The following is a 121,896-nucleotide window of genomic DNA, read 5'->3' on the forward strand; positions in this document are numbered from 1 at the left end:
GATGTCTCAGGCTCGTTTTGTACATTTCCTGCCCCAGACCTGAAATTATCCATTTCTCTTAGAAGCCTGGTTTCTTTTGCTGGGAAATAGTATATAAAAATCACAATCTGGGACTAAGAATACTCATTCCTTCTGTCTCTAGACAGAGTTTATACTAGTATTTTTTTTTTTTTTTCCAGACGGCATCTTGCTCTCTAGTCACCCAGGCTGGAGTACAGTGGTGGGATGTTGGCTTATTGCAACCTCCACCTCCCAGGTTCAAGCGATTCTCCTGCCTTAGCTTCCCAGAGTAGCTGGGATTACAGGCGCCTGCCAGGACCGGCTAATTTTTGTCTTTTAGTAGAGACAGGGTTTCACCATGTTGGCCAGGCTGGTCTCGAACTCCTGATTCCAGGTGATCCACTCGCCTCGGCCTCCCAAAGTCCTGGGATTACAGGTGTGAGCCACCGCACCCAGCCTATACTAGTATTTCTTTTTCTTTCTTTCTTTCTTTTTTTTTTTTTTTTTGAGACAGAGTCTTGCTCTGTCACCAGGCTGGAGTGCAGTGGCGTGACCTGGGCTCACTGCAACCTCCGCCTCCCGGGTTCAAGCGATTCTCCTGCCTCAGCCTCCTGAGTAGCTGGGATTACAGGCATCTGCCACCATGCCCGGCTAATTTTTGTATTTTTAGTAGAGACGGGATTTCACCATGTTGGCCAGGATAGTCTGGATCTCTTGACCTTGTGATCTGCCTGCCTTGGCCTCCCAATGTGCTGGGATTACAGGCTTGAGCCACTGCACCCAGCCTACACTAGTACTTCTGATCCAAATTCAGAACTACATAGTTTTACTTTACGCTTCCATATTAAATCTATATTTTCTTTCTTCCACAGGAAGATGCTGGTTTACAAGGATACAAGGGATGATAGAATTGGAATATCCACTAATTACTTATTTGCTTTACCCCACATTCTTTGCAGTAGATGCAGTCTTAAAATAACAATACTAATGCAGGCACACTTTGTTTCATTGCGCTTCATTTTATTGTGCTTTGCAGATATTGCGCTTTTAACAGATTGAAGGTTTGTGGCAATTCTGTGTCAAGCAAACCTGTCGGCATCATTTTTTTTTTAACAGCACACGCTCACTTCATATCTCTATCACATTTTGGTAATTCTCATTATATTTCAAACTTTTTATTATTTCATTTATATATTGTTTATTAAATCTGTTATATGTCACAGTATTTACTATATATTATGTTTTATTATTACATCTGTTATGGTGATCTATGATTAGTGATCTTTGATGTTACTATTGAAATTGTTTTGGGGTGCCACAAACCACCCTCAAATAAGGTGGAAAACTTAATTGATAAATGTGTGTTTTCTGATACAAAACACAACAAACCTGGCTAGGCACAGTGGTTCATGCCTGTTATCCCAGCACTTTGGGAGTCTGAGGCAGGTGGGTCACTTGAGCCCAGGAGTTTGAGACCAGCCTGGGCAACAAAACAAAACAAAAACAAAAACAAAAATTAGGCCAGTGGCACGTGCTTGTAGTCCCGGCTACTCAGGAGGCTGAGGTGGGAGAATCTCTTCAGCCTGAGAGGTTAAGGCTGCAGTGAGACGAGGTCACACAATTGCACTCCAGTCTGGGTGCTAGAGCAAGAGCCTATCTCAAAAAAAAAAAAGAAAGAAAGCCTGGGTGACAGAGTGACATTCTGTCTCAAAAAACAAAACAAAAAAACAACAAACCAGACAAAAACAGTAGCCTGTATGACAAAAGACGAATTTTTTAATATTCAAAAACTTCTTATGAATAAAAATATATACATAAAAATAGTAGAAAAACAAGACAAAAGACAAAAAGACAGAAGCAGGCATTTTGGTGAAAAGAAAATACAAATGAACAAAAATAACATTAAAAATTAAAGTTATATAACAAAAATTAAAAATATAAAAATGTTCAGCTGCAAAGATTTAAAATCAACAAATAGTAAGATATTCTTTTCCATTTATCAGACTGTCAAAGTTTAACTCTCCTTGAGAATATATGAAAGCAGTTATTCTCAAGAACTATTCGGTGGAGTAACATACATTAGGAATGAAATTCGGTAATCTGTGTAACATTTTCTATGAAAATCCAACAATAAGTATCATAACATTAAAAGCATATGCTTATTTTTAAAAACATACATTTTTTAAGTCTCTTAAAACCTTGATACGAAGTCCATGTCTTCGGCCAATCTCCCTTTTGAATGTGTTGGTGGTATGTCCTGGGACGTGCAGCCACCTGGCTGTCACGGTGTCTGAGTGCCACCAGATGGGGATTTTACAGACAAAGTCAGGTGCTGTTTCCCAGCCTGGGCCTATGGATACTCCTTGGGAAACACTACGTTGTTCATGGAATGCAGCTCTGGACATGCTGACAGCTATTGTACATTTGTTTGTACTTAGAGGTACTGCCTGTCTGGTTTTCTTTTTCCTTTTTTTTGAGACAGAGTCTCGCTCTGCAGCCCAGCCTGGAGTGCAGTGACGCGAACTGGGCTCACTGCAAGCTCCGTCTCCTGGGTTCACGCCATTCTCCTGCCTCAGCCTCCCGAGTAGCTGGGTCTACAGGCGCTCACCACCACGCCTGGCTAATTTTTTGTATTTTTAGTAGAGACAGGGTTTCATCTTGTTAGCCAGGATGGTCTCGATCTCCTGACCTCATGATCCGCCCGCCTCAGCCTCCCAAAGTGCTGCGATTACAGGCGTGAGCCACCGCGCCCGGCCCCTTTTAACCATTTTTCAGTGCACAATTCAGTGGCATTAGTCACATTCGTATTGTGGCACCATCAGTCTCCAGATGGTGCAACGCTCCGTATCTTCAGAACTATTTTCTTACCCTAAACTGAACTCTGTGCCCAACAAACAGTAACTCCCGGCTACCCTCTGCTTCCTAGCCCCTAGTAACAATTATTCTACTTTTTATCTCTATAAATTTGACTATTCTAATCAAATGGAATCATACAATATCTATCCTTTTGAGTGTGGCTTATTGCATTCAGCATAATGTTTTTAAGTTTCATCCATGTTATAGTGAAGGAAATGGCAGAATTGTATTCCCTTTTAAGGCTGAATAATATTCCACCATAGGTATATACCACATCCTGCTTATGCGTCTACCCATCGACCGCCATGTTTCCCCCTTTCTGTATTGGCAGTAACGCTGCTATGAACATTGGTGTGCACGTACCTGTTCAAGTCTCTGCTTTTGATTCTCATGGGTGTACTCCTAGCGGTGGAATTGTAGGATTATTTACTAATTCTATGTTTAATTTTTCTGAGGACCCAACATGATGTTTTTCACAGTGCCTTCTCCATTCTCCATTCCTATCAGCAACACACAGGGTTCCAGTAGATCCACATCCTTACCAACACTTATTTTGTTTTATTATTGTTATTATTGTTGCTTTGGGATTTCTTTTTTTTTCTTTTTACAAGTCAAGCTCCCAGGCTCAACAATGCCCTCAAATTCTACAAGCAGCTCAGCCTTGTTACAATACCACAGGGTCACAAAAACTTGACTCACATTAACCCAAATGGGTATCCACTTGGGAAGGACAGCCTAGTTCCACAAATGGGACACCATCCTAGCTTGCCCCTAAGGAGGATACTGCTCCCTACATCGAAGACAAGCGCAACCCAATGCTGAAACTACCGCTCCAGTAAAGCCCGCAGGCTGCCTTTCTTAAGGCACTGACAAATTGGACACAGGCTATTTATCACTTTTCTTCCTTTGATATTAGAGAATCTATTACACTTCCTGAGCTTGCCACTTGCCTAGTCCTTGATCCTAGTATGCACCTTGCTCTCTGCCAAAACATACACCTATACACTCCCATGTCTAAAGGCAAATCATATCATAGTCACCACTGTTTGTGCTATTCTAAAATATTAATGAAAATGTTTGCTTCCCCCAGGAGGCACCTTCCTCGTATCAGTTCACTCTCTGACCCACAGAACTGAGAACCTCCCCCTGTCCATCTCCTTCTGCCTTCCACCCCCAGCTATCCACCTACCACCATCCACCTCCCGCCATCCACCCCCAGCCATCCACCTCCCGCCATCCACCTCCCACCATCCACCTCCCGCCTTCCACCCCCAGCTATCCACCTGCCGCCATCCACCTCAAGCCATCCACCCCCAGGTATCCAACTCCCACCATCCACCTCCCGCCATCCACCTCCCGCCATCCACCTCCCGCCTTCCACCCCCAGCTATCCACCTGCCGCCATCCACCTCAAGCCATCCACCCCCAGGTATCCAACTCCCACCATCCACCTCCCGCCATCCACCTCCCGCCATCCACCTCCCGCCTTCCACCCCCAGCTATCCACCTCCCGCCATCCACCTCAAGCCATCCACCCCCAGCTATCCACCTCCAGCTATCCACCTCCCGCCATCCACCCGCAGCCGTCCAACTCCCGCCATCCACCTCCCTCCATCCACCTCCCGCCATCCACCCCCAGCCACCCACCCCCAGCCATCCACCCCCCGCCTTCCACCTCCCGCCATCCACCTCCCGCCATCCACAACCTCCTGCCCTGCGTGTTTGACCGTGACCACCACAGCTACTCCTTTCCTTTGGTTACAAATGCCATTAGTCTTTACATGTCTCTTACTAAGTGATTAATTCATATTCTCCCCCAACATAACTGCTAGACCTGCCATCTTGACCCAAGAAATACACCAAGGTGTTACGGTCATAAAAATATAACTCATTCTTTGAACATATGTTACAACTCCACCAAGATATTGTTAGAGACCCTGGGGATTTCAGGTCTGTGTTCTTGACAGTTATGAATAGGGAACTTGGTTATGAGCCAGGCTTCAGGGGCTCTATATACTTTTCCCTGTTTTTCTCTTTTTGACTCTCATAATAAATTGTTTTCTATGCTGTCTAAGACAACTTATGCCCTACTCTCTGGAAATCTCTATTATTTGGGCTACTCAAGTAGCTCCCCCAACACACCCACCAAAAAAAAACTAGGCTTAAAACTGAGATCAAGGCATCAGGGAGTCAACTGTAATACAGCTTTTTAAAAATCTGTCCTGACCCAGTTGTGAGAAGCTGGTCAGAGGCTGGTCAGCTCCCCTCATCGAGGAGGTGATTAAGTCCACAACTGAACCACTTCCCTTACAGGGCTCTCACGCTGCAGGCCACTACACAGCCACCCGAATCACCTTAGGGCCAGTTACCATAGCACAAGGGACAGCCCCTATCCCCCAGAGCCCTCTGAAAGTATTCAAATAGCCAACCCACAGGAAACCCACAGAATCTAGCCAGCTCCACCCAGCTTGTCATACGCACACTGCTTCCCACATCTCCAGGTTGCTGTTAATCCGGCCTAGGCTCAATCCCCTGCGTGGCCCTGCCTGGCAGCCTTCTCTATTTGGAACTGTAAGTAACAAATAATTCTGCTTTTCACCTATCTGGGATTCATTGCTTTTGCCCTGTCATCAAAACAATCTTTAAATCATATAAAAGAGTTGAGTGTTTGTATCATAAAAGGGTTTTTAACAGGAGCAAATGCTTTTTCTGCATCATATGAGATGATCATGTGTTTTTGTTTTTATTTATTATTATTATTATTGGTAGCATTTTTTTGAGGCAGAGTCTTGCTCTATTGCCCAGGCTGGAGTGCAGTGGCATGATCTCAGCTCACTGCAACCTCCACCTCCCAGGTTCAAGTGATTCTCCTGCTTCGGCCTCCCAAGTAGCTGGGACTACAGGCACCCACCACCACACCAGGCTAATTTTTGTATTTTTAGTAGAAACGGGGTTTCACCATGTTGGCCAGGCTGGTCTCAAACACCTGACCTCAGGTGATCCACCCGAGTTGGCCTCTCAAAATGCTGGGATTACAGGCGTGAGCCACCGTGCTGGGCCGATCATGTAGTTTTCTTTCTCATTCTGTTAATGTGGAATATTAGCTCGATTAATCTTTGTATGTTGAACCATCAAGGCATTCCAGGAATAAATCCCACTTGGTCATGATGTATAGTCTGTTAAATATGCTGCTAGCATTTTGTTAAAGATATTTATATCAGTATTTATAAGGGATACTGGCCTATAATTTTCTTTTCTTGTAGTAACTTTGGCTTTGGTAGTAGGGTGATGCTGGCCTCATCAAATAAGTTAGAAGTGTTCCTTTGTCTCCCATTTTTTGGAAAAGTTTGAGAAAGGTTGGTGCTAATTTTTTAAACGTGTGGTAGAATTCATCAGTAAGCCATCTAGTTCAGAGATCTTGTTGTTGGAATGCTTTGGTTACTGATTCAAACTCCTTACTAGTTATAGGTCTATTCAGATTTTCTATGGCTTCATGTTTCAGTCTTGGTAGGTTGTGTGTTTCTAAGGATTTGGCCATTTCACCTACATTATCCAATTTGTTGGCATATGGTTTTTCACAGTACTCTTATAATACATTTTTAAAAAATAGAATCAGTTTTAATGCCTCTTTTTCCTTTCTGGTTAGAATTATTCTGGTTAGAATTATCTGGTTAGCTATATTATCAGCAATTTCTTTGTGGTTATCATGGGAATTGCATGCAACATTTTAAAGTTATACCAATTTAATTTGAATTGATACCAATTTAACTTTAATTGCACACAAGTGGACTTTTAAATATCTCCACCTCCTGTGACTTTATGCTATTTATGTCCAGATTACGTCTTTATACAACATGTACTCAACTAACATAGATTTATAATTATTTTTATGCATTTATCTTTTAAATTCTCCAGAAAAGAAAAAAGTGAAGTTACAAACCAAAATTATAATAAAACGTTTCTTTTTTAACCATGTGCCTAAGCTTACTGAAGATCTTTATGTCTTTATATGGCTTTGAATTACCATCTAGAATGATTTTATTTTAATCTAAAGGATTCCTAGTCTTTAGCATGTCTTGTAGGGCAGATCTAGTGATAACGAACTCCCTCCACTTTTCTTTATCTGGGAATGTCTTAATTTCTCCTTCATTTTTGAAAGACAGTTTTGCCAGATATAGAATTCATGATTGACAGATTTTTTTTTTTCTTTCAGCCCTTTAAATATATCGCCTCACTGCATTCTGGCCTCAAAGGTTTTTACTAACAAATCCACCAATAATTTTACTGAGGATGTTTTGTATGTTGTGAGTAACTTCTCTCTTGCCGCTTTCAAGATTATGTGTGTCTTAGACTTTTATTTGGATTATAATGTGTCTCAGTGTGAGTCTCTTTAGGTTCATCTTACCTAAAGTTCATTGAGCTTCTTGGATTTTTAGACTCATGTATTTCATCACATCTGTGAAATTTGGGACCATACTTCTTCACATCACCTCCTTGCCCCTTTCTGTGTCTCTTCTTTTTCTGAAACTCCCATAATGCCTATAGTGGCCTGCTTGCCAGTGTTTCATAAGGCCATGAGACTCTATTCCCTTTTGTTTATTCTTTTTTTTCTTTCCTGTTTTGCTCCTCAGACTCAATAATTTTAATTGTCTTGCCTTTAAATTTACTGATTCTTTCTTCTGCTTTCTGAAATCTGCAGTTGAAATCCCTCTAGTAAATTTTTCAATTCAGTTGTATTTTTCAGCTGCATAATTTATATATATATATATAATTTCAACTTCTCTGCTGACTTTTTTTTTTTTTTGAGACAGAGTTTTGCTCTGTCACCCAGGCTGGAGTGCAGCGGCACGATCTCGGCTCGCTGCAACCTCTGCCTCCCAGGTTCAAGTGATTCTCCTGCCTCAGCCTCCCAAGTAGCTGGGATTACAGGTGCATGCCACTATGCCAAGCTAATTTTTGTATTTTTAGTAGAGACAGGGTTTCACCATTTAGGCCAGGCTGGTATCAAAGTCCTGACCTGAAGTGATCAGCCCACCTCGGCCTCCCAAAGTGCTGGGATTATAGGCATGGGCCACTGCCGTGGTCTCTGCTGACATTCTTATTTTGTCCGTTCATTGTTGTCCTCATTTTCTTTGGTTCTTTGTGTTTTTCTTTAGGTCTTTGAGCATATTCAAGACAGCTATTTTAAAGTCTTTGTCTAGTAGGTCCAATATACATGCTTTCTAGGGATATTGTCTGGAGATTTACATTTTCCTTTGATTGGACCATGTTTTACTGCTTCTTTGTGTACCCTATGATTTTTTGTTGGCACTTGAATACTTGAATAAACAGCCACCTCTCTCAGCTTTTGCAGAGAGGCAAAAAGAGATAACCAGAAGCTGGGCTGCTGCCTCCTCTAGAACATGACCATGCTGAGCCAAGGACGGAGTGGGGCAGGGGTAACGAAAAATGCCATACAATTTCCTACATTTTTAAGGTGAATTTTTTATTAGGTATTTACGTGGTTGTTGTAGACCTTTGTTTTCGAGAGCTGCTCTAAGATTTGTTCAGCAATTTTCTGGTCATTTTATGATAGTTCCATGGGGAAATGAGGAATTGAAACTTCCTAGTCTGCCATTTTGCTGATGTCAATCCTTTGAGGAAGTTTTGACTAGCTAAGACTATCACTTTGAAAAACCAAAAGCAAACAATAGATCAAGCAAAATTAGCAACACACTTAGACCAAAGCTAATTTCGGTAATGTCCATAAAACCTCTTACAAATCCATAATAAAAATATAAAAATCAAGTAAATGACATAAACAGGTAATTTAAAGAAAAAGAAATGCTACTTTTTTTTTTGATGACTTTAAAGTATACACTCACCTCTTAAACAGTCCTATTTCTAGATAAAGAATAAGACTAGGCATTCTATACATGCTGTAAACTATATTAGAGGTTTCTTTTTGAATTTTGGATTTACCTATTTTATCAACAAATATTTATGATAGTAAGGCTTCCCTCTCCCCAGTTCTTTCCACTTTTACTTCCTACTTTTTAGGGACCAGCTCTCATATTCTTATTATAAGATCATCCCATGATACAGATAAAGGTTACTCTTAGGTGAAAAGCAAGAGGCATGTTCAAAAGCAACAGCATCCCTTCCAACTCTGGGCTTTCTTTTAATTTCTCCTGTTGATTTAAAATTTGCATTATAAAATGGAGGTCAATTTGCATGATCATAAACTCTCCAATAACCAATTCAATCTGCTTATGGTAAGTTATGGCTTGCTTTTGATACTTCAGGATTCCTTCTGTGATCACTTAGAAGTTTTGTCAGACATTTGTGTTTCCATTTATTAGAAGCCTAGTGGATTTAATTAGGATATTTTAAATGGAGGATGATAGTGAAGTTGTGTCTATAATTTTACTTTTGATTTTAATAAATAAATATCGAATTCAGGGCCTAGGGATTGAATAGCCGTGTCATAACACTGTTAATAAAGGAGAGACCCCATTTACCTAAATCCATTTCATAGATTTATAAGAGACAACAAGATGTTACCACTTTTCTATTTTTGCTTGTGTTGCCTGGGTTTTTGGTGTCATATCCAAAAAAATCACTGGCCAAGGCCAATGTCAAGAAGCTTTTTCCTCTGTGTTTCTTCTAAGAGTTTTACAGTTTCACATCTCATGTTTAGGTATTTAAACTAATTTGAGTGGATTTTTTGTGTATGGTTTAAGACAGGGTTCAATTTTAGTCTTTTGCATATAGATACTGAGCTTTCCAAACACCATTTACTGGAGAGACTATCCTGTCCTCTGTTGTGTGTTCTTGGCAGCCCTGTCAAAGAACTTGACCATCTATGCATGGGTTTATTTATGGGCTCTCTAGTCTGTTCCATTAGTCTGTTTTTAAGCCAGTACCATACAGTCTCGATTACTGTAGCCTTGTCACATACTTTGAAATCAGGACATTTTATGCCTTCAGCTTTGTTCTTGCTCAAGATTGCTTTGGCTATTTGGGGTCTTTTGTGGTTTCATATACGTTTTAGGAAAATTTTCTATTTCTATAAAAATGCCATTGAGATTTTGATAGGGATTATGTTTGAATGTGTAGGCCACTTTGAGTAGTATGGACATTTTAATAATATTAATTCTTCTAATCCATGAACACAGGATGTCTTTACATTTACTTGTGTCTGTTTTAATGTCTTCCATCAATGTTTTATAGTTTTCAGTGTTCAAGTCTTTCACTTCTTTAAGTTTTTTTCTTAAGTATTTTATTCTTTTCAATGCTATTGCCTTCACAATAGTTAAAACATGGAAGCAACCTATATGCCCATTGATGGATGAATGGATAAAGAAAATATGGCATACACATACGATGGAATATTATTCTACCTTACAAAAGGAAGTTCTGCCATTTGTGACAACATGGATGAACCCAGAGAATGTTACACTGAGTGAAATAAGCCAGATGCAGAAGGACAGAAGGATGCTACATTATATCATTTATATGATGAATCTGGAATAGTCAAACTCACAGAAGGAGGGAGTGACATGGTGGCTGCCAGGGGCTAGGAGGAGGTGTAAACAGAGAGGTATTAGTCAAAGGGTACCAAGTCCAGGTTATACAATATGAGTAAGCCCTACAGATCTACTGTACAGTTTAGTGCCTATAGTTAACAATGCTGTATTATATATTTAAAAATTTGCTAAAAAGGTAATTTCATGTTGTGATGTATCACAAAAATAATAATAAATGAACAGAATAAAGGGAAACTTTTGGAGGTGATGGATTTGTTTATGGTATGGATTGTGGTGATGGTTTCACGGAAGTATACTTGTCTCCAAGCTCATCAAGTTATATATATTAAATATTCACAGCTTTTTGTATATCGATCATACCTCGATAGAGTGGCTTAAAATGAAGGAATAAAACAGTGCATATCTCATGACATTAAAAAAAAAGTATCACTTTCAACTACCATGTAAAATTACAAAAAATACAATAAATAAATAAAAGTTTAGGTTAGGCTGGGCGCGGTGGCTCACGCCTGTAATCCCAGCACTTTGAGAGGCCGAGGTGAGTGGATCACGAGATCAGGAGATCGAGACCACCTTGGCTAACATGGTGAAACCCCGTTTCTACTAAAAATACAAAAATTGGCCAGGTGTGGTGGCAGGCACCTGTAGTGCCAGCTACTCAGGAGGCTGAGGCAGGAATTGTTTGAACCGGGAAGGCAGAGGTTGCAGTGAGCTGAGATCGTGCCAGTGCACTCCAGCCTGAGGGACAGACTGAGACTCCAGCTCAAAAAAAAAGTTTAGATTAAACCAGAAGCTCTGTGTGGCAAACACTGGTTTCTTTTTCAGAGGGGAAATTCAAGTTCAATACCGCTCAGTGGACATGAGCGAGAGTAGGGAGAGGGACATTTATTTTCTCTCTTAAAGTTGTTGCTGGGGTCTTTGGTTGAGCCTAGTTCAAACTAGCGAAAGCTCAGTGAGCAGAAATAGAAGTGACACTGGTAAGAGGAACTGTATCTTCACTTTAGAGAAAGGATTCAAAAAAAAAAGAAATGCTTCCTAGAATTTCAGCCAATACAGATCAGAACCATGTCCTTTCTGAATGGGGACTGTGAAGGGACCAGTTGAGTGCAGTTCACAATGACTGTCTATCTGGTGCTCTCAGGGAATTTAACCATTTGTTTAGGTTCATAATATATTCATCGCATTACATACCCATGAGAAGTTTGAATGATGAAAAGGTCTAGTCTTACTTTGGCTTCCTGCCAACCCAGAGAACATTGGTTGGTCCAATCTCCTTGTTCCTATTGTTAAAAAGTAAACTGATACTAATGGCACAATATATGTTATTTGGGTGATGAATACCCTAAAGACCCTGACTCCATCACTATGCAATCTACGCATGGAACAAAATGGCACTAGTACTCCCATAAATCTATACAAATAAAAAAGTAAACTGAGGCACAATACAGTTTTACAGTGCTTCTGAACCAGCAATGATTCATGAACCAGAAGTGGTTGGGGAGCTCCACCAAGGGAACACAAGGGAAGGCTTTTTCAGGACAGAGAGAGAAGTAGAGCAAAGACAGCGCTTGACTGTTTACAGTTATACAACTACCTTATTTGGTCTATCTCATTGGAAAGTCCTTAGTTATATAATTATAAGTTTGTTGGCTGCTTCTGATTGGTTGTGTTTATGTTTTCTTTAATATAGGCATTTACAAGATACAGTGCTCAAGATATTATGTTTGCATATGTCACTTATGTTTGCAGATCAAGCAAGGTCGAGGTCGCTTATGAGCCCTTGCTGGTTTGGTATGTTCATGGATTCTTCTGGCCTGGTCTCCATTTTAATGTACTTTAACACCATGAATAAAGGTTTACTTCTGAGACTCTAAGAGCCCATTTAAATTAAACCTATGCATGATATTGCCTCAAATACCCAACAGCTCACTGATAATTGGATATTCATTGCTGGCACAAATGTTAAGTATTACTGAGCAATTAGTTCTCTCTATATTTGGCCCTCACAGAGTGTAATTATTGTATTGTTCAGTACTAATCTGCCTTTTCACATACATGCATTGAGAGGAGAGTCTTCTGTTTGCCCCACAATTTCAATTCTCTATATTTGTGGTTAGAAACTGCGGTGACACAATCCTCATGTCTAAATTCATTCATTCGGGAGATTGTAAAGACGGTTCCGTAAAGCCTCAGTATTGTAGGTGCTGATAATGATGATAATGAAAATGATAAACTTTCCCTTATAAATCTTATAATGAATTGACTAGACTGCCTACAGACTATACACTATCTTTGTCTATAGGTAAAATGGTTGTAATTGGCCGGGCGCAGTGGCTCATGCCTGTAATCACAGCACTTTGGGAGGCCAAGGTGGGTGGATCACGAGGTAAGGAGGTCGAGACCATCCTGGCTAACACGGTGAAACCTCGTCTCTACTAAAAATACAAAAAATTAGCCGGGCGTCATGGCATGTGCCTGTAGTCCCAGCTACTCTGGAGGCTGAGGCAGGAGAATTACTTGAACCCGGTAGGCGGAGCTTGCAGTGAGCTGAGATCGCGCCACTGCATTACAGCCTGGGTGACAGAGCAAGACTCTGTCTCAGGGAAAAAAAAAATTAAAAAAAAAAACGGTTGTTTTATTAAGAATTGTTATTAGGAATCGGCAGAGAACAGTGTCTGTGTAGTTCAGCATGTGAGTGGTAAGTTGCTAATTATATCTGGCTTGTCACTCTGGTCTCTGTAACTTGCTGTGTTTTGTCAAGTGATTCTTCCAGAAATTTTGTGTATATTATCTTACTAAACTCTCATTAAAGTGGCCCTCAAATGGAAGGAGGGAACTTAGAGTTTTTAGAATGTGAATAAATTTAAGGGACTTTGGCTTCTAGAATTCTGTAGATCTCTGTTTTGCTGGGAATATACAGCTTCCCATTATTCTGAGATTGGCTGATCTGTAATGCCGTGAAATATCAGTGTTTACTAAATTTGTTATTTTACATTTATGGGCATACTTTTTTTTTTTTTAATTCTCCCTCTCTCTTTTTTTGAGACAGGGTCTCCCTCTGTTACCCAGGCTGGGGTGCAGTGGCGCACTCATGACTCAATGCAAACTTGAATTTGCCTGGACTCAAGTGATCCTCCCACCTCAGCCTCCCAAGTAGCTGAGACTATAGGCATGCACCAATATGCCCAGCTGATTTTTGTAATTTTTGTAGAGATGGAGTTTTACCATGTTGCCCAGGCTGGTCTTGAACTCCTAGGCTCAAGCAATCTCCTAAAGTGTTGGGATTACAGGCATGATCCACTGCTCCCAGCCTTAATTCTTTTAAAAAGGGGAAAATGAGGTTTTTCACTATTGCTCCAATCACCATCATAGCTAAATAAGTTAATGCACATAGTTAAGAAATGTACAGTAGAGAGAAAACAATCTGTGTTGTATTTAGAAACTAGCAAGAATTAAGGACTAATAATATCTGAATATGAACTGGTATTAAGCCCAAACTACTGCATCAGGAGACCATCAATAAAATTTATTTATCGAGAGCCATTCATTAGTCAACCAAAGTCGTGGGAAATTTAATCTGTATAAGGAGTCATAAGGCATAAGGCATAGGTATGAAGGATTGTTGAGATGATGTGTTTTATTTCGCTGATAATGCATATGACACCTTTCCAATTTTTTTTAATTTAAAACAACAATCATTTATTTGCTTGCTTCTCAAGCCTCGGTAATCGTGTTTGGCAATGAGACCTTGTTGCATGCTTGCTAATATCCTACTGGCCAAAGCTAGTCAAATGGCCAAGCCTAGAGTCAGCGTGGGAGAAGGCCACACAAGGGTTTGAATTCTGAGGATGAGTCTCTTTCGTTGAAGGCCAAAGAAACAGTCTACCTCAGAGGGTCGCTGGGGAGTTATAATACAAAGAATAAACCTCACCCTGCCTTCAAGGCGCTCACAGAGAAGAAATCTTTTGAATATTAGTGAAGTTTTCCTGGACATCCCAATGGATAGATGTGAGGGACAGTCACGTACTCAGGACATCTGTTTGCTTATGGTGTTATGTTACAGATGTCACCAATGAAAATCAGAGACATGTAGCCCTGAGCCCAGTAACTATAAAGCAGTCTAGCTGAAGCTGGAGCCCACAAGAGGGCACTTTGCACCATGATGCACGCTTGTTTCTTGCCATCAGCTCTGCAATGAGTTCAAGCTAATGCCATGTCCCAGCCGTCCAGTTGTTTTATGACTTGTGTGATTGAAGCATATGGTGGCTTGTGGCATGTTCTTAGGCAAACCACTCACCTCCCTAGGTTTCGTTTTCCTAATTTCTCAAACAAGGGAGTTAGATTAGGTGGTCTATAGTTCCTTCCAATTGTGATATTTCACTATATAACAATGTAGTTATAATAGATCATAGCACATCTGTAATGAAAAAAAGTGAGTTCATTTCTTAACAAGCACATTTACTTAACTAGTTGGAGTCATTAAAGCAAATTAAGAACGAAATTCTTAGTTAATCTGAACTTTTCTGGGCATACTGGTTTGTTCCCTAACGCGTCTGACCGTGGAAAAGTGGATAAGCAGGAGTGGGACTGGCTCTCGGCTTTGCCATGTTTGGCTCTTTCTCTGCTGTGAAACTCAGTTTCTTCCTGGATCAAGAGGTTAATTTCTGCCGGTGTTATTTTACAGTGTTGCAAAGAGATAAAAGCCAGACGAAAGAAGGGAAAGTACTTCAGCTTTGATTAGGGATTTTTTTTTCTGTCCCTGTGACCACACACTACTCAATTCTGACAGCTTCGCATGAGTCTAGCAGAAAATTGAGGGATTTGCTGTTATTCGATAACTTGCAGAGGTCCAGACCCGCCCACACCAGATGGTGAGGTCCCCACTTTCAACTTTAGCTGTTGCTAAATCTGTGACCCTTTCAATGAAATCCAAGGATCTCAGCTTTAAGAAAGTTAAAATAAAATAAAAACAAGATGTTTTTCAGAGGCGGTTTGAAACGCCTCTCTGAGGTTGTCAGAGATTGTTTTTGTTTTCTCCCTTTGCCCTTCTTGGAATGCACCAAACATAAAAGCATTTTTTTCAAGCTTTACTTTCACTTTCGAGAGTGCCGTCTATTTGCCACACACTTCCCTGATGAAATGTCTGGATTTGGACTAAAGAAAAAAGGAAAGGCTAGCAGTCATCCAAGTAAGTGAAGGTGTTCATTTCACGTTCTTACTGGGCAGGGTCTCTCTTGCTGAGTAGAGTTTGCTAGTAGAATGCATGTGGTTTTAGCCTTCTTTGGTCTTTCTTTGATCTGGTGCTTGAAATCTAGTCAGAATTATTGAGGAAGGAAAGTGGAAGAAAAGGGGTATGATATGGGCATGGGAGAAGGGTATAACTCAGAACACAAGTAATAGCACCAATATCTAGTTAATGTGATAATGTATTTATGCAGTATTTAATTTTTTTCTCTGTAGCATTCTGTGCCTGGAAAAAACACATTAGGGAAGCTATGGAAATCATTTTGCAACAGTGTTTTTAGCAAATCACATCTTTACCTTAAAGAAACAAAACTCCAAGAGGTTAAAAGAGCGTATCCCCTTTTGTTAGTTTTATTGGCTGCAGGGGAGACAGGAGCTGGCATTGTATGACAATGTCTTAGATAGGAGAGAACATTCAGGTGTGCCTAGGAGTAAGTAAATGGCTTTCTTTCACCTAATGAAGGATAATGGAAGAAGTGGAGAAGTGCAAAGTTGTTAAGGTGTATGGGAAGATCAGAAACTGGTATCGGCAATTGTGGGGTACTCGGGTAAAAATGGAGTTGGCTTCAGCAAGTTGATTCCCAGGTTTACAGATGATTACGTGCTGGTATGTGTCTGCATATGGGCGTGCCTGTGTATTAACCTACTACAAAGATTGCAAAGTTTACAAATCAAACTATGGATAGTGGTTAACTCCAGGTAGTCTGGCTGGACCAGACCCCATGTCCTAACCATCAGGCAATATTGTCTCTCACTTGGACAAAGAATGTGAATTCCATGTGCCCTCACAAAATATTTCCAAAATTCTAAGGCCGAGTGAGTCTCTTTTTAATTTTTTTTTCATTTTCTTTATTTCTGCTAGATCTCATTCAACAGCAACTTTTTCTTCACTCTCCTTTCATCCTTTAAGTGCATTTTTGCTTGTTTTACTGAAGCATGTCCTAGAATAACCTTTTCATACAGATCGTATGGCTATAAACTTACTGAATTTTTGCATATCTCAAAATACTTGTACCTTTTTATTTAGTTATTCAGATGGATGTGAAATTTTATCTTATTTTATTTCATTTCATTTGTCGATTTAGAGACAAGGTCTCGCTGTGTTGCCCAGGCTGAAGCACAGTGGCATGATCGTGGCTCGCTGCAGCCTTGACCTCCCTGGCTCAAGCAATTCTCCCACCTCAGTGTCACGAGCAGCTGGGACCACAGGTGTGAAGCACTATGCCCAGCTAATTTTAAAAAAAATTTTGGTGGAGATGAGGTTTCCCTGTGTTGCCCAGGCTGGTCCCAAACTCCTAGGCTCAAGGGATCCTCCAGCCTCAGCTTCCTAAAGTGACGGGATTACAGGCGTGAGCCACAGGTAATTTTCTTGGCCTGGTCAAAGGTAATTTTCTTGTTTTTTAGAGGTAAGGTCTTGTCTGTTGCCCAGGCTGGAGTGCAGTGGTGTGATCATGATTCATTGCAGCCTTAACCTCCTGGGCTCAAGCGATCCTCCTGCCTCAGCCTCCCAAGTAGCTGGAACTACAGGCTTGTGCCACCACACTTGGCTACTTTCTAAAATTTTTTTTGTAGATACGGGGTCTCACTCTGTTGCCCAGGCTGGTGTTGAACTCCTGATCTCCTTCCGCCTACACCTTCTAAAGTGCCGGGATTGTGGGGATGAGCCACTATGCTTTGCCTGGATATGAAATTTTAAATTCAAAATAATTTTCTCTAAATGTTTGGAAAGCTTATCTCTATTGTTTTCCAGTGGTTCATGTTACTGATGAAAAGTTTTTTATTAATCAAGATCTCTTTTCTTTGGAAATGAAGGTTTTAGGATTTTTGTGTGCATGGTTGCAATTCTGAAATTTCATAGGAGTCTCTCCAAGTTTGTTCCTCTTTCACTCCTCCTGCCTAGCATTTGGTGAGTTTTGCCCACTGATGAAATGTCTTCAGATGGGGCAAGTCCTTCAGTCATTCGGGGATATGCTTTGTAATGGATTAGTCCTTCTCAGCAATTCTGACCTATAGCAGGAGCCCTACCAGAGAGGTACATCTCACCTAAGCAAGGAGAATGTATCGTAGGGACCTTACCTATGAGTTGGTAAATAGAGGTAGGAAGTTCTGAAGGAACTGGAAGAGAGGTTTGGGAGACTCTCAGAGAGGGGCAGGTGGGGAGCTGGTCCCCGGTATTTGAGAGGTATCATTGCCAGCCCTGCATCCTTCACGTGCCTGGGCAAGTCAGCAAATGCATCCTTGCTGGCCTAGCTGTGGCATTCCTCATGGCCTGTGGATATAAAGAATGTGCACAGCTTTACAATGATTAGTGCCAGAGTTGTAAAGGCCATGAGATGGGAATATTAGTTTATTGAAGCCAGTTTTTTTTGTTGTTTTTTCTGTTTCTGAGAACTAAATTAGAATATTAGTAAAATCGCTATTTTTAAGTATATTAGAACAATTCTATATACTCACATTAGTTCTGTTTTCCTAGGATTAGTCACCTAAGGTGATTTTATTACCTGAAACTTACCTGGAATAATTTTCATGTCATGACTTTTAGATCTTGTGGAATATCTATTTAGATATCATTACCACTGCTTCATCTCCATACTTTGTGGGTGTATTTGATTTTTTAAAATATCTGAAATTTGGTTGTTGATCACACCACAGAGTATCACATTGGGTACACATCCCACCAAAATAAAGTGTGACAATGTATGGAGTTGAGTGGCTTTCCTGAGCTGACTAAATGCCCATGGAAAGCTATTGTATGAGTGCATTCTCACATTGCTCTACAGAAATACCTGAGACTGGTCATTTATAAAGAAAGAGGTTCAATTGGCTGATGGTTCTGCAAGCGGTGCAGGCAGCATAGCAGCCTCTGCTTCTGGAGAAGCCTCAAGGAGCTTTCACCCACCACAGAAGGCAAAGCCAGAGCTGGCACCTTCACATAGCCGGAGCAGGAAGAAGAGAGAAGGGGAAGGTGCCACACACTTTTATTTTTTTTATTATTTATTTTGGGGGGAGCGGGGGCGAAGTCTCACTCTGTCACCCAGGCTGGAGTGCATGTGGTGGGATCTCGGCTCACTGCAGCCTCCGCCTCCCTAGTTCAAGCAATTCTCCTGCCTCGGCCTTCCCAGTAGCTGGGATTACAGGCACCCACCACCACACCCAGCTAATTTTTGTATTTAGTAGAGACAGGGTTACACCATGTTGGCCAGGCTGGTCTCAAACTCCTGACCTCAGGTGATCTGCCCACCTTGGCCTCCCAAGTGCTGGGGTTACAGGCGTGAGCCACTGCACCCAACCGCCACACACTTTTAAACGACTGAATCTCAAGAATTCACTCACTCACTATCAGGAGAACAGCACCGAGGGGGTGGTGCTAAACCATCTGTGAGAACTCTGCCCCATGAGCCAGTCACCTCCCACCAGCCCCCACCTCCAACACTGGGAATTACAATTCAACGATTTGGTGCGATTTGGGTGGAGACACAGAGGCAAACCATATCGGCTATGTATTCAACATACATTTATTTCTTCAGAGCCAACAAAGTGCCAGGCCTTGTTCTAGGCACAGACAACACCGTATGGAGTAAGAACTATGTCCTCTACTATTATAGCTTCACATTCTAGTGAGAAGCAATAATTAATAATAAATAATACACAATATTGGATAATTTCCATCAACCATAGCAACAGAAAAGGCAATCTAGAAGAAGAGCAAGATGGGAGGTTTCACCCACTGAACTTCAAGGCTTGTTGTAAAGCTAAAGTAATCCGAACAATGTGGTATTGGCCTAAGAACTAACAAATATTTCAGTGGAAGAGAGTAGATAGCCCAGAAATAGACCCTCACTTAAAACATTTACTCGGTTTCTAAGGAAAGCACAGAACAATCCGGTGGGGGAAAGAAGTCTCTTTAAAAAATGGTCTGACTGGGCCAGGCGTGGTGGCTCACCCCTATAATCCCAGCACTTTGGGAGGCCGAGGTGGATGGATTACCTGAGGTCAGGAGTTCAAGACCAGCCTGGCCAACATGGTGAAACCCTGTCTCTACTAAAAATATAAAAATTAGCCGGGCATGGTGGCGTGTGCCTGTAGTCCCAGCTACTCGGGAGCCTGAGGCAGGAGAATCACTTGAACCCAGGAGGTGGAGACTGCAGTGAGCCAAGATGGCACCACTGCACTCCAGCCTGGGTGACAGAGTGAGACTCCATCTCAAAAAAAAAAACAAAAAACAAGATCTGACTGACTGGATATACACACAAAAAACCGTGACTCCTACTTCATGCATACACAACAATTAATTGAGGAGAGATCACACACCTTCACATAGAAGCTAACACCATAAAGCTTTCTAGAGGAGAGTATCTAAGTAATGGGAGTAGGAAAATTTCTTAGAGAAGACACAGAAACAATCAAAATAAAAGAGAAGATGATAAACTAGATTTCATCATAATTAAGAAGACATCAGTAAGAAAATAAATAGGCAACTCACACGCTGGGAATAAATATTTACAAAATAGGAATCTGACGAGGGACTGACACTCAGATACATAAAAAATTCCTACAACGCAATAATAAAAAGGAAACAATCTAATAGATGAGCAAAATATTTGAACATATAAGGGAAGATAAATGAACAATAAGCACATGAAAATTGTTAAATATCGTTAGTCGGCAGGGAAATGCAAATGAAAACCATAATTAGCTATCACTATATATTCAGCAGAATGATTAAAAATAATAATAAAAATAGGTACCAAATGTTGTCAGGAAAGTTGGTGGTGCAACACTTTCCCAAAGGATCTGGCAGTTTCCTGTAAAACCAAATGGCCTCACCAAATGGCCCAGGCATTCCAATCCTAGTTATTTACCCCAAAGAAATAGAACACAGTCATGTGGCACTTAATCATGGGGATATGTTCTGAGAAATGCATCGTGAGGGGACTTCATCCTTGTGGGAACGTCACAGGGAGTGCTTACACAGAACTAGGTAGTACAGCCTGTGGCGCCCAGCCTGCAAAGCCAGACAGCCGGCGTGTGACTGCACTGAATACTGGAGGCAATTGTAACACAATGGGAAGTACTTGTGTATCTAAACATAGAAAAGGTAAGTGAAAATGTGGTACAAAAGGTTACAAATGGCACTTCCGTAGGGCACTTACCACGAGTGGAGCTTGCAGTACTGGAAGTGGCTCTGGGTGAGTCTGTGAGTGAGAAGGGAAGTGGATGTGGAGGCCTCGGACATGACTGTGCACCACTGCAGACTTTATGAACACTGCACGCTTAGGTTATACTAAACCTATTTAAAAATTTTACTTTCTTCAGTAATAATTAACTTACTATAACTGTTTTACTTTATAAGAGTTTTAATTTTTCAAAACTTTTTGACTCGTGTAATAATGCTTGGTTTAAAACAAACACATTGTACACCTATACAAAAATATTTTCTTTGTATTCTTATTTTATAAGCTTTTCTCTATTTTTAATTTTCTTCTTTTTTTTTTAACTTTTTAAACGTTTTTGTTAAAAACGAAGACACAAACACACACATTAGCCTAGGCCTGCTCAGAGTCAGGATCATTAATGTCACTGCCTTCCACCACGTCGTGTCCCACTGGAAGCTCTTTAGGGGCCACAACACGCACGGACCTGTCATCTCTTATGACAACAGTGCCTTCTTCTGGAATCCCTCTTGAAGGACCTGCCTGAGGCTGTTTTACAGTTAACTTAAAAAAAAATAAGTAGAAGGAGTACACTCTAAAATTATGATAAAAAGTATAGTATAGTAAATACATAAATCAGTAACATATTCATTTATTATCATTATCAACTATTAGGTACTGTAAATAATTATGTGTGCTATATTTTATATAACTAGTAGTGCAGTAGGTTTGTTTACACCAGCATCACTATAAACATGTGAGGAATGCATTGCACTATGATATTATGACGGCTACATTAGTAGGTGATAAGAATTTTTCAGTTCCATTATGATCTGCAGTGACTATTTATTTATATGATTGTAAAATTGTGATTGAGGCTGGGCACATTGGCTCATGCCTGTAATCCCAACATTTTAGGAGGCCAAGGCTGGAGGATCACTTGATGTCAAAAGTTTGAGACCAGCCTGGGCAACATAGCGAGACTCTCTCTCTATAAAATTTAAAAAATAATAAAAAATTAGCCGGGTGTGGTACATGCCTGTAGTCCCAGCTACTTGGGAGGCTGAGGTGGAAGGAACCCTTGAGCCCGGGAGTTGGAAGCTGCAGTGAGCCATGATAGCACCACTGTACTCCAGCCTGGGCGGCAGAGTGAGACCCTGTCTCTAAAAATAAATAAATAAATACAAATAATTTTTAAAATTGTAAATAATATTTACTGACTTTGGATTTGCTGAATTAATGTAGACCAAGGACCTCATATGTAATCATAGTTTCAGGGTAAAATGCTAAGATTTCACATCTTGACAATGTCAAGCAATGTTATAGCTGACAGTTTTAGGAAATGTAAGAAAGGAAGAAATGTGAAGAAAAATGTATTTATTTATTTAAAATAAAATAAAAATTAACTGGCTGGGCACGGTGGCTCACGCCTGTAATCCCAGCACTTTGGGAGGCTGAAGTGGGTAGATCATGAAGTCAAGAGATCGAGACCATCCTGGCCAACATGGTGAAACCTCGTCTCTACTAAAAATACAAAAATTAGCCAGGTGTGGTGGCGGGTGCCTGTAATCCCAGCTACTCGGGAGGTTGAGGCAGGAGAATCACTTAAACCCAGAAGGTGGAGGTTGCAGTGAGCCGAGATCGCACCATTGCACTCCAGCCTGGTGACAGAGCCAGATTCCGTCTCAAAAACAAAACAGAACAAAATAAAACGAAACAAAAACAAACAAAATTAACTAAAGAAAAGTTGTGAATAGAATGAGAGAAAAATATAATTAAATTCCTTATCTTTATAGTGAAATGAGTAAATGAAGAAATAGAAGATCAAGAATATTAAGTTTATGGGGGTAATCATGAGAATTACAGGTAGAACCTATCAAAAGAGAGACATTACAGCTGCAACTGGCATTCAGGTGAAGGATAGGAAGGAAGTTTGGATGTTTTATTTTTTACCTTTCTGTACTGTTTGACATTTTTCCGTTTGATGTATGACTTGTATAATATGTACTTGTATGGCATAAAAGTATGAGTAATAATATCATACATGGTCATATTTTGGTGATATATTTTACAAGGAATATACCAATGCATTTGAAAGCCATCTGCTATTAATGTTGCTCATACTTTTTAATGTTTCTTTTCTACAGCAGAATCATGAGACAGACTTTGCCTTGTATCTACTTTTGGGGGGGCCTTTTGCCCTTTGGGATGCTGTGTGCATCCTCCACCACCAAGTGCACTGTTAGCCATGAAGTTGCTGACTGCAGCCACCTGAAGTTGACTCAGGTACCCGATGATCTACCCACAAACATAACAGTGTTGAACCTTACCCATAATCAACTCAGAAGATTACCAGCCTCCAACTTTACAAGGTATAGCCAGCTAACTAGCTTGGATGTAGGATTTAACACCATCTCAAAACTGGAGCCAGAATTGTGCCAGAAACTTCCCATGTTAAAAGTTTTGAACCTCCAGCACAATGAGCTATCTCAACTTTCTGATAAAACCTTTGCCTTCTGCACGAATTTGACTGAACTCCATCTCATGTCCAACTCAATCCAGAAAATTAAAAATAATCCCTTTGTCAAGCAGAAGGTAAGATGAAAATGTCTATTGTTACTAATGTTTTTAAGTCACTTACCCATCCTTAGACTTACTATCTAAATATCAAGGAAATAAAGAGGAAGAAATTTGATCTAATCCAATTTGCCACAAATATTGCCATTATAATAGAAAATGCTTCCAAAAGAGAAAATATACTCTTAAATCAGTTTCATCCTTAATTTTCAATGTTCGCCTCTCTTGCTTTCTCCCATTAGAAATAGAACTTAGATGCAAGAGATAGAAGTAATGAACAGAGAAGAATCAGAATATCCCATAAGAACATGGAAACTAAACTTTCAATGCTGCTGATTTAGCATGTGAAGTCATGACAAAAGTCTTGAGTCCAAATTCTGACTTAAATAAAATTAACAAATTGATACAATGATCAAGTGAATTGTTCAACTAAAAATTACCTACTCCTGGTTTCAGAAATCTCCTCAGTGGCTATTTCAATGACTTTTTCAATAGTGGTGTCACTTTTTCAATGATTCCTTTTTCTTTTCAACACTTTGCTCGAATTTTAGTTTTTTTTCTTTTCTTTTTAGTTGATGTTTAATAATTTCACATATTTATGAGATAGAGAATGATTTTTCAGTATGTGTATATAATGTGTAATGATTAAATCAGGGTAATTATCATATCCATCATCTCAAATGTTTCTCATTTGTGTTGTGAACATTCAAAATACGCTCTTCTAGCTTTTAAAAAATACACAATAAATCATAGTTAACCATATTCACCCTACAATGCTTTAGAGCACCAGAAAAAAAAAAAAAACGCATGTTACTGTTTCTAAATCTGAGGCAATTATTAAGTGCTTTTCTTTAACCAAAGCGATTTTCAAGTTACTTCATTTTATGGCCTTATAAAAAATTGAGCATTGCTCTTCCTCAGATGCCAAGAATAATGTACAAATGTAAATATGCTGTGAAACATAAAGTGATTTGCTCCCTAGCTATTTTAAATCTTTTCTTGAGTCTTCTTAGAGTCTAATGTGGATGAAATATCTTTGAATACAAAGGCCTCAAAATCTGGCTAGAGAAATCATTGCAAAATGTTATTTTTGTAAAGACTTAAATTAAAAAACCTGCTTCTCGTTAACAGCGATTACATTAGACTTTGCCTTAACTGGTATCGCTTTCCCTTACCTTTTGCCTGAATTTGAAGCATACATATTCAAAAGTAGCAAAGGGTAATAAAACATCCCACAGTACTGATAAAGCAAACAAAAGTTAATATTCTGTACTAGTCATGATTCAAAATTTATATAATATGACTCTTTCTCAGTATAAAAATCTATTTAAAATTTCATAGATGGCAAAATTCTCATGCTTTTTAAGAAAACATTCTGTTCTTTTTTCTGATACTTATTTTCAAGGTTAAAGCATGACACTGTGTGTTTGATAAGCCATGTGAAAATTTCTTGCATCATAAGTAAAAGGTTATGATAAATAAGTTCATAAATTAGCAGTGTTCCTTATATCATAAATAAGCTTAAGTCTTTTTTATTTTGGTAAGAGAAATAAAATGATTCTTGAAATAAGAAATAAAATCCTTCCTACAATGGTTGCAAGGGTAACCATCACAAAGATTATAACGTAACAAAGATTAATCAGATCAAAGATTTTTTATTATGCTTACTGTTAGTATTCTACAGAATAATAGAGAGGTGTTGATTTTGCTGTTGAAGTATTTTTCAGATGTACTTACATTTAAAAGAACTGTTTTTGACAGCAAGACTCTAACATATGCATATTATTTTTTCCCTTCAGAATTTAATCACATTAGATCTGTCTCATAATGGCTTGTCATCTACAAAATTAGGAACTCAGGTTCAGCTGGAAAATCTCCAAGAGCTTCTATTATCAAACAATAAAATTCAAGCGCTAAAAAGTGAAGAACTGGATATCTTTGCCAATTCATCTTTAAAAAAATTAGAGTTGTCATCGAATCAAATTAAAGAGGTAAGAAGTAAGGTAAAATTATTTTGCATTCTGCCTTTAAGGTGGATAGTCCCTATCTGTGTCACATACACAGGAATGTAATGCTCTCTGCCTCTGCCTGTCTTCCAGCAATCCTTCCCACCTACTGCTTGGGGGCATTGGTGTCATCCTCCTGAGAGCTCAGGCAGCCCCAGGAGAGGTCGGGAGACAGGACTCTGCCGCCCTGCAGCACTGGGTGGAACCCCTGTGCCGTGACCTTGCGAACATCCTTAACATCTCTGAGTCTGTGTCCTCACTTGTAAAGTGGAAATAGTGCTCTCTCACACAAACTCTCTGACAGAGTTATTAATTAAAGAGTACGATGGTCAAGAGCCCCAGGTTCACAGTCGGGTTAGCTGGCTTGGTCTCTGGGCTTTGTCTTTTAACAATCATGTTATCAGGCAAGTTATTCATGTTCTCCCTCTCTAGCCTCCCAGCTTTCAAATGGGCGTGATAATGACTCTGCTTCATAGGACTGTGTGGTAAAGAATTTAGGACCGTGTCTGGCGTAGGCAGTGCTCAGGAAATGATCAGCAGCAGTATGTGGTTATAAAAACCTTCCTATAATGAAGTCAGCTTAAATAACTGACAGGACTGTCTCTTTTTGGAATCATGATCTTCAAGCTAATCATTTTCTGTCACGGGAGAGCAACAACTATCTGGACCGGTGGCACAGGGGTAAAAGAATTTACCAAGACAGTTGCAGGTGGAGAAAGGCCCATTTATTAGTGAAAGTAGGAAACTACATTGCGAGAAGGCAACGGGCATATCAGCAAGAGAAGCTGACTGCAAAGAAACAAAGGCTTGCTGGGGATTTTACAGGGTCTTGTTCGTGCTGTGTGCTGAAGAGGGCTTTGAGCTGCGCTGACAGCGCCCAGGTTGCAGTGGGCTAACTCGCAGGGGCCTGGTGATAGCTGGGCACAGGAAGATTGTCAGTTATTTTCACAGGAGGGCTACGTGTTCTGGATCATAAAGAAAGACAGACTAATAATTTACCTGCTCTTTTGCTTTCTCTCGGTCCCGCCAACTAACTACTTTTCCCTAAATAGGACTCCGCATTTTCACATACAGGTTTGTCTGTATTTTACACTCATTTTGTTCCAGGCTATAAGACTACTGGAAATCCCTAATTACAACTCTATTTTTTTTTCAGACATAAAAATAAATGGCGTACAAATTTATCCTAAGATATTAAGATGTTTTGTGCAAGCTCTTCATTTTATTTTTTAAACAGCATTTTTCTATGATTAAGACATTTATTGTAGTAATCTTATTAAATATATGAATAAATGAGAAAATAATAATAAGGGGTGATTTTTAAAAATCACTCAAATGTCCATAGTCAGAAACAACCACTGTTAGCATTTGGGTATATTTATCCCTGGCTTTTCTCCAAATAATTATAAGGAAAAACAATAGCTTAAATTCTTACTGTACTGAAATTCACACTGTTAAGGCACTTAACTGTGTGTCAAGTGCTGTGATAAATTTTTAAAAATATTTTATGTATATAGTATTTTTAATCAATATTTTATTTTATTTTATTTTATTTTTTGAGACTGAGTTTCACTCTTTGTTGCCCAGGCTGGAGTGCAGTGGCACAATCTGGACTCACTGCAACCTCCAACTCCCGGGTTCAAGCGATTCTGCTGTCTCAGCCTCCCGAGTAGCTGGGATTACAAGTGCCCACCACCACCCCTGGCTAATTTTTGGATTTTTAGTAGAGACAGGATTTCACCGTGTTGGCCAGGCTGTCTGAAACTTCTCACCTCAGGCAATCCGCCTGCCTTGGCCTCTCAAAGTACTGGGATTACAGGCATGAGCCACCGTGTCCGGCGTAATCAACTTACTCTTAATTGTCATTTTCACAAAAGAAAACTGAGATGAAGAAAGTTTGAGTGACATATCTCAGGCCCCACAGGATCCACCTGGGGCAGAGCTGGGTTTCCGGCTCACTTGGACCGGAGGCCCTGCTCCTAACAGCTATGCTATATCACCCTCCGAAGATCATGATGTCTCCTGCTCTTTAGATTTAATATCATATTATGAACATCTCCCATACAATTAAGAAGCATTCCAAAGCTTAATTTTAATGCCTGTAAAATAGTGCTATCATGTAGACTTATCATACTTAATTTCATAATTTTCTGCTTTGCATTTTAACTCATTTCTTTATGATAAAGCACCCTTTCTTCTATACTTCTCTCTTTTTTTGCATTAGCCCTACTGTCCCCCAAGTGACACATTACAAATCAGAGCCCCCTCCAGGCTGGGCGCGGTGGCTCACACCTGTAATCCCAGCACTTTGGGAGGCCGAGGTGGGGGTGGATCATGAAGTCAGGAGTTCCAGACCAGCCTGGCCGACATGGTGAAATCCCGTCTTACTAAGAATACAAAAAAATTAGCCAGGTGTGGTGGCGGGCACCTCTAATCTTAGCTACTCAGGAGGCTGAGGCAAGAGAATCGCTTGAACCCAGGAGGCAAGGGTTGCAGGGAGCTGAGATCGCACCACTGCACTCCACCCTGGGGGACAGAGCGAAACTCTGTCTCAAAAAAAAAAAAAAAAAAAGAAAAAAAAAATCAGAGCCCTTTACTCCTCTGGCGGTTTCGACTGCCAGAACTGGCCTCCATCCTCTCTAGATTCCTCCTCTCCCACCTGCTGTTCTCTTGTCCCCGAAGTGAGTCCCAGAACAGCCAAGGCTCTGGTAAGGGTGTGGGACGGAGCAGAAGGGAGCTGGAAAAACATGATAGTAAAATAAAGTCAGGAGAAAATCTGGGTGGAAAGACGAGAGGGAGAGCTGGAGCTCAGAGTTCCAGAAAGGAAAGTGTGCCGTCACCGCCTCATCATAAAAGCCATCCACAACTTCCTTCCATGAGGCTCACTGAGAACAGCGGCACCAAGACAGAACCAGGAACTGCCCCAGGAGTGACTTCACGAGCAGTTTATTCCTTGCAATTGTTCTCATGGTGATAAAGAAAAAGTACCAGGAGATTGATCCTGGACTGGAAGGTCAGAGAAGCCTCCCTGAAAAGGTGGCATCTAAGCTGAGGCTGTGAATGCTGAGCAGAAGTTAGCCAGTGGCCAGGGGAGGTCAGAGGCTGGAGTAAGAGGTGGGCGCTGCAGGAACCGAGTAAGGAAGGACTCGTGCATTAGAGGAAGGGGGAGAAATGCTCTGCCCACAGGATGTGGTGAAGGGTGAGCGGAGATGGAGTAAAGAACTGCATCTGGCTGGGTGCAGTGGCTCATGCCTATAATCCCAGCACTTTGGGAGGCTGAGGCGGGCGGATCATGAGGTCAGGAGTTCAAGACCAGCCTGGCCTACACGGTGAAACCCCGACTCTACTAAAAATACAAAACTTGGCTGGACGTGGTGGCACATGCCTGTAATCCCAGCTACTCGGGAGGCTGAGGCAGGAGAATTGCTTGAACTGAGGAGGTGGAGTTTGCAGTGAGCTGAGAGTGCCCTGCTGTACTCCAGCCTGGGCGACAGAGCGAGACTCCGTCTCAAAAAAAAAAAAAAAAAGGCTTTCAACAGCCTTACAGAGTCTGTGCTCTTTTGATTGTTAACCTCTTTTTTTTTTCCTACCTTTAGTTTTCTCCAGGGTGTTTTCACGCAATTGGAAGATTATTTGGCCTCTTTCTGAACAATGTCCAGCTGGGTCCCAGCCTCACAGAGAAGCTATGTTTGGAATTAGCAAACACAAGCATTCGGAATCTGTCTCTGAGTAACAGCCAGCTGTCCACCACCAGCAATACAACTTTCTTGGGACTAAAGTGGACAAATCTCACTATGCTCGATCTTTCCTACAACAACTTAAATGTGGTTGGTAACGATTCCTTTGCTTGGCTTCCACATCTAGAATATTTCTTCCTGGATTATAATAATATACAGCATTTGTTTTCTCACTCTTTGCACGGGCTTTTCAATGTGAGGTACCTGAATTTGAAACGGTCTTTTACTAAACAAAGTATTTCCCTTGCTTCACTCCCCAAGATTGATGATTTTTCTTTTCAGTGGCTAAAATGTTTGGAGCACCTTAACATGGAAGATAATGATATTCCAGGCATAAAAAGCAATATGTTCACAGGATTGATAAACCTGAAATACTTAAGTCTATCCAACTCCTTTTCAAGTTTGCGAACTTTGACAAATGAAACATTTGTATCACTTGCTCATTCTCCCTTACACATACTCAACCTAACCAAGAATAAAATCTCAAAAATAGAGAGTGATGCTTTCTCTTGGTTGGGCCACCTAGAAGTACTTGACCTGGGCCTTAATGAAATTGGGCAAGAACTCACAGGCCAGGAATGGAGAGGTCTAGAAAATATTTTCGAAATCTATCTTTCCTACAACAAGTACCTGCAGCTGACTAGGAACTCCTTTGCCTTGGTCCCAAGCCTTCAACGACTGATGCTCCGAAGGGTGGCCCTTAAAAATGTGGATAGCTCTCCTTCACCATTCCAGCCTCTTCGTAACTTGACCATTCTGGATCTGAGCAACAACAACATAGCCAACATAAATGATGACATGTTGGAGGGTCTTGAGAAACTAGAAATTCTCGATTTGCAGCATAACAACTTAGCACGGCTCTGGAAACACGCGAACCCTGGTGGTCCCGTTTATTTCCTAAAGGGTCTGTCTCACCTCCACATCCTTAACTTGGAGTCCAACGGCTTCGACGAGATCCCAGTTGAGGTCTTCAAGGATTTATTTGAACTAAAGATCATCGATTTAGGATTGAATAATTTAAACACACTTCCAGCATCTGTCTTTAATAATCAGGTGTCTCTAAAGTCATTGAACCTTCAGAAGAATCTCATAACATCCGTTGAGAAGAAGGTTTTCGGGCCAGCTTTCAGGAACCTGACTGAGTTAGATATGCGCTTTAATCCCTTTGATTGCACGTGTGAAAGTATTGCCTGGTTTGTTAATTGGATTAACGAGACCCATACCAACATCCCTGAGCTGTCAAGCCGCTACCTTTGCAACACTCCACCTCACTATCATGGGTTCCCAGTGAGACTTTTTGATACATCGTCTTGCAAAGACAGCGCCCCCTTTGAACTCTTTTTCATGATCAATACCAGTATCCTGTTGATTTTTATCTTTATTGTACTTCTCATCCACTTTCAGGGCTGGAGGATATCTTTTTATTGGAATGTTTCAGTACATCGAGTTCTTGGTTTCAAAGAAATAGACAGACAGACAGAACAGTTTGAATATGCAGCATATATAATTCATGCCTATAAAGATAAGGATTGGGTCTGGGAACATTTCTCTTCAATGGAAAAGGAAGACCAATCTCTCAAATTTTGTCTGGAAGAAAGGGACTTTGAGGCGGGTGTTTTTGAACTAGAAGCAATTGTTAACAGCATCAAAAGAAGCAGAAAAATTATTTTTGTTATAACACACCATCTATTAAAAGACCCAGTATGCAAAAGGTAGGTAAACATTGTGAAATTTTAAGTGTGTACTTGCTTTTCAATTAAACTTCTTTTTTTTTTTTGAGATGGAGTCCTGCTCTGTTGCCCAGGCTGGAGTGCAGTGGTGTGATCTCAGCTCACTGCAGCCTCCACCTCCTGGGTTCAAGTAATTCTCCTGCCTCAGCCTCTCAAGTAGTTGGGATTACAGGCACGCGCCACCAAGCCTGGCTAATTTTTGTATTTTTATTAGAGATGGGGTTTCACCGTGTTGGCCAGGCTGATCTTGAACTCCTGGCCTCAGGTGAGCTTCAATTAAACTTTTAAATATTACCAATATTACTCACAACTCAAAGAATTTTTAAAATAAAATTAAGAAAAAAAAAAACCTGAGTTTCAGTAACAGTTTAAACTCTACAGAGTATTTTTAAGTAGTATTGCTTCTGGCTGTTAAAAACCGTATATTAATTCTTCAATACATTTCTTTACTTAGATTCAAGGTACATCATGCAGTTCAACAAGCTATTGAACAAAATCTGGATTCCATTATATTGGTTTTCCTTGAGGAGATTCCAGATTATAAACTGAACCATGCACTCTGTTTGCGAAGAGGAATGTTTAAATCTCACTGCATCTTGAACTGGCCAGTTCAGAAAGAACGGATAGGTGCCTTTCGTCATAAATTGCAAGTAGCACTTGGATCCAAAAACTCTGTACATTAAATTTATTTAAATATTCAATTAGCAAAGGAGAAACTTTCTCAATTTAAAAAGTTCTATGGCAAATTTAAGTTTTCCATAAAGGTGTTATAATTTGTTTATTCATATTTGTAAATGATTATATTCTATCACAATTATATCTCTTCTAGGAAAATGTATCTCCTTATTTCAGGCCTATTTTTGACAATTGACTTAATTTTACCCAAAATAAAACATATAAGCACGTAAGAACATTGTCTACTGATTAATATACAATCAGCCACTGAGCCTATGACAGCTTAAGGAGTTTGAAAACATTCCTCATTTTAAGAAAAGTTAGAGGTATATGAGGGTTTGTGATGATCTTTTTGTATTTTGGATGCACTTAGAATGAAAGATAATTGTTTCAATGGGTATAATGCTATTTCCTTTGTAAAAGAGTAAAATATATACCCATATTTTTAACAAGTTTAATTACAGTATTTTTTCAATGGAAAAACTTTGTATTTTAGTAAGTACTTGTCTCAGTGTTGACTTTGTTAAATGTTAAATATTTTTTAATATGCATACCCAAGGGCAGAAAACATTTGCAATTCATTTTTATTAGTTAATGAGATGATTATTTGAATGAATATTGACTTGTATTTTCCTGAGATTATGAGTTTCTGCTGTGGGAGGGTGGAAACAATTCTCTTACTAAAAGTATTGTAGGCAGGCTTGCTTTCTGAAGGCTAATCAGTATTTGGCTTTGTGGAAACAGAACTTTCCTCCCATGGTCACAGACTCAGGAGATGGCGTTGGCGAAATCACTTGGTCCCACTGGGATTCTTTGACTCCTGATCTTGAAAATTATGATAATAAATGCATCTTAGATATTCCTATGTAATTAGTGATGATGATCGCTGTATAATATATTCAAAGGAATGTATTATTTTACCATAAAATAATATGCTACGCATAAGGTAGTCCTTATCTAGAAAGACTATTTTTATTTTTGTTTTTTTGTTTGTTTGTTTTTTATTTGTTTGTTTTTGAGACAGAGTCTGGCTCTGTCGCCCGGGCTGGAGTGCAGTGGTCCAATCTCGGCCCACCGCAACCTCCATCTCTGAGTTCAAGCTATTCTCCTGCCTCAGCCACCCGAGTAGCTGGGATTACAGGCATATGCCACCATGCCTGGCTAATTTTTGTATTTTTAGTAGAGATGGGGTTTCACCATGTTGGCCAGCCTGGTCTTGAACTCCTGACCTCAAGTGATCCTCCCGCCTTGGCCTCCCAAAGTGCTAGGATTACAGGCGTGAGCCACCGTGCCCCACCTTTTTATTTTGTTTTACAATACAACAAAAAATTTTTAGTTTTACAATAAAAGAGAATCTGATTATTGGAAACAGACCTGAACAGCTTTTTGAAATATTTATAGTTCTAGTATTTAAAGAGAAACCTGAAATTATAAAGCTGAGTTAATTTCTATACCTGAAATGTTCATTTGTCTGCTGAATTCAGGGAGCATTTGAGATGTCACATTTTGGAACTTTGATTTAAATAGTTCAGTATTCCCAAGGCTGAGTTCCATGACCCTGGAATGAGAAATATCCACTGTACCTCTGGTTCTGAAGAGTCTATAGTCGGCCAACACTGTGAATGTGTGGAGGACTAATTGTCACTTTCACGTTATTTGCCACCCTGACAGCTGAGACACTGCTTTTCAGCATTTTAGTTAAGATTTGCTTTTTAACTGTGCAATAATCATTTTATTTTGGCATTATAAAATAAAAATCACAACTTCTGCTTTTCTTATATGCTTTGTGTGTTATCAATATTCTCAAATATTCATAAGATATTGTAAATAAATCATTGTGAATTAGTCAATGTATCAAGTTGCTTAATATGTCATATATCAATGCTATTTAATATATAATATCTATATTTAATATATTGATGTTACTGGTGGAGAGTGTCCAGGTTCTTGGTGCTTTGAACAAAGAATTGGACAAAATGCACAAAGAATGAGGTGACAAAAGCAGAGGTTTATTGAAAACGAAAGCACACCCCGCAGGGTGGGAGCGGCCCGAGCAAGCAGCTCAAAAGCCGGGTTACAGGATTTTCTGGGGTTTAAATACTCTCTAGAGGTTTCCATTGGTTACTTGGTGTATGCCCTATGTAAATGAAGAGGGTAAAGTGAAGTTACAAAGTTATTTACTTGTTGTGCACCCTATGCAAATGAATAACTGTCACAGCTGAGATAGAGTTACAGTGATTTACTTGGTGGTAGAATGTTGGGGTTTTTCCATTTGATTGAGTTCTAGGAAGCCCTTAGTTTCCCTGCCTCCAGACCCTATTCTCCTGCCTCAGATATATCAATGACATATTCAATACATCATTAAGTTGCTTAATATTTAAGAGGTTAAGATGCACAGGTAATGACCTCTAAATGAATGCCAATAAAAATAGTAAAAGGTGTAAACTCTGACTCCTATCTGACCTAAGTAGGAAGTAACATCCAGAACTTCTGCAGGCTGTCCTGTGTAATTGTTCTCCGGAGGAACCCTTGTCCCTGGGGTTTGAGAGAAGGGGATCGAGGAAAAGGATGTTTGTCTGACCTCTTGTTTGATTTGCCCAAGTGACTTGACTTGTTTGAACCCTCTCAGGGTGCCATCATGTAATCTGTTCACTCCAACTTCTTCCTGTTTTTCACATTGCAAAACAAAACCCAACTGAATCGACACTGAGTTTAAGATAAATCTTGGTATTTAGGTTGTACCTAAAAATGATAACTTTTAGATTGTAATCAGAGGTAGATGGTATCAATTTGTTAGTGAGGAGGGGAGGAGTTTTCAGTGCCACTTAGTTTACAATGTCTAATTGTTCAAATATACATCTAGGTTGTAAAGGAGACTCAACGGTAAGTTATAGTGACGATTGAAAAGTGTAAAGGGGCTTCAAATCAAGAATTTAGAAGGAATTTCTTGCAATCTATTGAGACACAGAGCAGATGAGTGGTTGTCTGGGCCTAGGAACAGGAACGGGGAGTGGCTGCAAATAGGTGGAAGAGACCTTTTTTGGGTGATGAAAATGCTCTATAATTGGGTTATGGTAATAATTGTACAACTATGTAAATTTACTGAAAGTCATTGAGTTGGACACTTAAAACAGGTGAATTTTATGATATGTAAATTATATATTCACAAAGCCATTAAAAATTGTATTTTTTGAGCAGCTACAGGTGCCTAGCCCTGTGTTAACTACTATGGTGAACAGTAGGATGGGATTTAGAGGTGTGGGCAATAGAAGCTGGGTGGAAAGGGATTTCCAAAGATGGACCTGGGCAGGGAGGACTCCACAGAGGAGACCCAGCCCCTTCCAAGGTGGGTGAGATTTCAATGAGTGGAGAAGAAGATGGCAGAATGAATAGCAAGAGAGAAGTTCATGAGGGAGGCATGAACTTGGTGTCGGGAGATAGTGGGGTGCCGAAGGGGATGGAACCAGGCTGCAGAGAGCATGGCAGAGATGTTTAGATGCAATGTTTTGAAATTGTGACTTTATGGGTTTCAACTGCCAAACCCAGACATCATGATGAAATTCCCTCCTGGGATCTATGCCTTAGATTTAGGTGTCAGCCAGTTAAACAGAGGAACATAGATTATAACTTCATAGTCCAAAGCCAGGCTGACTCTCACATAACAAAAGGGGCTTTAAGCACTTTTTTTCCCTATAAACATATACATCTGTGTTAAAATAACAAAGGACAATCACTCATTAGTTACTAATTACACTAGGTGACATATTAGCCACTCTTGGCTCTTGCAACTCTCTAGCCTTGCTCCACTGTCCTGTTTATGGGAGAAAACAGTTGTGCCATGTGGCTATTTTCACAAACCATTCTTTATTCTTTGTGTGCATTGGGCAAGAGTCATCAGACTTTTCAATGTTGGAACTCTTCCACTTTTGTTTGAGGACTTCTGCGCAGACAGGGTTGGCTTATTTAGCTTCCTTTTCTCTTAGGTCAGTTCCCCAGGAAACAGGTTTTGGGATGGAGATTTGCATGAAGGAAGTTTCAGGGGTGCTCTGATTTATAAGTGAGTGAAATAAGCTGGATTGGGAAGAGAGAGAATGATTAACTCTGATGCAATTCACAATTGCAGCTGAGTTCTTAGCCAGCCCCGTGGGGAGCTCTGGAGCTGGAATGACCCTAGAGAATTGGGAGAAATCTAGGCAAAGGGGCTGGACCCCTCTCCATGCCCTCACATCAACCAGTCACAGACACAGGCAGCCCCAGGGAGGAAGTGTGACCTTAAGTAAAATGTTTTGCCAAAAGAAATTCAAGGGGGGGCAGGTGCAGTGGCTCAAACCTGTAATCCCAGCACTTTGGGAGGTGGAGGCAAGCAGATCACCTGGGGTCGGGAGTTAGAGACCAGCCTCACCAACATGGAGAAACCCCGTTCTAATAAAAATACAAAATTAGCGGGGCGTGGTGGCGTGTGCCTGTAATCCCAGCTACTCGGGAGGCTGAGGCAGGAGAATGCAGTGAGCAGAGATTGTGCCACTGCACTCCAGCCTGGGCAACAAGAGCAAAACTCTGTCAAAAAAAAAAAAAAGAGAAAGAGAAAGGAAAGGAAGAAAGAAAGAAAAAAAGAAAGAAAGGAAGATGAAAGAAAGAAAGAAAGAAAAGAAAGAAAAATTCAAGGGGAAGGCCTCAGTTGTGAACCGTCAGAAGCGAACTCACTGTGCAGCTGGAGGAATAAGTGCCTGGATCCTGAGAGCAGAGCTCCCTGTAAAATGGCCTTTGCAAAAATTGTTAACAGTGAGAAAGTTATGATATTGAAAGGATCTGACCTAACCAACTCCATCTTGCTTCTAGTCTTGTTTATTTCTGGGTGCAGGCAAACTAACTTTGGGAAGAACTTAGTTCATAGTTTAACTTCAAAACAAAGATGGTAACTTCCCTTTCCCAAAACAAACCTCCTTCTTGCCAGGGAACCAGACTGCCTTTGTAGGACCAACAAATTAGCCACAAGGTTTATAACTTCCTTAATTACTCCTGCAGACAACATCACTATTTTAGAATGTAAGATTGGCCTTTTGAGATGTCTTTTCAAGTTTTTGCATTTCCGATAAATAACGGCTCGACCCACCTGCCAACAAGTTCTGTAGCTCCACCTAGGAACCAGCTCAGTGTAAGAGGACAGCTTTGGCTCCCTATGAGTTCATCTCCCACCCAACCAATCAGCACTTCCCATTCCCCGGCCCCTACCCACCAAACTATCCTTAAAAAAACCCTAGTCTCAAGGCCAGGTGTGGTGGCTTATGCCTGTAATCCCAGCACTTTGGGAGGCTGAGGCGGGTGGATCACTTGAGGTCAGGAGTTCGAGACCAGCCTGCCCAACATGGTGAAACCCTGTCTCTACTAAAAACACAAAAAAATTAGCTTGGTGTGGTGGTGGGCTCCTGTAATCCCAGCTACTCAGGAGGCTGAGGCAGGAGAATTGCTTGAACCCAGGAGATGGAGGTTGTAGTGAGCCGAGATTATGCCACTGCACTCCAGCCTGGGCAACAGAGCAAGACTCCGTCTCAGAAAACAAAAACAAAAAAAACCCTAGTCTACCAATTTTCGGGGAGACTGATTTGAGTAATAAAATACCAGTCTTCTGTTCAGGTGGGTCTGTATTAATTAAACTTTTCTCTATTGCAAATCCCCTGTCTTGATAAATTAGCTCTGTCTGGGCAACAGAGAGATACTTGGTGGTGGTTACACCTGTTTCACTACAACACCCACCACGCCTTTTAAGGTACTTAAAAATTAAAAGGGCAGGTGCAATGGCTCATTGTAATTCCAGCATTTTGGGAGGCCAAGGTGAGAGGATTGCTTGAGGACAGAAGTTTGAGACCAGCCTGGGCAACACAGCAAGACTCTGTCTCTACAAAAAATTTAAAAATTAGTTTGACGAGGTGGTATGAGCCTGTAGTTGCAGCAACTTGGGAAGCTAAGCTGGGAGAATTGCCCGAGGCCAGGAGTTTGAGGCTACAGTGAGCTATGATCATGCCACTACACTCCAGCCTGGGTAACAGAATGAGACCCTATAACCACCCAATGGGTGTATCTTGCCTGCTGCCCAGATAGAGCTGACTGGAAAATTTAGAGAACAATTTGATGGGGGCGGGCGGTGGCGCAGGGAATGGGGAATGCTGATTGGTTGGATGAGAGAGAAAATCATGCGGAGTTGAAGCTGTCCTTTTGGACTGAGTCGGCTCTTGGGTGGGAGCCACAACACCAGGTGAGTCCGTTTATGGATCTGAGTGGTGCCAGGTGATCCATCAACTGCAGGGTCTGAAAAATACCTCAAACATCAATCTTAGGTTGTATAACGCTATGTTATTCATAGGAGCAATTGAGGAGGCTAGCGATCTTGTGGCCTCTGGCCGCGTGATTCCAGAGCCGTCACTTCTAATCTTGTGGCTGACTTGTTAGTTTTACAAAGGCAGTCTGGTCCCCAGGCAAGAAGGGGGTTTATTTTAGGAAAGGGCTACCGTCCTTGTTTAAAGTCAGTTCGGCCTATGCCCGGGAATGAGCAAGGGCAGCCTGGAGGTCAGAAGCAAGATGGAGTCGGTTAGGTCAGGTCTCTCTCACTGTCGTAGCTTTCTCTCTGCTATAATTTTTGCAAAGGTGGTTTCAAGACTCTGCCTCTAAAATTAAAACAAGAATTAAAATATACAGAGCTCAGCTGGTTTGGGCACTAATGCAAGCTTCCAAAGCTTCAAACTTTTTTTTTCTCTTTTAAATAAGGTCTCCTTCAAAAATTCTGAGAAATAAATGACTTCATAAAGAGCCAATGTTTTGTGTTTTTTTAAACAAACAAGGATGTTTTCACAGTGTTAATGTCCTCCAGCCAAAGACAACGAACACACCCGCAGTTAAAGAAGTTGGGGTTGGCGTCGTTGCAGTGAGGAAGGAAACACACCATGGGGTATCTGAGTAAGAAGGGGGTTGAAAAATCCTATTATATAGGATTTGGGCTTAGGATGGGTAAATTCAGGAAGAGGAGACTAGAACAGGGATAAAGTTGTAAAAGAAACAGCAATCACTGGCCAGATGTGGTGGTTCATGCCTGTAATCCCAGCACTTTGGGAGGCCAAGGTGGGTGGATCACTTGAGGTCAGGAGTTGGAGACCAGCCTGGCCAACATAGTAAAAACCCATCTCTACTAAAAATAAAAAATTAGCCGGGCGTGGTGGCACGTGCCTGTAATCCCAGCTACTCGGGAGGCTGAGGCAGGAGAATCGCTTGAACCTGGGAGGCGGAGGTTGCAGTGAGCTGAGATCACGCCATTGCGCTCCAGCTTGGGCAACAAGAGCAGAAATCCGTCTCAAAAAAAAAAAAAAAAAAAAAGAAAGAAAGAAAGAAAAAAAAAGAAAAGAAAGAAAGAAACAGCAATCACTGAGCTGAGAGAGGAGTGTTTACGGTATTTTGAGGGTGGCACAGTGACCTTATTTTTGTTTGGACTCAGACAAAATTATGACGTGGTGGTGCTTCGTGTCGCTTTCTAGTACAGAGCAGTCTTGCGGAGGCTGGTATGCGGTGAGTGTGTCTGCGCCCCACGGGAGAGGAGCGCACCCGCCCCGTGGGTGCCCGGCTGCTCCCGCACCCGCCCCGTGGGTGCCCGGCTGCTCCCGCACCCGCCCCGTGGGTGCCCGGCTGCTCCTGCGCATCAAGGCCCGCTCCCTTGTTTTCCTTCCCAACTCCCTTCACGTGGAGATCTTGGCTCCTTGCAGAGATCTCTCTCTCTCTCTCTCTCTCTCTCTTTTTTTTTTTTTTTATCTGAGTGAGTACTTGGTCGAAAGGGACAGAAGCTCAAAGTTGTTTAGGCAAAAAGGAGGCACGTTCGTGGGCCAGCCCAACCCGGAAGGGGAGCTGGAACGCGGCTCTGACGTCACCACGCGGTGTGTGCCTCTCTCTGCATGATGGCGGCATCGGTTTGCACGGTTTGCCCAGGATCTCCGAGGCTGCCATTTCCCATCAACAAGGCACTAGCCCTCTTTCCTAGTGTGGTTTCCAAAACCTCAGGACAGGCCTCTGCGTGGTCTAGCTGGGGAGAGATGTCCACGTTTGTGGCCATGGGAGTAGGGTGCCGGGGTTGGCAGCACCCACTAGAACCACATGGAGAGAATGGCAGGAGGAATGGCCCCCACAAAACAAGTCAATGCTATTTCCCAAAGAGGGGAGCCAGGCAGCAAAGCAGGGTGTGTCCACCCTGTGAGCCATGCGGAGCTGGTCTGCTGGACAAGCTGGACTCGTAAAGTCCTGTCAGAAACCTCCCTTGTTCTTTCTTCCTCAAAGCTCTCTTTTTTTTTCATCCTGCCATTTGGCTGAAGCCTCTGGCTTATTAGAGGGCTTATCAGACACACTTAGATAGCACAAAGCATGGCCCAGCATCCTGGTGCAAAACTCCAGTCCTGTAGTAATAAAGCACAAACCCTTTCCCGGTTGGAGTTCTCCTCTTCTCTGTCCGAGGCCCGCTGCAGCCTGCTGGACGCCCGCATCGGGGAGCGGCGTGGTGTTGACTTCCTTTGGCTCCACACTCCCCCTGCTCTTTCACCTGCTACCTGGGGCTCTGAGCATCTCCAGGATCTGAGGGGTTCAGCACGCAGAAGGAGAGAGATAAAAGACACAGAAGCCTTTACTTGGTGGGCACAGGTACCATCTGGCCCAGGGCCTTTGGCAGCATAATGCTGAGGTGCTGCCTCTTTCTTTCCTGAATGCTTTTGTCATTTCTTCAGAAATCCAGCTTCTTCCCTTGCAGCAGAACTCACAGGCTCTGGTTAGCCACTCCCAGCACAGGTTCATCCATGCTGCTAGGATGGAATAAAATGAATCCAAAGCTTTCCATTGGCCTGTCCCAATCCAGGTTCCAAATTCTGTCCTCCTATGGCTTCATACATCTAAGGCATTGACTTGTGTTCCTCACTAGTGTTGTAAGATAACATCTCGTGAAAGGGGTCCCTGCCAAAGAGATGTGGGACAGATGGTATACTACCTTCTCCTCTCAGAAATACTCAATGCGTACCAGCATATTGAAAAACTAAGATGCCTGCTATAAAGAAAGCTATTTAACCTTCATTATTGGGTCAGTTGCGAAACCACCTTGATTATAGAACGCTTCTAGTGGTAACTGTTATCAGCATCCTGACAAAGGCATGTTCTGCGTAGCACAATTTTGGGAACACTCTAGGTAAACTTAATTATTCTAGTTCTAGCACCTCCTAAGAAATTCTCCTTTTCATACCTTGCCCACCTTAGATGTCACAGTTTGTTTTTTATTGCCTTCTCCTCCACTTTTGCACCCATTATTATTTTTTTTTTTTTTGAGATAGCATCTTGCTCTGTTGCTCAGGCTGGAGTGCAATGGCATGATCTCGGCTCACTGCAATCTTGACCTCCTGGACTCAAGTGATCCTCCCACCTCAGCCTCCCCAGTAGCCAGGACTACAGGTGTACACCACTACACCCGGCTAATTTTTTTGATTTTTAGTAGAGATGAGTTCTCACTATATTGCCCAGGCTGGTCTTGAACTCCTGGCCTCAAGCGATCTTCCCACCTCAGCCTCCCAAAGTGCTGGGATTACAGGTGTGAGCCACTTAACCCACCCTGCACTCATTTTTTTTAAAGCTTCAGTTAAATGCCATTCCTGCTGGTCAATGGCTTTAGCCAGAATTTTGGCAGCACTTTCTTCCCCTCCTTTTCAAGCCCTAGATGTGGATGCCCCAGATTTTGGATGGGCCAGAGCATGAGGTGGGGAAGCTCAAATACCAGACCAAGGAAGTGAGTTAGTGGAAATGAGGAGCCATAAAGATGCTTTTATGGTAGAAGGAGCATGGGTTGAAGAGCTGGGTTTTAGGAAGAGTGAGATAGTGGGATCAATTAGGAACAGACTGAAGTTCTTGAGATGCCCCTATTTACATAGGACAAGTTCAGATTGAGGCAGGAAAATAGGGTCTGGAGAGAGGGAATATAAGCCCAATTCAGACTTCAGCTGTGACAGGAAATATCCTCTCCATAGAGCCTATGCTGTAAATGACTTTGTAACTTTACTTCAAACTCTCCATTTACATAGGGCATACCCCAAGTAACCAGTGGAATCCTCTAGGGGGTATTTAAACTCCCCAAAATTATGTAACAGGGCCTTTGAGCCCCTATGCTCAGGCCACTCCCACACTGTGGCGTGTACTTTCTTTCTTTCTTTCTTTTTGAGACGGAGCTTCACTCTTGTTGCCCAGGCTGGAGTGCAGTGGCGCGATCTCGGCTGACTGCAACCTCTGCCTCCCGGGTTCAAGCGATTCTCTTGCCTCAGCCTCCTTAGTAGCTGGAATTACAGGCGCCTACCACCATTCCCAGCTAATTTTTTGTATTTTTAGCAGAGACGGGGTTTCACTATGTTGGCCAGGCTGGTCTCGAACTCCTGATCTCAGGCGATCCACCCACCTCAGCCTCCCAAAGTGCTGGGATTACAGGCATGAGGCACTGCGCCCACCTCCGTACTTTCATTTTCAATAAAACCCTTCATTCCTTCCTTGCTTTGTTTGTGGGTTTTTTCCAATTCTTTGTTCAAGACGCGAAGAACCTGGACACCCTCCACCATTAACATATTGACCTAGTGTGACCTTCAAGACCCTTCGCAGCTGGGTCGAGTTTATCTCCCTGCTTGATTTTGTTTGGTTTTGTTTTACCACATCTCCTATGCTTGGTGCCATCACCCCTGACTGCTCTGTGTCCTCGCCCATCACGGTCGTGGCTCTTTGCTCCTCCCTCTGCAAGCAGCGGCCCCTCCTCTCCTCTCCAGTGGGACAGAGCCAACTCTGTGAGAATCCGTCCTTCATAGCGCTGCCCTTTCCATCTTGCAGGATGAATCGCTTCATTACTTAGGTGTCCATCATACTTTATCCATGCCCTTAGTCTAAACGCATACTGTGTTGCAGACACTGTTATAGGATCGGACTCTGTCCTGAGCCCTTGGAATAGGATAGAACTTTGAACACAGAGAGCTCCATCATACTCATCTTGGTATCCCCACTATCTAGAAGGGTGACTGGACCATCGTAATTTGTCAAAGAAGAAGCTGTTGGAAAAGTAAATGTTAGATTGAAGTTGTGGCAGGAGGTAAAGAAAGGGAATAGGCACATGAGATTGTGTGGAAATACACTTTTACCACCAGCAAATTTCATCTCCAGCAGCTCTGTTTCTGAGAATGAAAACAAACAAGAGAACCAGGATGCTCCGGCGTTCCCTCCAGCCTCCTCCAGCTCTGCAATCCCTACTCCAAGAACATGCCAGCACTCCAGGAAGGACGGCGTGGGGTTCTAGGTCCCCACTTAAAACCTTAGTTTCTGTTCTAAGGTTTTTTTTGTGATCTTGTTCTCTTTTTTTTCTTGCTTCATGTGTGACCATTCCCTCATACTTACATAGTGCCTGACACAGAGTAGGAATTCACAAACGTTTGCCGATGGAATAATTAAAGGATTATTGAATGAATACACTCTGAACAACATTGTAGCTCTCTATGACAGCAGGGAGAAATCCTCTCAGTTCTCCAAGTGTGCCTCACCCTTTCAAATTTCTATCCATTTGTGGGGTTCTGTTTTCAGTGCTCTGTTCTCTCCTTTCCTTGGCTACGTCTTGCAGTTGCAGGGTTAGATTTGGTGTCCGCTTCTCCTAGAAGCCTTCCTAAACACACCTTGGGATGACTGTTAGCGAGGACTTTACCCTGTGCGAAGGGCCTTGGTTAGGAAGGACGTAATCTTGTGAACAGAGTGAGTGCCCGTAAGTGTGCGACCTGGAGATCCACCGTGCCCGTGCAAGGATCTGCACACCTCCTGGGGGGAGGCGGGGCTTTGCCTTGGCCGCCATGTGACTTTGAAGGGAGTTCTCAGTTGCGGCCTCTTTTCCAGTCTGCTACTTTGCTGAAAATCGCCCTTCTTCAGAGCAAGGGAGTTTAAAGAGCTGTTCTTCTTCAGGTTGTTTTGGTTTCAAGCAATTTCCACTGGGATGAGCACTGGGTCCAGTGAGCTCGTCCTTCCTCAGAGAAACCCTATTACGTACCCAGTGGTGAGAAACAGAAGGCCCCTGCAGACTGCCTCGATCACAGTTCAACCCCACTCCTGGCAGCTTAGTGATTCTGCAGCTTCCTCCCATGTCGTCCATCTCTGCTGGCTCATGTGTCATGGTCTGGCCTTAAAGTATGTGGTCCTAATATCAGATCCCAGCTTAGAAGAGAGGGGAGGAAACGGCACTGCCCCTCGCCTCACCCTCCCTCCTTAGGGAGCCCCTGGTGATTTCTGAGCAAAATCGTAGAGTGTATAAAGCGGGAGGGTGTATTGAAGGGATGGCTCAGGACTGTGGTTAGAAAATTGACCTTCTTTTTAATCTTGGCACAGTGGATTTTGAGTATTGTACTTTCAAATAACTTCCAGGAGGTGCCATAAGGCGTGCTCCAAACTTTAAGGAGAGTCTCCCCAGTTCCATGCTCTGTTGTTCATCTTCCTCCTCTCCCTCTTCTCTCTCTTTTTATCTACCTTCAATCTCCTTTCCCTCCACTTCTGCTCTCCCTGAATTGTGCCCCAGTCTAGAGACATGCTTAGCAGGAGAACACAAACTCTGGGGGAATGGATATGTCTAAAGTCTGTGTGCATCACTGTTATTCTTGTGTTTTATGAGCCTCTTACCAAAGCACTCTATGATATAACATTGGCATGTCATCCAGAAATACAAAGGCTGGCTTTGAGAAGGTCTCTCGCCGTCTCTTGAATGATAGCATTTGAAATGGTGAAGGAAGTGCTCCGTGCATGCATTCCATTAACAGAGCGTAGAGGTGCTGTAAATCGGTAGCTGCCCTTTTAGTCTAATAACAACGGACAGTCAGACTCTTCACTGGAGCTCCCAACTACAGCAGACACTGCCAGTTACCTGCCCAACAGACACCCACACCTCACACCCTTTCTTGGTTTAGGGGTGCTAATTTTGTTTGGGGGCAACATATTCGGGGAAAGGGATCCCTTCTAGCCCTAGAAAAATAGCATTATTTCTCTCTCTCTTCCTCTTTCTTTTCTTTTCTTTCCTTTATTATTATTATTATTATTATTTTTAGACAGGGTGTCACTCTGTTACCCAGGCTGGAAGAGTGCAGTGACATGATCTCAGCTCACTGCAGCCTCCACCTCTTGGGCTTAAGTGATCCTCCCACCTCAGCCTCTGGAAGAGCTGGGAAGACAGGCGTAAGCCACCATGCCCAGCTAATTTTTTTATATTTGGGCTGGTCTTGAACTCCTGGGCTCGACCCATCTGTCAGCCTCGGCCTCCCAAAGTGCTGGGATTAAGGCGGGATCCACCCTGCTCCGTCTATTTCTCTTTCTGATGATTAGTTCAGCTGTGCACTTTTGACCTGGTTATAGCCAATGGGACTCAATTGGAGGGGCTTCTGGAAAGTAGTTTGTTCTTTAATGAGAGAGGGTGACCTGAGGCGCCTTCTTACCTGGGATGTAGCTATTTATTTATTTATTTATTTTTGAGACAGAGTCTCGCTCTGTCACCCAGGTGTGCAATGGTGAGATCTCAGCTCACTGCACCCTCCGCTTCCCGAGTTCAAGTGATTCTCTTGCCTCAGCCTCCCGAGTAGCTGGGATTACAGGCATGTGCCACCATGCCCGGCTAATTTTTGTATTTTTAGTAGAGACGGGGTTTCACCATGTTGTCTAGGCTGGTCTCGAACTCCTGACCTCGTGATCCGCCCACCTTGGCCTCCCAAAGTGCTGGGATTACAGGCGTGAGCCACCGCGCCCGGCCAGATGTAGCTATTTAAAGAAAGATGGCTGGTGCTGAGGGTGACACCTTGGAAACACCAGGAAACAAGCCATACACCCTGACAATGTGTGACTGAAAGAGAATGAGCTTGAGTGTCTCTGACGCGGGTAATTCACCACAGCAATCCCAGAAGCAGTGAATTGTGGGCTTCCTACCCTGTGTGCTACTTAAGCATCTTGAATGCTCAAGCTAAGGCCAGCGAGGGATTTCCCTGTTCTCTGCAGCTGAATGTACCTCACCTGCCTCTGTGGTCTGGTCCTCCGCCTGCATCTGCTATAGTACTCGGGGAACGGGGTCATGGTCCATCAGGAATCGCTGTGATGTAACACTGCCTTTGATCAGTTTAAAATTGTTCTTATTGTTATTTTATTTTATTTTTTGAGACAGTTTCCCTCCTGTCCCCCAGGCTGGAGTGCAATCGCATGATCTCGGCTCACTGCAACCTCCGCCTCCCAGGTTCAAGCTTCTCCTGCCTCAGCCTCCCAAGTAGCTGGGATTACAGGTGTCTGCCACCACATCCGGCCTAAAACTGTTTTTATTGTTATTTTAATAGTTTTCCCTCAGTAGAATCCTGAGCCCGCAATCAAATAGCAAGAAAATTTGCCCGAGGCTTTTTTTTAAAATTATTATACTTTAAGTTCTAGGGTACATGTGCACAACGTGCAGGTTTGTTACATATGTACACATGTGCCATGTTGGTGTGCTGCACTCATTAACTCGTCATTTAGCATTAGGTATATCTCCTAACGCTATCCCTCCCCCCTCCCCCCACCCCACAACAGGCCCCGGTGTGTGATGTTCCCCTTCCTGTGTCCAAGTGTTCTCATTGTTCAATTCCCACCTATGAGTGAGAACATGCGGTGCTTGGTTTTTTGTCCTTGCGATAGTTTGCTGAGAATGATGGTTTCCAGCTTCATCCATGTCCCTGCAAAGGACATGAACTGAGGCTTTCATTTATTGTGTTTATCACTGAAAACAAATACATATTTGTTGCAAACCAATTTTGTTCACATTATACAAAAAGGAATAAACTTGGAAGCAAATGTAGCTATAATTTCCTTCTAGATATTTTTCTCTAGTTATTCAATGTAACCTGGGGTCATATATAACAAAAACTAACATCTACTGAGAATTTGCCAAGTGCTATGCTCTGTTCCAGTACTTCACATGTGTTAGTTAATGTAACTCTTACAAGGCACCATTCAGATAATTACAGCCGAGGAAACTAAAGAACAGAGAGAAGTCTTGGTGTTGTTTAGTGGCAAAGACAGACCATGAGCCTACATAGTTCAGACCCACAGTCCACTAGTCTGCAATGCCTCCCTCTAGTGCTTAGTAAATGCTTGTTGAATCAACAAATGTTTCTCATTGTTCAGAAGTTTGACATTTTTATAATAAAAATTGACAGTATTTTCTTTGTAAAATACTGATGTCATGCTAATTGAGGCGATTTAACTTCTTAAACAGATTAATCAGGTTGTTTTAACTTTCAGGTTTCCAAAACACATTTTTTCATTGCAACATGGTCATAATTTCCTAATGCTTTCTCCATGATGTAGCCAAGTGTTATTATACACATCAGAAAGACAGTTAATGAAATTGTTGATCAATATAAGCAGAATAATTTTATCACATAAAGCACTACTCTGACATTTCTTTTCTTTTTGAGATGGAGTTTCACTCTTGTTGCCTAGGTTGGAGTGCAATGGCGTGATCTCAGCTCACTGCAAACTCCGCCTCCCAGGTTCAAGCAATTCTCTGGCCTCAGCCTCCCGAGTAGCTGGGATTACTGGCATGTGCCACCACACCCTGCTAATTTTGTATTTTTAGTAGAGACAGGGTTTCTACACGTTGGTCAGGCTGGTCTTCAACTCCCAACCTCAGGCAATCCGCCCGCCTCGGCCTCCCAAAGTACTGAGATTACAGGCATGAGCCATCACGCCTGGCCTTACCCTGACATTTCTAATTGTCTATATAAAATCATTAGAAAGAAAGATTAACTATTTGCTGTATTTACTTTCATTGCCTGATCCTGCTTGAGCCAGACGACATCACCTGAGGCTCATGTTCTAAGAATGACATGCTGCTGGTAATTAACAGAGAAGCCTGGCCGCATCTACGAAAGGCTGTTGATGGATGAACAATGGGTACAAAGGACTGGACAACTTGCTAAGAATGGCTTATCATGTTTGCAATTATGGGTCATTTTCAAAGGAAGGCCCTCCAAAGAAAAGGACCCACTATTCTTTCAGTGTGCCTTCTTCATGGGGCTGGCTGGTCAGAATGCTACACCTACTACCGTAACCAGGGATGATACTTCTTCCCCACCACCACCGTCTCCTTTTTATGATTCTTGCATTCTCCCTATAGATTCAAAACAATTACGATGACCATTTCAATTTGTAGCCAGTTTTTTAGAGTGAATTTACCCACTAAAGACTTTCATAGAGGTACAAGCAAGATACTATGATCTTGAAGTACCCCAAAATTAATTAATACCCCAATCATGGATCTTTCCTAGGAGTGCCATAACACAGTGCTGGGTGGCTTAAAACAACATAATTTTTTTTTTCTCACAGTTCTGGAAATGGGAAGTCCTCACTGAGGTGTTTGTGGGGCCCTGCAGGGGAGGAGTCATCCCTGCCTCTTCTTAGCGTCTGGTAGTGGCCATCAGCCTGGAGCACCCTTCAGCTTGCAGCTGCTTCACTCCAGCCTCTGCCTCTGCCATCCTGTGGTGCTCCCCCTGTGTGTCTGTGCCCACATCTCCCTCTTCTTAAGAGTATACCCATCGTACTGGGCAAGGACCCATCCTACTGACCTCAGCTTAACTTGATTACATCTGTGAAGATCCTATTTCCAAATAAGATCACATTCACCAGAACTGGGGGTGGGACTTCAACACATCTTCTGGGTGCACACAACTCAAATGTGCCCACAGCTGGGACACAGGCAAACACACCTTAGAGACAGAATGCTTTCAAGGCCAGGATCTGAAAGGGTATGCAGCTGTTCTCTAGCTTTATTTTTTATTTTATTATTATTATTATTATTATTTGAGACGGAGTTTCGCTCTTCTTGCCCAGGCTGGAGTGCAATGGCACAATCTTGGCTCACCGCAACATCCGCTTCCTGGGTCCAAGTGATTCCCCTGCCTCAGCCTCCCAAGTAGCTGGGATTACAGGGATCCGGCACCACATCCAGCTAATTTTTGTATTTGTAGTAGAGATGGGGTTTCTCCATGTTGGTCAGGCGGGTCTTGACCTCCCGACTTCAAGTGATCCGCCCGCCTCAGCCTCCCAAAGTGCTGGGATTACAGGCGTGAGCCACTGCACCCGGCCTCTCTAGCTTTATTAACAGCATCTATCTGTATACTTAAAAAAAGAAAAAGTATGTTCATAGAAGAGAAGTGGTTATTAAGGGAAACATGGAAAGATCTAGAATCAGCCCAAGACGGCGGCATGAACTCACCACTGTTCAGGAACGGTTGCTCCTGAAGGAGAAGGGTGCTGGGCTCTAATGGTTAATGTCCCCTGTATGTGAACCATATGATTCCTTCCCTTTGCTTTGATTCCACACTCACCTAACAACCATTGGAATTAATTTGGTCCTAAAGGGATTCCTCTTATGGGGAAAGAGCAGAGGATGCAACACTGCATCAGTGCTTTTGCTTTTTTTTTTTTCAGATGGAGTCTCGCATTGTCACCCAGGCTGGAGTGCAGTGGCGAGATCTCGGCTCACTGTAAGCTCCACCTCCCAGGTTCACGCCATTCTCCTGCCTCAGCCTCCCGAGTAGCTGGGACTACAGGCGCCCGCCACCACACCCGGCTAATTTTTTGTATTTTTAGTAGAGACAGGGTTTCACCGTGTTAGCCAGGATAGTCTCGATCTCCTGACCTCCTCCGCCCGCTCGGCCTCCCAAAGTGCTGGGATTACAGGCGTGAGCCTCCGCGCCCGGCCGCATCAGTGCTTTGTGAGTCAGATTAGTGGGGCTCCACACAGAGACACTGGTCAGCTGTGAAGGTGCTGGGCCCATCAGATTTCTGAGTCTGAAATATCAGGAATCCTGAGTTCTGGCAGCAAACAAGTGCTACCCCCAAGGATCTAGGTGAGCTGACTCGAACTTTGCTCCACAATGGCCCTCCCTTGCTGTTATTTCAAGTTCCATATGTTCAGATTCAATGGAGCGACTAGCCCCTTACTCACTGAAAGCACATACTCTAGAAATAACTTCTATTTGCACTGAAAGTGACCTGATATATTAAGGATTTAATTACTCCATGAATCAGAATAAGATCCTTGTAAGATGAACAAAATCTGTGGGAAACTGCTTTGCAGTCCTGAATGAGTGCTATATGAAAACAGTCCAGCGTTCGGAGGGAACGTCCAGACTTCTGAGGCTACCTGGTGAGTGCTGCAGAAGAGGAATAAGGGAGCACGAGAAAAGTTCATGGTTCAACAGCAGCCTGTTCCTGGTGTCTCTGCGTTGTGACGGAGTTGGCACTGCTTCCCTGGTTTGCCCCCAACCCTCTCCCTCTTGTTACCATTGCTGCTCTCAGAGGTGTCTGTTCTTAATTCCCTTTTTCTCTCATTTTGATTCTTCGCTGTGTGCTGGTGCTTCACACGCTGACGACTGCGTGCTCTCGCCTCTCCGAACATCCAAGGGCCTTTAAAATCTCACCCTAGTCACCCATGTCTCTTACTTCCCTTAGGCACACAAATGCTCTGCTGTCCCCAAGCGAATGTTGACCACGATGGCTGCCATCACCTGTGCTTGTCTTCCAGGGCACTCACGGGACACTCAGCATATGACGTGAAGCGGATTATTCCATGCTCTGGGAAGAGAACCGCTCTTTCTTTGCATGTCTGTGCTTAATGCAATCTTGAAGCAGACAAGTACCCAGTACATGTTGGTGGCAGTTAGATGTAGAAAAGGGATCATGACAGAAGACTTGTTAACTGCCTACAAATAACGCAAAACTTAGTATTACCCGGAAGTTTACCGTGGCTCAGACTCCAGTTTGATAACTTACAAAAGATTCAAGTATATAAGCATGAATGTCAGTTTATTCACTGCCAGACTTAATTCATCTCTTTTCCCTACCCCAAATCAGGAAATGTATCTCCTGAGATCCTCTCCTGAATATTAATCGACAAACTCCATCAATATCTCATTACTATTTTTTTGACACAGGGTCTCACTCTACTGCCCAGGCTGGAATGCAGTGGTGCGATCACGGCTCACTCCAGGCCCAAGCGATCACCTCAGCCTCCCGAGTACCTGGGACTACAGGCATGCGCCACCACGCCCGGCATTTTTTTTTTTTTTTAAATATTTGTAGAGATGGGGTCTCCCTATGTTGTTGCCCAGGGTGGCCTGGAACTCCTGGGCTCAAGCCATCCTCCCACCTCCCAATCCCGGTGCTGGGATTACAGGTATGAGCCACCGCGCCTGGCTGCAGTATCTTATTTTTTAACTCTGTTCAACACTGACCCCACACCCCTTTAGATGCTCGCACCTATACGCTCTACCTTTCACACGTATTTTTCAGATTAAGCAAAATACAATTTATTCCACTTAATAGAAAACTTTGCCTTCCATATCTGTCTTTGAATTTGTAGTCGTTCCGATTATAATTTGAGTTCTCAAACATTTGAATTACAGTCTCTTGGTTCACTCCGACAGGTGTTTAAACAGGTGTGCGTAGGTCTTTCTACTTCAGCTCTCAGAGCCGGTCTTGTTTGCAGGTTAGTGGGTGGCTCACCTCGCGGTCGCTCCCACCCCACCCTTAGTAACAGGGTTTGAGTAGGACCCTGGGGTGGGGGGAGTGGATGCTGCTGTTTCAAGTTCGTTCGCCCAAATACATCTTTCTACCCACCTTCCCTATCATCAGAGAGGTGGCCTGACCCCAGCACGTGCAAGCCTGTCAGGCTGGGTAAGTTCCAGAACCTTCTGGAGCCAGGGTTCTCTTTCCCAGCCCTGGGCCCTGAGCTCGGCGGATGGGATCTGCGAGGCTCGGAGCGCAGGGGAAATGGGGGCGTGTTCCTTTAAGGCGGAACCAGGCGGGGAGTGGGACGTCCCCCGCGGGCACAGCCCGAGCCGCACCTGGGGCCCAATTAGCCTGGAGCGCGGCCGGGTGTGTTGAACGTAGCAACCGCGGGCGGCGGGCGTCTGGGGCGGGCGGCGGCCGCGCTTCCCGGGGCTCCTGGCCCTTCGGCCCTCGGGGGTCTCACGGCGCTGGGACGAGGCGGGGCTGCTCTCCGCAGCCGGGGCGCTCGGCGGACGGACCCGGGCCAGGGAAGGGCGACCCCAGCGGCGCGGAGCTGAGCGTCCTCGGGGAGGAGAGGGAGCCAGGGGCCTCCGGGGCTCCGGGTGCGGGGACCCCAGGCTCCTCGCCCCGGCCCGGGCCGCCTCGGCCGGATCTCGGCGGTCCGAACTCTCGGGCGGCGGCGAGGACGGCGTGTCCACTGTCGAGGCATGAAGGCTGCTGTGCTGGACCTTGGGTCTCTCTTGGCCAAACTCTTCGAGACCTCGACGGCGCCCCCCGCAGGCCCCTCCTCCAGACCCTCGGGAGGTGCTGCCGCTGCAGGGTCGGGGGGCTCCAGGGCGGGCACCCCGTTGGGCACCGCCCCGACCCCGACCCTCCTCCGCGCCCTGGCTCCGGACTCCCCCTCCGCCTCGCGGCGGTCGCCCGCCCCGCTGCTCCCGTCCCCCTACTCCCGGGGCTCCGCCGCCAGCCGCGCCGCGGGAGCAGTGGGGACCCTGCTCTCTTGGCCCAGTAGCCCGAGAGCGGGTAAAGCCCCGCCCCAGCCCCCCACTCCGTCCGGCGGGGGCTGCTCCCCTGCTCGCCTGGTGGTCCCAGCGCGGCCGCCCTCGGGCCCCGGCGGGGTCTGGGCCGCGCTCCCCAGGAACCCGCTCCAGCCTGGCCCCGGAGAGCGAGAGCCCGGCGCCTGCGTGGCCCCCGGGGCTGGCCCCAGAACCCTGTTCCTTACGCTGCCTGACATCGGCGAGGAGGGGGCCTTGGACGGCGACTCCGGGGATGGCGAAGCGTGAGTAGCAGCGTGGTCCGGGCGCGTGTACCTTTTGCTGGGACCCCCGACCCCTCCGCCTGCCGCACTCACCTTCGCAGGTGCACTTCAGGAAATGAAATATTTGTAGTAACTTCCATAACCCCCTGGGCACCCTCCTTGCACGTTTCCTGGGTTTTTACTCTTTGGCTTTGCGGGCTTTCAGACATAAGCTGTGACATGCTTTGCCCAGCTTTCTCAGAGTGAATCCTAAGGGGCCTTGAAGGAAGGGACAGAATTTTGTTTCTCTTCTACCAGAAGTATTGCTACTTAGAGTGTTTGTTTGCTTGGTTTTCTTAAGGACTTTCTGAAGTCCCTTTCTTTGTCTCAGAATATAGCAGGTGTGCAGGGAAACCGAATACACACGTCTGCAGCAAGTATTTTAAGAAGTGGTGAGACCTGGTGCTTTCCTAATTTCTAAGGACCAGTCCCTAGTCTTATCCCAAGTGGGATGGGTCTCCTTTGTGTGACATCTAGTTAATTTACATATGCATGACATCTTCTGACACAAATGGAATTGTAATGGCCAGGACACGTCTGATTATTACCCTAGAGCTCCTGAGAGCTTTCCACAGTGCCCTGAGTCACTGCAGAAACGTTGACTTCATGGGAACATTTTCACTGGGAATCGGAGGCCGATTCCCTCAACACACACACACCCACACAACACCCCTTTCACTTCCAAGAGTCGTGATAAAAACATTGCTCTTTTAAAATGTGTTTTAGAACTAGGATGAATTTTAATTTTTAGAGTGGAGCATATTGTTAGCTATTCTTGAGTGGGTAAATTTTCATCCTGAATGCTGCAAAGAAATAGTGAAATGGTCAAAGACAGATGAGCCGATTCACAGACTGAGGTTTCTGCGTTGTAATCTAGTGAGGCCATTCCCTACTCCCTCCAAAAAATCCTGAGTAATTTTTGCATTCATACTGATCCTGACTCACTCACAATTTAAATAATTACAGTTTCACAAAAGTGAATGATATTCATGTCAATATGAAAACAAGCGGCCGGGCACGGTGGCTCACGCCTGTAATCCCAGCACTTTGGGAGGCCGAGGCGGGCGGATCATGAGGTCAGGAGATCGAGACCATCCTGGCTAACACGATGAAACCCCGTCTCTACTAAAAATACAAAAAATTAGCCGGGCGTGGTGGTACGTGCCTGTAGTCCCAGCTACTCGGAAGGCTGAGGCAAGAGGATGATGGCGTGAACCCGGGAGGCGGAGCTTGCAGTGAGCCAAGATCGCACCATTGCGCTCCAACCTGGGCGACAGAGAGAGAGACTCCGTCTCAAAAAAACAACAAAAAAGAAAATAAGCAGTTAAGCAAAAAGTTGTTCCCACTCATTAAAAAATACTATATTATGACATATGTTTATCAACTGATAGTTTTCCCTATCAGTTAATTGCTTTTGGAAAACTCACTGGAATACATATGCCTGAGGAATTAGACCTTTGTTATTGGCAACTGGTCCTTAACATTTATGCAATTAATGTTTTATGAGCAAACAGATCTACACACTGACCTTAAACTCTAGTCTTAGTGCTTTTAACAAATAGGCACTGAAATATGCAGCATGGCCAGTGAAACTGGTGTTAGTTTCAATTCTTGAACATATTAGCTCATGTTTATATTGTGCAAATATTTGCAATAGATACTTTTTGAATAACACTGCATTTGGCATTATTTATATAAGAGATTATTCTGAATTAACAAGTGCATTCAATTTTATGGACAGTGAAGAAATTGAATTTTTAAATTATTATTATTTTTTGAGATGAGGTCTCCTTCTGTCACCCAGGTTGGAGTGCAGTGGTATGATCACTGTTCATTGCAGCCTCAACCTCCCAGGCTCAAGCGATCTGACTCTCCCGTCTCAGACTCTCGAGTAGCTGGGACTACAGGTGTGAGCTACTATGCCTGGCCAATTTTAAAAATGTTTCTGTGGAGACGGGGTCTCCCTATGTTGCCCAGGCTGGTCTTGAACTCCTGGCCTCAAGCAATCTTCCCACCTGGGCATTGCTGGGATTACAGGCATGAGCCACTGCATCTGGCCGTGAAATTGAATTTTAGGTAAGTGCCATGAGAAGTAATATACACAGCTAGGTGCTTTGCAGAATCCTCCTGAGTTTGTGTGCTCCTACTGTCTGCAGCAGCAGATAAAGGCACACACAGGCAGGAAGCAGACTGGCCCTCTGAGCATACCATTTTTCCTTTCAGATCCACGACTACTCACATTCCCTTCCTCTCATCATACCCCACTCCTTTTTCAATCACTAAAACATAAGAGACAAAGGGGAAGGAAGAAAGTATTAAGACGGCTTTTCTTTCAATACTGCAGACTTTGCACCTTGAAGGATTCTTTTTCCCTCCTGGATTTCTGTGGTAGTGATTTATAACACCGAATAAACAAACATAAGACAATGAATTTAAATTTGCTCCTACCATCTCATCTGTCACTTGGCAGATAGCTGCTGCTGTTAGCCTGTGTGGTTAATATTAAAATCAGGAATTTAAATTTCAAAAGCCTGGAAACTTGGAAAGGGAGAAATGGGTAATGTCAGAGAAAAAGTTTAAAGAGTGATGAGAATGTGAATACATATAAAGGAAACCGTAAACCTGTCTGCAAGAAATGCGGATCTAATTTTAAGGCCATGGCCCTGAGTTCTAAAGGAAAACCCTATTAGCAGTTTGTACTTTTTTGACAATAATGCATACATTTTACATTTGCCTGATTCTGTACTTGGCTTTAAAAAAAAAACAAAAAACTGAAAGTAGTGAAATTAACTTGAGTAGGAAAATATGCAAACTCTCCTGCAATTTAGAGGCTTTTTTCCAAGCAAAGATGCTGAATAGCAGCAGGGGTTTTTAATCTCTGACCCAAGAATTCCGTAAGTGAAAGGCCCATGGAACGGAGGCTGCCCCTTTCGCTCCACAGGGTGTACTGACTGCACATCTGAGCCAGAGGCAGAGGATACTGAGCTCTCTTTCTTCACCTCACTGTCCTGCATCCCTGGATACGTGATCCAACACCTTTGATCTTCACCTTGGCTTCCCTGTCCATTTCATGTATATATTATGCCTCAGTGTTTTTCAGTCTCACTCATCCCTCTTCACTACCTCTTTTCATACTTCTGGTTTGAACCACACAATACACCTTGTAAAGGTCTTATTCTCTCTCTCTCTTTTTTGAGACGGAGTCTCGCTCTGTCGCCCAGGCTGGAGTGCAGTGGTGCGATCTCGGCTCACTGCAAGCTCCGCCTCCCGGGTTCACGCCATTCTCCTGCCTCAGCCTCCCGAGTAGCTGGGACTGCAGGTGCCTGCCACCACGCCCGGCTAATTTTTTGTATTTTTAGTAGAGAAGGGGTTTCACCATGTTAGCCAGGATGGTCTCGATCTCCTGACCTTGTGATTTGCCCGCCTCGGCCTCCCGAAGTGCTGGGATTACAGGCTTGAGCCACCGCGCCCGGCCGGTCTTATTCTCTTATTTGTTCTGCAAATGTAAGAATTCCTAGCAATACGTAAGGTGGATAGATAGATAATTGCTGTGTATGAATGTTGGTAGAGTGTAAACTTCTAGTCAGGAAGTATTTGTAGCTTGTGTAAGTCATAGTTATTAGCAAGCATATATTCACTCTTTTTTTTTTGAGTGATTGAGTTCCATTGTTAAAATCACATTACTGTGGAAACATTGCAGTGGCTGCTTGAAGGGCCTGTCAGCATGGCTGGCAGTAAAGTGACTAGAGGGACTTATCTCAATTCCTCTGACACTGAGGCAGCCTCCAGTGTGATGAAGCCTGTAGACCCGGAAACCAGACGAGGTGGATTCCACCTCAAACCGATTGCTAGCTGAGTAATTCTGGGCAGGTCATTCATTTCTTCCCTAGCTGTAGTTTTTCTTTCTTGATAATATGGAGGTGATAATACTTTCTGCATAGAAGTGCTCCAGAAATTAATTGAAATAATAAGTAATATATGGAGAAATGCTAAAAAAGTGTTATCTATGATTACTACCTGCTTCTTGGCACAGAAATGAAAATTGAGAGCCATGTTTTATTGAAAGAAACATTCTAGGTGAAGAAAAAACTGAGAGAGAAAAATGATTCATTATATTTACCATGTGGCTGTAATAAATGGTGTCTTTTAGTTCAGTTATTTGGGAGAACAAATTATAGTACATGCCAGTCTTTCATCATTACCTTCCCTGCATGACTTACAGAAGATAAGGGTTAGTTTAATTAACATTACCACTGAGTGCTGTGTAACACCCAGAAGGAAATGCATTTACCACTCTGGGATCAAACTTTTAATCTGCAGAATAATCAGTAGCATCACAAATCATACTTGTGTAGCCCTTGTCTTTTCCTCCACTGAAACCCTGTGATTTATATTCACATCTTATGTCCATTATCAGACTATAAACTCTTTGTCCTGTGACACTTAAGGGAACACATGCCCATAAAAGACATTTAGCAAATATTTATTGAATGGATGAAGAAAATATTTTCTTCCTCATATAATCCACTGTCATGGGTTTCTAATCTTATAACAACCCAGGGGCAGTTTAAATGTCTTTCTTGAAAAATAATTATTGTCTTAGGTGTTTTTGTTTCATCGTCTTGAGTTTTTCCAAAGTTAGTAATGCTTTCTGCTGGGACTTAGCATTTCCTCAGGGATGAACGGTGGCTCAGTGTACAATTGTCATATGAGCGTTACTTTCTTTTTTTTTTATTATACTTTAAGTTTTAGGGTACATGTGCACATTGTGCAGGTTAGTTACATATGTATACATGTGCCATGCGGGTGCGCTGCACCCACTAACTCGTCATCTAGCATTAGGTATATCTCCCAATGCTATCCCTCCCCGCTCTCCCAACCCCACCACAGTCCCCAGAGTGTGATATTCCCCTTCCTGTGTCCATGTGATCTCATTGTTCAATTCCCACCTATGAGTGAGAATATGCGGTGTTTGGTTTTTTGTTCTTGCGATAGTTTACTGAGAATGATGATTTCCAATTTCATCCATGTCCCTACAAAGGACATGAGCTCATCATTTTTTATGGCTGCATAGTATTCCATGGTGTATATGTGCCACATTTTCTTAATCCAGTCTATCATTGTTGGACATTTGGGTTGGTTCCAAGTCTTTGCTATTGTGAATAATGCCACAATAAACATACGTGTGCATGTGTCTTTATAGCAGCATGATTTATAGTCCTTTGGGTATATACCCAGTAATGGGATGGCTGGGTCAAATGGTATTTCTAGTTCTAGATCCCTGAGGAATCGCCACAGTGACTTCCACAATGGTTGAACTAGTTTACAGTCCCATCAACAGTGTAAAAGTGTTCTATTTCTCCACATCCTCTCCAGCACCTGTTGTTTCCTGACTTTTTAATGATCACCATTCTAACTGGTGTGAGATGGTATCTCATTGTGGTTTTGATTTGCATTTCTCTGATGGCCAGTGATGATGAGCATTTTTTCATGTGTTTTTTGGCTGCATAAATGTCTTCTTTTGAGAAATGTCTGTTCATGTCCTTTGCCCACTTTTTGATGGGGTTGTTTGTTTTTTTCTTGTAAATTTGTTTGAGTTCTTTGTAGATTCTGGATGTTAGCCCTTTGTCAGATGAGTAGGTTGCAAAAATTTTCTCCCATTTTGTAGGTTGCCTGTTCACTCTGATGGTAGTTTCTTTTGCTGTGCAGAAGCTCTTTAGTTTAATTAGATCCCATTTGTCAATTTTGGCTTTTGTTGCCATTGCTTTTGGTGTTTTGGACATGAAGTCCTTGCCCATGCCTATGTCCTGAATGGTAATACCTAGGTTTTCTTCTAGGGTTTTTATGGTTTTAGGTCTAACATTTAAGTCTTTAATCCATCTTGAATTGATTTTTGTATAAGGTGTAAGGAAGGGATCCAGTTTCAGCTTTCTGCATATGGGCTAGCCAGTTTTCCCAGCACCATTTATTAAATAGGGAATCCTTTCCCCATTGCTTGTTTTTCTCAGGTTTGTCAAAGATCAGATAGTTGTAGATATGCGGCGTTATTTCTGAGGGCTCTGTTCTGTTCCATTGATCTATATCTCTGTTTTGGTACCAGTACCATGCTGTTTTGGTTACTGTAGCCTTGTAGTATAGTTTGAAGTCAGGTAGCGTGATGCCTCCAGCTTTGTTCTTTTGGCTTAGGATTGCCTTGGCGATGCGGGCTCTTTTTTGCTTCCATATGAACTTTAAAGTAGTTTTTTCCAATTCTGTGAAGAAAGTCATTGGTAGCTTTATGGGGATGGCATTGAATCTGTAAATTACCTTGGGCAGTATGGCCATTTTCATGATATTGATTCTTCCTACCCATGAGCATGGAATGTTCTTCCATTTGTTTGTGTCCTCTTTTATTTCATTGAGCAGTGGTTTGTAGTTCTCCTTGAAGAGGTCCTTCACATCCCTTGTAAGTTGGATTCCTAGGTATTTTATTCTCTTTGAAGCAATTGTGAATGGGAGTTCACTCATGATTTGGCTCTCTGTTTGTCTGTTATTGGTGTATAAGAATGCTTGTGATTTTTGTACGTTGATTTTGTATCCTGAGACTTTGCTGAAGTTGCTTATCAGCTTAAGGAGATTTTGGGCTGAGACAATCGGGTTTTCTAGATATACAATCATGTCGTCTGCAAACAGGGACAATTTGACTTCCTCTTTTCCTAATTGAATACCCTTTATTTCCTTCTCCTGCCTAATTGCCCTGGCCAGAACTTCCAACACTATGTTGACTAGGAGTGGTGAGAGAGGGCATCCCTGTCTTGTGCCAGTTTTCAAAGGGAATGCTTCCAGTTTTTGCCCATTCAGTATGATATTGGCTGTGGGTTTGTCATAGATAGCTCTTATTATTTTGAAATACGTCCCATGAATACCTAATTTATTGAGAGTTTTTAGCATGAAGGGTTGTTGAATTTTGTCAAAGGCTTTTTCTGCATCTGTTGAGATAATCATGTGGTTTTTGTCTTTGGCTCTGTTTATATGCTGGATTACATTTATTGATTTGCGTATATTGAACCAGCCTTGCATCCCAGAGATGAAGCCCACTTGATCATGGTGGATAAGCTTTTTGATGTGCTGCTGGATTCGTTTTGCCAGTATTTTATTGAGGATTTTTGCATCAATGTTCATCAAGGATATTGGTCTAAAATTCTCTTTTTTGGTTGTGTCTCTGCCCGGCTTTGGTATCAGAATGATGCTGGCCTCATAAAATGAGTTAGGGAGGATTCCCTCTTTTTCTATTGATTGGAATAGTTTCAGAAGGAATGGTATCAGTTCCTCCTTGTACCTCTGATAGAATTCGGCTGTGAATCCATCTGGTCCTGGACTCTTTTTGGTTGGTAAACTATTGATTATTGCCACAATTTCAGCTCCTTTTATTGGTCTATTCAGAGATTCAACTTCTTCCTGGTTTAGTCTTGGGAGAGTGTATGTGTCGAGGAATTTATCCATTTCTTCTAGATTTTCTAGTTTATTTGCGTAGAGGTGTTTGTAGTATTCTCTGATGGTAGTTTGTATTTCTGTGGGATCGGTGGTGATATCCCCTTTATCATTTTTTATTGTGTCTATTTGATTCTTCTCTCTTTTTTTATTAGTCTTGCTAGCGGTCTATCAATTTTGTTGATCCTTTCAAAAAACCATCTCCTGGATTCATTAATTTTTTGAAGGGTTTTTTGTGTCTCTATTTCCTTCAGTTCTGCTCTGATTTTAGTTATTTCTTGCCTTCTGCTAGCTTTTGAATGTGTTTGCTCTTGCTTTTCTAGTTCTTTTAATTGTGATGTTAGGGTGTCAATATTGGATCTTTCCTGCTTTCTCTTGTGGGCATTTAGTGCTATAAATTTCCCTCTACACACTGCTTTGAATGCGTCCCAGAGATTCTGGTATGTTGTGTCTTTGTTCTCGTTGGTTTCAAAGAACATCTTTATTTCTGCCTTCATTTCGTTATGTATCCAGTAGTCATTCAGGAGCAGGTTGTTCAGTTTCCATGTAGTTAAGCGGTTTTGAGTGAGATTCTTAATCCTGAGTTCTAGTTTGATTGCACTGTGGTCTGAGAGATAGTTTGTTATAATTTCTGTTCTTTTACATTTGCTGAGGAGAGCTTTACTTCCAAGTATGTGGTCAATTTTGGAATAGGTGTGGTGTGGTGCTGAAAAAAATGTATATTCTGTTGATTTGGGGTGGAGAGTTCTGTAGATGTCTATTAGGTCCGCTTGGTGCAGAGCTGAGTTCAATTCCTGGGTATCCTTGTTGACTTTCTGTCTCGTTGATCTGTCTAATATTGACAGTGGGGTGTTAAAGTCTCCCATTATTATTGTGTGGGAGTCTAAGTCTCTTTGTAGGTCACTCAGGACTTGCTTTATGAATCTGGGTGCTCCTGTATTGGGGGCATATATATTTAGGATAGTTAGCTCTTCTTGTTGAATTGATCCCTTTACCTTTATGTAATGGCCTTCTTTGTCTCTTTTGATCTTTGTTCGTTTAAAATCCGTTTTATCAGTGACTAGGATTGTAACCCCTGCCTTTTTTTTTTGTTTTCCATTTGCTTGCTAGATCTTCCTCCATCCCTTTATTTTGAGCCTATGTGTGTCTCTGCATGTGAGATGGGTTTCCTGAATACAGCACACTGATGGGTCTTGACTCTTTATCGAATTTGCCACTCTGTGTCTTTTAATTGGAGCATTTAGACCATTTACATTTAAAGTTAATATTGTTATGTGTGAATTTGATCCTGTCATTATGTTAGCTGGTGATTTTGCTCGTTAGTTGATGCAGTTTCTTCCTAGTCTCAATGGTCTTTACATTTTGGCATGACTTTGCAGTGGCTGGTACCGGTTGTTCCTTTCCCTGTTTAGCGCTTCCTTCAGGAGCTCTTTTAGGGCAGGCCTGGTGGTGACAAAATCTCTCAGCATTTGCTTGTCTGTAAAGGATTTTATTTCTCCTTCACTTATGAAGCTTAGTTTGGCTGGATATGAAATTCTGGGTTGAAAATTCTGTCCTTTAAGAATGTTGAATATTGGCCCCCACTCTCTTCTGGCTTGTAGGGTTTCTGCTGAGAGATCCGCTGTTAGTCTGATGGGCTTCCCTTTGAGGGTGACCCAACCTTTCTCTCTGGCTGCCCTTAACATTTTTTCCTTCATTTCAACTTGGTGAATCTGACAATTATGTGTCTTGGAGTTGCTCTTCTCGAGGAGTATCTTTGTGGCGTTCTCTGTATTTCCTGAATCTGAACGTTGGCCTGCCTTGCTAGATTGGGGAAGTTCTCCTGGATAATATCCTGCAGAGTGTTTTCCAACTTGGTTCCATTCTCCCTGTCACTTTCAGGTACACCAATCAGACGTAGATTTGGTCTTTTCACATAGTCCCATATTTCTTGGAGGCTTTGCTCATTTCGTTTTATTCTTTTTTCTCTAAACTTCCCTTCTCACTTCATTTCATTCATTTCATCTTCCATTGCTGATACCCTTTCTTCCAGTTGATCGCATCGGCTCCTGAGGCTTCTGCATTCTTCACGTAGTTTTCGAGCCTTGGTTTTCAGCTCCATCAGCTCCTTTAAGCACTTCTCTGTATTGGTTATTCTAGTTATACATTCTTCTAAATTTTTTTCAAAGTTTTCAACTTCTTTGCCTTTGGTTTGAATGTCCTCCCGTAGCTCAGAGTAATTTGATCGTCTGAAGCCTTCTTCTCTCAGCTCGTCAAAGTCATTCTCCGTCCAGCTTTGTTCCGTTGCTGGTGAGGAACTGCGTTCCTTTGGAGGAGGAGAGGCGCTCTGCATTTTAGAGTTTCCAGTTTTTCTGTTCTGTTTTTTCCCCATCTTTGTGGTTTTATCTACTTTTGGTCTTTGATGATTGTGATGTACAGATGGGTTTTTGGTGTGGAGGTCCTTTCTGTTTGTTAGTTTTCCTTCTAACAGACAGGACCCTCAGCTGCAGGTCTGTTGGAATACCCTGCCATGTGAGGTGTCAGTGTGCCCCTGCTGGGGGGTGCCTCCCAGTTAGGCTGCTCGGGGGTCAGGGGTCAGGGACCCACTTGAGTAGGCAGTCTGCCCGTTCTCAGATCTCCAGCTGCGTGCTGGGAGAACCACTGCTGTCTTCAAAGCTGTCAGACAGGGACATTTAAGTCTGCAGAGGTTACTGCTGTCTTTTTGTTTGTCTGTGCCCTGCCCCCAGAGGTGGAGCCTACAGTGGCAGGCAGGCCTCCTTGAGCTGTGGTGGGCTCCACCCAGTTGGAGCTTCCCGGCTGCTTTGTTTACCTAAGCAAGCCTGGGCGATGGTGGGTGCCCCTCCCCCAGCCTCGCTGCCACCTTGCAGTTTGATCTCAGACTGCTGTGCTAGCAATCAGTGAGACTCCGTGGGCGTAGGACCCTCTGAGCCATGTGCGGGATATAATCTCCTGGTGCGCCGTTTTTTTAAGCCGGTCCGAAAAGCGCAATATTCGGGTGGGAGTGACCCGATTTTTCAGGTGCGTCCGTCACCCCTTTCTTTGACTCCGAAAGGGAACTCCCTGACCCCTTGCGCTTCCCACGTGAGGCAATGGCTCCCTGCTTCGGCTCGTGCATGGTGCGTGCACCCACTGACCTGCGCCCACTGTCTGGCACTCCCTAGTGAGATGAACCCGGTACCTCAGATGGAAATGCAGAAATCACCCGTCTTCTGTGTCACTCACGCTGGGAGCTGTAGACCAGAGCTGTTCCTATTCGGCCATCTTGGCTCCTCCCTCATGACCGTTACTTTCTATTACAGTCATATGACTGTTACTTTCATTAAAGATAATAATGAATTCAACTTGGTTTTCCATATCGAGTATTTGCTTATACCCGAGAAAACAATTTTGTTCTGTCTTATGCGTAGGCTTTTGCTTTAAATTATCCTCTTTCTTTGTTGTTATATTTAAAGTTTTTTTTTTTTATTTGAGACAGAGTCTCACTCTGTCACCAGGCTGGCTGGAGTGCAGCGGCATGATCTCGGCTCACTGCAACCTCTGTCTCCTGGGTTAAAGTGATTCTCCTGCCTCAGACTCCTGAGTAGCTGGGATATATTTAAATCTTGAAAATTGTATTTGAGTTAGCAGTTATATGTTTTTTTGCTGTGTGTTTAAAGAACACATGTTGAGTGTTTTCTAATTTCTTATCCAACAAGCATGGCCCTTGTGCCAAGCTCATAATTATAGTCCTATGGGATTTGAACCCTTCAGCATTGTGTAATCATAACAGCTCATGTAAATTAGTATAGTTTTTAGAGCACAGATTGAAGTCAGATTGAATTTGATTCAAATCTCATTTTGTAACTTTTCTTAGAATGCTAATCATTCACATTGGCTACCTAACCTCTTTAAGCTTCACCTTCTCATTCATAAAATGGGAATTAATAATAATGCCTATTCAAAGAGACATTGTAAGGATTAAAAGAGATCACATATACAAACTTGTCTCTGTGGTGGCTGGTACATAAGCACTTAATAAATATCTATTACATGATATTCATTATTCTAAAGATATTCTTACTACCCACAGCATCTTTTGTACAAAATACAGTTTATTGCTATGATCTGCAGTGTAGGCTAATGTATTCTTTAATTAATTGTCAACCTGTATTTAATGAATATCTATTCCATCTAAGATCCACATGGAGCTAGATTTTTGAGTAATTAGGGAAAGAACTGGAAATGGATCTTATCAAAAAGCAGGAAAAATAAGATAAATGATCCAAGAGTGGTTTCAGACACACTGCTGTGAGCACACAGCTAAGAGAGAAGAGGAGGCGCGGAGATGATGCTGAATGAGGGGCGATGTCAGGGGTCTGAGTTCTAAAGAATGTCCAGAAGTGGGGCACATGGACACCTGGGGCTTGGGAGGGCACTGTCGGAGACCAAAGCAGTGTGAGCACACGCGTGGAGGCCCAGAGCCACATGGCGTGAGGCTTTCCATTTGTTAGGAGCACAGCTTTTGTGAAAAGCGTTTAAACTAGGGAGAGCCTTGGATACTGGGCTCTGTTTAGTAAACACTGGAAAAGCCAGGATTTAGGTAGAGAAGTGGCAGGAGCAGGCTGCACTTTAGGAGGGTTGAGCTAATGTGCAGGGAGCTAGTAGGAAGCTCTAGGAATAAACGCCTGAGAGGTATGGAGCCTAGGAATGAACACAGTGAAAAGAAAGATATTGAACTGACAAATCTCCCAAGACCGGCAACACATAGGTGAGGCTGAGGAAGCAAGAGGAAGGGCTGAAGATGATGTCAGGTGGCTGGGAGGAGAGTGCCACTCATAAAGGGGGACCACAGAAGATGCGGGTTTGTCATGCAGATGAGGAGTTCACTCTGGGATACACACCTTGAGTTGAGGTCTAGGGAAACATCTAGAGAAGGGCCAGGCACGGGGCTGGACATTCATGGTGGAATATGGCAGGAAGTTAAGGACTAGAAGTATAAACAGGCAACTTTGCACGTACAGGAGATGGTGAACACACACAGTGATCACAAACTATACAACAGATGACATCACACACCACGCAAGATGGGAGTGCTCTTTACTGTTGCTGTGGGAGTTTCAAGACCCTCTAAAATGAGGGGCATCTCCTTTCTCTGCTGGAACAGTGCTTCTCAATGTGTGTGCCATTAGCTACCTGCTTGCAGTTACCAGGTAGCTACTTGTTCCCTGTCCATGAAGCGGTAAGTGCAGAAAGGGAGAATAAGCATTTAGAAATTTTATAGCAGTTGGCAGAGGAGCTTTATGTCTGTTGACTCTAATAATTAAACATTTGGATTCACATTTTGTGTATTGTTTTTACCATTTTATTTTTCGATTTTTATGTTTTAAAAGTATTTACATACAATAAATTGGAAAAATGATCTGACACTACAGATAGTTTGAAGAACACTGAGGTAGACTTTATTAAGATACCTTTAGACCACACTCAGCAAAACATTTCAGGACAGCAAGAAAAAACAGAAGAGCCAATGATGACATTATCTTTTACTGTCCTTAAAATACCGGGCTAAGCATTTCAGGACACCAAGAAAAAACAGAACAGCCAATGATGACATTATCTTTTACTGTCCTTAAAATACCGGGCTAAGCAATATTCAAATAGTATCCTCTGATTGAAGATGAGATTCTTTAAATTGTTCAGACGATCTGGAGTTGAGGGTGTGCCCGGTTGGTTCACGGTGTCTTTGAGCGCTGCGGTCATCGGATGCAGCCTCCAGCCAAGCACCCACTGCCTGGGAGGAGGGAGCTTCCCGTTCTTATTCCTGCTTTAATCCAAGCTTGTAAGTCTCGGTTTTGTTTTGTTTTCTTTTGACATAAAAACCATGAGGAGTAGAGTCTATTGCTTTCTCTCAAAATAAACCTTTGGATCATTCAATGTGAGGAGGGCCAAAGGAAAGTGAAAATGCTAGGGAAAAAAATACCAGTTAACATTTACAAATACCATTCCACATATCCTTCACATACAGGGGACACTCTTCCCTCATGGGTACAGTCTGGATATTTGTTTCATTTTACACAGTCAAACCACATACCTTTTTGGATATGCAGAATTTTACAATTCATAGGCAAAAATTTCAAAAATTACCTCACATTTAATGGTCTCACGAATAGTGTTACACAGACACATATTTAACAGGACATGATTTTCTAGACACCATGTACTACGTAGTACTCGTCAAGCAAATGGATAAATACTATTCATTATGTATTGAAAAAAAAGTTGCCCCTTTTTGAGAGGTAGAAATAATGAAGTTGCCATCTTTTGAAAAGCACAGAAACGAAATAAAGGCTTTGTCATGATTGACGATTATGGAACTTTGCAATGATTAAATATCACTTAGAAGCAGATGGTTTTTGGCAGTGACTAGAAAAACAGCCAAGCTAAGACTTTCCCTTCTGTTGTTTAATAAAGAAGTTATTAAGGCAAAGTTGAACTACATAAAATGTTCTTCTCAAATGCATGTATACCTATATAATCTTAGAATCATTGCCTTCTTTATAACTATAACTTGAAATTATTTTGAAATATCGTGGAACTTCTATATAATGTCAGTCATGGGGATGAGGACACAACTCACCTTGGAAGCTCCTGTTCATATCAGGCTTTTAATGTTAATAATTCTATTTCAGAGAATGTCGCTAGTTGTATAGAAAGGTAAAGTGGGGATGTATTGTAAAATGCAACATTTAATTCAATTCCCTAGTATCAAACAGTGTGAAGACTTGGAAACCATCCCTGTAGATGCAGGACTCTTCATAATCCAGTTGAACTAAGAGCCTACATCAAATAAAATGAACCCCTCCCCTCAAATAGAAGTTTTCTTGCTAAATTAATGCAAAAAATTGAATCTTAAGGAACTACAGTTTGAATATATGAAGCGCAGTTTAAAGAAGCAGGTGATAAATTCCCAAGGGAAGGTCTACCTCAGACCTCTGTTTTACTCGTTTTAACATTTTTATAAGCATGTTTCACAGATTGATGTGATCATTGATCAACTACTTACTATTCCATAACGCCAGGGTTCTTAGCATTTGAAGTAACGGCTGGTATTTCAGGGTCTACTAGGCACCAAATACAGCATGCGTGTTTTATGGACATTATCACAAATCCCCAAAACATACATACAAGGCAGGAATTTTATTTTCATTTTACACATGAAGAAATTGAGGCTCAGAATAAGAAATTGTCTAATTCCACCTAGCTGCTATGTGAAAAATGTAAGATTGAATTCCTGGAAATCAATCTCTATCTTCCACACATAGGTATAACCAGGTGTTTTTAATGAATTAAGATAGTAATGAGGATTCAAATCTACTTCCAAAGTAATTCATGGTATTTCCACCAGAACAAAATAACTCCAAAGAATTATACTCTTTCCGATAAAAATTTAAAAATCACGTTAGTAAGACCGGGCGCGGTGGCTCACACCTGTAATCCCAGCACTTTGGGAGGCCGAGGCAGGCGGATCACGAGGTTAGGAGTTCGAGACCAGCCTGGCCAATATAGTGAAACCCTGTCTCTACTAAAAAAACACAAAAATTAGCTGGGCATGGTGGTGCGTGCCTGTAGTCCCAGCTACTCAGGAGGCTGAGGCAGGAGAATCACTGGAACCAGGGAGGTGGAGCTTGCAGTGAGCCAAGATTGCGCCACTGCACTCCAGCCTGGGCAACAGAGCAAGACTCCATCTCAAAAAAAAAAATAAAAGTAATCTAAAAGTGTCTTTCTCAAAATAATATTCCTTTTTTTTTTTCTTTTGAGACGGAGTCTCCCTCTATTGTGCAGTGGCGTGATCTCGGCTCGCTGCAACCTCCGCCTCCCGGATTCACGCCATTCTCCTGCCTCAGCCTCCCTAATATTCCTATTAGTACTGATAAAGAGACCATAATAGTCCATTTCAAAGTACAAATAAATGTCTTTTGTAATAAAGGCATGACTTATTAAAAATAAAGTATTCATTTTGTCAACTCTCTTCCAGTTTTTTATAATTATGTTTCTTGTAAATTATGTATGATGACACCACATATATTTTATTCATACTAGAACGGCAGTAATGAGCAAGCATTGTCTTACTAGAAAAAATGGAGAAGCAATTAGAGATGGCATTGCCAGAGAAAGGCTGTTCCTGCACGTCAGCATTTTCTTAATTAGATGTTTCACTTAAGGGTTTCACTTAAGCCTTATAATTAAATATTGACAACTGTAATCCTTGCCAGGCACTAATGTTCATGTTTATCTAGTGAGTGTATTTGTTGCATTTAACATTTAACATTTTGGATCTTTTTTGACTGATTTCTAACATAAATGATAAAATCTTGAGGATCTATAAAATATAGTTAAAATATATTTTAAAAATGTATTTTTAAAGATTTATTAAAGTGACAATTTAAAACTTAGTCATTAACTTCAATTCTTTACAGTGAAATTTCTTTAGTAGAGCATGTCAGAATTACGTTGAGAAGATCATGGGATCCTATGGAAGATGTAAGGAGACATTCATGGCAATTGATATTCTGACGCACACAAACGTATTATGACGGCCCTGACAGCTGCTGCACACGTTGACCCCACCTAACGTGGGACTGAAAACGATGAGCGTGGTGCTGCCATCCTACACCCAGCAGTTGTCTGTCTTCGTTCTCTCTTCTGACCCTGTTGAAGTTCTGCTTCTGCTCTTTTGTCTCTGTCTTGCTTTTGTGGTGGAGTTTAACCTCGGACTTGATGAATACATTTGGCCCTTGATATAATCCTCATAGCTCCTGAGAATCTGACTCAAGCACCCCTGTGATTTATCTTCCTGAATTCTCTGTTAACTGTGCCGACCAACCCAGATCCAGCCCCAAGAACTTACCAAGACAGTGACTTCCTGGCTGGCACCATGCTAGGCCTGCCAGGGAGATCAGAATAGCCAATACCTGTCTTCCTTTCACTAGTTTCTCACTTGTCTCAATTATGTCTTTATATTAAGTGAGAAGATTGCTGACAACATATAGATAAAGATGTTATGAAGAAGTCTGAAAGAAGCTATTCGTAAAGAAACCATAAGATGAATGTAGACAGTAGGCTGTTCTAAAAGATAACTGGCCTGCTGTCTTTAAAACTGTCAGTGTCAGGTCTGGGGAAAGGCGGAAGAACCATTTTCTTTCTATATGAAAATAGACTAAAGACATGTAAGAACAATTTAAAGTATGGAATTTGATTGGATGCTAGTTTAAAAATATAGCTATAGAAAACACTTGGGAAAATTAGATTTGAATATTAAAGAGAATATTGGAGTGAGTACTAGTTTTAGGAAACTGTCATTGATTTCCTTAGATATGATAACAGTTTGAGGGTTATGTAGGAGAACATCCTTTTAGGAAATGTGTGGTAAGGTAGGGATCAGTAGAGTGTCATGATATTTGCAACTTCCTTTCAAATGGTCCGGAATAAAATATGTTTCTGGATTTAATATGGTAAAATATTAACCATGGTTGAATCCAAGTGATAGGTATTTTATTTTTTGGTATAAATCTTTCAACTCTTCCATATTTTTTAAAAAATGTTATAGTAAGAAGTTGGAAAAACTATTGTATATAAGAATCATTATTATTCTGACCTCAACAGAAATGTTAAATATTTACTTTTCATGGGAATTGTTCATAAATAATGTAAATATTTAGAGGATGAATATCTAAATGATGAAACAAAAGATCATAAGTAAATTCTTGCCTCCTTTTTTGGAGACTAAGTGGTTCCTTAACATTTGTGAACCCTAATGTTCCAAATTTCATATTTCCACCTTTCTTGAAAGCATCTGGTAATGGTGACTTTCTTTTATAGAATTTCAAGCCTTCAGAGAAGAATCTAAAGTTCTGAAGAAGGAAAAATGGAAATTATGATAGAGCCTAGAAGGAAAGAAATGAATATGTTTAATTTTGTTACAAGGGAATAAGAAATGGTGGGGAAGAGAAGACGGAGGAGATGCTTTTATTCATAGGCCATGCCTCTGCGTTCAAGCACTGGTCATTCTGATATGGAGTCCAGTGTTAATCCAAGGAACCAGGACAATTTGAAAAGGAAATATCACATTACTGAGTTTTCAAAGGATGTCCAAATCTTATTTTTGCAAAATATGGCTGTTTGTATAGTTTATTTTTGGCAAAGTATGGTTGTTAGTTTATGTAGTTTATACAGTTAAAAGATTTCTCTAGTCGTTGCAAGTTTTCTTGTCTGTACCTTTATGAGATGGGTGAATTTTCGTCTCATGGACATGTGCTGATGTTGGGAGACAGTTCTCCCTGGGCCTTTTGTTCCTGTATGTTCTTGCTGGATATGCAGAAATGCAAGGCCCTTCATGGCTCTTTATTAATAAGGGCCATTTTCCAGGATTGCATTTGCAATGAGCAGCCTGAAGAGATGAGGGAGAAAGAGCACATGAGCCACTGGCTGCTATGGAGCAGCTGGTTTGCAAGCTCGGTGTTTTTTTGTGACACGACCCACTGCAGGATCAAGGACAAAACACTTTCCCTCTGGGAAGTGGGGTCCAGGAAACAGACATGAATTCTGATACTGTGGCTGCTGCTTTTGCAGCAAGTAAGAAAGTCTTTCATCTCTGATCTAGGATTCTTATGTTTCCTCTAAGCATCCACAAAATTGTGACAAACTAATGTGCTGGCTTTTCAGCAGAGTAAAATGAAATCCCAGACCCTTCACGGTCCTTGATAGCCAGCATAGAATAGTTAAGCAGCAAATATTTATGTGACAATCACTTTCTTAAAAAAAAAAACAACACTTTTTGTACAAAGCAGTGACAGTAGCTGAAATTGCTAAACAAAATTCTATTCTAAAAATTTGCCATCTTAACTAGATAGCTAAAATTTTCTAATGTGTGAAAGAAGGGGCTACACACTCACACAGACAATGAGAAACTTGGTAGTGGGTGGCCACTTTGTTTCTAGGTCATCCACTCCCCAAAGAGGTGTATCCTTGGTCAGAAAAGGATGGACTTATGATAAGATCCCAAGGTACATCTACAGAATAATCCTGTGAGTAGGAAATGCAAAGGCACTGTATTCCTCCAGAGTGGAGGCAAAGGGTGGGTTGGCTTTCAGTTTCTTGCCATTTTTGTTTTTTGGGTTAATTTTTCTTTCCTTTTTTTTTTATTATACTTTAAGTTTTAGGGTACATGTGCACAACGTGCAGCTTTGTTACATATGTATACATGTGCCATGTTGCTGTGCTGCACCCGTTAACTCGTCATTTACATTAGGTATATCTCCTAATGCTATCCCTCCCCGCTCCCCCCACCCCACAACAGGCCCCGGTGTGTGATGTTCCCCTTCCTGTGTCCATGTGTTCTCATTGTTCAATTCCCACCTATGAGTGAGAACATGCGGTGTTTGGTTTTTTGTCCTTGCGATAGTTTGCTGAGAATGATGGTTACCAGCTTCATCCATGCATGAACTCATCATTTTTTATGGCTGCATAGTATTCCATGGTGTATATATGCCACATTTTCTTAATCCAGTCTATCATTGTTGGACATTTGGGTTGGTTCTAAGTCTTCGCTATTGTGAATAGTGCTGCAATAAACATACGTGTGCATGTGTCTTTATAGCAGCATGATTTATAATCTGTTGGGTATATACCCAGTAATGGGATGGCTGGGTCAAATGGTATTTCTAGTTCTAGATCCCTGAGGAATCGCCACAGTGACTTCCACAATGGTTGAACTAGTTTACAGTCCCACCAACAGTGTAAAAGTGTTCTATTTCTCCACATCCTCTCCAGCACCTGTGGTTTCCTGACTTTTTAATGATCGCCATTCTAACTGGTGTGAGACGGTATTTCGTTGTGGTTTCGATTTGCATTTTTCTGATGGCCAGTGATGATGAGCATTTTTTCGTGTGTCTTTTGGCTGCATAAATGTCTTCTTTTGAGAAGTGTCTGTTCATATCCTTCGCCCACTTGTTGATGGGATCGTCATTTTTATAGAACACAGTGTGGTCATGTGTCCACAGCCATACAAGTCAGTGACTGGACTATTGGAAATCCTTGCTGGTGGCATCTCACAAACCTTTTCCTTTCTCTCAGTACTTTTTCTCTAAGTAATGATGCAGTTCAGGCCCTCAGCTTGTTGTTTTGTGATATGTGTCAGCCACCTGCTTCTTGAACCATATCTTTCTCATTGGATGAACACAGAGCCAGGATGCCTGCTACACCCACATCCCCTGCAGAGGTCTCTTGACCATAGCCACTGCCAAGGGAAGCAGCCCTTGGCAGCCCCACAAAACACAGTAATGACGCTGCCTCTCCAGAGCTGATCAGAGCACGCTGGGAAGCCTGAGGAAGACAGTCCGTCCGTCAGCCAGCCAGCAATCAGTGACATGGTACAGGGGTAGCTCTATCCAAGCAGGGATGTCAATGCAGTGAAATAGGTTTCTCACGAGAATTTGCACATGAGGTAAAGGGAGAGTCAACAACACAGGCTTGTTGTCAGGTTTAAGTGAGATCATTCCCATAAGGCACTCAGCAGAGCGCTTGGCTGAAATATGGGGCTTAATAAATGTTGGGGAATTAACACTACTATTATTGTGAATAGTTGAAGCTGAAGGATACTGAGAGAAGGCAAAGAACAGAGAGGCCGTGGGCAAGCTGGGGCCATGAATACCCAACCGTTCGGAAGGGAGGCCAAAAAGAAATACGAGGTAGGGATGAGATGTTGAAGAAGCAACGTAGAGGAGTGGAATCACACGAACGAGCGTGGCACCTTCTCTGTGTCCTGAAAACTCGCACTGGCAAGAGCACGAGGTAACAGCCTGTTCTCCAGCTGCCCGGAGGCTGGATAACCTTCACAGGCCCCAAATTCTAACCCCTAGAGCCTGCCATCTCCTTCCTCCCTTATATTCCTGTTTGGGTGGTGTTTCCCAGACTCCTGTGGGATCTGGACGCTTGTTTCCAATATTTGAAAATTATTTCCACAAAATGAAATCCTTTCATTAGTATCATATCACTTGCCCTGTCCATACTACTCATTACTAGGAGTACCTCGAGTAAGCCTCGCGCCTTGTTACCAAAAAGGATACCTTGACATACTTGCCCTTTCCAACTCACATCTTCCTGAGATGCCCCTTTCTTGCTGGCTAGATAGAATTTATTCACTCTCTCAGCTTCTCTACCATATGGTGGTGTGATGGTCAATTTTATGTGTCAACTTGACTGAGCTAAGGGACACCCAGATAGCTGATAAAACATTATTTTTGGATGTGTCTGTGAGGGTGTCTCCAGAAGAGATTAGCATTTTCATCAGTAGACGCAGTGAAATCTACCCTCACCAATGAGAGTGGGCGTCATCTAATCCCTTAAGGGGCCAAATAGAACAAAAAGGCAGAGGAAGGGCGAATTCTCTTCTTCTTAATCTCGGACATCCAACTCTCCTGCCCTCAGACATTGAAGGGCCTGGTGTTTGGGTCTTTAGACTCCAGGACTCCACCCTCGAGTTCTCAGGTCTTTGACCTTGGACTGGGGGAAGTCACGCCATCGTCACCCCATTGACCCCCCTGGTTCTCAGGTCTTCACACTCGGGCTGGATCACACCACTGGCTTTCCTGGTTCTTCAGCTCGCAGATGGCAGATGATGCGACTTCTTAGCCTCTGTGATTGCGCGAGCCTGTTCCCCTAATAAATCTCCTGGTGTATATCTCTGTATCTTATTGGTTCTGTTTCTCTGGAGAACCCCAATACAGGGGGAGGAAGAGGCACTTGCTCTTTATAAATGGGCAGTGTGTCACAATTCTGTGGTGATTTTGAGCTAATTTTCTGCTTTGGAACCACTGAAGAGGCTTATTGAAGACTGGAATGGAATGGAATTTTGTAATGGTAGAGCTGTCGCGTATGCCAATTACAAGTGTTGCGGGCAGGAAAGTTACTTCACAGGCAGAAGTAGTGTCTGTGTGATTATCTGAGAAGCCCTGCCTTCCTGCCAGGCAGAAGGTGCTGTAGCTGACTGCATGGGCCAGCGGGAGCAACTGTACACCTCTCGCCAACTCCACCCTGAGTGGCATCACACTGGGAGTTTGAAATGAGCCAAGGAGGAACTATTTTCACCCTGCATGCCCACAGATCTCAACTCAGAGCTTCGGTTTCTTCCGGAGAGTTGGTCTGCCAGCACACTGCTGCTAGGAAGTATAAGAAGTAGGTTCACTTCACAGTAAACATCCTTCCAGTCTACCTGGATTCCACAGGTAGATTGAAACAAGGGGATGCTTTTGACAAAAGGCTTTGTGATGACTGCTTCTGTCACGGGAACACTCAGATGTCAAGAGGCTGGCCTCTCCAAAGTCTCACAGCTGGAGTGTGGGTACCAGGTTCTGTCTAGTGGCTTTCAACGTTTGTTTTCTGTCTTACAGCATCCATCAGAGGATGACATGTCCGTGCAAGAAACAGTTTCATGAGTGTTTGTTAATGTAATCACTGCAGTTATATCCCTTACTCTTCAGACAAGCAAGAATAAGGGAATGTATGTGAAAGAGGTAGTCTGAAATATTCTGGTGTTTTTTTTTTTTGTTTTGTGATAGAATTATGCTCTTGTCACCCAGGCTGGAGTGCAGTGGCACAATCTCTGCTCCCTGCAACCTCTGCCTCCCAAGTTCAAGCAACTCTCCTGCCTCAGCCTCTCAACTAGCTGGAACTACAGGCATGAGCCACCATTCCCAGCTAATTTTTTTGTATTTTTAGTAGAGACAGGGTTTCACCATGTTGGCTAGGCTGGTCTCAAACTCCTGACTTCAGTTGATCCTCCCCTCTCACCTTCCCAACGTGTTAGGATTACAGGCATGAGCCACCATGCCCGGCCTTTTTTTTTTTTTTTGATACGGAGTTTCACTTTTGTTGCCCAGGCTGGAGTGCAATGGCACGATCTCAGCTCACTGCAACCTCCACCTCCTGAGTTCAAGCAATTCTCCTGCCTCAGCCTCCCGAGTAGTTGTGATGACAGGTGCATGCCACCATGCCCCACTAATTTTTGTATTTTTAGTAGAGATGGCTTCACCATGTTGGCCAGGCTGGTCTCGAAATCCTGGCCTCAGGTGATCCACCCACCTCTGCCTCCCAAAATTCTGAGATTACAGGCATGAGTCACTGCGCCTGGCCAATATTGTGTTTTTTTTGTGCAAGTCATTGATAAAATTAGTCCTACATTTTTGTGGTCACAGCTTACGACTGATACTGAGGTTAAGGACCATGAGTTTAGATGATACAAGAGTGAAGGGAAATTGTGCTCTGCAGGGACTCATGTTGCAATTTTCTGTCTTTGGGAGCCACTCAGCTAAACATTATAAAAAAAAAAACAAAAAGAACAACGGAACCTTCCCTGGAACACCTTAGCTCATGATGCTTTCTTTCCTCCTTATAAGGGCATGTCTTATATGTATTTTTGTTTATTATGGGGAAGGGCTGAGCTCTGCTTAATGGAAATATGTCTAGTATATTTCAGAGCTCATGGTTTTTTGAAATTCAAGGTCCATATTAAATTCAGTTTATTTAGAATTAGAATGTTCACCTGTATTATTTAATGTACTTCAGTTGTTGGTTTGGTTAATTTTCACACTTTTTAATATTCACACTTTGAGCTTAGCATTGTATGTCTGTGTGTGTACATATATGTATGTGTGTATGGATGTATGTGTGTCTCTGTGTCTGCGTATGTGCATGTGTGTATGGTGTATGCATCTGTATAGGGGTGTGTGTGTATGGGTGTTTGTGTATGTGTGTGTGTCTGGGTATGCGTCTGTGTTTCTGTGTGTGTGTGTGCATCTCTGTGTCTATGAGTGTCTGTGTATATGTGTCTTTTTTGGTGTGTGTGTGTCCATGTATGAGTCTGTATCTGTGTGTGTGTGCCTGCATCTCTGTGTGTGTATGAATGTCTGTCTGTGTGTGTATCTGTCACTTTGTGTCCATGTATGTGTATGGGTGTGTGTCTCTCTGTGTCTGTGTATGAGTGTGTGTCTGTGTGTGTGCATCTCTGTGTGTATGTATGAGTGTGTGTGTGTGTCTCTGTGTCTGTGTATGAGTGTGTATGTGCCTCTGTGTGTCTGTGTGTGTCTGTGCATGTGTCTCTGTGTCTGTGTATGAGTGTGCATGTGTGTGTGTGTCTATGTATGTGTGCTCCGAATACACTTCTAATCTGTACCTTCCTGTCCCTGTTGGGAAGCCTCTGTTTTTGCTCCACACTGACCAATATGGCCAATATTGGTCAAGGATTGACCAAAGGAGAGAGCAAGGATGCAGCTCTCCTTTCCCCATAAGGAATTCATGAACTGTAATTGCATTAAATCATGAGGAAAAACTGTGTATTTCACTAAAGATCTCCTTGAAAGATGAATGTGATTCATATCACACACCGTACAATATCTCACTTCAAAAGTTCTCTTGATTCCGCTTCCAGCAAGGGTGGACTGGATTGTTTCAGACCAACCACCAGCTGAGAGCAACTAGAGAAGCTGAACACTAGGTTAAAGACCACGCAGGAGTTAGGGTGACCTGCAAATAGAGCAGCGCCAGGGACTGAAACCCAGTTTTAGATCTTCTCAATTGCTGATTGGATTAAGGTGACCTGGGACTGAGAGAGCCCCCAGCACAGTCTGCTATACCAAGCAAATACAATCCTCTTTGAACTTAAGCTGCAAGCAACAACTCTATATTGTTTACCAGACACCAGTTAAATAGAAGAAGAAAGAAATGTTAAAAATAAATGTACACTTCAAGTGTTTGCATGTGCAAATATTCCAACTAAAAGGAAGCTGATGTATCTTGTATTAGACCAAGTAGACTCCCAAGTAAATAGGAAGCATTGGTAGAAGTACCAAGGGTGATTTCATGAAGATTAAAGGCCACTCTGTGAGAAGATATAAGAATTCTTAATTTATAGGCACCAATAACATCGTTTCAAAAAATATGTAAAGATGCACCCATTTGACTAACTTGCAGCAGCTAATGTCTGCTGCCAAGGTTTCCTCTCCAGATGCAAGAAAAAAGTGTTTTTTGCCATTCCTGTCCATCAGCCTGTGGCAGCCAAGATTGAATGGAAGAGTATAGGAAATACAGAACACAGATAGGAGGTAACTGTTACAACCCAGACATAAACTTGTAAACGGTGCAAAACCTGTTTTACTCCAAAAAAGGAATCTAAAATTTGACTTTATGAAATCTCTCTCTCTCTCTCTCTCTCTCTCTATATATATATATATATATAAAATCTATATCGACAGAACTAAAAGGAGAAATCCAAAATTGTAGTGGAAGATTGTAACAGTAATTGTGTATAATTGTTTGTTTGAGACAGAGTCTCACTCTGTCATCCAGACTGGAGTGCAGGGGCATGATCTCAGCTCACTGTAGCCTCTACCTGCTCGGGGTCAGGTGATCCTCCCACCTCAGCCTCCCCAGTAGCCACCATGCCTGGCATTTTTTTTTTTGTATTTCTGTAGATATGGGGTTTTGCCATGTTGCCCAGGCTGGTCTCAAACTCCTGGACTCAAGCGACCCACCCACCTCAAGTTCCCAAAGTGCTGGGACTACAGGCATGAGCCACCGTGCCTGGCCAATTATGTATAATTTTTTAGAGTCAATTTGTTTCAGAAAAAATACCACCAATTTACCTTAGATTCAAACAATACAGTAATTCCTCTCATAGATATGAGATGGATTGAAAAGCTACAGTAAATAAAACAGTATGTTACTGATGCAAAGGTAGACAAATAGGCCAGGAGAGTACAGTAGACAAGCCAGAAACACCTATTTGTACATGGATGTTTGGTTGCTGCAAAGTTGGTGTTGCAGATATTGGTGAAAAGATGGTTGCTATGAACTGAATGTCTGTGCCTTTCCCCAAATTCGTATGTTAAGCCCCTAACTCCTAGTGTGTTGGTATTTGGGGAGTAATTAGGGTTTAGATTAGGTCTTGAGGAAAGGCCCCTTGTGACAGGGTTAGTGCCCTTATAAGAAGAGGAAGGGCCAGCGCAGTGGCTCACGCCTATAATCCCAGCACTTTGGGAGGCTGAGGTGGGTGGATCACTTGAGGTCAAGAGTTCGAGACCAGACCGGCTGACATGGTGAAACCCCATCTCTACTAAAAATACAAAAATTAGCCGGGTGTGGTGGCACATGCCTGTAATCCCATTTACTCAGGAGGCTGAGGCAGGAGAATCGCTTGAATCCATGAGGTGGAGGTTGCAGGAGCTGAGATCATGCCACTGCACTCCAGCCTGGGTGACAGAGCAAGACTCCAACTCAAAAAAAAAAAAAGAGGAAGACAGAGAGTTTCTCACTCTCCCACTCTCCATGTGCACACAAAGAAGAAGGCATTTGAGCACACAGGGAGTTGGCAGCCTTCAGCAAGCCAGGACAACGCCCTCACAAGAACCAAACCAGTCGGCACCTTGATCTTGGACTTCCAGGCTCCATAACTGTGACAAATAAATGTCTGTTGATTACGCTGCCCAGTCTGTGGTGTCTTGCCATAGCAGCCTGAGCTGAATGAGGCAATGGTCTTTTCAATAAACAGTGCGGAACCAACTGTATATCCTTACAGAAGTGAAAGACACCTGATACCTCAAGTCACACTACACATACAAAACAATTTCATGTGGACTGTAGATCTGAATATGAAAGGTAAAACAATGAAACTTCTAGGAGAGGACATAGATGCCGATTTTCATGCATCTCATCCTCGAGGATAGGTAAGGACCTCTGGTAACAGACAAAATAATTGCTAACCAAAAAGTAAAAGTTACACTGCATTAAAATTAAGACCTTCTGTTAATCAAAACAGACCATTTACTGGAAGGTTTTAAATGACCCCAAACAAGCTTTGTAAGGCCAGCTAGCCCTTTAACTGTAGTTGATTGTTGGGAAAAAATTCTTTTGTATTTGTTTTTGAATGGGTTTAGCTTCTGTTCTAGCTTTCTTTATTATCTCCATAAAAGATTGGAACACAAAACACAAAATAGCTCCATATTAAAGCTTAGCAACACAGATAACACGTCATTTCCACAGCAGAGGCTTGGTGATGCTAATCGTTTGACAAATTACCTTGGTACAAGATTTTCCAGTTTATGTCACTTTTAATGAAGGGCAGATTTTTAAAGACCTGTTGTCTATATCTGAAAAGTAAGCCATCAGTATTGTCATGAGACAAAATTACAGCAAATTTAGTTCAAAAATCTCAGTGAAATCAATGAAATTGATTTAAAAGCTACAGTAAATAAGACTGTGTTATTGATGCAGAGATAAACAGTGGGCTATGGCAGCCCAGTAGAAAAGCCAGAAACAGACCTATTTGTCTATGGGATTGTTGCAAAGTTGGTGTTGCCGACATTGGTGAAAAGATGATTGTTATGGGCTGAATGTCTGTGTCTTCTAAACCAAAAAATATCTAAGACAGGTCTCAACCGATTTAGAAATTTTGCCAAGGTTAAGAACGTGCCAGGGAGACAGGTCTGTGCCTTTTTCCAAAGATGGTTTTGAGGGCTTCAGTATTTAAAGGGGAAAAGCAGGCTGGAGGGGATAGGAGGGTATGGTCTCACTACTGAATCCACTTGTTCCAAGACAAAAGGAGCAGGGAGGGGAATGGCCAATTCGGTGCTTGTCCAGGCTTAGTACATCTGCTCTTTATGCAAGATAAGGTGAACATAGGCTAGCCACCTGTGAAGATATTGAACCTTTTATCTGTAGCTCTCTGCCTGTCAACAAAAGGAAAGACAGTTTCTTGCATAACTCAACTTTCAGCTGAAGTGTTTCCTTTTGGCATCGTGAACTGGGGTCCCAAGTTTCTGTTTTGCTTTCACAGTCTTTCCCTAAATTCATATGTTAAGCCCTGAACCCCCAGTGTGATGGTATTTGGAGATGGATTTTTTAAGAGACATTGACGCTGTGCTCTGAGACGAGCTCTGCCTATAGAGCTGGCCTGCACTCAGCACTGCTTAGGAACATGAGTAAAGGCGTCTGACTCAACACTGCCCCCTCCTCCCTAGGCATTCACTGGTGGGTAAAGGTTAGACAGGAGTCATGTATTGTCTCGACTTCTTTCCAGCCTACACACTACATTCTGCAAGCTGGGAGGTGATTTTTTAAAAAATGTGATAAATATGCATGAGACAGAATTTAACAATTTTAAGTGTATCATTTAGTGGCATTAAGTACCACATTCACAGTGTTGTGCAGTCACCACCGCCATCCATCTCCAGAAGTTTTTCACCATCTCAAACAAACTCACTACCTGTTACCAGTAACTCCGCGTTCCTTACTCTCCTCAGCACCTGGCAACCACCATTCTGCTTTCTGTCTGTATGAATTTGACTACTTTAGGGACCTTATATATATAAGTGGAATCATACAATATTTGGGCTTTTGTGTCTGGCTTATTTCACTTAGTGTAAGGATTTTAAGGTTCATCCATGTTATAGCATGAATCAGATTTTCACTCCCTTTTAAGACAATATTTAATTGTATGTATTAATATATACTACCTTTTGTTTATCCATTCTTCTGTTGATGGACATTTGGGTTGCTTCCCTCTTCAGCTGTGTGAACAATGCTGCTATGAACATTTTTTAGAGATGGGGTCCTGCTCCGTCACTCAGGCTGGAGTACAGTGGCGTGATCATAGCTCACTGCAACCCTGACCTCCTGGGCTCAGGTGATCCTCCTGCCTCAGCCTCCCCGAGTACCAGGGAGTACAGGCATGTGCCACCACACCTACCTACTTTTTAAATTTTCTGTAGAGACAGGATCTCCCTGTATTGCCCAAGGTGGTCTCGAACTCATGGCTCAAGTGATCCACCCACCTCAGCCTCCCAAAGTGTTGGGATTACAGGCATGAACCACTGCACCTGGCCTGTGTCCCTGCTTTTAATTCTTTCAGTGTATACCAAGAAGTGGGATTGCTGGATCCTATGGTAATTTTGTGTTTCACTTTTGAGGAATCACAAACGATTTTTTTTATAGTAGCTGCACCATTTTACGTTTCCACCGGTGATGCACGAGGATTCCCAATTCTCTACATCTTCACCAAAACTTACTTTCTTTATCTCTTTTTAAACAGCCACTCTAATGAGTTTGAAATGGAGGACTGATCTTTTTTACATTTTTTGGCAAGGGCTTCCAGACAGCATCGTGCGATGCTGTTGAAGATAGACACATCCCAGCCTCAGAGATTAAACCTGAGCAATTATGATCTTTATTTTCTTCTTTTGCAACATTTTAGACTGGTATTTTCCTGGGTCTAAAATAGGAAGAAAGCTGCATGTGAAGCATGTTCATGGCTGACTCTGTACTAGGTGCTGCAGCAAGGACAGGAAGAGCCTCTTGCTTTTTTAGGTGTATGAGAAAGACAGCGAGAACACAGTCATCCTGAGAGTGTCTGGCAGCCTGAGTTCTCCTTTCAGCTTTGGTCAGCTGAGAGCCCTGGATCACCAAGTAAAGAGGAACCTCTGTGCTCTCCCAAATGTCTTCTTTAGTCAGACCTAGGTTTTCCCTGGGTATCCTGCATTGCCCTAGAATCTGACAGTTGTGTTGTTTTACATTTAGAAAGGGTGTTCTGCTGGTGTTCCCACCCAAAGATGGAATAGGATTTACTTACAATTAAAGCTGTTGAGGGAAAGCCTAGCAGCCTTGTGTGCTGCAGGTTTGCAGGAATCTGGGTTCTGGTCCCTGGCCTTCACCAAGCAGCAGCAGGCCTGCCCTTCTGAGACCTCGCTTTTTCTTCTCTGGAATACGAAGGCTTTCGTTAGTTCCTCTACTCCTTCAAACATTGATTAAAGGTGTGCTGAGGCTGGGGTGACACAATTCAATATGACGCAGTTCCTGGGCTCAAGCAGTTTTTTAGGTGGGAATGCATTGGGAGGATAGAATGTATAACAGATGAATCAGGGCGGTGGCTCTCGAAGTGCCATCCTGGGCCAGCAGTACCAGCAGCACGTGGGATCCTGAGAAATCCACATTCTCACTGCAGACTTGCTGCACCAGAGACCGGGGTGGGGCCCAGCAACCTGGGTTTTTACGAGCTCTCTGGTGATCCTGCTGCATGTTACAATTTGAGAACCACTGAATTCAATTCTGACCTGACAAACTGCAGTGCAGACATAAGACAGCGGGCACCACCCCTTTGCCTCTACACTCACGTTTTTTACTTTAGATTGTGTATTAAACATAGAACGCATGCAATCTCCCAATTCTAGTGTTCTGAAATTCCGTCTGTATGTCTTGAAATTTAGTAAGAGATTTATGTGTTGTTATGTCGTATACATATGAGTGGTGGTAGAGGTAATAATCAATCCTCATTATCCCTGGTGGGCGTGGTCTGTGAAGTCACCGGAAACCATGACGTAGTGAATGCTGAACCATAGCTGCAGAGGAAATACAGGGTTCACGTCCTGTGAGTCTCCAGTCTCAACATTTCTGTCAACTGATGAATACCTGATCTTGTCTAATGTGTGTTCGTGTTGAAAGACACCTCATTTAATATATAGTGGTGACTTGCTAACATTGAACTCACCGACAGCGCTGTCTATACCTCGTGCCTGAAAGCTGATCAACATACGTATTTCCTTCCCAAGGCACACCACAGCCTTCTGGCGCTTAGGAACACTCAGCAGCTGTAGCACAGCACTCCAAGGCCACTTGACACAGCCAGATCACCCACAGAAAGCACAACAATCTGGAAGACCTGTGACAGCACTGAATAGACCCACAAAAGTGCACACTTGTTGACAGTGTGAGAGCTGAAACAAGGCAGGGTCGCCTTGTGTGACCGCAGCGGGGAGTACGCAGTGGAAGGGACTCAGGTGTGTCGTTGTTCTGCACATGTGCGGAGGGGCACGGAGGCACCACGCGTGTGGAGTTGGGGCTTACAGATGTATTTTAGCAAGTAGGTGAATTTGCAGAGAGTGAACCAGAGAATAATAAGGATCAATTGCATCCTAATATTTCAGTTACATAAAATCTAATGTACAACAGGGGTCTAGCAATTACTACGAAGTCTTTGTTTTCTGCTGTGCTGTTTAAAAGAGTAAATCAAACATTGAAAAACACATTTTAGGAAAATTTGGCCTTATTGATGTTGCAGTTTGCCCAATTGAACTCTTCATAGAATATGTTTGGATAGTTATTTTTATGTTGAAAGACTGTTTAATTATCAGAATTTTTGTAAAACAGTTTTTAGATTATTCTTTTTTCACTTTATACTAAGTATAGTAAACAAATGTGTAAAAGTAAAACAATTGGATATTAAAGAATGTCATTGAACCCATTTGTTCAATATATTAGGTTGAAACAATGAAATTTCTGTTTCTCTGGTTCAAAATAGTATCATATGGACAATTTCATATGATTCTGCCTAATAATTACTCTCCGTGATAAATTTTAGCACTTACTTTAAAAAGTTGGGTTTCAGAACTTAGGTATTTCATTTTGAATAATGTACTAATTCTATATTTTTCTATAATTTTCTATAAGCTTGTGGACCTTATTGATTACCTAGGACTTTCTATGCTTTTTATACTCTTCATATTAAAAGTCCAAGTATTTTTCATCTCTTTTTGGATACAACATTTATAGCAATTTCAAAATGTCCTGATAATCTGTGCCATGTATAGGAGCTTTAGCGTCTCTGTATGATTTGTAGAGAGCTGTGGGAGTGTGCCCTGCAGGGCTGGAGGCGGGGTGCTCGACAAGTCAGGCTGCCCACAGCCTAAGAAGGTGGCTCTGCCTTTCCATCCACCTGTCTGTGCCCGAGTTTTCTCACTGGCAGAATGGCACTAACAGCAGTGCCCCCTTCGAAGAATGATTGTGAAGCTCAAATACACTGATTGATCTCTCTCTCTCTCTCTCTCTCTCTCTCTCTCTCTCTCTCTCTCTCTCTCAAGTGCTTAAAGCAGGGCCTGGCGTGTGGTACATATTCAGGAAATGTTAGTGGATACTATGGTAGAACATATTTGTTGTGTTTAAAATAGACCAATAAAGAAAGGAACTTTAACAGAAATCAGCAAATTGGATTTGAGATGAATCTTTGAAAGCTAAACTTTTAAAGCTAGACTGGACTGATCTGGATAAAGCTGTGTACCCTTGGGAATTTACTGGATGTTGCTGACCCTCTTTTTTTTTTTCTGTATAAAAGAGTAGCCACCTTTCAGGTGGCTGAAGGTTTTGTTCATGTGGTGGTGTGAGGTTTACGAGTAAGGTACATTGGTCTCTGGCTCTAAGTGCTGGTCAGAGCGAAAGCATACCCTGTCCCTCGTGCACATTCATATCGTGACACTTTCTGTCGGCTGTGCGTACCAGCTACTGTTCACTGAAATGCTGACTTCTGATTGAGACAGGATTCCCCATCTATTCGGGAATGAAAATTCGGCAAATCCTAAATCTTGCAAAAAAGAAACCATAAAGTATTAAAATCTGGGCAAGGATTTTTTTTTTATAGTGATGAAAGAGGGGAAATGTTGACATCTGGTGGCTTTCTGGCAGTATTGCATGCCAATATTTCAATATTACATGCAGCCTTTCAATCCCAATCTAGAGCTATATCTTGGTTTACACAGGCTATTCCTAGAACATGCTCATAAAAGAAAAATTCTGTTATCATTTAATATCACATTTATTTATTGCAATATCCTGGACTCATTTAAAACAATGTACTTATAAATTTCACCACTTAGGTAATTTTTAAATATTAAATAATATATTCTATATTTTTCTATAATTTTATATAAGCTATGGACTTCATAGTTTACCTAGCACTTTCCAAGATTTTTATACTCTTCCCATTAAAATAATAAAACATGATATTGTTTTATTAGTCTTCTATGAAGGAAGTTACCAACTTGTAAAATATATTTAAATGTATAGAGGAGGTTAATGCAAGCATTTTTAAAACAGACTTTTTATTTTAGAGCTAGATTTACAGAAAAGCAGCTCCCTATTATTCTGGTACATGTGTCACAACTAATGAACCAGTATCAATCCGTTACCATTAACTAAACTCCACATTTATTCTGATTTCACCAGAGTACTATTCAGGGTTTTTCAGAGAAGCAGATCAGACAGGATGAGTTAGTGAGTGAGTGTGTGTGTGTGTGTGTTTGCATGTGTGAAGAGGGAGAGAGATTTTTTAAAAATTGGTGCACGTGATTATGGAGGCTTGGTAAGTCCAAAATCTGCAGAGGTGACAGATTATTTGGGGGGTTACAATTATATTTTAGCAAATAGGTGAATTTGCACATAGTGAGCCAGAGAATTACAGAGATTGGATGAGGTCCACCCCCATGATGGAGGATCATCTGCTTCACGCAGGGTCCCCTAAACTGTATTAACCGTCACCACCAGTTTTCCCCAGTGCCCTTCCTCTCCTCCAGGGTCCACTTGACATTACATGGAGTTGTCACGTCTCCTCAGTGTCCTCTGATCCGAGAGAGTTTCTCAGACTTTCTTGTTTTGATGATCACGACAGTTTAGGGGAGTACTGGTCATGTGTTTTGTAGAAGGCCGCTCCGCTGGGGTTCACCTTGTGTTTTTATCATGGTGAGACTGGGGTTATGGGTTTGGGGGGGAAGGCCACAGAAGGGAAGTGCCTTTCTCATTGCCTCATCACAAGGGCGCGTGTCAACATGACGCATCACGGATGGTGCCAGCCTTGACCACCTGGCTCCGGGAGTGCTTGTCAGGTTGCTCCCCTGTAAAGTCACCCCCTGCTTCCATACTGCACTCTTGGAGTCAAGCCCCACTCCATTTCCATACTGCACTCTTGGAGAAGAAGGTATGATGCCCACCTCCTGGAAGGGGAGACACACACCACTGGGGTAAAGTTCTTCTGCGGGAAATGCGCCTCTTCTCCCCATGTATTTATTTATTTGTTTATTTCTATCAATATGGGCTCATAGAAATGTATTTTGTACTTTAGTTATAATCCGATAGCACATGATGTATTTTGTTACTCAGGTTGTTCCAGCTTTAGCCATTTGGGGCTCTTTCAGGATGGCTCCTGTGACATGCTCTCATTCTTTTGTTGTTTTGGTTTTTGTTTTTTGAGCACGTTCCTACAGTCTGGCAGTACAAGATGCTCCAGGTACGTTTTATATTTCCCTGCCTCAGCCCCCAAATCGGCTGCTTCTCCATGGAGCCCTGGTCCCTCTATTGGAGAATAGTGTTTGGTGTGGTCTGAATGTTTGTATCCCCCAAAATTCATAGGTTGAAATCTCTCTCCAATGAAATGGTACTAAAGGTGGGGCCTTTAGGAGGTGATTAGGTCATGATTGCAAAGCCCTCGTGAATGGGATTCGTGCCTTTATGAAGGAGGCCCTGGGGGCTTCACCCTTTTGGCCATGTGAAGACACAGCTGGAAGGCACCATCTAGGAAGCATGGAGTCGGCACCAGACACTGAATCTGCTGCCACCTTGATCTTGGACTTCCCAGCCTTCAGACCCGTGGGAAATAGGTAATGGCAAAAACTGCAGTTACTTTTGCATCCACCTAATACGTTTCTGTTGTTTATAAGTCACCCAGTCTATGGTATTTTGTCATAGCAGCCCAGATGGACTAGGACAGTGTTAGGAACTAAGATCTAGGCACTGGAGGTGCTCATTGCTACTGGAGACAGCTCTATGGTATAGAGAGATGACATAGTTGTATGTATATGTTTGTATTTGCAAAGCAAGGGCACAGTTCTGATATGCACAAGTTTCAGTTTATATGATACCCATGTAAAGCCAGGACTGCTCATACTGGATAAATGTAAAAAACTGTATGTAACTTTTGTATATTATATTGCATAATATTAAAATGAACTGGTTTAATACTCCACCTAACTTAAAAAAAACCACTCTCAATGCTTTAAATGCTGAAAAAAGGAATAATTTACAATTTATTATGTATATATATGCAGTTTCCAAAATTTGTCTCTAATTCACACAACTCTACAAGGAAGACAGTAATATTAGCCTTGTTTTAGCTAATTTCTGCTCACAGCATTAAGTTATCAGCTCAGGATTGCATGGCTAGGGCAAGACAGAGCCAGCACGTGAAATCAGGTCAATTTTTAGAGGAGTTGCTTATAATTTTTGGAATAATTTTATATCTTATATTACTAATTAATTTTCAGAGGGTGATCACATAATCACATATACCACTTTTTATTTTTATTTTTTGAGACAGTGTCTTGCTTCGTCACCCAGGCTGGAGTACTGCAGCCTCCATCTCCGGCGCTCTAAGTGATCCTCCCACTTCAGTCTCCCAATTAGCTGTGACTACAGATCCATGTGAACACACCTAGCTTTTTTTTTTTTTTTTTTTTTTCGTAGAGACAACATCTCATTATGTTGCCCAGGCTTGTTTGGAACTCCTGAGCTCAAGAGATCCTCCCGACTTGGCGTCCCAGGGTGCTGAGCCACTGTGCCCGGCCTATACCACTTTATTTTATCCTAATGAATTCGCCAAAGTAGGCTAAGGGAGATCCTGTTATTTTAGGAACTGAGGTCTCCCATTTAATGACTCTAATGACTGATCCCAGGGCCCCATGCCATTAAAATGTAAAACACTTAAACAATAAGATAGAAATAGTTATGTACTTTTCAATTCTCAATTAGGGTTTAAATAATCAATGAAAGATGGAAAATCATATGGACTAAGTACAGGTAACATTGTATTAGGTTCTCCAGAGAAACAGAAGCAATAGGAGATACATGTCTACATCTATATTTGTATATATCTGTATAAAGAGATTTATTACAAGGTTTTAGCTCATCGATTATGGAGGCTGACAAGTCACAAGGCCTTCAAGGTGAATGGCCAAGTTGGAGATCCAGGAGAGCCAGTGAAGTAGTTCTGATCCAACTTGCCAGCATCTGGTATTTTTAAGAATAGCCATTCTCACTGATGTGAGGTGGTATCTCATTGTGGCTTTGATTTGCATTTCTCTAATGGTAAGTGATGTTGAACTTTGTTTTATATGATTGTTGGCCACATGTATGTCTTCTTTTGAAAAGTGTCTGTTCATGTCCTTTGCCCACTTGTTTATGGGTTGTTTTTTTCTTGCAAATGTATTTTTAAGTTCCTTATAGATACTGGATATTAGACCTTTGTTGGATGCATGAAATATGTTTTCGGTGTAAAATACACACTGGATTTCAAAACTTAGTACAAAAAAATTAAAAATATCTAATTACCAATTTTTATACAGATTACATGTTAAAATGATAATATTTTATATTAGATTAAAATACATCATTAAAATTAATTGTACCTGTTTTTTTTACTTTATAAATGTGGATACTAGAAAATTTAAAATTGTATGTATTCACATTACATTTCTACTGGGCAGTGGTGGTTTAAACCAGTCCACCGTGAAGATTTTATCACTTTAATCTTTAAGCCAGCAGCATGGCTTTAGGTTCTGAAATTTGAGAGAAGAGACAAATGAATTAAGGAACTGTTCAGGTTTTGAACAGAAGTCATAAGAAATATAAAAGTCAAGACTTGCTGGGTTTGTGAAACTTTGACCATCACAGTCTCTCTGGGCAAAACTGAAAAATGGCCTCTGTGCAAAGATCAAATCCTAGGCAGGGGTAAAGGTGAAATCAAAGGTTTGGCTTAATAAGACGTCAGATTTAGGGGTGTCTCATAGATCCCCAAGATAATAGGGCTTTAAAAAATCATAAGAGAATTGGCCCCCGGCAGTCTCAAAGGTGGACCAAGGGCCCATCTCAGGTCAGTGTGGTTTGTAACTAATGGATGGGGTGAACTCTGATAAAATTCAAAGAAACCCACAAGGTATTGGCAGAGTGATGGAAGCGCCACTGGCTTGAACTAAAAGAGGCACAGACTTTTGGACCCCCTTCCCCAGCCTTCCCTGGAGGAAAGCAGGCTGAGAGGCTACTTAGTTGCAAACCTAGGCCATTTCTTTTCCCTGAGGAAGTCTCGGTAGAAGCAACAGCCCAGAGGACAGAGCTAAGGGCTGGGGAGAAGGCAGGAAGCAGAAGTGAGTCCTCCTCAAGGCAAGGCAGCAGGAGCCTGCTGGAACCCGCAGTGGCTGCTGCCTGGCTCCGCCACCTCTCTTGTTGGACAGGTGCCCACTGGGGATGTCCTGGCTCTGTCTCATCATTGTCGGTTGGGTGTGGAGAAGGCTGCTGCCTTGTCTCTCTAGTTCGCAGGTCTTCAGATGTAAAGGAAATACCCCAGCAGAAGCCTCATCTGTACGCGGACATGCTTTAGATGATGAGACTTCTGAGCATCTTGAAAGAGCTGAGTGTATCGTGCATGTGTAAATGACCTGTGGCCAGAGGACGGTTATGGCGGATTTAAAACGGCTGTAGGTTCTTCCCATTGAGAGCTGGGGTCTATTTTCCATCTCTTTCATTCTGGGACTGCTTTGATTATGGAGTACAGTGGAGGTGACACTGCCAGTTGCCGCCTTGAATAGAGCTGACGGCTTCTGCCTCGCTTTCTTGGAGCCCTAAGCTGCCACGTAGAAATTCCAATGACTTCACTGGAGGGACCACTCAGAGAAGTGCTGAAGCTGCGTGAGAGAGGGCTCAACTGAGCCCAGACTTCCAGCCACCCCCGACTGCATGGTGTAGACACATGAGTGAAGCCTTCTTAGAGCCTCCACACCAGACCACCCTCCACCTGTATGCCACTGAGCAACCCCACAGGGAGCAGAAGAAACACTCAACCTGCCGCAATTCCTGAGTTCTGTGGATTATGAGCATAACAACATGACTGTTGATTTAATCTACATTTTGGGTGGTTTGTTATGGGGTAATAGATATCTGGGACACATTCACACATATACATCCTAGCTGTGTGACCTCGAACATGTTACTTAAGGTCTCTGACATCAGTATTTTTATCAACAAAATTGTAATAATAGTGTCTACCTACTATGGGTGTTAAATATATGTAAGAATATATGTAAAATAATATATATAAAAGTAAAAGCAGCTAGCATATGTTTGGATCTTAAATGACTTTGTGTTCGATTTTTACTTTTTTTTTTTTTTTTTGAGACAAGAGTCTTGCTGTCTTGCCCAGGCTGGTCTTGAACTCCTGGGCTCTAGTGATCCTCCCATCTTGGCCTCTCAAAACACTGCGGTTACAGGTGGGAGCCATCACACCAGACTCCTTTCTTTTGTTTCCCTGGCATGCCCATCCTCCCGCCCCTGGCAATATAAATAATATCAGCAAGTCTGTGTGGGCTTAAGATACCATAGTTTTCCTGACAGATATGGATACACATACACACACATCACATATATACACATATACATGTATCAGGATTTAAAATCTCATTAATTTTATAATTTATAACCACTTACCACTTTTATAAAAGTGGGGAGGATTCCAGTGTTCTTAGTTCAACAATGGATTACTGTTTTGTTTGTGTTTGATTTTTGAGACAGAGTCTCCCTCTGTTGCCCAGCCTGGAGTGGGTGGGGCGATCTCCGCCTCCCAGGTTGAAGTGATTCTCATGCCTCAGCCTCCTGAGTAGCTGGGACGACAGGCACGCACCACAACACCCAGCTAATTTTTGTATTTTTAGTAGAGACTGGGGTTTCACCATGTTGGCCAGGCTGGTCTTGAACTCCTGATCTCAAGTGATCCGCCCACCTCAGCCTTCCAAAGTGCTGGGATTACAGGCGTGAGCCACCCTGGCTGGACTACTGTTTTTGTTATTGGTAGTGATTTCTTGTCACAGTGCTAGGGTGGTGCATCAGAAATAAACTGGGCTTTTTAGTAAAAACTCGGAAATACATGGTTTACCTCTGTAAATACGGGATACTTGGCAGGAGAAATTGTTTGTACCTGTTGAAACTTAGACTTAGATGGCCTCAGCTCTCAAAAGAGACTGGCTATGGCAGGACGGGGATGAGTGTTGTACCGGCACCCAGTGCACTAACTGTCATTACTAAAATCCCTGTCGTGGGAAAGGCATGCCTCGTGCAGTGCCCACCCTCTGAGACTCAAAAGTGTAGTTCACCTCCGCGACCTCACCCCTTCTTCCCTTAGCATGTGAAAATGACGGCTTGGCAGCTTCACCCGCTCACAGGAGAGCGTCCAGCTGCTCTGCTCCTGGTATAATCCTGGGCCTCCAAAACTGAAACGAGCACATGGTAACGCAAGCGGCAGGCATGCTCTGGGTGTGCAGGAGATGCACCGGCTTGTGTGAGCCGGTAGGGCAGGACGCGCGTGGAAGGGTCCACGTCTTGAGTGTGCATGCTTAGATCTAGCGTTCCTGTTGATGGAGTCATGGTCCTCGCATTGACCAGATCCGGGGCTTCATTTTTTAAACCTCATTCGTCCACTCCCCACCCCAGCCTGGTGTCCGCACCCTTTGATGGGGCGGGGATAGGCGACATGGTCCTGTGGTTCTCTGCCTTCTTCTGGTGAATTAAAATCCGATTTGGAAGAGGGAAGGGCAGCCAGCACCAGTATGCACAGCCCCCGGCCCCAGAGACCCGGGAAGGAGTAGGGAGGCCGGGCCGTGCGCGGAGGAGTGGCCACTGGGTTGGAAACCCGGCCCGGCAGGGAGCGGGGAAGGCGCGCTTTCCCGGAGGTCGGCGCGGGGCCGGGGCCGGGGCCCGGAGCGGGGATGGGCGGGCGCGGCCGGGATTAGCTGGCGGGCGAGGGCGCAGCGCAGGGAGGAGGAGGGGAGGCGGCGCCGGCGCGGGCGGGGCGGAGGATCTGGAGAGGGAAGGGGCGTGCGAGCCCCGCGGACCCCGGGCGCGCCCGGGCCGCCTGAGCTGGGCCAGCCGCGCGGCGGGCGCGGGCGGGTGGGGAGCCCCAGCCCCAGCCCCGGGGTTGCGGGGGCGCGTGACCGGCTGTCTGCGTGGGGCCCGCGCGCGGTGCCTCTGCCTGACCGTGCCCGAGCCTAGCGCGGAGCCTGGCGCGGGGGCTGCGAGCACAGGCCCGGGGCTGATCGTAATCGGGTGAGTCTCATCCGGCAGCAGGGCTCGCCTTCTGGCCGCTCTGCGGGCGATGTGCGCGGTGTTCTCCGCCCGCGGGCCGGCTGCGTCTGGCCCGGGCTTCCCTGCAGGCACTCGGGAAGCGTCAGGCCTGCCCCGGGCATGGCTCACGCGGGGAAGCGTTCGCCGCCAAAGGGACTCCTTCGTCACTGCGGTCGCTCCTGGGACTTGCTGGTGTTGGGTCAGGGCGGTGTGAGTGTTCCGTGCTGAGGAGCGGCTTCCCGTGGCCACCCTGGAGTGCCCCTGTGTGTCCCCCCGTCCAGAAAACCAGCCTGCATTTTAACCCGTTCAGAGTACAGTGCTTATGTCAGGCAGTCCTGTCAACTAGGAATAGAAAATGTTGAAAGCTGCTGTCACTGACATTAGAATTTCTACAAAGCAGTGTGGCAGAGGTTTGTGGGCTGTCAAGAAGCAACCTAAAACAGTAACTCTGGATGATTATTTTCCTGACAGCTGGAATGGAGTCATGGAGATTGGAACTCACCCTTAACCTCCATGCGCCAACAAATGAGTGCAGTCTAGTTTAGTGACTGCACTTCAGTCCACCCTACGAAGACCTGTCCCCAAATCAACAGCCTTGCTCTATTTAAACAGTATGGACAGGAACTAGTATAGAACTTGCATGTCTATGTATAGAAGCTTCATGGACATGCCACCATATTCAAGTTTTAAAATACCTGTGGGATGCATCCTGTAAGTTGTGTACACTTTCTTAGACTGTGTAGGATACAGAACTAGTCCATAGTTTATAGGGGATTCAAGAGGTTCAACATTATGCATGAAGGGCCAGTAACCAATCCTTGGTTAGAGAACAGAGAAACCAAAGAACCAAAACAAGATGTGAAAGAAAAAAAAAAAAGAAAAAGACAAGAAAGGGATTTTGTAGGCTCTGCTGTTAATTCATGATGTTAGTAACTTGTGCTACTGGAGAGACAGGCAGGTCAGTGGCCTGGGTCCCCGAAGGAACTCCGTCCCTATCTTCTTTGTGCTCTTGGGCAATCATTGAGTTATGGACTTAAATTCCTGTTCACCTCGTTTTTTTGTGAATTGTGTGGTCAGGTTTGTATGTTATTACACTGAACTCTGAAGCTCAAGAAATTGCTTAAAAGGAGATACGGAGGGGAAGGTCAGAGAAGAAAAAAGAAGGAGAAATGGCGTGGAGTAGGGGAGTTTTAAGGCACCTAATTCCTAATAATTGGTGTGACTGTTACCCAACTTCCCATTTCCCCCTGCCCTGCATCCCAAGACCTCCTGGGCTCAGCTCTGCGTCCAAGACAGTGGGAAGCCTGGTCCTGGAAAGGATGTGGTGTGGTGTGGTGTGAAGAGAGATGAGTTCCTCCGTTTTGTAAATAATTTTCTCCTTAATTTGAAAAGGGCTTCCACCCTTTCCCCTGAAAAAGAGTGAATTTCCTAGAGGAATAAATTATTCATTGAAACAAACTCGCATGCGTCCCATTTTGAATTTGGCTTCAAAGTTGCACAAAAGCAGGAGGAGGAGCTAGAAGCAGGATAGACCGTCTTGAGCAGAGCGGACGCTCCGTTTGGCGGTGAAAACCATTTGGGGGAATATCAGCTGCCCAAAGAAGAGCTGTGACTTTTTAACGAGTAAAACGTTATCCAATAGTGTCTTGAATCTGGGGAATATTTTCATGTCAGGTCACGATGTAATCCTATGTTTCAGGCATAAACATTCAGAGTAATTCTGTAGTGAAAATGAGTTCCGCATTTGAGTTGCTAATTTCATCTTCGCCGTTTGAGTCTTTCAACAGAGGGCATCTTTTGTGTGACGAGTGTTATTTCAGGTGCTTAGCTTAAAAGATGAATAAGGTGTCAAGGTCACAACAAAAAGTTAAAATGTGAAAAGATCTATATAATACAAAATGCTATGGGAGGTCCAAAGAAACAAGAACACAGCATCTTCGTAGAGTAGCAGGTGATGATAATAGCAGTGAGAGGACAGTGCGGTGGCTCATGCCTATAGTCCCAGCAGTTTTGGAGGCCAAGGCAGGAGGATCGCTTGAGCCCAAGAGTTCAAGACCAGCTTGGGCAATATAGTGAGACCCCATCTCTACAAAACATTAAAAAGTTAGCCAAGCATGGTGGTAGACACCTGTAGTCCCAGCTACTAGAGAGGCTGAAGGTGGGAGGATAGCTTGAGGCCTGGAGATCGAGCTTACAGTGAGCTGTGATCCTGCCACTGCACTCTAGCCTGTGGAGCAAAGCAAGACCCTGTGTCAAGTAATAATAATAACATAACAGTAATAATAGCAGTGAGCAGGTAAACCCGATTTATGTAGCACTGATTGACACTTCATATACTTTATCTACAGATGTGGACACTGAATTCAGGAGAGGAAAAGTTAACTCGCTTAAAACCTCAGTGGCAGAGCAAATTTGAACCCCCCATTATTATTCTGTAGATATGTATCATAAAAGAACAATGTTTTAGCTAATTCATCATGCTGAGTTTTAAAATTATTTCTCAGTCATATATTAACTCATATACCAGTATGTTTTTCTTAGTGTTCAAAACAAATCTATTTGATGTAATTTTTAGTTGTTATTTTATGTCATTAGTATTTGTATGTTTACCTAAAAAGTTACTGAGTCACATGTAAACAAGAAATAATTAATGGCTTGAGAGCAACTGAAGAGGGCTAAAGGTAAAGCAGTTTGTCAGCATAAAGCGTGTCCTTTATTCTTTTCTCTGGGGCCCTTTCTTTAACATCTTTATCCTCAGAGTTACCTGGTTGTCCGTAAGATACATAAGCAACAAAGAGAAGAAAAAAAATCATATAATTCTATTATTCTCTCTTGCATGAGACATATCTATGGAAGGTAGATGTTCTCGCCAATCTGTACATGGTAATTACTTTGTTTTAAAAATTCTCTTTGTTGGCTGGGTGTGGTGGCTCATGCCTGTAATCCCAGCACTTTGGGAGGCCGAAGCGGGTAGATCACTTGAGGTTAGGAGTTCGAGACCAGCCTGGCTAACATGGTGAAACCCTGTCTCTACTAAAAATACAAAAATTAGCTGGGCGTGGTGGCAGGCGCCTGTAATCCCAGCTACTCAGGAGGCTGAGGCAGGAGAATTACTTGAACCCAGGAGGCGGAGGTTGCAGTGAGCTGAGATCAATTAGGTAGCCTTATGATCGAAAGCAAAAGCAAACTTTTTAAAAATGCATTTTAGAGTGGTGTTCTAACTAGAAATATTGAAAGTTGAAGTTTTTCCTGATTCATGACCATATCTTATGTTAATATATGTTTTATTTGTAAGGGAAAATAAGATTTCTATTGAAGAACAGAAGTTGTTGATTATTAAACATCAGGAAGATATTTTGACTAGAGGAAGTAAATGTTTTAAGCGGTTCATTGAAAGGACATTTCAATGATTAACAGGAACTGTGCTACACCAGTTAGGCTTAATAGTTTATTTAACATCTAGATATTTCTTCTGTTTTAGTTCTTCATTAAATTTTAATATCTTCTAACTCTTGAAAACTCAGTATACCCACAAACTGCAATGCTACATTAAAGCAAGTTAGGTGTCTGTGTGGCTTCTGAGTCTAAAGAATTTGATGCTTCTTAATTAATATGGGATTAATGACTTTTTTACTGGAGGGATGGTTGGGTTTTGTAAGTAAGTCCCTTGTCCCTGGTCAAGGGACAACTGGGACCTGAAATCCCTGAAATACTGTGAACTGTTTGGGGCAACTTTTCCTTCTCTGGCTGAGTCTCAAAAAGTTGATGTTGTCTTCAGTTCACATAAAGGTACATATAGGTTAATGGCAACCTTGATTTTAAGAAAAAGAAAAATGATGACATCCTAAGTCTCAGTTTCATCAGGATGGGGTGTGTGTGTGTGTGTGTGTGCTCATGCACAGGTGGGTTTGGAGGGATGTGGCAGAACGAGAGGAGCAACTTTGTATAAAAGGGAAATTTTAGAAGTCTTAATGAATAAAACTATATTATTACATTAGGGAGACTTGTCATGTTTTATTTTATTTCCAGAAGAGGACTGTCAGAAGGACGTAGAAGGCACAGTTTTACTGTGAGGAGCAAAGATTCTTTACCTACGCATTTTACAAGAAATGTGCAGAAAGCCATTGATAAATACACCTGGTAAGAATTCACCTTGTTCATTGCTTCAGATTACAAAATCACAAAATGCCCGTAACAAATGTGGGAAGGAAGTTAGTGACTGGCCATGAATTTCTAAAAGTAAGATGCAGTTTTATTTTTAACCTAGTGTAAACATCACACTGTAAAAATATTTCAAAATTAGTATACTGTGAAATTAATAAATATATTTAATGAAAGAAAGAGGAAGCAGGCTCAGAAAAGTGAAGCCACTTAGCCATCCAAGCCCTTCCAGCAAATGTGATTTCTTTGCTCATGTTCATTCCTGCAGCGAATCCTTGTCATCCTTTTCCTCCAGCGGAAGCCATACACACACGGGAGCCCACACCTCTTGGTCTGGGTCGGCCACACAGAGCTCTACCACCGGCTCATCCACGGAGAGGGGCTCCATTTATTCCTGGAGAGATGACGTATGTCTCAGAATATTTTGGATAATCTTGTAATTACAGTTTATAGTGAAGAGTTGCTTCCTTATATTCAAAATTATTTTTACCAATTATAAAAGCATGACCTATTGCATACATACATGTACATACATGTAAAAGCATGTACATGTTACATGTGAAAATAATAGATCACGAACTGTGGAGGAAAACAGAACTCCCTCGTGACCTTCTGGCCCCGTCTTAGCTGCCCGCAGTTTTCTTGTTTCCACCCTGCAGTCGGCTCTCTGGGTGTGTGCTCCTTGTGACTTCTTGGATGGTATCCATGGCCGGAAATTCAGGACTTGAATAAGAAAAAAATGCTGGAAAAGTAAAAGCTGTGACAGCCACTGTGATTAGAGAACTCCCCGCCAGTATTCCCAGTCGGATATTTCACCTTCACCTCCTACCCCTGGGGGGGCTGTTGCCTCTGAACTGCTTTTGTCTGTGTGAGCCTGGGATTCTGGCTGGGCGAGCTCTGCCTCCACTGCTCCAGCTTGCTCAGGAGCTCACTGGCTCCAGTCTCCTCCCTCCTCCTCCCTCCAAGGGTCTCCGTGGATCCCAGGACATAGCCCTCCTTTTTAAGGCCCACCTGGCTGCAGCACCTTGGGTGTTCTGTTTTACCTCGTTTATGCTGGGTTTTTTGTTGTTGTTGTTGTTGTTGTTGTTGTTGTTGTTTGCTTGCTTGCTTTCTCTCTCTCTCTCTCTCTCTCTCTCTGTCTCTCTTTTTTTTTTTTTGAGACAGAGTCTCGCTGTCGCCCAGGCTGGAGTGCAGTGGCGCGATCTCGGCTCACTGCAAGCTCCGCCTCCCGGGTTCACGCCATTCTCCTGCCTCAGCCTCCCGAGTAGCTGGGACCACAGGCGCCCACCACCACGCCCAGCTAATTTTTTTGTATTTTTAATAGAGACGGGGTTTCACCGTGTTAGCCAGGGTGGTCTCGATCTCCTGACCTCGTGATCCGCCTGCCTCGGCCTCCCAAAGTGCTGGGATTACAGGCGTGAGCCACCGCGTCCGGCCTTTTCTCTCTTTTTTTTTTAAGACAGAGTCTTGCTCTGTCACTCAAGCTGAAGTGCAGTGGTGCCATCTCGGCTCACTGCAACCTCCGCCTACCAGGTTCAAGCAATACTCCTGTCTCAGCCTCCCAAGTAGCTGGGATTATAAGTGTGCACCGCCATGCCCAGTTAATTTTTGTATTTTTAGTAGAGACGGTGTTTCACCATGTTGGCCAGGCTGGTTTCGAACTCCTGACGTTGTGATCCGCCTGCCTCGGCCTCCCATGGCATGAGCCACTGCGCCCGGCCTCTTTGCTTTCTTTAAAAGCGGTTCCCCACTCCCACTGCACATGGGAATCCGCTTCTGTCCGCAGCTGTGCAGCTGTGATTCTCAGGGGAGCCGGCAGGGCAGGTGCACCGAGGGGGTCTGAAAGGGACTCAACTCAGCACTGCTAGGAGGACCTTTCATGCACGCAGCTCCCTTACTTAGGGGCAGCTGCCTCCTTCCTCTCCCTTACGCCCACTCACCGCCACCCCTCAAGCCCGCCTTCCTTGGTAGAAGGCTGAGCACCACTGCTTTACTCTGTCCAAATTCTAGGATTCTTTTAGTACAACGTTTAATGGAATTACCAGGGAAATTCGTATAGCTTCCATTAATACTCAGGCCTCACCCTGATAACCACACTTCTTAGGATAACTAAGGATTTTTTTTTCCAGTTCATTGATTTAAGGAGATTAATGGCCTTTTCTACAAAAGTAATTTTCTTTTCTGTGGTATCACCAGAAGAAAAAAAAATCTTGTATTTTGCAGGTGTGCTTAGGTGTGTCAGGCACAGCTCTGTGAGGAGCTGCCTGTGTTTGCAGACATACAGATGTGGACGTGTCTGTGTGTCTACGCTGATGTCTGTGGCAGTATGAACACGTCCATCTATACCTCTATCTATGCGAATTCTCGAGTCTCATAACTTCCGTGGCAGAAGTTTTCTCTATTTAACAGTAAAAGAATCCGAGGCTCAGAATGAGATGGCATTTCTCAGAAAGGTAACAGCTGGAGCACAGGTGTGTCTGACTGCAAAGCCACCGTGTTTTTACCAAGTGATGCACCCTCCTACATAGTGGGTGACAGTAAATGTATAAGTAGCGTTGATCCGGAAGCCCGCAGTTCTGTAACTTGCAGTGTCGTAACCAACTGTGCATTTCTGTTTAGGAATTTGACGAAGCCAGTTCACAGTCAGTGCAGCGGTTACTCTGGGAGGTGGAGGAAATGTTATTTGAAGGGAAAGTGAACCCTCAGACCCAGAGTCTGCTGGCCGAATGCGGGGAGTGGACAAGAAGATCCCTCCATTTGAGGTGGGACCTTGTTGGTGGAAGTTCTCTGGGGTGGGTTTTCGAAGCACCCACCCCTGACCTGCCTCGATACATTCAGTACATTTGGTCTGAAAGTGCCTGCCCAGTCAGAATATGGATGCAGAGCGCAGTCCTTCACTGAGAGATCACTTTCCTCTTACGGTGTCTGAGGAAATACTGAGACATTCCAGTACTCAAGCGCCTTTTAATTTGTGAGAAGCAAATTCAGCCCATCCTGAGAAGGGCATGACACATATAGGAATGCAAGAATGGTGGAGGCCACCTCTTACCTTCACATTCACTGTGTGTGAGCAGCACATGTCTGTCTTCATCACAGAACACAGCGAGGGTGGGCAGAGATGATTTGCTGAACGGCTGGATAGATGGATCTTCCCATCTCACCCATTCCTTATGTAGGGAGGAGCGTGTGTTACTTTTCATGTCAAAGATGGAAAATACGGATTGGGTATGAAGGCAAGCTTTTCTTTTCTTTTTTCTTTTTTTTTTTTTTTGAGATGGAGTCTTGCTCTGTCGCCCAGGCTGGAGTGCAGTGGCGCGGTCTCAGCTCACTGCAAGCTCAGCCTCCTGGGTTCATGCCATTCTCCTGCCTCAGCCTCCCCAGTAGCTGGGACTACAGGCACCTGCCACCACGCCCGGCTAATTTTTTGTATTTTTAGTAGAGACGGGGTTTCACCGTGTTAGCCAGGATGGTCTTGATCTCCTGATCTCGTGATCCCCCCGCCTCAGCCTCCCAAAGTGCTGGGATTACAGGCATGAGCCACCGCGCCCGGCCAAAGGCAAGCTTATCTTTCAGTCACTCAGCCAACGTACTGGGGGACAGTTTATCAAAGTTACCTGAGTTCCTCTGGATTCTGTCTGGGGAGAATCCATCAGAACACTCATGTAAATGTGGCTGGATTTCCTGGTTACATTCACTAGGTAACTTTTACAGAAATCTTGACCAACTAGGGTTTGTTTTTTTTTCTTTTCAACCCTTAATAAGCCACCTGCCCTAAAGAGTATGATATGTCCACTAGATACTAGTTGTGGATACTCACTTTTCTGGGGATGATCACTCATCAGAAATTCGGGAGCTCACACTTATTCTTGTCACTGCTGTCTTACATCATTGATAGAAATGGAGGGAAGGTGGGAAAAGATTGTCAGGTACATAAGCCAAGTGTGCATATTTATATATTTGTATTCTTGTTATGTTTGCGTTTAACTGTGTATTAGTTAATATGTATGGAGGGCTTCTTTGTGCCCAGTGTTGCCTTAGACACCCGAGTCTGTCATATATGATCTCTAAGCCATTCATCAGCCCTGCAAGGTAACCATTATTATCCTGTTTTGCAAATGAAAGACAAACAAATGAAATTAGCCTGAGAACCTTGCCTGAGACTGAGTCAGTGGAAGAACAGTCTGGCCTAAACTCTCAAAGTCACACTTCTGTGATGCGTGATGCTTCCCACGTACCCATACACATCTTATCATACACATGCCTTCAAAATCATTGTCTCCTACTTTTAAAATCTCCAAACATTTTCCCTTTGTCTGATCAAAAATGTCAGTAGCTTCTCTTTGACCTTGCAGAGTATTAGGAAGACAGCTGATCCTGCCCACTGACGAAGGCGTCCAGCATTTCCAGGGCAGCACTCCTGCCTCCGCAGTCCACAGACCCCCGCTCAGTGCCTGCGGACACAGCAGCAACATCAGAGAGTATGTTCAGATAAGTGACTCTCAAAAAGTATTGTTAGCTGTATTTTAGTTATACTTTTTCATGTTTATCTCATCTATAAGCCTTGGCTCCACCCATTTTGGAAATTTAGATTCTGATGAAGGGCAGGTACAGAGAACAATTTTTATAAGAAGCTTTTGATTCTGAATTGATGATAGGTGTATGTGTGTGTATATAGAGAGATGTGTAATATATATATGGAACACACATGCACACACATGGTAGTTACCTTCCACGTTTGTTCCAAAGGCGCTGTGAAAGGTGGACTGGGTGCAGGATGGAAACCGCCTCACTGTGATGGATTATAAGCCTCCAGGCGGTGGCAGCAGGAGAAATGAAGCTCTGTCCTGTCATTTCTGTTCACTAGCAGATTTTGACGACTCTATGCCATTCACACATATTTGGTGTGCCGTGACACAATGCAGTCCTTTCACTGCAACCAAAGAGGGTACAAACTCATAGAATAATTTAGGCTTTTAAGAAGCCCTTAAAATGTTTAATGATGCCTGTATTAAAGTGTTTTTAAGGACCTGAGTTTTGTCCAATGTAATATTCAGCCGTTTTTGGGGGGGGATTCTGTACTTTACAGATAATTGAAAGATCCACCATGATCGTTTAAGCATTGCGTTCTTGGTGTTCTATAAACTCCCATGTAGAATCTGTTTTTTTCCCATAGGTTGTGCATTTCTGGCTCTCAAATAGTCCCAGCAGCACTCTCAGCCTCTGCCCTGCCAGGCCCTGATGACACAGGGGTTGCTGACCTAACGGCACGTTCATCCCTGGAAGAAGAGGTTTACCATGTGGATGGAAAGATTGAGGAGTATTTCGCTTTTGACAGAAAAGAGGAGTAAATAGAATCTTATTTGACATTGACCTCATAAAATAATATTAATTTATTTGACATTTATTGTTATCGTATGCTCATTAAGTGTTTTGTGTATTTTTTACTCACCCAAAAGATTTCTGTTCTTTTGAGAGTAATGTACTCCCCAGAGCTTTTGGATTCCTAGCAGGCGGTGCACGTGTGGGAGCAGCGAAGAGGGTGTTCAGCGCCCTTGTAAAAGCAGACAAGGCTCCTCGCAGCCCTGGTCCTGGGGGCTCCAGGTTCCCCAGCCCTGGCTGCCCAAAAGGGCCTAAGGGGAGTTCCTGCCTCTGTACTAAATTCGTATTATGTTCTTTTTTTTTTTTTTTTTTTTTTTTGAGATGGAGTCTCGCTCTGTCGCCCAGGCTGGAGTGCAGTGGTGCGAGCTCGGCTGACTGCAAACTCCGCCTCCTGGATTCACGCCATTCTCCTGCCTCAGCCTCCCGAGTAGCTGGAACTGCAGGCGCCCACCACCACGCCCGGATAATTTTTTGAATTTTTTTTTAGTAGAGACGGGGTTTCACCGTGTTAGCCAGGATGGTGTCGATCTCCTGACCTTGTGATCCTTCTGCCTCGGCCTCCCAAAGTGCTGGGATTACAGGCGTGAGCCACTGTGCCCAGCCTTGTATTTTGTTCTTAATCAAAAACTACAACTATTACATGATAAAAATTTGCCCCGTGATTGAAAATTGGCACATTAAAAAGTAACACTGATAAAACAAGTCTTAACACATTTGAGAAGACTGAAATCAAGCATCTTTTCTGATCTCAGTGGTACAAAACTGAAAGTCAATAACAGGAAGAAAACTAGAAAACTCACAAATATGTGTAAACTAAACAACCTGCTCCTCAACAACCAGGCAGTAGATCAAGGAAGAAACCAAAAGGGAAATCAAAAAATATAATGAGACAAATTAAAATGGAAACACAACATATTAAAACCAAACTTATGGGGTACAGTAGAAGCAGCTCTAAGAGGGAAGCCTATGGCAATAAATGCCTACATTGAGAAAAAAGAAATATCTGAAATAAACAACCTAACTTTATACTTGAAGGAATGAGAAAAAGAACAAACTAAGCCCAGACTTAGTAGAAGGAAGGAAATAACAAAGCTCAGAGCCGAAATAAATGAAGAGACTAGAAAAAAAAAGAAAGATCAATGAAACCAAGAGTTGGTTTCTTGTTTTTATTCATGTGTAATGGACAAAAATTATATATGTTAAAAAAGAACGATGCTGTTTAACAAAGAATGTTTATTAATATATGTATACATGTACATACATGAATGTGTGTAGATAGAATTATTTTAACTCTAAGCATTGATCTTTTAGTAATTGGAGTGGGTTTTTATTCTTAGTGATGATGAATGTCTTGAACAAAAACCAGCTCAGCCCGGTAGGAAATGGCACGAACTCGGACTTCCTCCTGTTTCCCCGCGTGACTGTGTCAAAGATGCCGTGGCAGCAGAAGTGTTTGATCACGTCTGGACAAATATGGTAGAACTTTTGGAAGAGCTGATTAGAAAACACTGGGAAACTACACTCACAGGTACTTACATGCAGAATTTAGCTTAATGAAAAGAAAAAGTCCCTGTTCCTCGGCCCTGGGCTCCTGCTCCCCAGCTTGGCCAGACCTAGAACATGACCAGTGAGAAGACAAGTGGGTGTTCTGACTTTACTCATGAGTGCTCTTTAGTCCCTTCAAAAAGGACGCTATTGTTTTTTGTGTTATAAAAAATAATGCAGGGCTGGCTGGGTGCGGTGGCTCACGCCTGTAATCCCAGCACTTTGGGAGGCCGAGGCAGGTAGATCACCTGAGGTCAGGAGTTCAAGACCAGCCTGGCCAACATGATGAAAGCCTACCTCTACTAAAAATACAAAAATTAGCCAGGCGTGGTGGCACGTGCCTGTAATCCCAGCTACTCGGGAGGCTGAGGCAGGAAAATTGCTTGAACCCAGGAGGTGGAGATTGAGACTGCAGTGAGCAGAGATCACACCACTGCACTCCAGCCTAGGCAACAAGAGTAAAACTCCATCTCAAAAAAAAAGAATGCAGGGCAGGCATGGTGACTCAGAACTTTGGGAGACCAAGGCAGGAGAATTACTTGAACCCAGAGGTTCAAGGCCAGCTCAGCTTGGGCAATATAGTAAGACCCTGTCTTTTCAAAAAATACAAATAAAAAGTTAGCCAGGCATGGTGGCACGTGCCTGTAGGCCCAGCTACTCAGGAGGCTGAGATGGGAGGACCCCTTGAGCTCAGGAATTCAATATTAAAAGTGAGCTATGATCTTGCCGCTGCACTCCATCCTGGGCAACAAAGCGAGACCATCTCTCCCCCAAAAATAGCAATGCATATGCAGTCTGGAAAACACACAAATACACAAGAACAAGGCTAGAAGTCACGTTTTTTGTTATAGTAAAAATAATTTACCTAACTACTCTCTAATAATGAGAGATTTGTTTTTCATTGTTCGTGACATTATCTGTAATGTAAAATGTAAACATCGCTAATTGAATCATGCTTTAATCCTCTTACTTCATACAAAATATTCTCTAAACTTAACATTGAACAAAAACAAATCATAAAAATGTCAGTGATGGACATTAATGACCAGTTTTATTAATCAATTTGTACAATAAGGCAATAATCACGTTAACCTAAATCCTGTTCTTTTTCCAGTATTTAAGGAATTAGTTGGGCTTTATCATGTGCTGAGAATCTGTGTTGCCCACTGTGTGATCTGCTTCTCCAAGCCCTGCAACCACAGTTCCAGCAGCCAGTTGCTCCACAGGGGTCTCTGCCCTCCGTGGTAACATGTGGAGTGGCCGTAGCATGGGCTCGTGGTAGCTCAAGCATACATATTCTCTTTCAAGAGTGAATTTTAAGTATTTGTATTAGATAATCTGATGTTTCTTGTAATATTGATTCTTCTGTTGACACAGAAGGGAAAAAACAGAGAGAAACATTGAAAGTGGCTGGAAACAGATTTCCGCACGTCCTCATTCCACGCGCTCACGCCGATGGAGCCAGTGGCCCCCCGTCCGGACGCTCCGAGGCTCACGGCATCTCCCTGGTTTCTCGTCCGAACCCGCCCCAGGTCGGTGCTTTCACACCCTTCTCCCTCTTGCCTTCACTCTGTGTGTCTCTCACCTCAGTTTGTCGTTCTGTTAAACTGCAGTACTGAGATATTTGGGGCTGCTTTCCACGCTGCCCGCAGAGGGGTCCATGCAGGCTTTCCATGGTAACTTAAAGGGAAACCTTCACGGTGTCACAGTGCCTGGAGCCCTTGACGTCCTGCCTCTGAAGGACGAGGATGTGCTCAAGTTCCTTGCGGTAGGAGCGCACGCAGGCGGCACCACCCTCGGCTTCCAGATGGAGCAGTATATCCACAAAAGGACGGACCAGCGATGGCATCTCTGTCATAAATCTGAAGGGACCTGGGAGAAGCTGCTGCTGGCAGCTCGTGCCATTGTTGCTGTTGAACCCTGCTGAGGTCCCTGTCTTGCTCCAGGAACACTGGCCGGCAGGCTGTGCTGAAGCTCACTGCTGCCACCAGAGCCACTCCAGCTGCTGGCCGCTTCTCTCCTGGAACCTTCCCTCGCCAGACCCAGGCAGCCTTCCGGGAGCCATGTCTGCTGGTCCCATGTCTACTGATCCCAGGTGACCACCAGCCTCTCAGAGAGGCGTCTTGGCTAACCCACCTCCCATTGCTCTGTGGAACACAGATTCTCCTCTGTGCTGTGTGGAAGTCACCATCCGGTGCAACAAGGGAGCTCACTCAGTGGGCCTGAAGGGGTGGCTGCTGGCTCAGGGAGTTCTGGGCATGCGTGACACCATCCCCCAGGGACACCCATGGGAGTCCACGCCTGACCTCTGCTTCTGCAGAGACCCTGAAGAGATTGAGGTGGAAGAGCAGCCTGCTGCTGATGCAGCTGTGGCCAAGGGGGAGTTTCAGGGGAACAGATTGCTCCAGTGCCTGCTGAGCATTGCCGCCCAGCCTGAGGCTGCAGACCCAGCCCCTGTGTGCACGGCTGTCCAGCCTGAGGCTGCAGCCCCAGCCCCTGTGCATACTACCGCTCAGCCCAAGGGTGCAGACCCAGCCCCTGCACACACTGCCGCCCAGGTTGAGGGTGGAGACCCAGCCCCTGCACGCACTGCTGCTCAGCCTGAGGCTGCAGACTGCTCTGAAGGTGCAGGTACCCCCTGTGCCTATTCAGCCGTCCCTACTGCAGACTGGAGCACTCAGCCTGCCAGGCAAGCCTGTTCTGCAGCTCCCAACGCTCAGGCCCCTGAATGAGGAGGATCAACCACTGAGCGGTCTCAAGCTGTTCTTCCACAGGCCACCAGCAAGATGGAAATAAGGCCGATGGAAAATAAACATCAGTTTCTATTTAAAACAATGATATTCGGGTCTGTTTGCAATGTGATTATTTCATGAAGTTTAACAGAATTACCACATGGCACTGCTCTGAGATGTGAAGCTGTTTTCTACATTTTGGGAGATTAAAAAAATGCTTTCCCCTAATATTTCGAGCTAGTTTGAAAATTATAAATGTTCTCCTTTCTTTCCACCAAAGTGATAAAAGAACCAATGAGTATACATTGGGCTTACTCAGCATTTATTGGTTGTAGTTGAGGCGTTTTGAGGAGATACAGAGGTGAATCCTAGTGATACAAAAGCCGTGACACAGGGTCAGGCGCAATACATTCTGTGAGGGTCGCGCAAAAAAAACAAAAACAAAAAAAACCTTGTAGAAGAATCAAAGAGAGAGTGATTTGTTCTGATTACAGGAGGGGGATTGGTCTTTTACATTGAAGGTAAAATTTGAGCAGGAATGAGCAAGGCTCTTGTGGGAGAGAACTCTGGGTGGGCCATTTCAGGCCAAGCAAAGGTGTGGATGAGTAAAAGATGGGGCCTGTTTGGGGACTGTGACTGGGCTGAGTTTAGGGGATAAGAAACTGGCAACTGCAGCATAGTGGCAAGAACAGGGGATTAGGAATCGAGAGGCCTGAGAGGAGTATTCTTCTGGATATGTTGTTTAACTTTTCTGAACTTTAGTGTCCTTAGCTTATAATGAGATTATTATCTTGTCCAAGGGATTATTATGAGGATAAAATCATAGAAATACCCGAGAGCTCCTACTACAGGGTCCAGCACATACTGAGCGCTTAATAAATTTTTCTTGAATTGCATTTTTATTGAGAGATGTGGTCGCAGGTGAGGCTGGAAAGGATACACTTGTTCACGCGAGGCCTGTAGTGGTGCCAAGGAGGTTGTTTCCACTGCCCACCTTGTGGGGGGAGCAGAGAACACGGGTAAGGCAGGATTCCTAGTCCTGAGCTACACAGAATTTATAGTATAGTTGGAGGGAGCCCAGCCATGTCAAACAACACACACACACAGACACACACCACACCACTCACACCAAACACATCACACACACACACACACTGCACACATCCCCCCACACACCCCCCCACAAACACACACCCCACACAAACACACCACATACCATACACCACACACACACCACACACCAAACACATACCACATACACACTACACACACCACGCACACACACCACACACCAAACACATACCACATACACACACTACACACACACCACTCACCACACACACCACTCGCACACACACTGCACACACCCGACACAAACACACCACACACCAAATACACACCCCACACAAACACACCACACACCAAACACACACCCCACACAAACACACCACACACCAAATACACACCCCACACAAACACACCACACACACAGAAAACACATACCACATACACACACACCACTCACACACACACTGCACACACCCCCCACATAAACACACCACACACCAAACATACATCCCACACAAACACACCACACACCATACACCACACACACACCACACACTATACAAACACATACCAAATACACACATACACACACACTACACACCACACGCACACCCCACACATGCACACATACCCCACACACCACATATCATACACACACCACACACATACACCACATGCATACACAACCCACAACACACCACACATGTACACACCCCACACCTACACACCCCACACATACACACACACCTTCACACATACCACACACACTACCACACACCACACACACACCTCACCACACCCCACACACACCACACCACACCACACACACACCACATCACACCACACCACACACACACACACACACACACATCTCCCCACATGGGAGGCAGTCTAGCTGATAGCAGAGTGAAACTTGCGTATATAGACTACTAGTTCTGGGCTTGATGTCTGCATTTAATACTCCGTGATTTTAAATCAGTCCCTGTTTCTCAAAACCTCAATTTCCTGATTTATGAGGTAGGAAGCTGTGAGAATTAAAGGAGATAAAACATTTCGTGTAGTGTCTGGTGTAGAGTGGACATTCAATAAGTGTTACCTTTTGTTATAATCAGATGCTAATTATATATTAATAGTCTATATAATCCTTTGTAATTAGATTTTTGTGTAATTTTTTAATTAGATGTAATGTTTTGTAATTATATATATTTTATAATGAGGTGTGTTTTGGATCATAAGTGCTCTGGGAGTCAGAAGAAAAATACTTTTCACAGAGTAGGGTAAGATATGAACCAAGGCCTAAATGACAGGTGTGATTCGTTAACATGAGAAAGGAAGGGAGGCTCTTCAAAGCAAAAGCAGAACTGCACCTGGCGTGGGAGCTTCTAAACCCGCGATCTTTGTGAGACTGAAGGGACACAGGCCTGAACAGAACCTGTGCTTCGGGGAGCAGTGGGGAGAACAGAGCGTCTCAGAGGCTTGTTTCACTCTCTAGTGTAAGTCTCTGTGCCTTTTCTGTTCTAAAGAAACTTTTGGAATTGCTACCTGCTTATTGTATTTTTTTGGTCTCTTTAAACTGCTCTGACAAGTTCAATACAACATTTCCCACTTAAAAAAAATAGGCAGTATGAATATCACACCAAGAGCAGTGGATGAGCCTTTAAATATCAGGCAAAATAAACAGACCAGAAAAATATGGACATTCTAGAAGCTGAGGCATTTTTTAAATAGCTGTTTTGTTTTTGTAATTACTTTGTTTGGATAAATGTTAAAAAAAAATAAGTGGACAGCAAAGTTAACAGAATAAAAATAGAGCCTGCTTTGAAATACTCAAGGTGTTCTAGTTCTAATTATGAAAGCTCTTAAGTTATTCCTCTACATATGATTGTGGTTGCCACATGTGTTCATGAACTAGAACAGAATTCCAGTCCCAGAAATCCTGTTCTCCTACATCTAAATATGGTTATTTAAAAAAACTTTTAATTTTACTTTAAGTTCTGGGATACATGTGCAGAATGTGCAGGTTTGTTACACAGGTATACATGTGCCATGGTGGTTTGCTGCACCTGTCAGCCTGTCATCTAGGTAAATATTATTTTAAATCCTAGTTGGTCATATTGTGGGACTGAAGAGGGAGTTAAGAATTCCTTAGCCCTTAGCTCACACTTTCTGTCATCTCATTTAATTCTCTCAATAGCTCTGTGAAGTAGGTATGATTTTTCCCCAATGTAAAGATGGGGCCATTAAAGGTCCAAGAACAGAGTAAGTTTTCCAGAATTACAAATCAGGAAGCAGTTAGAGCTGGGATTCAGACTGACGCTTTCGAGGGCCCAGGCCATCTCACCGCTTCTGGGAAGAGAACCCAGGCAAGTGTGGAGGGGAGGAGAGGAGGAGAGGAGAGGTCCCAGGCAAGCAGGACAATGAGGAGCCGTGATGCCCGGCCTGTGCTTCTCCCACTTCTCTCTCTGCCTTCCTCACCCTGGAGTTACCAGAGGCTGATACACGTTGACCACACCAGTGCTCCCTTGCCCTCCAACCTCCGGGATCTCAGAGCATGGGGGGAGACTGAAGCACGGCTCTGCTTCCCTGCAGCCTCCCTGCCAGGTCACCCTGGGCTGGTGGCGTTCCTACCCCGTGCAGCTACCCTCTCCGGGTGCAGGAACCTCTCTCTCACTTCTGGCCACTTTGGGCCAGGTGCGCTCAATGTCCCCACTGTTAGGAGCCTTGGGGAATTAACCAATTCGTTGTTAATGTCTCGGCCCACATCTTTATAAAATATATCCCCTTTATTAGCTTTTCCTCCAGTTAGCTGGTGAGTGTGCCAGGTGTTTCCTGCTGATTTCGGACAAGCATCAGTCATTGGAACGGCACTGGGCATTTGTAATTCTTTTTTTTTTTTTACTGTTCTCAGATTCATCACTTCTCCAGCAGTTTTTATAGTGACATGAATGGTGTCATGACAATTCAAGCAAAACCGCTTCAGCGGAGACCTGCCTATTTTGCTGACAGAACGCAGTACGTATCAGAATCAGTAGTAGTTACCCAGCCTCTTCCCTGTGCTGCAAACACTGGAGCACTGAAGACTGCAGGGGACATGAGATCACGAAGGTCCCATTTAATCCCATGCTTCAGATGTGCCTGAGCACGTCTGGAAGAGCAGAAACAGACCCTTTAGTACCAACCACAAAACAGTTACTATCGTGTATTTGGTAGGGAGAGATGGGGAAAGGGGAATGTAGTCCTGAAATTCTTAATCTTGTGGGCTTGACTGTTTGATTACCGACAGTGAAAACCTTAGCCCTCTGCCTGTGGATGATTCTTCATTGAAACAGAAACAGAAATGATGGGTCTTTTCATTCATTCAACCCGTGCTTAGGAGTATGTTCTAGGTGCCAGACTGTTCTAGGCAGTGCCCAACTAAGCACAGACAGGCGCGTTCCCTGTTATCACAGCACTCGCAGCTGAGTAGCTCACAGGATTTCCTTCCCAGGAATGAGAAGGAGGACAAAGCATCGGGTGGAGGGGCAGGTGCTCTCTCCTCCGCACGGCACAGACTGGGACGGGCCTCAGACACTCATGGATTATCACCTTCTGCAAAGAAAACACCAGTGCCCTGGAGGCTGCCTTCTCTTGCTTCAGATTCACAGAGACTAAAAACTCCCAACATCTATAGTGACGAAGTTCTTCGGGGAACAAAACTGTGAGTCTGGTTTCTTTCATAGTAAACTCAAGGTCACGGAGGACCTAGATGCTTCTCAGTTAGGGTTTATGGATCATCCTGGACAAAGCATCCTCTACCTAGTTTTACATAGATGCTTTTCTAATGAGTTCATCGAGCATTTAACATTCCGCTTGCTCCAGTGGTCTACTTAGCTGTATCCTAGGACACAAGGTCAGGCAATGTCCCTGTCACACAGGCGGAATGAGCCTCTGATGCTGGGGGACCTTGGGTGGATTTCAGTGGCCTCATCTGTGAAACAAATAATTAGCTAATGCCTTTCAATTACATAATTAATACTTTTCAAGGGGAGGTTTAAATAAAATAATGTATATAAAATGCTATAAAAATAAAAGGACTGTGTCCCTATCGGATTATCTTTAAGGATGCATTTTTCTCTATGTGGGAGTTTCAGCAAAGCTGTTGATTGCAGGATTCACATCCCGTCGTGGCCTCCTTAGAAAGGTGCCTGTCTCTTGCCCTCCAGCTAACTTACCAGTATCGGCCAATACTTACATTGATAATAATAGCTAATGTTTATTGATCACTTTCTTTGTTATCAGCACCAGGTAAATGAATTACATTTATGATCTTATTTATTCCCCACCACAAACCTTTATATTGTTGGGACTCATACTATCCCAAATCTGAGACGAGGGAACAGGCTAAGCCTGCCGGAGATCATCCCCGCCAGGAAGAGGCCCAGCCGGACACACCCCCAAGTGCTCTCAGGCTTTAGAGACCACTCACTGGACCCCCGGCCTGCAGGGGAGCGGTTATCAGGAGCCGAGCTCAGGAGCGGGCGGCTGCCAACGCTTACCTGGCACCCAGACTTTTTCCAGATGCAGTCATAACCCCCCTTTCAGCTTTTTAATTGGTGACTGTTTCTTTCACAGTTTGGGACTGATGTTTCCAGCTGTGTTGGGTCTGCTGTGCTGATTCCTTCGAGATCCCTCTCCCTCCTCCGCCTCGCTTCCCCCCATGCCAGTCAGCAGCACATGGTGCCAGTCAGCAACACATGGCAGGCTTTCTCCTCCTGCCCCAGCCTACCTGGGCCCCCTGTCACACCTTCATCAAATAGAAACCCATTTATGTTTCCTACTGAGATACATTCAGATGCCACTAACTGTACAAATCCCTGTGTGTTCTGACCCCTCCCTCCCTGTGGGCTGGTGATTTTTCAGCTTTCTTTTTATTATTGCCACCCTGAGGAGCCCTTTTAGACCATTCTTCCCAATTGCTCTCCCTACACATGGAATTGTCGTCCCACAGACAGCCTGTTTGTCTGTGTGCATAGCTGTGCTCTACACATACGAGGGAAGCTGTGGCTTCAGAGGGGCCAGTGCCCACCCCCTTTGGTGATGCTACCTCACCTGTGTCCCCCGGCTTCTCACCCGCCTGGATTCTCACCTGCCAGCCTCACTTTCCCTCTGACCCCCCCACACACCAGCTCTGCGTCTTCTCACCTCCATCCTCTGTCTTTCACTTGTATTGAGATAACATTTTCCCATAGTTATCAGAGTGCTGTAAGTTCCCTGGGGAGCATCCGGATAATACCACACATAGCAGAAATCAAAGACCTCCTGTGTGCCCCTCACGCAGAAACATTGAAATCACAGCTCTTGGCAGATTTCCTGTCACTTGCCAGTTATCCATGTACCTGGGTGCTCAGTGACATGATGATGTGTTGCAGGCCGACTGGCGTGGACCACATGGCTTCCCCACTGGTTCAAACGTCATGGAGCAGGTTCCCCCCGATAGGCACGGAGACCAGGGAGCAGAATACAGCAGTTCCTGGATGCCGCCTTGTTTCTGTAAGACAGATTTCATTCTATTTCAGTGGACCATTTAGGTTCTGTATTGGAAAACAAACAAAAACAACCTTGGCACTTCCAAGTGAAATTAGTAACATGAGATCTGAGTAGCTGTATTCAAATGCCTTCATAATCTGTTTCCAGAAAGTAAATGAATGGCTTATGAGAATTTACAGGGAGTGAGAGGCTTAATTCACCGTTTTGTGAAATAAAAGCATGTCTTGAACTAAATCAGAAATTCCAGGTGTCAAGGAAATCTCTGATAGGATAGTGGAGCAAAGAAGAGAGCATGAAATTTGGTCAGGAGACAGGCAGGTCCACGTGGATCCTGCCACAGAAACTCTCTTCTATGACTTGGTGCAAGTCACTTTAATCTCCCTGAGCCTTAGTGTTCTCTGTAAAAGGGGATTAATGATTCTTACCTCTAAAGAATTGTTAGAAGGACAAAATGAACTCATAGGTGTTAAATGATTCCTGACGTGAAATTATGAGCTCAGTAAATTAGGACCCTGGTCATTTCTGTCGGTCATTTTTACAGCTAACCTTTGCTGTGTCTATTGCAGTGGAGGGCAATACCTTCTGCAGTCAGACTCGCCTCGGCCAGGCAGTCAGGTCTGCAGGGGGTGTGCTGTTGCCAGCATGCACATCCAGGCAGCCCCCAGGTTTACAGCCACCCCTCACTCCACTTCACACAAGTAACTTGTCTCTAGTCATTTTATACAACACAGAAGGACCCCTGTTGTAGGAGCATAAAGACATAGAGAAAAACCCTACCTGGGGCCAGGTTTCCTCCTGCATGCCCTGTGCCACCTTGAGCCCAGCACTGGAACCCATTCCCAGAAGGCAAGAGTTGCAAAGTGTTCATGTTTAACCTTAGAATAGCATCATTTTACAAAAGGCAGTGGAGTGCAGTGGCTCACGCCTGTAATCCCAGCACTTTGGGAGGCTGAGGTGGGTGGATCACGAGGGCAAGAGTTTGAGACCAGCCTGGCCAACATAGTGAAACCTCATCTCTACTAAAAATACAAAAAAATTACCTGGATGTGGTGGCACGTGCCTGTAATCCTCGCTACTCGGGAGACTGAGGCAGGAGAATCGCTTGAACCCTGGAGGCCAAGGTTGCAGTGAGCGGCGATCCCACCATTGCACTCCAGCCTGGGTGACAGAGCGAGACTCTGTTTTAAAAAAAAAAAAAAAAAAAAAAGGCAAACATCACATTAAAAAGTCTGCCACTTCACAAATGCAGAATTACATTTTCTTAAGGTTTTTTAATCTCTCTTTCCCTATTATGACACTATCATTTTATCAGGCTTAATAGTGCTGTTACATAATCAAAATATATTTCGTCAGGTATTTATCCTTAGGAGACCTGATCCTTAGTAATGTCTAACTAAAAGTTTCCAAATAGATGAGTGAACGATTGAGCATGTCGAGATTTTCTTTTGTGTTTTTAAGGATTGCATTTATTTTAAACAAGAACATACTATCCTTCATTTAGTACAGAGGAAGGCATCTACAAACCCGTGTGTCGAGTGCCATGCCTGACGGTACAGAACGATCGCGTCTTCGAGAAAGAACAGCCACCCTGGAACAGTTGTCAAGGCCCAGCACAACCCACACGTTCCGGGTGGGTTCTCCGTTTCCTATAACTTTAATTTTGAAAAACATTTGAAAAAAATGAAACTTGTCCCTGATTTTATTTTTCTTCCAGCAGTCGGATACGCCTCGAAAAAGTTCATTGACACAAATGGAATTTGCTGCTCACACATGGACAGGTCAAAGTATTTTGACAGGTCAGCTTTTCTCCATATGTAAATAAAGTGATGTAGTAAGTGAGATTTCAAGTTTCAGACAGTGAAATGGAAGATGATCTACCTTGATAAGCCTATTTTGCTGTAGGAGGGAATAGCAAATGTTTGGGGCCTGTGGCCTGACCTCAGAAACCTGGATCACAGAGCACACCTGCAGAGACTCACTTACCTGCTGTGAGGTCAAGAAGAGGGGAATGTCCAAAAGCTCTCAATGAACTGGGGGCCTCACTCTAAAAAAAAAAAAAAAAAAAAAAAAAAAATGCTGTCTTAGGAGCAGTCGGTACCTCTGTCTGCTGTAGCGTTTTCATGCTCTATTTCTAAGTGAAACTCTGCTCTCAGATTCTCTTTGAAAATCTGATGATAAAAATGCTTGAGAAAATTAACACAGATTTGCTAATTACTTTATAACACAAGGTTTTACAGATAAATAGGTATTCTTAGCCTGGTATGCTGTTCGCAGGATATTCTAGTTTGAATACGGGCCAGTGATGTTTCCAGTTCCAGAACAGTCTCCAACACTATTTTCAAGGCGGTAGTGTGGCCTCATGAGGTGTGCTGCTCTGGAGTCTGACGTTGGATTTCCACCCTCGCTCTGCCACCGGCTGTGCAACCCTAGGAATGTCCCAACCTCTCTGGCCCTCAGCTTCCTCTTTTATAACAAGCGGGGTAGATAAAATCATTATTGGAAATCTGTGAAAAGGATCTAGCTAGATACCAGGCATATATTGCTCAGAAATGATGAATTATGAACCATTTGTATTATAAATAACCTGAAATTTCAGGGATAATTTATTGTTTTACAGGGACTTTTAAACATATAATTCTAAAAATAAATTTCGTAACATGTAAGCGTTGCGTAGCACAGATCTGTCGCTGTCCACATCAGCCCTCCTGTCGTCCTGTAGCATAGTGATGTAGCATAGTGATGTAGCATAGTGATGTCGAGATTCTTCAGCTCTGTAAAGTTCTGCTCCTGCGCTAGTCGCTCTGGGCTGCTGGGCCTTTTTGTTGCTTTTCTTGTATGTTCCTTAGCAGCATTAGCGGTCATTCGCATGTCAACAGCTCGTTCTCTAAAAAGCAGCCATGCTACATGGTCAGGTGTTGCTTCTATTTATTTATTTATTTATTTATTTATTTATTTTGAGACGAAGTCTCACTGCGACGCCCAGGCTGGAGTACAGTGGTGCAATCTCAGCTCACCGCAACCTCCACCTCCCAGGTTCAAGCGATTCTGCTGCCACAGCCCCCCAAGTAGCTGGGATTACAGGCACATGCCACGATGCCTGGCTAATGTTTGTATTTTTAGTGGAGACGAGGTTTCACCATATTGGCCAGGCTGGTCTCAAGCTCCTGACCTCAGGTAATCCACCCATCTTGGCCTCCCAAAGTGCTGGGATTACAGGCATGAGCCACTGCGCCCAGCCCAGGTGTTGCTTTTAACACAATTGTAGGTGCTTGGGGGGAAGTAGGCGCCCAAGTTAGCTTATCAATCATGGATGGGTGTATCAAGTGCTCACTCTGTGCCAAGGTCTATGCCAAAGGCTGGGATTCAAACAGCAGGGGTGTTTCCGTCTGTGCCTCAAGGAGCATTGAGCCTGGCAGGCAAGCTGGAAAAGGCTGTGAGAGGGGTGAGCAGCACCACCTGGATCCCCTGTCAGATGGCTGGAGGGTGCCGAGGCTTCCTAGAGGAGATGACCATCACAAGGAATGTGAGAGAGAGGGAGTGAGGGCTGACAGATGACTCTCTGGATGGCCAGCGGCGGGTGGTGCTGAGCGAGGGAACTGGGGAAATTCTGACGAGTTCACTTTTGGGGATGCTGACTACAGCACGCTGAGTGGAGGCATCTGGGAAGTAGTTGGAGCACACGTAAGTAGAGGTTTGGAGTGGGAATTGGGTTCTGAATTTGTTCTAAATCTCACTGTTAATCATTGACCAAATGCCAAGTCAGTGTATTCTCTTATCAGTAACTTTTTTTCCTTTAAAATTTGCTAGTCATTGTTTCTACAATTATAAAAATAATACATTATCGAAACAGACAACTTACAAAACACAAAAATCCACCAAGGACAACACAGCCAAGGCCCCTGATCTCACAACGTAGAGAGAACGCGGCTCAAAGGCGTGAGCTGTGATGTCGGTGCGATGAGGCGCGTGCCCCATGCAGACGTCCCCAGGCCCCAGGTGAGGCGCATGTGGCCTCACACACGGATTTGAGCTTGGGAGCAGGAGGCCTAAGTCTTGTCCCTCAAAAATGGAAAGCTCTTTCTTTCCTCCTGAGCACTCTGTCAAGGTCAGCCCACCACGCTGCTCACACAGGAGTCGCCTCTCTGGCCACCAGCTCAGGCAGCACACCACGATCTAATAGGACATTCAGGAATGAATTAAAAACCACAGTGGATTCATGGTGACCCCTTCGGCAGATCACTCACTGCTTTCTGGAAGAGGAGGTGGGGGTACAGCTGGTATCGGGGGACTGCAGTGACCCCCACTGGGGGCTTCCACAGGAGTTACGTTAACACGTGCAATCACATATGGCCACTTAACTCATGTAGGACCCAGGGAACGGTCCATGCCAGTCATCTGCGCCTCACTGCCTCTTAACTACTGACCCAAGACAAAAGAGCTGTTAGAAGAGAGAATGCAGCCAACCAAATGCACGGCTCCAAGAGGTTTTGCATCTGTAACAACAAGCTAACATTTAGTTCTTTGGTTCAAAATATTTCCCCTCCTTAACCATTTTTTTAATGCTTCAAAGCTCATCCCCATTTGGGGAGTGGGAAGGGTATGTCCAGGCCCCCTCAGGATTAGGCTGGCTTTTCTTCCTTTCCACCAGGTGCACAGGCAAACTGGCCACAGGGGACTCCCTGGAGCTCCATGCAGCTTGGCAGGGCCTGTGCAGTCCGGAAGGGAGGGCAGAGATGCCCAGGGCTGTAGGTGCCGGCCTGTGCGATCCAGAGGAGGCCATGCCTGGTGGTCGTGAGAGGCACGGGCCTTGGCACGGAAGTCCTAGCTCTGCTGCTGGGTGCTGTGACACCAGGCATTCCCTGTGGGTCTCAGCTTCCATACCTGTAAAATGGGAATAACACCTCACTCAAGGACTCCTGAAATAAAACACGGAGCAGATAACGCAGTGCCTGGTGCATAACAAGCCTCAACGTATCCAAGGACTCATCCTGATCACCCATGAGCCTACTTAAGGTCAACCCTGTCTCATTTAAAAAACAAAACAAGACTGTGCATTCAAGTTCAGGTAGAGGTGGCCCTGTCCAGGGCCAACCCCCGCCTAGAACCAGCCAGGCTTGTGCTGCTGGAGAGGAATGGCCAAGCCAACGCACTCGGGACCAGCACTGAGCAGCCTGGTGAGCTCTAAGCCCGCAAAGCAGGCAGGCCCCCTGACAGGCAGGTGGTGTGCAGGGGTCCCTGGGGCACCGAGGGACAGAAAACCTCAGGAGAAGGAGGCCCTTTCACCCGCCAAAGTGGAACCTTCCCCACTGAACACCGGATCTCCCAGCACTGTCTGACCTTCAGTCACATTTTAAACACTGAACAGAGGGACAGAGGGACCTGTGTTCCTTGATGTTTCATCTTTGTTCATCCATCGGTCGTCCTGCAAATCAAAGTCCAGAAGCTTCTGCACTAATTTCGAAGTCAGGCTGAACCTTGAGTCATGAACAAAACTCTTTCAGTTTTCCTCTAAGTCTTCATGGAGCTCATCATAAGCAGGATCCTCATAAAGGAATTTCTGAATCATTCCGATCAGTGATTCTAAGAACCACATCTTTCTGCAGTCCTTCTGAGTGGCCCAGCTGTGCAAGAGACATCCCCATGCAAAAGCAAAGCCTTGATAGCACCTGATCTCAGACCGGATGTTGGCTCCGTGCACCCTGCGGTGCTGCCTTCCTTCAGTGACGCCCACACTCCTGCCTTCCTCCTCCTTCAGTCACACCCACACACTGCCTTCCTCCCAGCCTTCCTGACGCCCTTCTCCATGTAACCCCACATCCGCCTTCATGATGGCACCCAACACAGCCTGGCTCCCAGGGTCAGGGTCAGGCCCAGACGCACCGCTTCAGAGGATGAGCTCTTATCAGGAACTCTGAGACAGCTATTGTTGATGGTCAGAGGTCTTTTCTATATCTGCAGAAGTGATCGAGGGTCCATAAGAGGGATCTTCCTGTCTTTCTGAGGGTTTGTTTTCTTTTTCTCTGACAAGCAGGCACATGACCTCCTTGCTACCTTTGCGTCCAGGTCAAAAAGCACTGGGAACTTCTAACTTATCAACTTTTATTATTTCTGTGATAGAAAAAAAAAGGAGCCAAAGGGGTATTCCAGGTAGTGGGAAGGATCCCTTAAAGTACCTGGCGTTGCACCTGCCCCTGGGAAGCAGGAGAGCTGCCAGGAAGTAGTGCTCCCTCAGCCTCCTGGGCCAGGACCCGCCTCTGCGTGGAAGCTTCTCGCAAATCCACCAGCTCGGGAGGACGCGTGGCCTGCACCTCCGCTTGATTTTGGGGGAGCACACTTCCTTTTCCTTAGGACCCTAATAGGCAGTTTTTGCATATGACTATTTCCTAATTTATACAAAAGTGTATTAAAATAAAATATATATTTTAAAGTATTTGCATGGAATGTACAAAACAATCGTTCTGAGTGGTTGCCTTTGTAACATTTTAATGAGAATTACCTTTTGCTTGGTGTTTCCAGGTTCACAATATGTGCCTGAATCTTTTCAGAGGACAACTTTGACTTTCAAGAAGAGATTCCAAGTGACATCTTGAAACCACCTCACCAGAACCATTGGAGCACCTGTGGCCTCGGCACGCTGCTTATCACTTGAAAAATGGAGGAACAAGTGTTATATTTATCTGTGTGTCTGACAGTGTGAGATGTTAGACCGAGAGAAAAGCAAACAAATAAATCACTTAATCTTGAACACTTTGCACTGTAAAGAGAGTGAAAGTCAAACCCACCAAGCTGCCTTGCTGAAAGCATCTCCAAGGTTCTGTAGGCTTTGTTCAGAAGACCCTGATGTGTGTTTGCAGTCCGTCATTTTATCAATGATACACAAACATAATTAGCATGTGTATGTACTCACACACTAATTACATGTAAGAATATATTATCTAGGAATATGTCATTTGTAACTTTGTACTCTGACGTATTTTCTAGTCTCACCCTATTAGTAATTCTGTCAAAATCCTAGACACTAGTAGATATTAGTATTTGAGACAATATGTCAGAGTCTGAATAAGACTCAGCTTGTTCTAGTCATGCTGAGTTTCTCATACATTTTTTAAAAGTGCTTCCGCCATGAACCTCTTTGAGAAATGTCAGTGGCAAAATCTCCCAAGCTAATTTTCTTTTTCTATGTTCCATCTTCAAATTCAGACAGTTCACATGAAGTACCCCACATTTATTGATCTTAGGGTTGAATATAAACGTAATTAAAAGCTATGGCAGGTGATGTCATCTTTATTGTTTACAGTTGAAGCTCCTCCATGGTAGGGGAGCCTCCCACCCTCCACGTGCCATCGGGAGCTGGCCTTTGCCCAGACGCCACCACTGCAATGACACCTTCCCAGAGCCCTCATCTCCTTGCGCTCTGTCCTGCTCGGCCTGGCTTTTCTTCAGAGTGTGTTTCCCCATCTGACATTACTGTAGAAAATGGAGCAGAGAACGGGAAGGGGAATTAGCAGAGATGAGGCTCCAGGCATGTCTTCCTCTTGTCCCTCTCCCCACTGTTTCTCTTGATTGTGATTCAAGTCCTTACACTCATTTTTACATTCTCAGATCTCAAATCAGCTAATTTCTTCTTTTCTATCAGATAATTGCATTTTATCAGTCTAATTATTACTAATCCAAACTGTAACTTTATAAGGCTATATATATGAGCATATTTATAAACTTAGATTTATAAACTATATACACACATATATGTATCATATAAATGCATAATAAATTACTTTCAGACTATTTCTGGCTGTAAGGAGAAGGGATCATTGCCTACTAGTAGATGTCTGAAATTTTAAAAGATGTGTTGAGACTAACATTAGTGTTGTCCTTTATCACAGGGTGACAAAAATGACCCAGAGCCTTGCCTCTGTTTGAAAATTTCTCCTTGACTTTGCTGACTCCATTTCTTTTTTCTTTTCTTTTTTTTTGAAACAGAGTCTGGCTCTGTCGCCCCGGCTGGAGTGCAGTGGCACGATCTCGGCTCACTACAACCTCCACCTCCTGGGCTCACTACAACCTCCTGCCTCAGCCTCCTGGGTAGCTAGGATTACAGGTGCATGCCACCACACCCAGCTAAATTTTTTTGTATTTTTAGTAGAGACAGGGTTTCACCATGTTAGCCAGGCCGGTGTTGAACTCCTGACCTCAGGTGATCCGCCCACCTCGGCCTCCCAAAGTGCTGGGATTACAGGCGTGAGCTTCCGCGCCTGGCCAGCTGACTCCATTTCTATAGCAATGAGACACATTAGGCAGCAGCAGCCGCAGTGACCACCAGGTCCATGCCTCTTCCATGGTCACAGCTCCATGTGTCCGGGGAAGATTGCTAATGCTTAGTTTCCTGCACAAAGCAAACTAAAGCATTTTTGAGAATTTTCTACATTATTCCTAAACATTAGCAATAGAAACTTTTAAGAGCAAATGTCAGTCTTAATTCAGCAGCTCTCCCACTTGAGGAATAGTTAGATATGTGAGTAGCCTGGAGCCCATGTTATAGGGCTGCTGGTTAGGTGCTCTCTGGTGCATCATTACTGCTCAAAGCATGCAGGGGTACATGTGCAGGTTGTTACATAGGTAAACTTGTGTCGTGGGAGTTTGTTGTACAGATTATCACCCAGGTATTAAGCCTAGTATCCATTAGTTATTTTTCCTGATCCTCTTCCTCCTTCCACCCTCCACCCTTTGATAGGCCCTAGTGTGTGCTGTTCCCCTCTGTGTCCATGTGTTCTCATCATTTAGCTCCCACTTAGAAATGAGAACGGATGGCATTTGTTTTTCTGTTTCTGCATTAGTTTGCTAAGGATAATGACTTCCAGCTCCAGCCATGCCTCTGCAAAGGACATAATCTCATTCTTTTTTATGAGCTCAAGCTTCGTAGTAGGGAAAACACTGGATATTCAGTCTAAACTAACATTAAGGTAGGGTATCCAAGATAAAATGTTTTTTCTTTGAAAACCACTGAATATACTTTATGGTAGCTTTACCTTGTTTGGCTCCAGAGGTTTGCAAATAAGAATCTATTATTTATATATATATTGGTAAAGGACAAAATATTTTTTAAAAAGTGATCTTGAGTCTTCTAAACATTAAATTGGAAGATAAAGTGCCATTTTAGAGATTACATAGAGACTTGGCCCTGTCATTGATTTTAAAAATGACCTTCTCATTGCACTGATTTTTACCCCATGTTAAAGTTAGTATTTTATTTATACATTAAATTAGATTTAGAGATTAGTAAATAATGCTTATATCAAGGATGGTGCTTTTTAAGCTAATTAGGTAAAAATTAGGGCAGTGTTTTATAATCTACTTTAATAAATGAGTCTTACCTTAGAATTAATCTGTTAAAAATTAAAAAAGAAAAATTGAACTACTTCTGAGATAGATTTTTAAATTCAGATTAGTGAATTTTACACTAATTGAATTACATTAATTAAAATGCCTGTTAGTTTATCCAAAACCAAAGAAAGAATGAAGAAATTTTTAAACAATCTAAGAAAATGTAAAATACCATAGAAAACTGCTAGATTTTGTGAATTTAATATAAAAGGAAGTATCCATATTGA

General features: G+C 43.3%; 2 protein-coding genes and 1 pseudogene across 8 annotated transcripts; 2 read left to right on the forward strand and 1 right to left on the reverse strand.

Moving 5' to 3' along the window:
- The first annotated feature begins 15,251 nt into the window (after window positions 1-15,251).
- On the forward strand, window positions 15,252-33,285 carry TLR3 (toll like receptor 3). 2 transcript variants are annotated; one of them, XM_008977067.4, is made up of 5 exons: window positions 15,252-15,573; window positions 22,930-23,377; window positions 25,159-25,350; window positions 28,962-30,814; window positions 31,287-33,285. In XM_008977067.4, exons 2-5 carry the CDS (start codon window positions 22,937-22,939, stop codon window positions 31,513-31,515), a joined length of 2,715 nt encoding a protein of 904 aa, XP_008975315.1. In that variant the 5' UTR covers window positions 15,252-15,573; window positions 22,930-22,936; the 3' UTR covers window positions 31,516-33,285. The 2 variants fall into 2 exon arrangements, with proteins under 2 accessions (XP_008975315.1, NP_001266163.1); NM_001279234.1 differs by lacking the exon at window positions 15,252-15,573 and having other exon boundaries at window positions 22,937-23,377; window positions 31,287-31,515.
- An 18,382-nt stretch (window positions 33,286-51,667) lies between these two features.
- FAM149A (family with sequence similarity 149 member A) lies at window positions 51,668-119,554 on the forward strand. Of its 6 annotated transcripts, none has more exons than XM_063604035.1 (14): window positions 51,670-52,382; window positions 95,907-96,017; window positions 96,307-96,445; window positions 98,658-98,800; window positions 100,391-100,516; window positions 101,212-101,382; window positions 102,755-102,945; window positions 104,340-104,494; window positions 109,671-109,774; window positions 110,250-110,459; window positions 112,171-112,291; window positions 113,790-113,918; window positions 114,006-114,084; window positions 118,805-119,554. In XM_063604035.1, exons 1-14 carry the CDS (start codon window positions 51,811-51,813, stop codon window positions 118,876-118,878), a joined length of 2,325 nt encoding a protein of 774 aa, XP_063460105.1. In that variant the 5' UTR covers window positions 51,670-51,810; the 3' UTR covers window positions 118,879-119,554. The 6 variants fall into 6 exon arrangements, with proteins under 6 accessions (XP_063460108.1, XP_063460105.1, XP_063460106.1 ...); XM_063604036.1 differs by having other exon boundaries at window positions 96,334-96,445; window positions 114,003-114,084; XM_063604037.1 differs by having other exon boundaries at window positions 96,334-96,445.
- LOC103786952 (protein LTO1 homolog) lies at window positions 114,745-118,660 on the reverse strand (annotated as a pseudogene).
- Window positions 119,555-121,896: the final 2,342 nt, after the last annotated feature.

Source organism: Pan paniscus, chromosome 3, assembly GCF_029289425.2.
Source record: "Pan paniscus chromosome 3, NHGRI_mPanPan1-v2.0_pri, whole genome shotgun sequence".
Taxonomy (NCBI): domain Eukaryota; kingdom Metazoa; phylum Chordata; class Mammalia; order Primates; family Hominidae; genus Pan; species Pan paniscus.

Coding starts and splice junctions, on each gene's coding strand:
- TLR3 (XM_008977067.4), top strand. CDS start 22,937: ATGAGACAGACTTTGCCTTGTATCTACTTTTGGGGGGGCCTTTTGCCC. Junction 23,378..25,158: donor ATCCCTTTGTCAAGCAGAAG/GTAAGATGAAAA, acceptor TTTTCCCTTCAG/AATTTAATCACATTAGATCT. Junction 25,351..28,961: donor CATCGAATCAAATTAAAGAG/GTAAGAAGTAAG, acceptor TCCTACCTTTAG/TTTTCTCCAGGGTGTTTTCA.
- FAM149A (XM_008977156.5), top strand. CDS start 51,811: ATGAAGGCTGCTGTGCTGGACCTTGGGTCTCTCTTGGCCAAACTCTTC. Junction 98,801..100,390: donor AGAAGATCCCTCCATTTGAG/GTGGGACCTTGT, acceptor TTGACCTTGCAG/AGTATTAGGAAGACAGCTGA. Junction 104,495..109,670: donor CTCGTCCGAACCCGCCCCAG/GTCGGTGCTTTC, acceptor TACTGTTCTCAG/ATTCATCACTTCTCCAGCAG.